At 39.7% G+C, this 144,179-nt stretch overlaps 1 long non-coding RNA gene across 1 annotated transcript; it reads left to right on the top strand.

Annotated features, from left to right (window-relative positions):
• The first annotated feature begins 6,464 nt into the window (after positions 1-6,464).
• On the top strand, positions 6,465-77,143 carry LOC129033735 (uncharacterized). Its single transcript, XR_008501662.1, has 4 exons — positions 6,465-6,898; positions 30,278-30,354; positions 74,480-74,636; positions 75,125-77,143. It is a non-coding gene; the product is annotated as an uncharacterized LOC129033735 (long non-coding RNA).
• The last annotated feature ends 67,036 nt before the right edge of the window (positions 77,144-144,179 follow it).

The raw sequence follows: 144,179 nt of genomic DNA on the forward strand, positions 1-144,179 counted from the left end.
GTTGGATGGCTCACACCTTGCAATTTTAAAACTTACTATAAAATTAAATAACCAAGACTGTGAGGCATTGACATAAGGATAGATATATAGATCAATGGGATAAAATTGAGAGTCCAGAAATCAATTCATAATTTTTTGTTCAATTACTTTTTTTTTTTACAAGAGTAGAAAGATAATTCAATAGAGGAAAGAATAGTCTTTTGAAAAATAGTGCTAAAACAACTGAATATCCACATGAAAAATAATGAAGTTGGACCCTCTGCCTCATACCATTCACATGTGTTAACTGAGAATAAATCAAAGAACTAAATGCAAAAGCTAAAATTATCTTCTATAAGAAAATTATCTTCTATAAGAAAACCTAGATGTGAAACTGTATAAAGCTGTATTAGGGAATGGCTTTATAGATATGAAACCAAAAACATAACCAAAAAAAGAAAAAATGATAAAGTATGCTTTATCCAAATTAAAAACCTTTGTGCTGCAAAGTATGCTATCAAGAGAGTGAAAATACAATCCACAGAATGGGAGGAAATATTTGCAGGGTCATCCATCTGATAAGGGACTAATATCAAGAATACATGAAGTGCTCTTGTAATTCAACAGTTTGGGAAACTTAATAAGCCAATTTAAAAATGAGCAAAGGACTTGAATAAACATTTCTCCAAAGAATATATATATATATATTCTTTATATATATTTATATTCTTTATATATATGTATATATACAAAAATTGCTGATAAGCACATGAAAACATACTCAACATCATTAATTATTTGGTAAATGCAAGTCAAGACCACAATAAAGTATCTCTTCACACCCTTTGAGATGGCTATATTAAAAAACATAGATAAGAGCAAATATTGGTGATGATGTGGAGAAATTGGGGCCCTCACAGATTGCTGGTGGAAATATAAGTGGTACACCCACTTTGAAGACAGTTTGACAGTTCTTCCAAAAGTTAAATATAGAGTTACCAAACAATTCATCAATTCCATTTTTAGGTATGTATCCAAGAGAATTGAAAACATATGCACACACAAAAATGTATACATAAATGTTCACAGCAGCATTATTTATAGTAGTAAAACATGAACATAATCCAAATGTCCGTCAATTGAGGAACTGATTTTTAAAATGTGGTGGTATAGCCATAAAATAAAATGATTCAGTCACAAAATATATTGAGGTACTGACACAGGCTATAACATGGATGGACCGTGAAAAAACTATTTTAAGTAAAATAAGTGAAACACAAGAGGCCACATATTATATAACTCCATTCATATAAAATATACAAAATATGAAATTTCATAGAGACCATAAATAGATTAGTGTTTGCCAAGGTCCGAGAGTGACTGCTATTGGTTATGGAGTGTTTTCTATGGGTGAAGAAAACATTCTGAAATTACAAAGTGGTAATAATTACATAATTGTAAGACAGCAAAGTATAAAGGGGTCACCAGAGAACCTTCGACCAGCCTGCACACTGGGAGGAGTGCACATTGGGGTAGGGCCTCAGGAAGTTCATGTCATTTACAGGGGTGAGGAACCTGGCCCCTCTTCTTCCTGGATGGTACCTGGGATTCAATCTGTAAGGTGGGGGAACCTATAATAGCAGGACTCTCTTTCTCCTGAAAGTCCCTGTTTTGCTTTTTTTTTTTTTTGCCCAATAAATTTAATTTTTCTTACACTTCAAAGTGTCTGCAAGCCTAATATTTCATTGTCATGTGACAAGGACCCTGTTTTTAGCTGAACTAAGGAGAATGTCCAACACAGCTTTGATGCCCAATGTGGGGATTGAGAAGGGGTGAATGAAATGGGGACTCAAAACCTCTCACTGTTGCTTTTGAGCATTTTGGTCTTAAGGCATTCTTCTTTTTTGGGGGAGGACAGTAATGACACTTATTTTTTCTTTTACAATACTGGAGGAGGTTCACACCCACCACAACAGCCACAGGCATGTGCAAGCGATGGTTGGGTGGGGCAGCTCCCTGCTCCCTCCTCCTTCTTGCCTACTGGCTGGGGTGCATGGCCGTGTCTGTTGCATGTGTGCACGGTGTACAATGGCCACACAGGGCAGGAATGAGCCACAGCAGCTGCCTGGCCTCAAGGCACCCCACACAGCTGGCTGGCATTCCCTGACACATACCCGTGGAGTCTCCCCATCCCCCAGGCAGGGAGGCCCGCTCTATCCCACAGCAATTAAGCTTTTCTCTCTGGTGGAGGAACTAGTTGCATAATAAGAGGTTTTTACCCCAGGCATCCTTCTTTCTTCTCCACCCCATCAGCAGTTAACTTTTAAATGTTTTTTTTCCTTTTGGAAGAAGTTATACTAGGCTAGGAATGATAAGGATTACTGTTTATATTCTCTGTAAATTTTTAATTGTGAAAAAGGATTTATGAGGCTGGTCTTATTCTGTAGCCAATCTTATGTGCTTTGCATATCTGTATGGTTTGTAGCAGACTTCATTGCAGGCCTCCATCTTGTTTTACCTCTTGGTGGTGTGGCCTGTGACCCCGTGGCAAGGCTTTGTTTAGCAAATCTACCTTAGGGGATGAGTCCTTTCTCATTTAATATCTGCATGTTGTCCTAGCCCTGTCTCTTAAAGGTCTCCACCTAGGGACTGGGTTTTCCTGTCTGTTTGTGTAGGTATGTATGTGTTACGTGTATCATGTCTGTAAAAAGAGCTCTAATTAATTTGGCCTAATGGAAGGTAAGCACTTGCATCAAATATATTTTAAAAGGAAGATAAAAGTCGTGGTACCTTTCAGTTCACATGACTTTAATCTTTGAGATAAAAAACATCCTTAAAAATTATTGGTAAAATGCAGATACCATCAAAATGTAAATAGGTGGACTAAATTATGCAGTTGCAAGGTTTGGCAAGTGTTTTAAAGTTATGTTCTGCCTTTTAAGTTTTGAGAACTATTTAACTTGCCTGTCCCACAATTGATAAGGCCTGGGGACCATATGGAACTTATTACACCCTTAATTATGCTGGAAGGCATCAAACCTTGCTGCATTTAGTGCTCAATTAAAATAACTTACCAGGTTTTACATTAAAGTTAAAAATTGCTAAAATTTACCATTATAGCATGTAATTGAAACTACTGGAAATAGATTTACATGCGAGGTCTGTGAGAACAGTAAAATGTGTTTTTTAGTAAAAGGTTATAAGAAGACATGGAAATGTAAATATTTGCCTGGGGTTAAATCATTGTTTTAAATTAGATAAGATAAAGCTGAAGGTTCAAACAAACGGTGAAAGGTTTCTCAAAATTAAGCTTGCAAAAGAAATTCTGTGTGTGAACACTGAGTGGAATTCAAAAGGTTATTACATAGTTTTTTTGTAAATTGAGCATTGAAATAAAAACACAACAAGGTTTTCTTAAGGCACTAATCTGCTCTTCAGCAAAATTTGTAAAGGGTTATAAAAGGTTTGTAAGAATCTTACCTCATGGTCAAATTGGTTAAGATTACATAGAATTGTCTATAAGGTTTCATTTAACAATTGGGTTTGATAATAGTAGACTAATGTAAGGGTGAAATTTTGGATTTCTCTCCTTTATACAAGATTTTCATGTAATAGTAAAGGATAGTGAAAGATTTTCATTTGCCTTAAGAATAGACTGCCAAGGCAAAGGAAGAGAAGATAGGAGATGAACTGTTTGGAAAGCTAAGTCTTCTCTCTCAATGAGTAAAGATTTTTGCTTCTTTAAAATTCTGAATCATCATTTGGCAAAATAAATAATTTATGGCACTGTGGAATTCTATTTCATAACATCAAGTGTTTTAATCCTCTAACGTATGTAACAGGCTTCCCCAAATCAAACTTCAGTTTCAAAATTTTCTTTGACACCTGGATTTTCAGAGGCTCCAGAAGAGCCCCTGGATTGTCCAGAAAAGAGAGGTAAACAGGATTAGTTGACATGTTTATGTACATGGGATTGCCAAAATGGTGTTCAATCCTCTTTAGGTTATATTTTGGTGAATAATACTAATATATGTTTCAAAATTGTATAGCATTTAAAAAATTCTAATGTCTAATAATGTGCTATCAATCATAGTTTAGGTTGTTATGTTAAGTTATTGAAAACCACGGAGATAACCAAACTTCTTTGTCAGTTGTGTTTCTAACTGTGACTACCCTGGACATTTTGCTATTCACAGACATTTTATTCCTTGTTTTAATCCTTTTTAAAGGATGGTTTATGATAAGCTACAGAACTTTGACAGGTGTTCTCAAATACAAGTTTCTGATAACTTTGGAGATTGTAACATTAGAATAAAGGAAAAATGTACAGGACTCAAGAAGAGCTGATATGTTCATGAATATCAAGCAAAACAAGAACTAAATGTGTTGAACTCAGAAAACTGAAATAATCTTTTAAACTGTTGCTTGGAATATTGCTGATCCTTGTTTTGTTTTCAGAGTCATGGAAATGTATTTTGAACTATTTACAGCCTTTAATAACTAAGTAAGGTATACTCCTATGAACAAAATTTGGAGCATGTTTATTTCTCTCTGCCTGGCTCCTCTAGAATTTGGAAACTATCTGTGAGTATTCTTAACTTATGGCCATATGGTTCTTTGCATCAGTGCAATAAGAATCCATTTTTGTTTTGCAACAGGACACAATTGGAGAAACTGGTTATTTTACCAAGGCTTTGACTGGAAGGGTATGATTCCCTTTAAGGAGTCAAGCTCAAATTGCAGAGCCAATAAAAGGCCCTTGGGGAAAAACAAATTGGCCTCATACTCTTGCCTATGCAGTCCTTGTACAGGGTTCCTGACCTGTGGTAAATACAGAATGTTACTTTCTAGCAGACCTAGGAGCTCCAAGTTCATCTTGGGATGTTAAGAGGAGAGGCTCACCTAACTTACAGGTATTTGAGGATAAAAACCCATGGGAACTTTAAAAGGTTTTATTGGGCTGGGCGTGGTGGCTCATGCCTGTAATCCCAGCACTTTGGGAGTCCAAGGTGGGTGGATCACGAGGTCAGGAGATCAAGACCATCTTGGCTAACACAGTGAAAACCTGTCTCTACTAAAAAATATAAAAAATTAGCCAGGCATGGTGGTGGGCACCTGTAGTCCCAGCTACTCAGGAGGCTGAGGCAGGAGAATGGCATGAACCCAGGAGGCAGAGCTTGCAGTGAGCCAAGATTGCACCACTGTACTCCAGCCTGGGTGACAGAGTGAGACTCCATCTCAAAAAAAAAAAAAAAAAAAAAAAGAGGTTTTATCTGTGATTCCTTATGGAACAAAGTTCCATCAAAGCCAATCCAGAAGGCTTATGTAGAAATAGTTATTCCGGCTGCATTTTCTGCAAATAATCAGGCCAAGTATAAGAATAAAATCTATTTTGCAAAAAACTCAGTCTTATCATTATTTTTTTTTATAAAAATGAGGACTGGAGAGATTGAAATTATGTTTCAAAACTTACCATAAGTTTGTCATGAAATTCTAAACTCATTACTTGTTTTTATGTTTTTGCCTACATTTTTATACTAATCCTGTTTATTCCTGTGAACCAACCTGCAATCTCACTACAGCTCAGAAAGAAAAAGAAGGATGGGTAATGTGAAAATCTGGATCAATATTCTAGTTCTGAGCAATTATCCTGCAAATCCTGCCAGGCGATGGGAATAAATAGGATGCCCAACACTTGGAGGATTCCTTTTGGAAAAGTAAGACCAAGGGAGCTAACAAAAGCCAAACACAATGCACCTAAATCCTAGCAAGCATAACTATAGCTACCAGCTATCTTTATGTGTCACAAGACATCCTTTTCTCTCCCTTGTTGGAGGAGGACTCAGTTCCACAGTTTCACCTTGGCATTTGGCTATGATAAGGAGTTCATACAACCCCACCCCTTGAGACATGTTTTTGTCCCAAACTCAATTCCAAGTTTCCAGTCAAAGCCCTAGGAAAGAAAACTGGATCTGAAGGATCCAGAGGCAGATGATGATGCACATTAAAAGGCATAGCACAGGTGAGTATGGCTATTCCTGCCAATTAAGCCAAGCTTCCCATTTCATGGATAAAGGCCATGCTAGTATCCATGGGCATAAATGAGGTCTAGGTAATTCAAGGCTACTGACAGCAGAGTAGACAGGGTGTATGTGGGTAAGAGTGAATAATTCCCACCTCCCTACCTGCCCTGTTAACATGGGTGAAAGCCATTTTAACACCCATGGTGGCACTTGCCAAGGTTGCCAGGACTTGGGGATGTAAGGACAGAAGAGGGAAACAGATGCTCTTCCTTCTCTCCCTCAGGTACCCTGGGTATCTGCTAGAAGAAGAAGGGAATCAGAGATGCCTGCTCTCCTCTTTCTAGATGGGTAGCCATTTATCTTCAGTCTGTACCCCTTTCAAATGCATCCTGAAGCCCTGGGACTCCTTTGAAAAAAATGCCTTCTTTTTTCCCTCTCTCCTTCTCTGTCTTCTCTTCATAGATAGGTAATTATGTCTTCATACTATGGGACACTTCCCTCAGATGCATCCTCTAAACTGGAAAGAGTTAATTTCCCAAAGCTTAAACTGGTTGGCTTAGGATTGGGCTCAGGGGAAGAGAACCCAGAAACTCAACATGCTGACAAAAGGGTAAAGTTTTTTTACCAGTCAGATTTTTGGCCTCCCTCTCTCTGTGAAAACCAGTAAAAGGTCTCAGGATTTTTAAATTTTCCTCACTCTTCCCGGTGTTTCATTTTGACACATTTTCTAATAACCCAGTTTGTCTTTTCTTGCCTTCAAGCCATCAAACTCCAAACAGTGATGCAACTGGAGCCTCCGGCGATGGTCCCTTTTGCCAGGGACCCTGAGATAGGCCTCTGAGGGAGCTCTGACTGCCATTTCCCCAGAACAGCACCCCCACCATCAGCAGGAAACAGTTAAGGATCAGTCTTCATCCTTATCCTTATCCTTATTCTAATGGCAGTTAGATGCACTTCTTTACAGGAGGGAATGAGACAGCCAGGTGGATGGGGTCCCCAGAGAAACTTCAACCAACATGCACAGTGGGAGGAATGCACACTGTGGTGGAGCCACAGAAGTCCACACCATTTGCAGAGGGGAGGAGCCTGGCTCCTTCTCTTCCTGGTTGGTACCTGGGATTCAATCTGTGAAGCAGGAAGCCTATACTAGTAAGACTCTTGCTCTGCTGAGAGTCCCTGTTTCCCCTTTTTATTCCTTTTTGCCCAATAAATTCCATTTTTTTCACCCTTCAAAGTATCTGCGAGCCTAATATTTCATGGTTGTGTGACAAGGACCCCATTTTTAGCTGAACTAAGGAGAAAGTCCTACAACAATGGAATGAATATACTAAAAGTCATTGAATTGTACACTTTAGATGCATTTTATATTATGTAAATTATATCTCACTAAATATAGGTACATATTTGATGATATATGTGTGTGTTTTCTCTATATAACTATATATAATATATGATAAATCATATGTATATGTGTATGTGTGTGTACATATATGTGTGTGTGTATATATATATACACACACATGCACACACACACACACATATGTACATCTATATAATAAAGTAAAACAAGTTTGGGATGACCTTAGAGTCCTATTTCATTGGAGACTATAGTGTTAAAATAAATGTGTTATGTTGTGCCTGCCTTGTTTGCTGTGAAATCCTAATCTTTGTGGGCCCAACTGAACCAAGAAAACTGAGAGTTGCCTTGCGTGCCCTGAAACCACAGGGTCAGAAAAATATAAGACTAGTGGGGGCTTCAGTTTCTCTGTGGTAAAATGAAGATTGTTCCATTTGTAACCACTAGGTTGGAATGAAGATCACTGTTACGTTAAATAGTAGTATCAGTAGTATAACAATTATTCATATTCTGTCATAGACCAGGCAATGCCATTTAATCCCTGATTTAGGTCATTTAATTTATATGGTTGTAACCATAATTGTTTAATTGCACAGTGCACACAGCAATTCAATACGCCAAGACACCAGGTTGCAGCAGAGAAAGATTTAATTGTAGGGTCACCTAACAAGGACATGAGAGAAAACTTCAAATCTGTCTCTCTAAGGAATTTGGACTTAGGGTTTTTAAGGTTTAGAATGGGCCAAAACATGGAGATCATTGATTGGTCAAAGAGTACAGGGTCATGGAACCTGGAGATGAAAAAGCCATATTCTCATGCTGATCCTGTTCCTCTATGGAAGGTTTTCAAATTGGTTGCTGGAATAAAAGATCTGCAAAACATCTTAAGGGATCCTTAAGCAAAAGCCTTTCTAGTGTGAGAGATCCTGTGTATAGAAACAATGGGGATGCAAATCAACTCTTAAATTGTTTTTGACCCCAATGTCAAAAATCCTATCTATAGGAACGATGGGTATGCAAATGTTCAGAATCCAGTGCTAAGTGACCTTTAGCAACAAGGGATGAGGCCAAAGTGCAGCCTTATTAATGCTTAATTATAACTATATTTCTGTCCAAAACCTAGTATGCAATTCTTGTCAACCCTCTGGAGGTGGTTTCATGATAATCCTATAAAATATGTATTATCCTTGTTTTAGACATTCAGAAACTCCAGCACAATGAGGTAGAAAGACTTGCCCAAGAGAAGATCATGGGGATGTCTGGGGAGGACAGTCTCTCAGCAAGCCCCATGATACTTACCTCCTGGTATTCACAACCCATGTAATCTCCTCTCCAGAAGTGTGTACAGGCTTGTGACTTGCTTCTAAGCAACAGAATGCTGAGAAGGTGATGAAATGTAAATTCCATGATGATTTTATGTAAGATTATCATGCTTATGACCTGAGAGACCAAAATACACACCCCTTTATCAACTAGGATAGACCCTAAGGTTACAGAATCAAAAATTACCTACAGATAGAGGGTTTAGGGCTTAGTTGGCATGAATGGCAACTTCCTAAATTCCTAGAGCTACAAGAGAATCACACTTGCTAAACTCCCTAACAACGGAGCTATCAGACCCTTCTAACTCTGGTTTACAACCCGGATCACTAAAACTCTGATTAGAAGGAGGACTGGCCTTACAAACACTCTTTCCTGATAAGCAACTGTAGACATCAAGTCAGTTTCAGCAGAGACTGCACAAACTGTCTTTGTATCCTAGACTTTACCTTTTGATGTAAAGAGCCAAATTCTGTCTCATCTTAATGCTAAAACCCTGCCCCAAAGTGAACATGGGAATGTACGTTACATGTATGTTTACCACAGTGCACGTGTTCAATCCCCCTCATAAATACGTATAACTTTTCCTCAAACCTGCTAAATATGTATGACTCTATTATGTAATACAGACTCTGTAAGGCATAATAACGTCAGTCTCTGGTAAACTCCAGAGACTGTCTCTTCCAGGTTTGTAAACTGATATCACAGATGAAGCTCTCCCTTCTGAGAGACAGGATTAGCTGGATTTCCTAGGCCAACTAAGAATCCCTAAGCCTAGCTGAGAAGGTAACCGCATCCACCTTTAAACACGTGGCTTGCAACTTAGCTCACACCCGACCAATCAGGTAGTAAAGAGAGCTCACTGAAATGCTAATTAGGCAAAAACAGGAGGTAAAAAAATAGCCAATCATCTATCCCCTGAGAGCACAGTGGGAGGGACAATGATCAGGATATAAACCTAGGCATTCGAGCTGGCAATGGCTACCCTCTTTGGTCCCCTCCCTTTGTATGGGAGTTCTGTTTTTCACTCTATTTCACTCTATTAAATCTTGCAACTGCACTCTCTTCTGGTCTGTGTTTGTTATAGCTCGAGCTGAGCTTTCACTCGCCGTCCACCACTGCTGTTTGCTGCCGTTGCAGACCCACGGCTGACTTCCATCCCTCTGGATCCGGCAGGGTGTCCGCTGTGCTCCTGATCCAGCAAGGCGCCCATTGCCACTCCCAATCAGGCTAAAGGCTTGCCATTGTTCCTGCACGGCTAAGTGCCCGGGTTCATCCTAATCGAGGTGAATACTAATCACTGGGTTCCACGGTTCTCTTCTGTGACCCACGGCTTCTAATAGAGCTGTAACACTCACTGCATGGCCCAAGATTCCATTCCTTGGAATCCATGAGGCCAAGAACCCCAGGTCAGAGAACAGGAGGCTTGCCACCGTCTTAGAAGTGGCCTGCCACTATCTTGGGAGCTCTGGGAGCAAAGACCCCTGGTAACACTTCTACTATTCAGCTATCCTGGTGATCTTTTGGATAACATACTCTTCTAGGGAGCTGATTCTTTTCCTTGATGGCTATGATGTAGCAAGTGGCAATGTTGGGTAGGTTCACATGGCAAAAAACTTAGGAAAGGAACTTAGGGAGGCAGTCTCCAGCCAACAGTTAGCCAAAAAAAAGAAAAGAAAAAAAGTCCCCTCAGTCCTACTGTAAATACCCAATGGGTTCACCTTGCCCACTGCCTAGACAGAGCTGATTTATCAAGACAGGGAAATTGCAATAGAGAAAGAATAATTTATGAAGAACTGGCTGTGCAGGAGACAGGAGTTTTATTATTACTCAAATCAGTCTCCCTGAAAACTCAGGGATCAGACTTTTCAAGGATAATTTGGTGGGTAGGGAGCCAGTGAATTGGGAGTGCTGATTGTTTGGCTCTGGGGTAAAATCATAGGGAGTTGAAGCTGTTCTTTTATGCTGAGTCAGTTCCTGGGTGGGGGCCACAGAACTGGTTGGCAGGTCCAAGTGAGGCCATCCAGTTGTTAGAAATGCAAAAATTTGAAAAGGCATCTCAAAAGGCCCACTTTAGGTTCACAATAGTGAATTTACCTTTAAGAATAATTGGCAAAGTTGCAAATTTTATGGCCTCCGGAATAACGGCTGGTAATATTTAGAATTCCAGCTCCTCTCATTCTAACTTGGTGGCTGGCGGCCTTTCATTAATTTTACAATTAACAGTTTAGCTTTTGGGAAGGGCTATTATTTAAATTATAAACTAAATTCCTTCCCAAGCCTAGTTTGGCCTACATCCAGGAATGGACAAGGACAGTTTAGAGGTTAGAAGCAAGATGAAGTTGGTTAGGTCTGATATCTTTCACTGTCATAATTTCTTCGTTATCATGTTTGCAAAGGCAGTTTCACTATAACCACAAGGAACTGAATTCAGCAAACCTCCACATGAGGCTGGAAGTGGATCCTTTCCCAGTGGAGTCTTGAGATGAGGCTATAGCCCTGGCTAATACATGGCTTGCAGTCTGAGACCTTAAAGCAGAGGACTCAGCTAATCCATGCCCAGACTCCTGATCCAGAGAGACTGAGAAAATAAATCTGTGTTATTTTAAGCCATTAAGCATATGTAGAAACCAAAAATAAAATTCTAAGGCCCCCCTAGCCATCTGAATGGACTTCCTCCTCAGCCGGGCCTCTTAAAATTTAACCTGAGAGTCTGTTTCAGGCCATGATGGAAAGTGGGGGCTGAACATGCCTCATTATACCTCTTCAGCATTAACATCAACACAGACTTTAAGTCTGATAAGAAACATTTTGCAACCTATTCTCCCTGAAGCCTGCTAGCTAAAAGATTTGTTTGCATGATTAAACTTTGGTCTCCACAGCTTCTTATCTTAACCTAGACATTCCTTTCTGTTTGACACCAGATCTTTAGAGAAATTCAACCAACTGTCAACCAGAAAATGCTTAAATTTACCTTTAGCCTGGAAGCCCCCACCCCGCCCACCACCCCACTTTGAGTTGTCCCGCCTTTCTGGACCAAACCAATGTATTTCTCAAATTGATTGATTTATGTCTCATGTCTCCCTAAGATATGTAAAACCAAGCTGCACACCAACTCCTTGGGCACACGTTCTCCGGACCTCCCAAGGGCTGAGTCATGGACCAGTCATGGTCACTGATATTTGGCTCAGAATAAATCTTTTCAAATATTTTACAGTTTCACTCTTCATTGACACATGGTAGTTAGTTATTCAACAACACTAAACTAATATATGCGCCTCATGAGAACCAGGGCTTCCAGAGTCTATAGCTGCATTGCACATAAAATAACCACTGGCCACATGTGGCTACTGTAATTGCAAAATTGTATTTTATTTCAATTTACTTAAATTTTACTAACATGTAAATAAAAATTAACCTCTTCCTTGTGCTAGCTACATTTTAAGTGCTCAGTAGTCATGAGTGGCTAGCATCCTCAGAATGGAATACAGTCAATTCTCATTTTTCATGATAGTTATATTCTATAAAGTCACCACGAGCACGGCATTAGTGAATACTGAACATTACCTCCTAGCAGAAATACTAAGTTAGGTTCTTGTGAGCCTGTGGTCATAATGTTTTCATCAAGCATTCATTATATAACCTTGTGTTATGTATTTCTGTTTAAAACACCTTATTTTATATATCTATATCTATATCTATATCTATATCTATATATATATTTGATTCATTGACATTGAACTCATGGCCAACAGCCCTATAACTCATGCCTGGATGAATCTGATCTAATCCACTTATTTTCTCCATAAGGCACAACACAGCTTTCTTGTGCTTAGGAACATTAGAAAGCACTTTAGCACTACACTTGGGCACTATTTAAATAGTGAAATCACCAAAAAAGAGTGCAAAAATATGAACAACATGGCACTAAAGAGACCTAAAATCAGATAGAGTATAAGAGCTGAAAACAAGAAGACAGGATGAGGCCTTGTTCAATCTCAGCTTGGAATGTACATATATGGTAACTCACATTTTTCACTCAAATTCATCCATGAATGATCACAAAAGCCCTGTGAGTATTGACTTTGGGAAATAAGTTTGACAAATAAATTTTAGCGATTGGGCAAATTTGCAAATTTGGAATCCATAAATAATGAGGATGGATGGTATTTCCATCTTTCCACAAATTTCTATTGGATATATTGGTCTAGGGAATCCAGTAGATTTTTCTTACTTTTACTATCTAACCTTGTAAAGACAGCCAGCCAACCCAAGGCCTTGGGGAAAAAAATAGAGTAAAAATGACATGCATAGGGAAAGGAGCTGCTCCTCAACCCAAACCTGATCTACTTGCACATCATGATGGAATGACAACATTTCTTATTTCATAAACTCATTTATCTTCAGAAGCCAATATTATTTCTAAGACCTTAGAAAACTGTTGGACTTTGCCAGGAGTTTTGGCAGGATAAGCATTCTTTCTTCCCTGATGTATTTAGCTTCAGCTTTTTACTCACCTTTCATAATTGAATTGTAATTTCCTAAGAAGCTTTGCTTAAAGTCTTTTTTTTAAGTTTTATGAAGATAATAAGCAATATTATTCAAGTTCAGCATTTGCGTAATGTTTTAACTCTAGACAAGTTGTCCTCAAACTTGTAGGCACATCACCATGTTCAGACGAGTAAAATGCAGGTGCCTAGGTCTCTTCCTCAAGTACTATGATTCAGTGGGTTTTGGGAAGTCTTAGAATGTACATTCTAACAAGCTTGCCAAATGGCTGTGATGTAGGAGGTCCTGGTACCAAATTCTGAAAAAACATCACTGCTGACAATGCAGAGGAATCCTCAGAGGCAGGACCCACAAAAATAATGGCTTACAAGTAGCTTAAGAAAATAGTTTGTAAAATATACACAAAATGTAGAAAATAGTTTCAAAACCTAGACACAAAGGACCGTGATTTTACTGAGCTTCCAGATCAATAAGAACCTAGATTGTATTTTCAAGTGTTGAAATTTTGGAATTATGTTAATGGTCCCTAGATGACAGCACAAAATCTTACCAATTGAAACTTCTTTGGGAATCCATCATATATGCTCCCAAGGGATGCCTTGTATGCCTGTGTGAGTCCTTGAGAATGGCATTGAGGGTCTGAGCAAGTTTATAGCTCAACCGTACATTCTGGGCTCTGAGAAAGTGTCTGTTTCTTCCTTACCCTTGCTATAGAATATATCTCCAGTGCTTTGTTCTGTAGTTGGTCTAAATATGCATTCATTAAAAATGTGTTGAACTGGATCAAATCTTCCTTTCCCTGTTCACCTTCCTGTGGTCAGGTCATTAAGCAGTAAATTAATCAGAACAACCCAAATTGGTGAGGAGAAAACATAAATAAATTATCCAGATAACCTGAGAGAAGTGTGTGGGTTGCCTGCATTCTCAAAATTACTTCCCCAATCACCATTTTATTTAGCATGTGTTAGATAAGGTTTAATCTAACAAACTTTCAATAGCATTGTTATAAGAAACAATCCTCTCTTTGATTCTGAGTTCATGGAGACTACACAGTGGTAAGGTCATTCTCTTTGAGAGTTCTAATGCAAGAAAATCTTTTATCGGTGTTAGAAACATGTACTAATTGAACTATTTCTTCTGACCTTGATTACAAACCCCACTATGTCCCGAATAGATTTGCCTTCGAAACTGCCTTGACAAGGTTTACAAATCAGTTTCCCTCACAGAGATTGGTTGGGCTTTTGTTTGGAAAGAGGTTTTCTTTCTTTTCTTTTTTTTTTTTTTTGCTCATTTTGTTCCTTCCTGGCATCAATCTGAACAGCATCCTGAGAACAATGCTGCACCTAATTTGCTTCTGCAAATGAGAGCAATTAAAATAACTCGACAAAAATGATGAAGGCTCTCAGATGATTTAAAGGCCAAGAATGAGGTACAATGACTCTGTTTATTCCTTTATCATCTGGCTTGCCAGCAGCCCAGGAGTTCAGGTGTTAAGTGCTTCCAGCCTAGTTTTGACTTGCATGGTCCAGCTCCTTACTGAGACACAACAGACAGCTGTTGGTCTGAACTTTAGTACTGAAGGAACATGGGCCAGGCACTGCCAGGTCATCTTTATCCAAAAACATATGAAGCCAAACTGCAGGGATCTGCTTCTGAACTGGTATTCCCAGTTTAGGAGTGTGTGTGTGTGTGTGTGTGTGTGTGTGTGTGTGTGTTCTCAACTGCCTCTTGGTACAGAGACAGCATGTGTACTAGAAAGAGCTACTTGAATAGATGGGACACATAGTTTGATATATCTGGATTCTAATCTAATATTGATCACTTATCTTTGAGTTCTTAGGGCTCTATTAACCTGTAACAACCTATTTCCTTAGATATGACACTGACCTTCATGAGCGTTTGACCTGTGCCATTCTCTTCTCTACCTCACCTTGTCCTACTCCGTGAGTTACTCTCCTTGCTGTGGCTTTAGTTTAGCACCTCCAATAATTCAAATTCTTTTCTACATCAAGACATTTGCCCATGCTATTCCTCTTACTTACAACCCACCTCCCACCCCCACCTCACCTAACACCCCACCTGACTAACTCAAGTCTCAGCTTAAATGCCACTTACCTACACAGTCTTTTTTGACACCCCACCCAAGCCAAAATTAAGTTTACTCTCATTGCATATTCATAAATAGATTCCTTTTATTATATGGTGGTGGCATTCATTACAGTTTGTAAACAAATATACATATATAGCAGTCACCCACATTCTTTATCATATTTTCCTATCTCCTTGTCTTCATTTTCTTCATGGTGCTTATTAATTTCTTACATTTTATATTGCAGTTAATTGTAGGTTACTCTTTCCCAGAATATACGTTTTATGAATGTAGGGACTTTGACCGTTTTATTCACAACTGCATTTCCCGTGCTGGGTACAAAGGCCCTGGCATAAAGGCAGAGCTCAAAACACATGTGTAGGTTGGATGGATGATTGGGTTAATCGTGGGTAATTATCCACTTAGCAACGTAGTTCTGAAGATCAGAGATGATGCATAAAAACACCTAATGCAGTGAGATGCACTTGTGGCACTCAAATAAAAGGTGCTTATCATTACTGACATTAATAAAGAGGTATATAACAAAGAAGACAGGAAGCATTTCTTCTAAACAACTGCATATTTCTGGAGTGTGAACACATCTAGTATAATATGCTATACCATCTACATGAATAGTTCAGCAAAATTTATGCCGCAACCCTTCATCTGTGCCACCTCCTTCCTCAAGGTTCATACCTGCTCTAGCACCTTGAACAAAGCAAAGTTCATCGGGCAGCCATACTGTTTCACTCCCCTGTGGCTTTGGATTCCTCTGCCTGAAATAGCCCACATGAGGTAAGCTGAGGCCTTTATTTCACCGCACAATTAAGGACATACCAATTATATTAGGTTGGTGCAAAAGTAATCGCGGTTTTTGCCATTACAATGGCAAAAACCGCGATTACTTTTGCACTAAACTAATAGGAGAGTTTCAGAGCATCTCCACTTTTAGTCAAGGCCAACTGAAACACAGCCACATCAAACTCTTGATAAATTGTTGGCAGCTTTTACTGACAATAACACGTTACTTTTATCTTTTTCTCCTTAATTTTTAGAGCCATCCTCAATTAAGCTTGTGAAAAGTCTCTGTATTAAAGTGTTAGAATTGTCTACGATCTTTAATCTCTCTAAAATGCCGAATCATAACTTATTTTTTCTCTCTTTTTTAATGTTTCTAAATTGACAAGATATAGAAAGGATAAACCAGGGAAATATTGTGAAATACAGTGTTCACAATGGGGGCTTTCATGTTTGAGCTGGGGCAAATAAGAGAAAAGTCATTAAATGGGACTTTAGTTTTGATAATGGAAATATTACTTTCTCCATTGGCCATATTTTTTCTTACTACATTAGCAGCACCTTAGCAACTAAGCATCACAAGATTTAAGATTTCTCTTGCAGAAGGAAACTGAGATCCAGAATAATTAAGTGGTTAGTTATCAAAAGCATTTCCATCCCTGGTTCCTACCAAGGGCTTCTCTTTAAATGAAATTGTTGGCTGGGCATGGTGGCTCACTCCTGTAATCCCAGCACTTTGGGATGCTGAGGCAGGTGGATCACCTGAGGTCAGGAGTTCAAGACCATCCTGGCCAACAGGGTAAAACCCCATCTCTACTAAAATTACAAAAATTAGGTGGACATGGTGGCAGGTGCCTGTAATCCCAGCCACTTGGGAGGCTGAGGCAGGAGAATCACTTGAACCCAGGAGGCAGAGGTTGCAGTGAGCTGAAATCATGCCATTGCACTCCAGCCTGGAGGACAAGAGCAAGACTCCATCTAAAAAAAAGAAAAAAGAAAACAAAATTGTCTTCATGGTGCAGTTTTTAAGTGTAGTTAGACACAGTGTTAGTGGGATGTCATGCTGTGGCTTGCTAAAGCAGGATAGCAATTCAAATGCCCACAAGAATTAGGCTGGTGATGAGTCTGAGTGATGCTGACCATGTTAAGGAAAAAGTTCATTTTCCACTTAACTCTATCACAATAAAAAAAGAGAATGTCCATTCAGTGACAAATAGCAATGGGCAACCGACATCAAGACTCAGGGAAAATAGGGAGTGATAGGGACTCTGGCTAGTTGGAACAGCAAGCCTAATCTGAAGGAGGCAACTATTAAGCTCCAGCCAATTGTCTCAAGAAGATTAGCCTTATGTTTTCAAATCTACATGTGCTTTGAAATCAGCCAGAAATCTAGATTTTTGCATGAGATTTCCCAATTTCAATTATTGCTTTCAATTAATTATGATTAATTACAATGTGCTTATGTGTAAATATCTTGAGTACTTTGAATGCTTCTGAGTCATGAAATCTTGCTCATTTTCTCTGTCATTTAGCATAATCAGATGTTGAGTCCAGAATTTCCAACGTGCATGGTAACAGTGAGTTCTTTTACAAGAGGCTAACTGCACGTCATGAGAGCCAAGTGAAGTGCATTGTTCACTTGAGTGAGGGCTGTGTAGATAGCTGCTCAGAAGTGATTCCAGCCTAACTTATTCCATGCACCCCTCAAAAATCCTTTCCCACCCCCTTGGGATCTTGGACTATCACTGACATTCCCATCTCAGAAGGCAATGTCATTCCTGAAATGTGGTGCTCACCTGTTCCCAAACCATAACTTGGATGTGCATTTAACCTCAACCCCCAATTCTTTAAGAATCTTCATCACTAGGGTTCTGGTGGTTATGCCAATGGGTCTGACTTTGCACGATTTCCATTCTTGGTCTTGTGCATTTTGTGGGCCCTATCAGTCCAGGAACATATATTTATTGGTTCCAGATAATATTCTTACATTCTTTGATAATTTTGTTTCTTCCTGATTTTTCTTCTCTCCTTCTAGGCCTCCTGTTGGTTGAACACTTCTTGGATGGATCCTCTCAATATTATATATTTTTTATTCCAAATTTTCATCTGTATGCCTATTTATTTTATTTTCTGAGAGATTTCACAATCTTTACCTTTACCCTCTTTACCCTTCTATTTTTTTTTTTTTTTTTTTTTTTTTTTTTTGAGACAGAGTCTCACTTTGTTGCCCAGGCTGGAGTACAGTGGCGCAATCTCGGCTCACTACAACCTCTGCCTCCCGGGTTCAAGCAATTCTCCTGTCTCAGCCTCCCAAGCAGCTGGGACTACAGGTGCCGGCCACCATGCCCAGCTAATTTTTGTATTTTTTGTAGAGACGGGGTTTCACCATATTGGTCAGTCTGGTCTCTAACTCCTGACCTCAGGTGATTCACCCGCCTGGGCCTCCCAAAGTGCTGGGATTACAGGCGTGAGCCACCGCGCCGGGCCTAATTGTTTTTTTTTAATTCTGATGATTATATTTTTAAAGAATTTCTTATTTGTTGTTCCCTCTTAAAGACAGGATGATACTCTTTCATAAATCCAATACCATTTCTTCCCTCTAACATGCTAGTTATCGTTTAGGCTTCCCTACCACCCCGTTCTCATATTACCTTTCTGTCTTGAAAGTTCTTTTTTTTTTTTTTTTTTTGAGACGAAGTCTCGCTCTGTCGCCCAGGCTGGAGTGCAGTGGCGCTATCTCAGCTCACTGCAAGCTCTGCCTCCTGGGTTCATGCCTGTCTCCTGCCTCAGCCTCCCGAGTAGCTGGGACTACAGGCGCCTGCCACCAGGCCTGGCTAATTTTTTGTATTTTTTTTAGTAGAAACGGGTTTTCACCGTGTTAGCCAGGATGGTCTTGATCTCCTGCCCTCGTGATCCGCCCACCTTGGCCTCCCAAAGTGCTGGGATTACAGGCTTGAGCCACTGCGCCCGGCCAGTTCTTTTTCTGTTTTATTGTCTGTTACTGTTTCCCAAATTGCAGACTTCCTTTGAATGTCTAGTGGTGTTTTGTTGTCTGTCCATTTTCAGAGTGGGGGCAGAAATCTGCATGAGAGTCCCATATGTTCAGGGGCAGCAGGGAGAGAGAACTTGTTGAATGGTGGGCTTCTCTGTCAGATGATTGGGTAGGCAGGGGACTAGCTGCTTCATTAGGGGATCTTCCAAAGTCAGGGTCCCCACACAAGAGCTCCCAAGCTTCTTGCCTTGGATGGTGGTAATGGGAGTGAGGGAGTGAATCTGACCCTCAGTGCTCTCAAAGCTGAACTACAAAGTGTGGCTGAGTGGTCGGGTGCAGTGGCTCATGCCTGTAATCCCATCACTTTGGGAGGCCAAGGCAGGCGGATCACCTAAAGTCAGGAGTTCAAGACCAGACTGGCCAACATGGCAAAACCCCATCTCTACTAAAAATACAAAAATTAACCATGCGCAGTGGTGGACGCCTGTAATCCTAGCTACTCGGGGGGCTGAGGCAGGAGAATTGCTTGAGCCCTGGAGGCAGAGGTTGCAGTGAGCCGATATCATGCCCCTGCACTCCAGCCTGGGTGACAGAGTGAGACTCTGTCTCAAAAAAACAAACAATAACAAATAAAATGTGGCTGAGTCTGTCATCATTCAATAGGTCTTTACTTAAACTGTTTGTGCTCAGTCCTGTGCCTCTTCCTAGGTTTCCACGGAGCTTGCATCTCACAGTTTAGAACATGTCTGATTCAATTCCTCCACATCCAAACAAAAACAAAATAGAGGCTGCCCATTGAAATCTGAATGTCAGATGGCCAAAGAATATTTTTAGCATAAATATGTCCCATGCAATTATTTATAATATGAAATTCAAATTTAATTGAACCTCTTTTATTTTATCTGGATCCAGGGGATGAGGGGAAGAGAAGGGTAGTTAGCTGGCTGCATCAGTGCGGAAAGTGTCAGGGATCTGGGGGAGTCTGTGGTTCCTTCTACCAACTTTCAACCAATCCCTCGTTGGCCCAACTCTTCACCCCAACCCTCATAGCACATGGTGCAGGCAAATCTTCTGCCCCTTCTGGAATTCTGCAAGGGAGCTTGGCTTCCTCTCATTGGCATGGCCCTCTGTGAACTTTCAGCATTCAGATTTCTCTGTGCTGTTATCATGTTTTATTTCATCTAAGATGCAATCGATTATAGAATACATTATTCATTATCTAATAAATAATTTAGAAGGAAAAATGCTGCCAATTACAACTGTAAGATACCACCAATTGTAAGAGCCGTTCTGATTTCAGAAACATTAAAATGTTAAAAAGATGCATGTTTTAGAACTGATGAAATACGCCAATTCCTCCATTGTCTCCCACTCTTACCAAAATAAATTAACATCTCTTATTTACTAGTATCTCTTATTTCATCTTTGTTGCCCTTTTAGATTCTTCTCTTTTTCAGAAAGTCTGTATTTTTTTCTCATTTTAGAGGAATCTCAGGGGATAGTAGAGTTTTATGCATGTGGTTATTCTTTCTCTACTGTTTAATTGAATGGAAATTTTAGATCAATCTGTGGTTTGGTATAAGGAGGGATGAGCTCTGGTGACATGTTTCCTTCTATTCCTACCAGACGTGTGGCAGCACTGTGGAGAGGACAGCATGCCAAGATGGCCCGCCCGGGCTTGCTCCAGCCTCAGAAAGCCACCAGATAACACAGCTCTGGCCACCGCTGATACAGCTTAGAGAACGATTTACTCCCACCCCTCTGTGCTGAGTCGCTGTAACTATTTCAGGCAGAACAGAACCTATGAGGTGTGAGCAGATCATTTTAAAGGGCAGGACGTCAGGTGATGAGCCCGCATGCCAAGCCACACAGCAGGGATGGCAGGAGAAATTTATCTTGCTCTATTCTTTATGTACGTCTCCCAAAATCTCAGCTTTTGGAGTTCTCTTTTTATCCTTGCAACTCATCTCTTCCATCCTGCTTGGGGTTTCTCTTATTTTCTTTCCCTGAGTTGGACTTTTATTTTCTCTCTTTCATTCATTCAACTATGTACCCTGGGACTGTTCTTGGCACTGGGAACACAGCAGTGACCAAAACAGGCAACAATCACCACTCACAGGGAGCTTGTATTCAGAAATGACAGGGAGACAGAGAATAAAAGGGTAAAGAATATGATATGTTAGAAAATGATCAGTGCTATGGGAAAAAAGAGCCTTCAAGGAGAGTGGGCAGGTCAGGAGGCGGGGATTCCTATTTTAAACAGAGTGGTCTGGGAAATTCTCATCAAGTGGAGACCTTTGAGGAAAGGCCTGAAGGAGTGAGGGAGTGAGCCAGGTGATCGCCTGGGGAGTGAGGGGGCAGCATTCCAGGCAGAAGGAACGGCAAATACAACTGCCCTGGGGCAGGAACATGCAGGGACAGTCAAGGAAGAGCCTGGGCAGCATGGGTGGGTGGGGCAGGCAAAGGGCAGAGCGATAGAGAGGGGGTGAGGGTTGGGTGTCCAGATCAGGTAGGGCTGAGTCATTATTGTAATGTTTGCTAGGGTTTCTCCTTGAAGGGATGTGAGCAGCCCCATGCTTCCACCTCTACAGCTCCCCCTCCTCCCAGATGAATGTGACCTAACCTGTATCTTCTCAGGACCCTATGCAGGCCACGTGCACTTTCTCTCACTTTCTAAAAATCCTCCTCATTTCTAAAGTTTCCTTTGAAAAACTGAGCCTGATGTCATCACTTCCCACGCTTCAAGATCCTCCCTCTCAGGCCAAACCCAGTCCCTTCCTCGGGGAATGACTCCAATTTTGAAACCTAAATTTATGTCTCTGTGATCACCTCAAGGATTGAGAATCATAAAAACCTCATACAGTGTTCTCACTGTTTAATTTTCAGCTCAGGGATTTAATCTGACAAATTACCTTTTATCTCATTTATGGCGACTAAGATTCACCAACTTTCCCTTGAACTAAAGGGTAAGGTAAAATACTACTTTGGGGAGGAATGAGAGGTTAAATTAGTTCCCAGGGTGCAATTATTAACAGCAAATATAATGTAATCATCTAGCAAGTGCCAAGTATAAACCCCAGCACTTGGAGAAGTTGATCAATAAATGTAGCGTATGTTATCTTCCAGCATTGCCTGTGTAATTAAAAAAAAACAATTTAGGGTTCTCTCAAGGTTGAAGGAGAGCTCAGAGAATCTTCTCTTAATCATATTCAACAACTAGAATCATAAAACAAAGCACCCAGCTATCATGCCTTGTTAAGAAGCAGTGTCAAAGGGTCTAATTTAATCATTTAGTGCTACTAAGTAGAAATTAGGTTTCCATGGAGGCACTGGCTTTAGACTTGGCAGGATTCTGATCCTCATTTGCTCATCTTTTTCCTCTATAGAAAACAGAATGATAATCATCATACTCTTTTCTAGTTTCCAAAGCTGCACACCTGGGCGATGGCCTCTCAGGTCCAGGTGCTTCTGAGAGGGAATTTATTTTATCTGGCTGTGGAAACATGAGACAAAATGAAATGAATCTCAGATTTATTACTGGCATGGGTTAGGGGTCTGAAATTAGGAGTCTGAAGCTCCAGGTTATTCTGTTGGTTCACCTTACAGCAGGATCAAATGAATCATGTAGCTGAATGCACTTGGAAGAAGCAGTAGCATCACTGACTGTTTTATATTTTTGACCCCCCGAACACATAGACACATCCCCATTCTATTCTGAGTGGGAAAAGAATGGGTTTCTTTCCCCTTTGGTCGTTCTCTGCTATGGATCTTGTTTCCAAAGCCAGAGTTTATTGAAGCTGGAGGCAGAACAGACTCCCCTAAGCCTCTACCCTGGCATCCCAGATCTGAGACTCAAGCTGCGCTCTCCTCTTAACTGCTATAACTTCCAGAGAATCCTGCTGCTGCTGCCGAGAAGGTGATTGCATTAATTGCCAGTGTTCATCTCATCCTGCAGCACACAGGAATGCTGCCAAGTTAACAATGGACCACATGTGGCTGTGGCCAACCAAACCTTACCAGATGGTCTGCCTTTTCCTACCCCTCCCCATGTCTTGGAATGCAAGCGTTTGCTTTTAGGCTCACATGGCCACTCAATTCAAACACTAACTGGATGACCCTGTGGAGATGTTTAGAAGAGAAAAGCAGGGAAGTTAGTTCAAGTTTGACCAGGAACACGTAAACCATTTAACGCTCCCCTTTGCAGTATTATATAAATTTTCATTTACTTAACAAATATTTAATAAGCACCTATTATGTGCCATTAGTACAATGTGGCATTGTACTAGGTACTGAAGAAAAACATAAATATTTAAAAAATCTTCCTTGTCTGAGATAATTTGTAACAGCTACATATTTCTAAAAATTCAATGGGTATTTTCAGAAGGAAGCTCTAAGTACGTCAAGTCCAGCTTATGTTGATATAGTTATAAGATGTTGGGTCTAGAAGGAGATTCAGTCTCAGGATTCTTGTCCAACTTCTCATTCAACCCTTTTATATTACTTCAAGTGGTCAGTTTTGTTTTTTTTTTTGTGCACACATCTATGAATAAGATGCACCTGTAACAGCTGCTGCATTTTTAGAAATCTAGAATTTCTTGAAAGAATCTCTTTTGCTTGAGCTGAACCTAAGTCCTTCTTACAGCATTCGTTTCTTCTTTCTGGGCCAACATGGAACAATTTTGCTGTAGCTTATAATTTTATATAAGCTGCCTTTATATCTAAAGTCAGACTTTTCATCCATAGTGGTACTCTTAACACTAAGCACCTCTTCTCCCCTTGATTCCTTTAATTCCTGCTCCATCTTTCTAGTCACTTCCTGATGTCTGCTTTTATAGCCATATTCATACTGACTAGTAGGTAGGGAAAGGAAGCTAATGAAATTTAAATAAATCATCTGTCCTTCTTGAGGATTTTCTCTATATTCTATTTATTTATACCATGCCAAATATCATGAGATCTGGACACCGTAAGGAAACTCAGAAATAATGTAGCCCAACACAGTAATTTTTCAGGAGGGAAACTGAGGCCCAGAGAGAAAGTGTCTTGCCTGAGACCAGATAGATGACAAAGATGACAGTGGTAAACTGAGAACCAAACCCAGGTCCCTTGACTGCCAGCTAAGTGTTCTTTCCATGGTAACACGTCATTGCTCCACCTGCCTCTTGGTACTAGGAGCTAGCCACATACAGAGTTTCGGTCAACCTTAAATTTAGAAACTATGATTACGTATTGAGTTTATTTGAGCAAAAAGCTGAGAATAGCCACTCAGGAAACACAGACTCCAAAGAAATAGAGTCAGTGCTCCAAAGCAGATAAGCTAAGGTTTCATTTATATAGGCAGAAGCAGTTTATAAGGGTTAAAACATTCTCCATGCAAGGTCAGTACATATATTACAGTGATTTAATTGGTTACAGCTTGCTGTAGCTCAAGGAAGATTGCTGTGACATTCTATAAGAGGGGGTTCATGATCTCCAGGGGTCTTATCTTTGGCACTATTTGGTCTTTCCTAATTATTCACAAGAAAAAGCAAAAGTTGCAGCTAACTGCTATGTGACTCAAGCCACATAGCCACATTCCTCTCAGGGCTCAAAATAGTTTAAAGTTCCAACACCTTCAGGTTTAAATTATTTAATTTTACATTCCCCTTATAAATTGGACCAAACAGTGTTCCTCACTAATGAGGGTTTATCTTTCTCTGAGAAGCACTTCATAAGGCATGCATTTGGAGCATCAAGAAGGAAGTTGACCCCTTAGATCAGCCCTACCAACCCCAGAGTTCTATAGACAGCAAGATGGCACAGCCGGGTCCCTCCTTCCTCTCTCACTGCCGTGTACCAGAGGTTGGCAAACTTCAAAAACAGTCCATAGCCTGTTCTTATAAATAAAGTTTTATTGGAACACAGCCATGCCCATTCACTTACATATTATCTATGCCTGCTTTTTTTATTTGAAATAGATCAAGTAGTTTCCATGGAAACCATATATCCTTCAGAGCAGAACATTTTTACTATCTGGCTCTTTATAGAAATAGTTTACTGACCACTGCCATACGGAGGTATGAATTCTAAGAGTGATTCTGATAACAATCCTCACATTTTTGTTAATATACCATGAGATCTCTTTACTTGATTCTATCAAGATGTTTCTGGGTAATGTTGATTTAATTGTGCACTTTAAATCAACACATGGTATGAAAAGGCGCCAAAAGTCCAGTTTAGGTACAAAGAATATATATGCTGTGACATCATTTATGTACATTATAGAGAAGCAGTAATCAATACTATATCTTATTTATAGATACATATAAATTTGGTAAAAGTACAAAAATATCCACAATAATGATAATCACCAACTTTAGAGCTCTGGTACCTATACATGGGAGGGGGCAGGGTAAGGAAGAGTGGGAAGAAAGACATAGCTTCAATTTGTAACAAAAAATAAAAAAGAGTTTTGAAGAAAATACAATGGAATGCTAATATCGGCTATATTTGGCCTTTGCATACTTGGGAGTCTTGTGTCATTTTCTATATTTGTTGTATGTTTTTTATATATATATATGTATATTACATATATTGAAACTCAAAGTGAAGACAGGCAGGTTTGAATAAGTCATTTAGAGTCTCTGCATTTTAGAGAAAACCCTTAAGTAGGAGGATTTCCAGTCTTTGGCAAAGTGTTTTGTTCCTCTATGGAACACAGGGTAACAGGGGGCAACAGGCATCACATTAATAGACAGCAAGATTCCATTAAGACATTCTGGCCGGGTGTGGTGGCTCACACCTGTAATCGCAGCACTTTGGGAGGCCGAGGTGGGTGGATCATTTGAGGTCAGGAGGTTGAGACTAGTTTGGACAACATGATGAAACCTTGCCTCTACTAAAAATGCAAAAATTAGCCTGGCATGTTGGTGCATGCCTGTAGTCCCAGCTACTTGGGAGGCTGAGGCAGGAGAATCACTTGAACCTGGGAGGCAGAGGTTGCAGTGAGTCAAGATCGTGTCACTGTACTCCAGCCTGGGTGACAGAGCAAGACTCTGTCTCAAAAAAAAAAAAAAAAAAAAAAAAAAGCATTCTGTTTGTTTTCTATACTTAATGCTCTGTATTCTAAATCCAGGCACACCTTGGAAATACTGCGAGTTTGGTTCCAACCAATGCAGTAAAGCAAATATTCAATACTTGCATGTGACACAATTTTTTTGGCTTCCTAGTAGATACAAAACTTACACTATACTGTAGTCTAATAAGTGTGCAATGGCATTATGTCTAAAATCCTTTAAAAAATACTTTATGGCATAAAATTAAAAAAATACTTTATGGCTAAAAAAATGCTAATGATCACCTGAGTATTCAGTGAGTAATAATGATTTTGCTAGTGGAAGGTCTTGCCTCGACGTTGATGGCTGCTGACTGATCAGGGCAGTGGTTGCTAAAAGGTGGGGTGCCTGTGGCAATTTCTTAAAATAAGACAATGAAGTCTGCCACATTGATTGACTCTTTCTTTCACAAAAGATTTCTCATGCAGTGCTATTTGATAACATTTTACCCACAGTAGAACTACTTTCAAAACTGGAGTCAATGCTCTCAAAACCTGCCACTGCTTTATCAACTAGGTTTATGTACCATTCTAAATCCTTTGTTATCATTTCAACAATGTTCATAGCATCTTCACCAGGAGTAAATTCTATCTCAAGAAACCACTTTCTTCGCTTATCCACAAGAAGCAACTTTTTATTCATTTGAGTTTAATCATGATATTGCAGCAATTCAGTTACATCTTCATGCTCCCTTTCTGATTCTAGTTCTCTCATTATTTGGAACACCTATCCCCTCCACTGAAGTCTTGAACTCCTCAAAGTCACCCATAAAAGTTGGAATCAACATATTTTAAACTCCTGTTTATGTGGATAGTTTGGTCCCCTCCCATGAATCATGAATGTTCTTAATGGCAACTAGAATGTTGAATACATTCCAGGAGGTTTTCAATTTACTTTTTCTGGATTTATCAGAGGAATTACTATCTATGTAGCCTTATGAGCTGTATTTCTTAAATAATAACTTCAGAGTCAAAATTACTCTTTGATCCATGGGCTGCAAAGTGGATCAAAGAGTAATTTTGTATTAGCAGGCATAAAAACATTAATATCCTTGTATATCTCCATCTGAGTTCTTGGGTGACCAGATATATGGTCAATGAGCAGTACTATTTTGCAAGAAATCTCTTTTTCTGAGAAGTAAGTCTCAACAGTGGGTATAGAGTATTTAGCAAGCTATGTTGTAAACAGATGTGCTTTCATCCAGGTTTTGTTGTCCCATTTCTAGAGCACGGGCAGAGTAGATTGTGGATTCTTAGGGTGGTAAATGAATAATGACTTCAACTAAAAATAGGCAGCTGCATTAACCCCTAACACAAGAATCATCAAAGCCAGGCATTGACTTTTCCTCTCTTGCTATGAAAGTCCTAGATGGCATCTTCTAATATAAGGCTATTTTATCTACACTGAAAATCTGTTGTTTCAGGTAGCCACTTTCATCAATTATCTTCACTAGATCTTGTCTGAAAAACTTTCTATGGCTTCCAAGTTAGCACTTGCTGCTTCACCTTGCACTTTTATGTTGTGGAGACAGATTCTTTCCTTAAATCTTGTGAACCAACCTCTGCTAGCTTCCAACTTTTCTTCTGCAGCTTCCTCACCTCTCTCAGCCTTCACAGAATTGAAATTGAAGAGAGTTAGGGCCTTGCTCTGGATTAGATTTTGGCTTAAGGGAATGTTGTGGCTGGTTTGATCTTCTATCCAGACCACTCAAACTTTCTCTGTATCAGCAACATGTGCTTTGCTTTTTTATCATTTGTGTGCTCACTGGAGTAGCAGTTTTAATTTCCTGGAAGAACTTTTCCTTTTATTCACCACTTGGCTGTTCGGTGCAGGAGGTTTAACTTTATGCCTGCCTCAGCTTTTGACATGTCTTCCTTGATAAGTTTAATCATTTCTAGCTTTTGATTTAAAATGAGAGATGTGAGACTCTGTCTTTCACTTGAACACTTAGAAGCCATCATAGGGTTATTAACTGGCTTAATTTCACTATTGTTCATTGTGTCTCAGAGAATAGGGAAACACGAGGAGATGGAGAGAGACAGGAGAATGGGTAGTTGGTGGCAGAGTCAGAACACACATAATATTTATTGATTAAATTTGCCATCTTATATGGACATGGTTCATCGTTTCCAAAAACAATTATAACAGTAACATCAAAGAACACCGATCACAGATAACCATAATAGATATAATAATAAGAAAAAGGTTGAAATAATGTGACAATTACCAAAATGACAATTACACAGAGACATGAAGTAAGCACATGCTGTTTGAAGAATAGTGCCAATAGACTTGCTCAATACAAGGTTACCACAAACCTTACATTTGTAAAAAGTGCCGTATCTGCGAAGATCAGTAAAGTGACATGCAATAAAATGAGGTATGCCTGTACACGCTCAATTACGTACTCCTTTACATGATTCATTCCAGCATTTGAAACTCCACTACTGTTTCTCAACCCAACTACAGGTATTACTGCAAACGGTTTTTGATCGTATCCTTTTGTCTCTTTCTATACACTTATAAAGCAATGAACACATCTCTTCTGCATAGTAAGCTCATATTTTATGAATTATTATAGGGCCTTCATTTTTCTTGGAGATAATACTAATTAAGTCTGCCTCTTTCCATAAAATGATTCAATAGCATTTCATATAATTCAAAAAAGAATATTTCTTCATAGTGCAGCACCGGGACACTTTTCTATCAGCCTTAAAAGTTTTCAGGAATGAAAGCCCTGAAGCACATTGCTTTCCATCACCTAACCCCTGGCATTGCATTGGTTACATAGCTGGAGGCAGTCGAAGTTTAATGTACTTAATTACAATACACCTTTTTCTATATTGCAAGATTTCCTTGTTATAAAAAGATACTCAAAACTCATCTTAATCATTTTTCTATTTCCCAAGAGAGTTCAAAAAGTTTAATAGTTTCTAAGCGAGTGGATCTGAGAAAGGTTGTTTCAAAATGATTATACGAGTTCTTCTTCACTGTGATAGGTGTGACTTTTTTGGATCTAAGTTGAGGTGGAAGTATGATTGAAGAGAAGTTAGAAAATTCACAGTTAAACCAAATAGAAAGGCCCAAAGAATTCCCTGTTCTTTGTAAAATGAAGCTCCAAGGGTATTAATTTAAACAACAAAATATCTCCCCCAAATTAATCGAGAATAGGGCTGGATCTAGCCCAGGGGTGGTTGCCTAGCAACAAAGGTATGTGTTAGGAAAAGGATGGGGGTACTTCAGACATTGGGTATCACTTCAGGCATTGAGTTTCCTTGAAAGATGTGAAGAAAACTTTGTGCTCTTTTGAAATTGTCTATTTAAAGATGCCTATGATCCATACCACATGCTAGGACACTCTTCCTCTTTTTAAGTCAGATTCAACATTAAAATTTAGCTCAGTTGCCACCTCTTCCATGAAGCTTTCCCTGGCTATCCCCAAGGACCCTCAGACTCTGAACCATGTCTGCTTCCTCTGTGCTCCCTCACCCTCTGCATTTCACTACCTTTGCACTTCTTCAAATGTTTGGTAGAATTCAGCAGTGAAGCCATTGGGCCCTGGGCTTTTCTTTACTGAGAGACCTTTTTATTATGGCTTCAATCTCAATACCTGTTATTGGTCTGGTCAGGTTTTGGATTTATTCATAGCTCAACCTTGGTAGGCTGTATGTGTCTAGGAATTTGTCCACTTCTTGTTGGCACTTATCATGGTGTCCATCACTTATCATGAAATCATCAGCTTGTTCATCTCTTTGTTAATGTGCCCAACCAGATTATAGTTAGGGACTGTCCCTTGCTTTTGTTTGTATTTCACACGCATAGTCTCATGCTTTGTACTCTGTAGATGCCCTAACATTGTTTGTTGAGTGGATGGGTGGATGGATGATGAAGAAGTAAATGAACTAATGAATGAATTAGAAAATCAATCAGGCTTCAATAAGAATATGATCTATAATCATGGCTGTATTGAGGACTCTAATATGTGTAAATGTAATGGAATAACTCCAATACGTACCTCTGTGAGGGATTTTGTGATAAGCCTGTCTCAAGTCATGTTCGGAAAAGTTTATTTGAATTAAGTTGCCTTTTCCCTATTTTCTGTTCTCTGCCCTACAGGCTGCCTGAGCAATTGTGTCTGGTTTGTGAAGCGAGTTCCCATTATCATCCGATTGGCCCTGATCTCACATCCCAAGGTAGGGATGCCTGCCTGCTTCTCCCTGCTTATTGGGCTTTGCCTGTGGCTTATTGCTCTGTTTATTATAACTCAACTGCTGCCTCTCCCCTTTCATTTTGATGTGAACTATTCTTCATCTCAGGTTGGCACAAGGAAGTTTTCTTGCTGGTACTCTTGAATCCCTGTAGCTGTTAACATCTTTATTTATGACTGTAATAACCTTAGAACTCCCCTGGATAATCCTCAAAAAGGACATTATACATGGGGCTGTTTTCTAAGGTAGAGAGCTGTAAAGGGAGCTGATTTCTCATATCCAAGTCTTCATATCCAAGATTTTGAAGGCATTTTGCCTTAATAAGGGTTCTGGCAGGAAGCAGATGACACACAAGCTGTGTAGTTTCAAGAGCACTTTAGAAAGAGATCCTTTACCATGTTATGGAACATCAAAAGAGTTTGGGTACTACCTTGGGGCTAGAAATAGGCTGGGTCTGAATGGGGAAGGAAAAGGAATAGTTACTAAAACCTAAAGAAAAATAAATGGAGAGAAAGAATGAAAGCTGTGAGGGGGGATGCCAGGGTGGAAGAAGCATGCACTTTGTTAAAACCTGTGGAGACGCTAGGGAATGCATGGCCTAAACATACTTTCCTCCACCCCTCTGGTCTCCTGCTAATGTGCTCCAATGGCCAACCCCACTGAAGTGGCCCCACTGGCCAGCCTCTTGGGGAACAGAGAAGGGTGAAAAGCAGTGGAAATAGGATCTGGAAGGGAAAGTGGAAGATACACTGTACAGCCCGCAGAATAAATGCAAAGATAATGGTGCCTGTGCATGGGAGGCATGCCTCCAATGACTTCACTCCAAAATAATTTTGGGGAAAGTATGTTGATATTTCCTTATGCATTTTTAATTGCTTCTGAAAATTTTTTGTTATCTTGTTCTTAACTGGCATTTGATCTTTACTAATTTGCCCTCTTAAAGACTATAACCCTCTACAAAAACAAATAAACACAAACGCTCTTTAGCTTCCTGTTACCTCAAGGATAATGTATGACTTGAGTGTGTTGTTGAGCTTTCTGCCTTAGCTAGTTTGCCAACAAATCAAGGTTCTCTATCAGTACAGCTAAGAAATTTAAAACCAGAATAAGCAAAAAACTTTAAGGCTCTAGAGATTTACTTCATAACTTGCTTTAATTAAAGTCAATTCCTATATTAAAAAGAGACGTATTTCTGATTTAATATTTTTCCCTTAAGGAGGGCATCTATTACTTTTTTTTTGTAATTGAAAGTGTTAGATGGGTTTCAAATCGTTTGCTATACCATTATTTCTTTGAAATCATTCTTTCCTGTGCATACCTAGTTTGGAATCTCTCTGTATATGAGCCTGCTGATTTGTAAAAGAAATGAATGATCATGAGATTATTCTGAAATTCAAGGAGTTAAATTGATGTAAAGGAGTTAGAGTGCTGCCTCGGATGGAGGAAGTACTCAATATGTGGTCCCCGTTGTTTGTGGACCTTCTTGTATCATGTTCTTGTAAGAACACGGAGATCAGTAGACTATTCTTATAGCAGTATTCAAAAAGATTAGACCAACTAGTAGGATGATTTCTTAGGGCACAGATATGAGGTTTTACTCCAGAAGCTTCAGTCTTTGGAGTCTTTCCCTTGAGAGCTAAATGATGGATATTTGGAATACTACAAAGCAGAATAACAAATATTTGCTTTTCCTTTCTTTTTTTGTGATTGTCCTGAGCCAGAAGAAGTAACAAATTATATGGTCATTTTGGTATTCTCTGGCTATTATTTTGTGTATCTTGACTAATTCAGTTATGCCTTATAAATTTTAAAATGTGATTGAAGTCTCCATTCTGTTATATTCCTGAGTCCAAGAAACATAAACATGAAAAATCTAGTGGAAACCTATATTAGCTAGGATTCAGTTCAGCCATATATTTTTTTAAAAACATCAAATAGCAATGGGTTAAATAAGACAAAAAATTGTATTTTCTCTCATATACAAGATGTCTAGTTGTGGGCATTCCAGGGATGGTATGGAGCTCCACATTTATCAAGGACCCAGGAGTACTCTCTGTTTCTGCTCCTCTATCCTTAGTATGACCCTCATCCTAGAGGTCACCTTATGGTCATGAGATGCTTATTGTAGCTTCAGCCATCATGTTCAATTGAAAGGAGTAAGGGGCAAACAGTGTGGTTTCACACTGAGTGAGCCCCCTTTAAAGTGCTTTTTAAGAAGCCCCACACTTCTGCAACTTTTGCCTACTATCCCCAGGGAAGACAGGAAATATAGGTTTTATCTAGAGTTTGTCAAAAAGCCATTCACAATGTGGAGGTGTATCCACACCATCTCTGTAAGCTGACCATGTTTGAGCTATAATTGCAGTTATTTTACATAGTTGTGGGCAAACTGCACCACGTGAGCTAAGAAATCAGACCAATCTGTGTTTGAATCCTGGTTCTCTCTGACCTTTACTATCTGGATGTCCTTGAGCAAGTCAGGTTAACTTCTCTGAGGCTTAATTTTATCAGGTCAAATGAAGATAGTAAGACAGCCTACTTAGGGCAGTAGTATCGACTGAAAGAGCATATATATACAAGTTGTAACCTGATTAATAATTTTCACAAGGTGTACTTGTAATTTTATTTCTTTTAATTATGGTCAAACATTGTGCCAGCCTCAACAAATGATATTTGAAAGGTGGCAACACAGCAAGTTTTCAAAGTATCTACAATTAATAAATCAGAAACTCGGAGAGGCTAAGTAACTTGACTAAGCTTATGCAGAACTGAAATACACTCCTCTCCCTCAATAAACAATAAAAATAAAGCTCAGGCCTTTCTGACTTGAACAACTGCCCCTTTTCTTTCCAAAGTACATCGTCTCTTTCAAACTCAGGTTGCAATTGGCTACATAATATATGCAGGTTTATGTAATAACAAACTTGGTTCTAATCGCATTTTACTTCACTGGTTGAATTCACTCAGCAACTATGGAGAACTTCCAGAGATGGGGAATTAGGGCTTCAAGCCAAGACTTTGGGCTGGCTATGTCCTGGAAAAAGAAGCAGACCCTGCTATAGCAAAAAATAAAAAAAAATAAAAAAATAAAAAATAAATAAATAAATAAAAAAAGTTTTTCTGCTCAAGGCACAAAGCCTCCTTGGGTCTTGATAATATACATACCCTTTGACTTAACTAACCTGGTTGGGTGGCCAAATCATATTATTTTCTGTATTCTGATGTCAATTCAATTTGAAAAATGTAAATGAGGCTTGCTCATCAAAACGAGTTTAGGAAAAAAATTGAAAATAAATAAATGGGGAATCTGCTGTGCTAGTCACAAAGAGAGCCAGACTAATATTTTGCATTTTTTAAGGAAATATTCAGTGCCTATAAGAGTTGCATAGATGGTAAAGGGTGCCATGATAGAAAAGTCTGGGATTCTGTTAGTGCAATAAAAGGTATGACAAAATTGACAAGTGGGAGTTGAGCAAGAAAAGCAATTTCTAAGCTGGCACCTGAAGAATAAATATGAATTTATCAAAGCAATAACAGGTGGAAGAATATTCCTAGCGGAAGGCTTAGTGTATGCCTCTGACTCTTGAGTTTTGACTTCTGGACACTTATTCCCCGATTCTTCTTATCCTTACTTCTGATTCTTGCCTTGACTCTGCAAAGGCTGGCTTTTAGCCTTCTGGTAGCCCACCATCAAGCACTGAGGCCACCACCTTAAACGCCTTTCCATTGGAATTATGTCCATTGGAAGCCACTGTTAACAAACCATTCTACAGGACTGTCCTAAAACAGAAATGGCAGCTAGGCTTCATTTCCTGTGCCAGTGTTAATAGCTTCTTTGTGGCAGCCTTGACAAATCAAAAGGATACTGAGGACCAATAGAAACCGCCTCACAATTAATTAGTGAGGTTTCCCTAGTTTAGAAACAGAGAGTTCTGACACACAGGTATTGGCATTCTTGGGTCCAACACTCTCTTCCCCGCTTTCTATTATGCTTGAATGAAATTAGGAAAAATGTCAAAGAAGAGGCAGGGTGCAGGCCAGAAAGCACTGATGCTAATAACACCTGGCATCTCTTGCATGTACATATCCAACTTCCGCATTAAAAATTTGGCTCCTGCTAATAAAAAGTTGTCTGTAAGTTCCCTGGGCCATCTCAATGGTCACTGCATTTACAAGCCCTTTCAGACACCCAGCTGCTGCTCCTAATACACTTTCTGACAATAAAACACCTGCCTCTTATGGGAATGGCTGGCGGAAGTTGAGAATACTGTCAGTAATCACAGACTTGAGGTTGCTATGAGCCTGAATAGACTGGATGCTATGATCCCTTCCCCATAAACACTGCCTGCTAACCCACTGAGTAACAAGCTGAAACCAACCGAATAGTCTCATAGACAGTTGTTTTTGGATAAACATAGAAATTGACCCTTCTATTCTTAAAACTTGAAATTTCATTTGTTTTATTTGAGTTCCTTCCTCAGGAAATGACTTTCAGGCCTCTTAAAAAAGGTATCAAATAACTGAAACTCACCAGATCACCACATCTAGACAATGAGATGTGGGACCACTCATTCATCATGATTGCTTCCCTACCCCATCCCTGGTTCCTGTTTTCTTACACATTGTTACATTTCTTCCCTACTATATAAACCCCTAGTTTTAGTCAATCAGAGAGACAGATTTGAGACTGAGCTCCTATCTACCCAGCTGCAGAGCACTATTAAAGCCTTCTTCCTTGGCAGGACACGTCATCTCAGTCACTGGCTTTCTGTGCAGCAAACAGCAGGACCTAGACTGAACCCCTGGTGTTTTGGTTACAAAGCTACAGACAACAGTCTCCTGTTGTAGAAAAAAATGTGTTCAAAATATTTCTCTGCTTAAAAATTTTTACTGTTGTCTGCTCACTGACCATTCTAGGCCCTCCATCTTGGACTCTCCATTCCAGCACTAAAATCAACTGAGTTTTGCTTTCTCCCTCATTATTTGACTGTCTTTACTTTTCTCCATGCAGTCCTCTTTACCTAGAGCCTTTTAAACTCCCTTTGTCCATTTAGTAATTCCTGTGCAGACTCCAGACCTAGCTTAAGCAATCTCATCTCTGCAACCTTTGTCTGCCCATCCCACTCCGTTCACCTTTCTCTCATCAGTGCCATCTCTATGCTTTTTATAGATTTATAATGTACTTTTATTATTGCACATATTGCTGTATTTGTTGTCAATAAATCATATGCCTTAGAAGGCAGTGAGTTTTTTGAGAGTTTAGAATTTTCTTCTACAGTATATGATTTATTTGACCACCTTCATCTTTTAACAGGCATTTAAGCCAGGTCTTTATCACCTCAGATATTGAATTTAACTGAATAATTGAGAAGAAGAAACACTATATATTCTGTTTTTGTACACTTTTGACTGGGCCCTGTGCATGTCTGTGGGAGTGAGGAGATTTTGGGTTAATCAAAGATAGAGATGCCTATTTCATATGTTTATCATTGAATTTTCTTATTTCATACATTATAGTCAGGTAAAGAAAGGCCAGGATTGAAAAGTAAACTTTTTGAATTACCTCCCTGTGATTTGTAGGAACATGAGGACACTTATTTTTCCTTTGAATTTTTACCAAAGAGTTTTCATTTTTATTTATCACAACAGGGTTCCAGACAACATCATGCATACTCATGTTAATTGAATTATTCTGATTGCTCATGAGTTAATATTGTCTTATTTCATCTTTCCAGCTCATTAACTAATAACCAAAATCTAAGTAATTAAGGTATTTAGAAAATGTTATTAAGTGCCATTGAATTTTCTCATCCCCAAGTTTCTTGAACAGTTGGGAAGAAAACACTTAACCCTGGACTTTTGTTACCTTCCTGTCCCCTAGGACTTTTCCCCAATGCACTGGGCTAGTTTTCTACACTGTGGACTCTTGAGGCTGTTTCTCCTGTTAGCTATTGTGCTGTTTGGAAATGTGTTGTCAGAGTCAAAAGAGAGAAAGTAGGAAGATCATGGGATCTCACTTGTTTAAACATGTGTATTTGTTTGCTTGTCTTATCAACATTTGATAAAGACAAATATAAGTATATCCCAAGTGCCCCAGACCCCATCAGCCTCTGCTGGAGAATAAGGTTAAAATCTATTTTTTAAGTATCAAAATTAAGACATGAGTCCCCAACACATTTGGCTGCAAAAAGCCCTGTCTTGAGATTTCATTCCTTAGGTCTCTCTGGTCATCCTCAGTGAATGCTTACATATCCTACAAATTCATCCCACTGGTTTTCCTGCCCACTCTCAGGCTATGGATCCCTGTCTCTTCTGCTATTGGTTGCATCATACCGTCTCTCTGGCCACTCAGGCTATGGAGGCTCCTTGTGTAACTATACCTGGACTTGGCTCTGGGCACAGCCTCTTTTCTTTAGTTGACTGTACACACAGCTAATAGAGGGCAAAGAAAGCTCTGAAATTTTGAAAGACAACTTCAGCACAGAAACAGGAAAGGGATACCAGATGCAGCAGATCTCAGGGTCCATAGGCTAAACCCTCCAAAGGCAGAGCTGAGTTAGTGCCATAGGGAAGTATGTCCAGCAAAGCCAAAACTATTTACCATCTAGCCCTTTACAGAAAAAGTGTGCATATTATTGCTCTATCTGGTTCCAGGCCTGGGCAAATGTCCTGATTCTTGGATTTGCTAAGTGGACTCACTGCATTCTTCAATATAGAGTATTTTATGTGTATTTGTCCATTTTCACACTCTTACAAAGATACTACCCAAGACTGGGTAATTTATGAAGAAAGAGGTTTAATTAACTCACAGTTCCTCAAGGCTATGGAGGCCTCAGGAAACTTACAATTATGGCAGAAGGCAAAGGAGAAGCAAGCACCTTCTTCACAAGGCAGCAAGGAGAGAGAGAGAGAGTGCAAAGCAGGAAGTGCCACTTTTTTTTTTTTTTTTTTTTTATGGAGGAAGCATTCCAAGAATATTCATATTTAATGGGGACTTTGGTTAAGGAACAGGTAAATCGTAAAATCTGTTTCAGACGTGGTTAGTCACATGCATCTAAAAATAATACAGGTAAATTATAACACATTTCCTTGACACTAGGAAAAAGAAACTATTCTTCAGTCTAATGGTATCCAAACATGAATCTTTTAGGGAAATTTTCTCCAGAAATTTCTGTATGTGAATTATCAATTAACTTAATAAAAGAACAATTTCCTGTAAAACCAAGTTGTATGAGAAGTTATATGACAATGATAAGCATATTACTCATCTCTTTTTGTATTTCTTAATCATTATTTGAAATAACACAACAATGAATATAGTTATATTTTGCAGTAACGTCAGAAACTGGTATGCCGGTGGGATGCGGTGGCTCACGCCTGTAATCCCAGCACTCTGGGAGGCCAAGGCGGGTGAATCATGAGGTCAGGAGTTCAAGAGCAGCCTGGCCAAGATGGTGAAACCACGTCTCTACTAAAAACACAAAAAAATTAGCCAGGTGTTGTGGCGGGCACCTGTAATCCCAGCTACCCGGGAGGCTGAGGCAGAGAATTGCTTGAACCTGGGAGGTGGGGGTTGCAGTGAGCCAGTGAGCCAAGAGAGCGCCACTGCACTCCAGCCTGGGCGACAGAGTGAGACTCTGTTTCAAAAAAAAAAAAAGAAAGAAAGAAACTGGATGCCAACTGATAACTGCAAATGTGACCTCAGATTCACAAATTCCTTCTTTCCTTTATTTATTCATACAAAAAGTGTTTATTAAATTCCTAAGAGGTGCCAGGCCCTTTAGAATTCCTGGGAATTGGCTGGGTGCAGTGGCTGATGCCTGTAATCCCAGCACTTGGGAGGCTGAGGTGGGCAGATCACCTTAAGTCAAGAGTTCGAGACGAGCCTGGCCAAAGTGGTAAAACCACACCTCTACTAAAAATATAAAAATTGTCCAGGCGTGGTGGTTCGTGCCTGTAGTCCCAGCTATTTAGGATGCTGAGGCAGGAGAATCATTTTTTTTTTTTTTTTTTTTTTTTTTTTTTTTTTTTTTTTTTTTAAACTGCTTCAAAAAGCTATTTTATTTCTTAATATATTTTTGATGTAAAAAATACAAATATAACATTCTTTGTCTACATTATAAATATGTCACTTCAAAATGTAGATAATTAATATACTACTTTCTTTTTTTTTTTTTTTCTTTTTTTTTTTTTTTGTACATGTGCCCAATGTGCAGTAAGTTACATATGTATACATGTGCCATGCTGGTGCACTGCACCCACCAACTCGTCATCTAGCATTAGGTATATCTCCCAATGTTATCCCTCCCCCCTCCCCCCAACCCACAACAGTCCCTGAAGTGTGATGTTCCCCTTCCTGTGTCCATGTGTTCTCATTGTTCAATTCCCACCTATGAGTGAGAATATGCGGTGTTTGGTTTTTTGTTCTTGCGATAGTTTACTGAGAATGATGATTTCCAATTTCATCCATGTCCCTACAAAGGACATGAACTCATCATTTCTTATGGCTGCATAGTATTCCATGGTGTAGATGTGCCACATTTTCTTAATCCAGTCTATCATTGTTGGACATTTGGGTTGGTTCCAAGTCTTTGCTATTGTGAATAATGCGGCAATAAACATACGTGTGCATGTGTCTTTATAGCAGCATGATTTATAGTCCTTTGGGTATATACCCAGTAATGGGATGGCTGGGTCAAATGGAATTTCTAGTTCTAGATCCCTGAGGAATCGCCACACTGACTTCCACAAGGGTTGAACTAGTTTACAGTCCCACCAACAGTGTAAAAGTGTTCCTATTTCTCCACATCCTCTCCAGCACCTGTTGTTTCCTGACTTTTTAATGATCGCCATTCTAACTGGTGTGAGATGGTATCTCATTGTGGTTTTGATTTGCATTTCTCTGATGGCCAGTGATGGTGAGCATTTTTTCATGTGTCTTTTGGCTGCATAAATGTCTTCTTTTGAGAAGTGTCTGTTCATGTCCTTCGCCCACTTTTTGATGGGGTTGTTTGTTTTTTTCTTGTAAATTTGTTGGAGTTCATTGTAGATTCTGGATATTAGCCCTTTGTCAGATGAGTAGGTTGCGAAAATTTTCTCCCATTTTGTAGGTTGCCTGTTCACTCTGATGGTAGTTTCCTTTGCTGTGCAGAAGCTCTTTAGTTTAATTAGATCCCATTTGTCAATTTTGGCTTTTGTTGCCATTGCTTTTGGTGTTTTAGACATGAAGTCCTTGCCCATGCCTATGTCCTGAATGGTATTGCCTAGGTTTTCCTCTAGGGTTTTTATGGTTTTAGGTCTAACATTTAAGTCTTTAATCCATCTTGAATTGATTTTTGTATAAGGTGTAAGGAAGGGATCCAGTTTCAGCTTTCTACATATGGCTAGCCAGTTTTCCCAGCACCATTTATTAAATAGGGAATCCTTTCCCCATTTCTTGTTTTTCTCAGGTTTGTCAAAGATCAGATGGTTGTAGATATGTGGCATTATTTCTGACGGCTCTGTTCTGTTCCATTGATCTATATCTCTGTTTTGGTACCAGTACCATGCTGTTTTGGTTACTGTAGCCTTGTAGTATAGTTTGAAGTCAGGTAGTGTGATGCCTCCAGCTTTGTTCTTTTGGCTTAGGATTGACTTGGCGATGCGGGCTCTTTTTTGGTTCCATATGAACTTTAAAGTAGTTTTTTCCAATTCTGTGAAGAAAGTCATTGGTAGCTTGATGGGGATGGCATTGAATCTGTAAATTAGCTTGGGAAGGATGGCCATTTTCATGATATTGATTCTTCCTACCCATGAGCATGGAATGTTCTTCCATTTGTTTGTATCCTCTTTTATTTCCTTGAGCAGTGGTTTGTAGTTCTCCTTGAAGAGGTCTTTCACATCCCTTGTAAGTTGGATTCCTAGGTATTTTATTCTCTTTGAAGCAATTGTGAATGGGAGTTCACTCATGATTTGGCTCTCTGTTTGTCTGTTATTGATGTATAAGAATGCTTGTGATTTTTGCACATTGATTTTGTATCCTGAGACTTTGCTGAAGTTGCTTATCAGCTTAAGGAGATTTTGGGCTGAGACAATGGGGTTTTCTAGATATACTATCATGTCATCTGCAAACAGGGACAATTTGACTTCCTCTTTTCCTAATTGAATACCCTTGATTTCCTTCTCCTGCCTAATTGCCCTGGCCAGAACTTCCAATACTATGTTGAATAGAAGTGGCGAGAGAGGGCATCCCTGTCTTGTGCCAGTTTTCAAAGGGAATGCTTTCAGTTTTTGCCCATTCAGTATGATATTGGCTGTGGGTTTGTCATAAATAGCTCTTATTATTTTGAGATACGTCCCATCAATTCCTAATTTATTGAGAGTTTTTAGCATGAAGGGTTGTTGAATTTTGTCAAAGGCCTTTTCTGCATCTATTGAGATAATCATGTGGTTTTTGTCTTTGGTTCTGTTTATATGCTGGATTACATTTATTGATTTGCGTATATTGAACCAGCCTTGCATCCCAGGGATGAAGCCCACTTGATCATGGTGGATAAGCTTTTTGATGTGCTGCTGGATTCTGTTTGCCAGTATTTTATTGAGGATTTTTGCATCAATGTTCATCAAGGATATTGGTCTAAAATTCTCTTTTTTTGTTGTGTCTCTGCCAGGCTTTGGTATCAGGATGATGCTGGCCTCATAAAATGACTTAGGGAGGATTCCCTCTTTTTCTATTGATTGGAATAATTTCAGAAGGAATGGTACCAGCTCCTCCTTGTACCTCTGGTAGAATTCGGCTGTGAACCCATCTGGTCCTGGACTTTTTTTGGTTGGTAAGCTATTGATTATTGCCATAATTTCAGCTCCTGTTATTGGTCTATTCAGAGATTCAACTTCTTCTTGGTTTAGTCTTGGGAGGGTGTATGTGTTGAGGAATTTATCCATTTCTTCTAGATTTTCTAGTTTATTTGCATAGAGGTGTTTGTAATATTCTCTGATGGTAGTTTGTATTTCTGTGGGATCAGTGGTGATATCCCCTTTATCATTTTTTATTGCATCTATTTGATTCTTCTCTCTTTTTTTCTTTATTAATCTTGCTAGCGGTCTATCAATTTTGTTGATCTTCTCAAAAAAACCAGCTCCTGGATTCATTTATTTTTTGAAGGGTTTTTTGTGTCTCTATTTCCTTCAGTTCTGCTCTGATTTTAGTTATTTCTTGCCTTCTGCTAGCTTTTGAATGTGTTTGCTCTTGCTTTTCTAGTTCTTTTAATTGTGATGTTAGGGTGTCAATTTTGGATCTTTCCTGCTTTCTCTTGTGGGCATTTAGTGCTATAAATTTCCCTCTACACACTGCTTTGAATGCATCCCAGAGATTCTGGTATGTTGTGTCTTGGTTCTCGTTGGTTTCAAAGAACATCTTTATTTCTGCCTTCATTTCGTTATGTACCCAGTAGTCATTCAGGAGCAGGTTGTTCAGTTTCCACGTAGTTGAGCGGTTTTGAGTGAGATTCTTAATCCTGAGTTCTAGCTTGATTGCACTGTGATCTGAGAGACAGTTTGTTACAATTTCTGTTCTTTTACATTTATTGAGGAGAGCTTTACTTCCAAGGATATGGTCAATTTTGGAATAGGTGTGGTGTGGTGCTGAAAAAAATGTATATTCTGTTGATTTGGGGTGGAGAGTTCTGTAGATGTCTATTAGGTCTGCTTGGTGCAGAGCTGAGTTCAATTCCTGGGTATCCTTGTTGACTTTCTGTCTCGTTGATCTGTCTAATGTTGACAGTGGGGTGTTAAAATCTCCCATTATTAATGTGTGGGAGTCTAAGTCTCTTTGTAGGTCACTCAGGACTTGCTTTATGAATCTGGGTGCTCCTGTATTGGGTGCATATATATTTAGGATAGTTAGCTCTTCTTGTTGAATTAATCCCTTTACCATTATGTAATGGCCTTCTTTGTCTCTTTTGATCTTTGTTGGTTTAAAGTCTGTTTTATCAGAGACTAGGATTGCAACCCCTGCCTTTTTTTGTTTTCCATTTGCTTGGTAGATCTTCCTCCATCCTTTTATTTTGAGCCTATGTGTGTCTCTGCACGTGAGATGGGTTTCCTGAATACAGCACACTGATGGGTCTTGAGTCTTTATCCAATTTGCCAGTCTGTGTCTTTTAATTGGACCATTTAGTCCATTTACATTTAAAGTTAATATTGTTATGTGTGAATTTGATCCTGTCATTATGATGTTAGCTCGATGTTTTGCTCGTTAGTTGATGCAGTCTCTTCCTAGTCTCAATGGTCTTTACATTTCGGCATGATTTTGCAGTGGCTGGTACCGGTTGTGCCTTTCCATGTTTAGCGCTTCTTTCAAGAGCTCTTTTAGGGCAGGCCTGGTGGTGACAAAATCTCTCAGCATTTGCTTGTCTGTAAAGTATTTTATTTCTCCTTCACTTATGAAGCTTAGTTTGGCAGGATATGAAATTCTGGGTTGAAAATTCTTTTCTTTAAGAATGTTGAATATTGGCCCCCACTCTCTTCTGGCTTGTAGGGTTTCTGCCGAGAGATCCGCTGTTAGTCTGATGGGCTTCCCTTTGATGGTAACCCGTCCTTTCTCTCTGGCTGCCCTTAACATTTTTTCCTTCATTTCAACTTTGGTGAATCTGACAATTATGTGTCTTGGAGTTGCTCTTCTCGAAGAGTATCTTTGTGGCGTTCTCTGTATTTCCTGAATCTGAATGTTGGCCTGCCTTGCTAGATTGGGGAAGTTCTCCTGGATAATATCCTGCAGAGTGTTTTCCAACTTGTTTCCATTCTCCCCATCACTTTCAGGTACACCAATCAGACGTAGATTTGGTCTTTTCACATAGTCCCACATTTCTTGGAGGCTTTGCTCGTTTCTTTTTATTCTTTTTTCTCTAAACTTCCCTTCTCGCTTCATTTCATTCATTTCATCTTCCAGGGCTGATACCCTTTCTTCCATTTGATCGCATCGGCTCCTGAGGCTTCTGCATTCTTCACGTAGTTCTCGAGCCTTGGTTTTCAGCTCCATCAACTCCTTTAAGCACTTCTCTGTATTGGTTATTCTAGTTATACATTCTTCTAAATTTTTTTCAAAGTTTTCAACTTCTTTGCCTTTGGATTGAATATCCTCCCGTAGCTCGGAGTAATTTGATCGTCTGAAGCCTTCTTCTCTCAGCTCGTCAAAGTCATTCTCCATCCAGCTTTGTTCCGTTGCTGGTGAGGAACTGCGTTCCTTTGGAGGAGGAGAGGTACTCTGGTTTTTAGAGTTTCCAGTTTTTCTGCTCTGTTTTTTCCCCATCTTTGTGGTTTTATCTACTTTTGGTCTTTGATGATGGTGATGTACAGATGGGTTTTTGGTGTGGATGTCCTTTCTGTTAGTTTTCCTTCTAACAGACAGAACCCTCAGCTGCAGGTCTGTTGGAGTACCTGGCCGGCCATGTGAGGTGTCAGTCTGCCCCTGCTGGGGGGTGCCTCCCAGTTAGGCTGCTCGGGGGTCAGGGGTCAGGGACCCACTTGAGGAGGCAGTCAGCCCGTTCTCAGATCTCCAGCTGCGTGCTGGGAGAACCACTGCTCTCCTCACAGCTGTCAGACAGGGACATTTAAGTCTGCAGAGGTTACTGCTGTCTTTTTGTTTGTCTGTGCCCTGCCCCCAGAGGTGGAGCCTACAGAGGCAGGCAGGCCTCCTTGAGCTGTGGTGGGCTCCACCCAGTTCAAGCTTCCAGGCTGCTTTGTTTACCTAAGCGAGCCTGGGCAATGGCGGGCGCCCCTCCCCCAGCCTCGCTGCCGACTTGCTGCTTGATCTCAGACTGTTGTGCTAGCAATCAGCGAGACTCCGTGGGCGTAGGACCCTCTGAGCCAGGTGCGGGCTATACTCTCCTGGGGCACCGTTTCCTAAGCCCGTCGGAAAAGCACAGTATTCGGGTGGGAGTGGCCCGATTTTCCAGGTGCCGTCTGTCACCTCTGGAAGGGGAACTCCCTGACCCCTTGCGCTTCCCGAGTGAGGCAATGCCTCGCCCCTGCTTCGGCTGGCGCACGGTGCGCTCACCCACTGACCTGCGCCCACTGTCTGGCACTCCCTAGTGAGATGAACACGGTACCTCAGATGGAAATGCAGAAATCACCCGTCTTCTGCGTCGCTCGCGCTGGGAGCTGTAGACCGGAGCTGTTCCTATTCGGCCATCTTGGCTCCTCCCCCCCGGAAGTGCCACTTTTAAACCATCAGATTTCATGAGAACACACTCATTATCATGAGAACAGCATGGGGGAAACTGCCCCCATGATCCAATCACCTCCCACCAAGTCCCTTCATCAACACGTGCAGATTACAGTTGGAGATGAGATTTGGGTAGGGATACAGAGCCAAACCACATCATCATGTTCTAGTCAGAACTCTCTCGGTAACATAATTGAAATCCAAATCAAACAATCTAGAGTGAAATAGTAGAATTTCGGCTAGTAATTGGAAGGTTAAAGGCTAACTAGCATTATGCACAGATGGATCCCAGGAGGCAAGTTATGTCATCAAAACTAATTTTTCTACCTTAATCTCTCAACCTTGCCTTTGTCTCAGGCACTCAGGAGTCTCAAGCTTAGTAGGTACCCAGCTATCCCAACTGAGTGGAATAAGTCCTGCCAAAGTCCCAGCATTGAGTGTAAAGGGACCATTATGTATTGCTTCACATTCTCGAATATTCTGGCCAGGAGGTGAAATTTGATAACTGGCTTGACCCAGATAAGGAGTGCTTCCCTGTGGCTGGAACTGAAGTGAGCCCAACCAAAATTATATGAGATGATTATGAGGGATAGAGCTAGTTTCCCAGGATTAATTTGTTTTCCTCCAGATTAAGGGTGAATAAATGTTAGTTGGTAGTTAAGATGTATCCACTACCCCGGCCAGTGGGTGTTCTATAGGATGGCAGAGAATTAAGAGAGGCAGATAATCCATTGGCCTGGTCCTTCCAGATTTCTGCCTGGTAGTTTCTGTTCTGATCCAATGACTGGCCCAGTGAGGAAGGAACATTTGGTGGCTTCTGGGTGCCTACAGTCTCTCAATTCTGAATCCTTGTACAGACATTTCAAGCTCAGAGCACTGTGCAACGCGACCTCACCCCAAGAGTTTCTCCAATAGAACTGTACCAATATCTATGCTATAATTTTTAATTTTCTAATAATAATGCCTCATAGCAATAGATCATGCCATGACAAATACCTAGCAAGGAGATATGGTTGGCACTATCCACTCTCTCTCTTCTGCCAAACAAACCAACCCCAGGTTATTAACGTAATAGCTTTGGTTGAGAAAATGTAATTATTTATCATGGATAGAGAAATATGCTCATTTTAAAAGTTTATCTTCTTTGTCATCATTAAGTCATTCAGTTAATGCTTTCATTCATAAATACTTTCAGTGGAAACAAAGCCACAATTTCCTGTCCCCTTGCTCTTTATTCACTTGAAATGATGATGTCCCAGGATACTGCAGCCCTTCCAGTTCACAAATTGATCTACTCAGAAGTAAACCTGAGCTACCTCATCTCTCTCCACCTACTGCAGCACCTTTTTCACGGGACAGCCAGGGTGTAGGGATTTTCCAGAGCTCTTCATGAGTCTGGAAACCACTGATTCAGACAGTTTTCCTGCTTGACACTTCTGAATCCTTCTCAGCCCCACCACAATCACAGAGGTAGCTGCCACCTTCGTGTTTTTTTTTTTTTTTTTTTTTTTTTTGGAGACGGAGTCTCGCTCTGTCGCCCAGGCTGGAGTACAGTAGCATGATCTCGACTCACTGCAACCTCCACCTCCTGGGTTCAAGCAATTCTCCTACCTCAGCCTCCCGAGTAGCTAGGACTACAGGCGCACACCACCATGCCCGGCTAATTTTTTGTGTTTTAGTAGAGATGAGGTTTCACCCTCTTGTCCAGGCTGGTCTCGAACTCCTGAGCTCAGGCAATCCACCTGCCTCAGCCTCCCAAAGTGCTAGGATTACAGGAGTGAGCCACCGCACCCAGCCTCTCTCTGTTTTCATTGTACTGTTGGTATGACTTTCCAGGCTGTTTGGCAATAGCTGATTTATTCCTCTGCCTCTTTTGCTGAATCCTGTTCCCTGGAGGCAAGGACTCTGTCTATTCCTCATTGTCTCTTCAGCACTTTGTAGAGTGCCTGGAATAAGATAGATATTTTATAAATCTTAGCTAAATGAGATGCTCTCAAACCATCCTCTCAAATATTCTATTATCCAGGCATTATTATAATCATTTCCCTCTTACCAATGTGGAAATTAAGGCTCACAGATATTAAGTGCTACATTCAGAGTCTGACTTGAACCCAGAACTTCTGAACTCAAGGCCATTTTTCTTTTCAGAACGTCTGGCTGTCTCCTTCATGGAAAAGACTGATAAAATTTATAAAATTTTGCTAGGCTGAATTATATGAAATTGGAGGTTAAAAATGTTCAAACATGAGTAAGTGCATATGCTTCATTGTGGCCTTTATACAGGATGCAACTTTTTATTAAAAAAGACTTACACCCCATACTTAAAAAAATGGACTGAAAGTCTCAATGGACTTAGTTGGTCAGAACAAATGTACCTGGAAGTCTGGTGAGCAGAAACTCAGACCCATGAACCCTTACAGTACAGCACAGACTTTAATGAAGTGCTTCATAGGATGAGTTTAGTTTAATGGTTGTGTATGGACATTAACACTCTGGATTGAGGCTTCTTTTCTATCAACTCATGGAATCATGAGTTGGAAGTCAACTCCGTCAACCCATGGAGTCATGGAAGCCTGAAGTCTCCAACTTCTCGTGGAGTCAGGTCATGGAATGAATAGTTGAAAGTCCTGAATTTAGGTTTCAGGTAAGTCACCACCTTACTGTGTGAACTCATGAAAGTCTGTCATCTCTGTGAGCTTCACTTTCTTTATCTGCAAAATGGGAGAACAATTCCTGTTTAACCAGGTTACTCTGAGGTTTAAGAAAAGACATTATCCATTAAAGGCCTCACAAAATAAAAAGTAGTATACAGTCATATGATTATTTTGTTGTGGCTTTGCCCTACCTAGAAGAAAAAGAGCCAGCAGGCTCAATAAACACAGTATTAAAATATAAATCCTTGAGTGAACAACCTAGATGTCCTTAATGATAATACATGAGCATCCTCTTTTTAATATAAGGCCCCCTCTGGCATGAATAGATTGCTACAGCCACTTCATTTTCCATCTTTCCAGCAGATTAACTGCTTGTCTGAACTCCTGAAATAGGAATGATGAGCCTCTGAGATGAAGGGACTTCCTGATTAACTCATCTGTTTCACCTCTCATAATGAGAAGTTACCACTGTGCCCAGAGAGCTGTGCTTCTCTGAAGGGCTGCATTTTATACACAGTGGCAGGCAGGCAATCAGGTTTACAATTGAGGAATTTATTACCTAAGGGCTGGGGGAAGAAATGACAGTGGGAGTTAAAATATTTTATTTAAAAAAAATGCACACATTCATGGGGCCATCTCCATTCTTGTATATTTTGGGCACTCCTCAAGATACTTGAGAGTATGTCTCAGAATCTACAAGGAATTTAATTTAAATAAATTTTACAAGATAGAAAACAAGCAACCCCATTAAAAAGTGGGCAAAGATATGAACAGGCACTTCTCAAAAGAAGACATTTATGTGGCCCACAAGTATATGAAAAAAGTTCAACATCACTGATCATTAGAGAAATGCAAATCAAAACCACAACGAGATACCATCTCATGCCAGTCAAGATGGCAATTATTAAAAAGTCAAGAAACAACAGGTACTGTTGAGGCTGTGGAGAAATAGGAACACTTTTACACTGTTGTTGGGAATGTAAATTAGTTCAACCATTGTGGATGACAGAGTGGCGATTCCTCAAAGATGTAGAACCAGAAATACCATTCGACCCAGCAATCCCATTACTGGGTATATACCCAGAGGAATATAAATAATTCTATTATAAAGATACATACATGCATATGTTCACTGCAGCACTATTCACAATAGCAAAGACATAGAATCAACCCAAATGCCCATCAACGATAGACTGGATAAAGAAAATGTGGTGCATATATGCCATGGAATACTACCCAGCCATAAAAAGAAATGAGATCATGTCCTTTGCAGAGACATAGATAGAGCTGGAAGCCATTATCCTCAGCAAACTAACACAGGAAAAGAAAACCAAACAACACATGTTGTCTCTTATATGTGGCAGCTGAACAATGAGAATACATGGACACAGAGGGAGAAACAACACACACCAGCATCTGTCAGGGGGTGGGAGAGGGAGAGCATCAGGATAAATAGCTAATGCATGTGAGGCTTAATACCTAGGTTATGGGTTGATAGGTGCAGCAAACCATCCTGGCACATAACTACCTACTTAAGAAACCTGCACGTCTTGCACAAGTATCTCAGAACTTAAAATAAATAAAATAATAAAATAAAATAAAATAACTTCCAAGTTAGGAACAGTAAGAGATTAACAACAATAACTAATAATAAAATACAGCAATTATAACAACATATTGTAATAAAAGATATGTAAATGTGGTATTCCCCTTCCCTTTCTCTCTCAAAGTATCTTATTGTAGAGTAATCATCTCGTTTCCAACCATGGCTGACTGTGGGTTACTTACACTGTAGAAAGCCCAACTCTCAGGAAGATAAGCTTTGATTAAGAGTAGACTGCTGTAGTTGTTCCCTTCCCCAGGTATTGACTGAGGGTTCTTTGTTGAAAATGCTCAACTTCATTTGTTGTACTTTGTTGAGTTAGTAAGTGTTATGAGTGGAGAAAATTAAGTGAAACTATGAAAATCTAAAGTAATATAACATTTTAAAAGGGCATGCTGTCACCTTTGATTTAAAAGAAAAATTCTGGAAGATATAAGTGGGGGCAAGAAGAGGAGGTATGACCAAGACAGTGAAATGAACCCGTTCTTTTAGGAAAAGACCAAAACAACAACAACAACAACAACGACAAACAAAAAAAAGAGAGAGAGAGACAAAATAAGATGCAGCAAGTTGTTTAAGCCATAAACCCAGAGTCACTTTTGACTCATTTTTCTTTTTTCCCAGGGTCACATTCAATTTATTAGCAAATTCTCTTAATTCCACCTCCAAAATATATGCTCAACTACTTCACTTCTCCAAGTATCTAATGCCACTGCTATCAAAGGCAGTATCATCTCTCTCCTGGGCCACATCTTGCCTCCTAACAGATCCTTCACCTTCTGCTCTTGCCAATCTACTTTCCACAGATTCTGAATCATCTTAAAGCATAATTAAAATCAGTCACTCCCTTACTCACAACTCTCCAATGTTGTGCTTTGCATTTAGAATAAAATCCATACTTCCTAACGATGCTCTGTGAGGCATGGCCTATAATGGACATTAGTCTCTCAATCTCATCTTTCACTGTCTCACCTCTTCCCTTGCACAATCTGCTCCAACACTTTCTTTAACTGTTTTTTTTTTTTGTTGTCATTGTTTGTTTGTTTTGAGACAGAGTTTCACTCTCATTGCCCAGGCTGGAGTGCAATGGCGTGATTCTAGCTCACTGCAACCTCTGCTTCCCAGGTTGAAGCTATTCTCCAGACTCAGCCTCCCAAGTAGCTGGGATTACAGGTGTGTGCCACCATGCCCGGCTAATTTTTGTATTTTTGGTAGAAACGAGGTTTCACCATGTTGGCCAGGCTGGTCTAGAAATCCTGACCTCAGGTGATCTGCCCACCTTGGCCTCCCAAAGTGCTGGGATTACAGGCCTGAGCCACCGCACCCGGCCTTCTTCAACTTTTAAAAAATTTCCTCAAGCATCTCAGCCTCTTTCTTGTCTCCAGACATTTGCCCATGCTATTAACTCTGCCTGGGATGTTTTTGTTACGACTTTTACATGGTGAGCAACTCCTTTTGCTCTTATAGGCAATTCTATCAAAAGTAGGTTCCCCAAATGCATCCAGTACTCCATCTTGACTCCTTGCTTTATGCACAGTATTTATCAAAATTTGAAATTATCGATTTTTTGTTTCCTTCACTACATTGTAAACTCCTCATAGACTGGGATCTCATATGCGTTATTCACTATTTTTTTTGTTCCCCTGCCTCTGCAACAGTAATGAGCACATAGAAATGGCACAATAAATGTTCATTTAATTAATGAATTGAAACATCTTTTCTGCCACATGATTCTTTAGACAGATAGATTGATTTTTAGAAACTTTCACTTTGTGCTGTGCAATATAATTATGCCATAATTAATCTTCAAGAAACTTTTGTAAAAACTTATTGGTTTTAAATGAGATGGGATATAAATGTAGGCAGTGGTATGATAGAACCATCTCATAGTCACTTGCAAAAGCAGATTATAAGTATCTTGTTCTAATTCTGAAACTGCATATTTATACTTCGAGATCTATAATGGTGGGAATATTTACACCATGGAATTGTCAAAGGTAAAAAACAGACATTCCACACCCGACCTCCCCTGGCCACTGTCTGCCAACCCCCTAGTCCAGACAGCGAGTTGTTAAACATTTCCCAACATGTCATTGACAAATAAGTTTCTTAGTTTGTGATTTTCAGAAAGAGTCCCTTAAATGAGATTTCGTGAGAAAGTTATTTACTAGAAAGTAATCTAGGGGTGAGGGGCCAATAGAGAAAGTGAGGAAGTGGGACCAGTAAGGAAAGATCAAGCAAGAGTGTGGTATTGATATGGGAGTGGGGCAGGGAAGCGATGGGTAGAGAAGGGTGAGGTCCTTGGCAAGGGCTCCACCCTCAAGCCTGAAGACCTGCAGCCTTAAGTGAGGACAGGCATATCTGTTTAGGCGCCCAAAAAGTTGCTTTTGGCCTGCCACAACCCTCATCCTGTGCCCATAAAAACCTGAGAGCTTAGCGGGCACAGACACAAGCAGCTGGACATAGAGAGGAGCAGAGGAACAGAGTGACAGACAGCGTTGGGGCGGCACCACAGAGAAGGAGGGAAGAAAAAGGACACCTGGGCACCAGGGGGAATTCAGCCAGGTCGGAGAAGAGTCTGGCTACTGGGCGGCCCAACTCCAAGGGAAGACCACCTTCCCACTCCGTCCCCCGCTTCTGGCTCCCTGTCCATCTTGCTGAGAGCCATCTTCACCACTCAATAAAACCTTGTATTCATCCTTCCAGCCCACGTGTAATTTGATTCTTCCAGTACACTGGGCAAGAACTGAGGCTGTCACAATGGCTCCCTGTCCTTGTGATAAAACAGAGGGTCTATTGAGCTGATTAACACAAGCCATCTGCAGACAGCTTAGCTGAAAGAGCGCACTGTGACACACACCCACTTGGGCTTCCGGAGTCCTAGACACTGCCCTGGGGCTGGAGCACAAAAGCACTCCCCTTGGCCTCTGCACCCGCTCCCCCTAGGGGTTTGAGCAGTGGGGCAAGGAAGGAGGGAGCCATACCCTTGTCACACACACTGCAAGGGAAATAAGGGAACTCTCCATTTCAGTATCAAGCAAAGTTCCACGGAGTTTTACTTTGGCTCAATGCCACGGAGAAACTCTGAAAACCCAGTTGTCCAATCAGGGACTAGGGATCTGGTGTGTTTGTACTCTCACCTGTCAGTCATAGGACTGTCCCATGGGAACACATATTCTCAAGCACTTCCTGTTTCTGTGTGCAATGATAAAGCAAGTTCCAGCAGTGGGAGGGAAGGCCTATGACAAAGAGACAGATGCTAGCTGTTGAAGGTGAGAGCACACAAATATGGAAAAAGAATCCTGGACCTATAAGCCCCTCACCGACAGCCCTGCTGCTACAGTGCCTCCAAACCTTTAACAAGCATGCACTCACCTGGGAATACATATGTCAGCAGGTCTGGAGCGGTGCCTAAGATTCTGCATGTCTAACAAGCTCCCAGGTGATGCCTTTGTGCTGCCAGTGAATCACACTTTGAGGAGCAAAGTACAGCAACATGCCTTCAATTATTTTGTACAGGAAGACCCAGCTTTATTTGGCTTGTTCAAGTTAGTTTTCAGGCAAACATGGTTTACTGAAAAGTTTGAATTAGAACCACTTTCTTTGAGGGACACTCTGTTTCACCACAGGTTTTCCCCAAATATTTTATCAGTGAGGTCAGATATTTAGTCAGAGCACTTTACATTTACAAGCGAGGTTTTAGAGCCTTCAGTTCTTCCCAGAAGGTAAACTAAGATCAGAAAAATTCTTAACATTATTTAAGCATGCATAGTGCCAAATAAGTCTGTAGTCTAGATACTCAGTGATTAATTTTCTCTATCATGCTTTGAATTCAAGTTCATTTGTCACTTCAACAACCATTTAGTGATACTTTGTTCATTGCAAGCCACTATAGACGGTTTCGTTGGGGATACGAAAGTGAATTATATTAAAAAAATAGACAAGGCTTTTGCCCTCCATGATATTACAACTGAAACAGGAGAGGTTCCCTTATCCCCCTCACAGGGCATGTGACAGGGGTGTGGCTCCCTTCTTCAGTGCCCCACTGCTCAAATCCCTATGGGGAGCAGGCAGATGGGCAGGTCATGGAGAGCCTTTCTGGGCTCCAACCCCACGGCGGCATCTAGGGCTGAGTGTTTACAGCTCCCGAAGCCCCAATGGATATGTGTTATAGTGTGCTCTTTCAGCTTTGCTGTCTGCAGGCAGCTCGTGTTCATCAGCTCATTTAGACCTTCTGCCTTATTGCAAGGACAGAGGGCTTTCTGTATCCTAGGGTTCTTGCCTTAGTGTTTCAGAAAAATCAGATCACACGTGGGCTTGGAGACTGAGTGCAAGGTTTTATTGAGTGGTGGAAGTAGCTTTCAGTGAGATGGATGTGGAGCCAGAAGGGGGATGGAGTGGGATGGTGGTCTTTCCCTGGTGTCAGGCTGCCTAGTGGCCAGACACTCCTCCAACTGCCTCTGGTCAAATTCCCTCAGGCACCGGTGTCATTCCACCATCAATGGCCTGCCAGTGTCTGCTCGTGTCTGCCAGTGCGATCTTCTGCTCCTCTTAACATCCAGCTGCTTGCGTCTGTGCCCATTATGGTCCTAGGTTATTATGGGTGCAGGATGGGGGGACTTGGTGGGCCAAAAGGCAACATTTTGGGCACAATAAAAGAAATGCCTGTCCTCATTTAGGTCCATGGGCACAGACCCGAGGGTGGAGCCCTTGCCAGGGAGCCTGCCCTTCTCTACCCAGCACTTCCCTGTCCCCCTCTTGTATCACAACCTAGAGTGTTTGCTTATAGAAATGGCTGGAGAACTGGTTTCAAATTTATCAAACATCTGTGGTGTTTCACTTTGTATGTGGTTGATAGGCGACGTAGCTTGAATTACCTACAAGTTGCATTTGTCTTGTACAACCAACTTAAAAATGTGAAGAGGCTGTGTATGACACAAACTCAACAACAAAAAATAAGGTAGAAAATTATTTTTAAGCTTAGTCATTGGAGATGTGAAGGCATAAATGGTTTTTTCATGTTAACTATACTCTTTATTTTTATATTCTTCAATGAATGCTAATAAGGCCTACCAGTACAGACTGCTTTGGGCAGAAATAAATATTATGCACTTGCAGTAATTAATTTATGGCACACTATAGTCAGTAGGGTAAAGTGAATTTGTGAAATTCTCAGAGTACTTGACAGTTTTTTATTGAAGCAGGAATAAAATGCAGTCAGTAAATAGTACAATGCTGAAGAAAGTGTTTAGTTATCACCACAAGAGTTATATGAAGTAATTTAGGGTACTTTGCTTTCCTGCTCAACCCAGAGGTTATGCATTCATATTATTACAATATGAGTGCAGTATTTCCAACCTGAGCAAATAAGGAATTAAGTAAAAGAAGCCTTCATGAAAGTATTATTTGAGAATGCCTTTTCTCTAACAGTATGCAAATGCACTTTTAAATATGTGAAGTCTTGCCTGGGTCTGTATGGTGCCCCCAGTTCAAATATTTTTGTTCAAATAATATTGAGGCAGCAACAATTCCTAAAACATCATTTTATAGGCATGAGAATGTTTTGGCAGGTAGATATTGTTAGCATGGCGATGTTGGGTATTTCTGCAATCTCTTGCCTCTGTGTGGAATTTGATTGGATGGGGTTGGGGGGGGTGATCTTGCTGTCTTAGTTCAGATTCCCAGAGGCAGAGCCTGAAATAGAGAATTTTGTGCAAGTGGATTTTTGATGATGTATTTAAGAGAAAGGGAATGCATGAAAAAATTAGGCAAAAATATGACTTCAAAATAAGTCTAGTCTTAGCTGAGTCCCCCAGGAAGCTGTGAATGTGAATTATCCTACAGAGCTGGCCCATCTTGAATCCAGGGATTTAGCCTTTGTATCCTCAAACTAGCGGAATTCATGAGTGGCTGCAGGCTGTGGAGAGAGGTGGACAATCTCCAAGATGAGATGGCCCTACTTTTTTTTTTTTTTTTTTCGAGATGAAGTCTTGCTCTGTCTCCCAGGCTGGAGTGCGATGGTGCAATCTCGGCTCACTACAACCTCCGCTTCCAGAGTTCAAGCTATTCTCCTGCCTCAGACTCCTGAGTAGCTGGGATTACAGGCACCCACCACCATGCCCAGCTAATGTTGGTATTTTTTTTTTTAACAGAGACAGGGTTTTGCCATGTTGCCAGGCTGGTCTCAAACTCCTGACATCAAGTGATCTGCCTGCCTTGGCCTCCAAAAGTGCTGAGATTACAGGCATGAGCCACTGCACCCGGGAGATGGCCCCACTTTGACCCAGGACAATTCTCAGAAGAAGGGGACAGCTAAAGTCCAATAGAAACAGAAGCTGGGGGATGAGTGCAATAGCCCAGTAAAAAAAACTCTGAGTGCAACACCAATATCATCTGCTATTCTCACCTAGGAAGGAAGAACAAATGACAGGCTGGTTTATGAACCAAGTGCTATAATAAAATAGCACAAATAATGACATGGCACTGACAAACAAGTCTCAGTTACAAGAGCATTTTGATTCCTATTTATTACTAACCTTTTCCTTTATAAGTAAGTTAAAAATTAATCCAATGTTGAGCCTATACTTGCTGATGCTGGTCTCAGCTTAAAATATGTTAATGGCTGTTACACCTTTGGGGGAAGTTGACTAGGGAGAAACAGGCTCACACATCAGATGACAGAACTGAGGGGAGACATTTGTAGTAAGTAGATGAATCCTGGGTCATTGTGGTGAGCCCACCTCTTCCTTGCTGGACGGAAGTCTTCCATAACGGGGGAAATCCTCCTACGTTTCTCAGACATTACCTAGGTAGGTGCCAGAGCCTTTAAAGCTCTGGTCCTAGGGGAGTAACTAACACTGGCATCTGCCATCAGCCACAGCCACCTGAAGGAGAACCTAGATGGTGGAAATATCCTGCCTGGGAACATGGGTGCAAGGATTGGGTGACATTTTTTTTTTTCTTTGTCCATTATCCTATCACTAAGTAGTCCTTTATTTTTCTTTTTTAAAGTCACCTAGGATTCACAGGTATCTCTCTTTGATCAGTCTGCAGCTGGAGGTCAAAGAGACTTGGGGTAAGTCCCCTGTCTTCTATTCCTCTAGTTAGTATTGAGGGCATCTAGAACAGTAGATGTGGTGCTTTTAATAGGCTGATGATTTTCCTTTTTCCCTCTCTTCCTTCTTTTAGTCTTTCCTTTTCTTCTTCTCCCTTCTCTTTGCTTGTTTCCTTCCTCCTCCCTTAAATAAATTAATTTATTTTGTAAATTACCTCTCTCTTTTATTCTTGCCATCTCTTTCTTTTTTCTCCTCTCTTCTTTCTTCCTTATTTTCCACCTCTACCTCTTTCCCTTTTCTCCGCCCATTTTGTATGTTAAGTTCCCCCTTCCGCTCCCTCCCTCTTCACTCCCCTTTCTTCTGCTCATCCTTTCTCTTCCTTGCTTCACATCCTCCTCTCTCCTCCCCTCTCCCCTGCTTTGGTTTTCCCAGCATGTCTATTTCCAGGTAGCCAGGATACCTTCTATATTCAGAGCATCTCCTCAGGCTCCAGTTTGACCCAGAGGTTCAACAAAAGGGACAGAATTTTTTATATTTAATTTGGTAAATAAGATGCAACCAGATGATCTAAATGCTTATGTTTGATAATTCAGGCGAAGACATGGAGAATGTGAGGGGAGCGGAGGTAACTCAGCAGGGCTCTGGCCTTCCTCTCATAGAGCTCTGGCCAGCCTCCTTTAGCGTAGGCTCAGTTCTGTTGGCCCCTGACCCTCCAAGGCTCCAGCGTTTCAGATGAGCAGTTCTTCTAGGCTTAAGGATTGTTTGTCAGATTCCCCAATTCTCAATGCCTGGTGTTCTTTGCAGAGCTCAGATCATGCTGATGTAAGTTCACCATCCCCACCAGCCAGCATTGAGCAGGATCTGCTACCATTGCCTGATGCTCATTACACATCCCATCTGTCTGTGATGCCTCTTTGGCAGTCAAAGAGCTTAATGCATTATGCATTTCAGAATATTAGAGAGATTATTTAACCACCAGGCTATCAAAACCAGGAGACCAGAAATAATGGCAGAGTCTCTTTCAAGGACTTTCCCTCAGTTTTAATGTCAAGGATGATAAGAGTATTGTTTGGAGAATTTTAAATTGTGGAGAATAAAAACACACAATGATGGACACACAACATACACTTATAACCTCCTACTGTTCTAAGGATTGACTTTGTCAGTTTGGTTTAAGAAAGTGGAAGTATTACGTGTCTTTTGGCAAGAGCCTCCCAGAATCATTAACCAATTCCGTGATTCAACAAAGGCCCATAAATTGCTAAGGGTATTGCCAGAAGGAGGTAGTTTATGTATAAATAGATGAAAATAGAGGATACTATCTCTTTAATGGGTGATTTAATCATACTGTTAGGGTGATATGTTAGCAATTAATGTGAATATATAGAAGGAATAAACATAAGTAGCATTGTCAACTTGCTACTTTGACTAGGTTTGTAGTGATCTTATACCAGAACGTTTGTTGCCTGCCCTGGGAAAGCATCACTTCAGGCTGTACTTTGCTCATTAGATTACTCTAATTATTAGGAAGAACCAAGCAAATTAATGCATAGCAGGGTCTTATCAACAGTAAGTAGACACAAATTCTATAGAATACATGTCAAATGTTGTAGTGCAGAATATGAATACTAGGTGTTCAGAGGAGCAGAGCAACAGAAAATCTGATGGGGAGGGTCGCTAAAGTGAGAAAGGTTGCTTATCAAGACTTGAACAGCCCCAAACACAACCCTAAAAATCCAGCATAATTACCTTATATGATTGCAAAAACTTTATTTGCTAAGTTCCATCTCCTAGGTCTAACATTCAGGTGTTGGTTATGGTTTAGAAATTTCTCACAGAATTCAGCGGTATGCACCTTGGTCTCCTGCAGTACAGGAGTGTTACCAGGAGCCAAAGCATTTTTACTTTCCACCTTGCTCTAGAGCTACAAGTTATCTGTCTCTTTCTACTTTCCACATTTACTTTCAGAAGAGGAAAGCCTTCCTCTTCAGGTGGATATGAACTGCTACAACTCCCCTCAAAATGGCATTTTTGGCCAACAAATTCACGTCTTATTAGAAGTCTCTTTCCACAGGCAAATATCTCCATCTTTCCTGATACAGGTGCTCAAATAGCAGGATAAAACATCTGATTGGCTCAACATGGGTCATCTGACTACTTCCGATCCAATCAGCTATGGCCAAGAGGCAGTGCCAGATGGTATACCTATGGCTGTGCTTACTTATTTAGTGGAGGAGAGAGTAGTTCTCAGGAAACATAGTTGTGGCTGGGAAGATACCTCAAAAGATGTCTACCAAATTATTGTGATATTCCAAAAGTTGAAATAAGAAGCAACATTCCAAAAGTTGAGATAAGAAACAACATCAATGATAATGAAATAGAATTGTAAAAGATGAATGGACCTTTAATCTTCTCCTAATTTAAAAGTAATGTTCTAAGGGCCTTAAGCTGTCTATGAATACGTGAGTTACACACAAATTTTAATTTATAGGAATTTAACACAGTCCTCAAGGCAATATTCACAGAGGCAAAAACTTTTCTCTCTGACACTAAAACAGTTCCTTCAAAGTAAACAAAACTATTTGATAGTGTCGAGTGGTTTTTGCTTCACTGAATTAAATGTTTTTAAAATCATATTGAAAAATGCAAAATATTTCTAATTCTTTGGTTATTTTAATTAAAAAATGTTCTTCTCTCAATATCTAAGTTAAATTACCATCTCATTTTCTAGCCCTCTACTTTCCCCTTGAAGAAAGTGTGTTTAATTCTTTACCTTTCAGGTTGACTTCATACTGAGCCAATAACTTCTTAAATAACAAAAGTGACCTGCAATAAGCCCTGAGATATGATTTTTGTAAATAACGTCTATACCTCTGTCATTGCTGTCATTCATTCAAGTGCACAAACCCATTAACTCTTCCTTCTCCAACCAAAATCAGTCACCAAGTCTTGCCAGTTTTTCTTTCTTGATGTCTATCAAATCCATCTCTTAAAATGTCTTTTTCTTTTGATCTTTTGTGCACACTGCTGCTCCATGAATATTCCTAAAGCACAGCTTTGTCTTTGTTTATACTTTCTGCTAATAGATTTGCAGAGGTTCACCATTATTTTCAGAATCAAGTCCACTTCGACAACCTGAGTGTGCCAGAATCTTCCTGCCTCTCAAACCTTACTCCCTTCTGTCCCCCACTCCTTGCCCCCTTGCTGAATAACTCAGGAAAATGTGCAGGAAATCAAGGATGCCAAACAGTATGAGTAAAATCATTTTTGAAATAGTTTTATGCCTGCTATATTTTTAAAAGCATCAAAGTCACTATGGAAAAAATTAAGACTTTGTTAGATTTCTTTATACTTCTCACATAGTTCAGTATTTGGAGTATGTATGAATTACTTATATTCAAAAACCATATTACCTTCTAAGAGTTTCTGAAGTTTTTAAATGGAACTATTTCCCATGATCCTTCTTTAATAGTAGGGTCTTTGACTAAGCGAGGTCTTTAACTCACTGTTCCCTGATCATCCTACAGGTAGCCTCATCATGGAAACTTTCTGCAATGCATCCTCCCAACTCTGACCTAGAATTTCTCTCATCCTCTGGCTCTCTGAGTCCTTCAATTCCAGAGCTTAGGACTGTGGAATTACTTAGCAGACTCCCACTCCCACCCTTTCCTATAGTCACTGTAGATGATCTACGGTTCTTAATACGTGAACCATTCATTTGGCCTAGAAAATCACTTTATGTTGCTACTTAATTGTTTTTATAAAGCAATCATTGTGAAATGGAAAGAAAATTCCACTGGTAATCAGACAGCATTGATTATCAAGGTTGTTTAATACATTCAACCTCCCCAGAATCCATTGCATCTTCTGGGTGACAGAGCCCTGATCTCCCTCCAGCTTCTTCTCCACTACATTTTGTCTTTATGCCTCTGGGTAGAAAGGATGTCTGTTCATTCATCCTCAGCCTCCAGGGATACTTCCCATTTGGCATGAGCCAATTATCATATCCCACCCCTCTGCCTGGCCATATGGATCAGTCAGGGATGTGTTCTGGAAGCAATCAGAGCCAAATAAATGCACAGAGGCACTGCTGGGGCTTCTGGGAAAGGGAAGTTGGCTTCACCCTCAAGCTTCATAGAGAGTCTCCCATGCTTCAGCCATCAGGGGAAGGACTGGAGCAGCATAGGAGACTGTGGAGCCTGAGGATGAGGTCAACACTGCGAAAGGCAGAAAGAGAGAGAGAGAAACAGTGTTGGTGTCATGGGTTGGCCTGCTGGATCATACACCCTGCCTAAAGCAGGTAGCTCTGACATTTTTACTTCTATGAACCAACTAATGGTCTAGGTTAGGATGCTTGTCTTTTACAAAACAGAGATTCCCGTTGGACATAATGGTCTCGGGCAAACTATCACATTCCTCCTCTGTAAAATGAAGGTGGAGATAAGAATTCTTTCCTCAAAAGACTACTGTGAAGATTAAATAAGGCAATACATTTGCAAGTATCTAATAAACTGGGTTCTTAAAAATTTGTTGTATTTGTATATTTTCCTTTTTAAGCAATAGAAAGGCCATGGAATTTGAAGTCGCATAGAACAGACTGGAGTTTAAAGCTAGTTCTGCCTTTATTTTCTAGTTAAGTAAATGACTTCCTATCTCTGAGCCTTGATGTCTGCTTTTGAAAAAAAAATGGGCATACTAATGATATTTATCCTGAAATGTTGTCATTTCTAGAAACATAATACAGCATTTGCCATAAGGTATATATGCAACAGGTACTATTTCTCTTCTCTTCCCACTTCTGTAATTCCCCCTACCCATGTATATAACCGTTTCCCTAGATGCACAAACCTCTTTGAAGGAGTCGTGCTAGGATCTTAGATGTTTGTTCACAGTATAGCCTAGCAACGTGAACACTGGGACAATGTATTACTAATAAGAATTCTGCAAGAACTATATTCTATACATATACGTTATATTATTTTATCTTTATATCAACTATTATCTGCTAAGAAATATCCACAGTTTATAGATGAGGAGGAACTTGCCCACAAACACATAAATATCACACTGCAGAGCTAGAGTATGAATACAAATCATCTGTTTGATTGAGAAGCTCTTATTACCTTGCCAAAGAGAACAGAAAGTTGAAAAAGGAGAATGGAATAAAGAGGCAAAGTTTGGTATGGAAGCATGTGGCTGGCTCAGGTCATGAAGCTAAATTCCTGCAGCCAAATGAGAAGAAATCCACCTATCTTTACCTGGTTCCTGTTGTTTCTAGTGTCTTTCTTTCTTAACATACTACTGCCTAAAATAATTTCAGAGCTTCTCAGTAGCTTCTGAATGAGCATCCTCACTGCTTTGTCTCCTTATCTGTAATATATTATGTTGCTCTGTTATGGGATGAATCAGGCAAGAGTGCCAGATTTGATTTAAAAGCTTTTCCGCTTCCCCTCTTAAAATCCCTGGTTCTATAATAAATGTTAGTTTACATTTGCTCATAAAGGTATTTTATAGAGGGGGTGCTTTGCCGTTATTTCATTATTCTTCCAACTGTAGAGAAGATAAACTTTGATGTCTTTGTTTGTTCTCACATAGTCCTATGTGTACATTTAAAGTTTTTTTTTTAAAACAAGGTAAATATACAGAGATACATTAATATATTGTAAAAAAGAATTAGGATCAGAGATTGCCCTAGCATCTAGCTTGTGGTGGGGAATACAAAATCTGTTTGCTTTGGAATTAGGAAGACCAGGTATAGTGGCTCATGCCTGTGATCCTAGCACTTTGGAAGGCCGAGGTGGGAGGACTGCTTGAGTCCAGGAGTTTGAGACCAGCCTGGGCAACATAGCAAGACCCTGTCTCTAAAAAAATTAAAGAAAAAAAATTAGGCAGGCATGGTGGTTTTTACCTGTAATGTCAGCTACTCTGGAGCCTGAAAAGGGAGGATCACTTGACCAGCCAGGAGGTAAAGGCTGCAGTTAGCTATGATTGTGCTACTGCACTCCAGCCTGGGTGACAGAGTAAGACCCTGTCTCCAAAAAAAAGAAAGACAAGAACAAAAGAAAGAAGGAGAGAAAGAAAGAAAGAAAAAAGAATTAGGGCCCCCAGCTTGTTCCCACTCCTTTGCGCTCAGTTGGAAGTGTGCATAACCATCTTGAAAGCAATGTATTCCTTGAATGTACCAGCTCTCCTGCTTTCTTGATTCCCTAATTTGCAACTCTTGCAGAATTGACTGTATCTGCCATGGATTCATTCAGCAAATATCTATTTTGAGCACCTACTATGTGCCAGCTAGTCTTCTATAGGTACCAAAATCAAAAGTAAAAAATGGTCATGGAGGAGTTGAGGTGAAGTTTTATACACACATAATTAAATCCCAAATCTGTTTTCTATCAATTAACCAAGTTCTTAACACATTGTTTACATACTCTCAGTGCTTCTCTGAAAATGGGGAGTAGAAATAAAAGATTAGCCAGACATGAATGAGCCTCCCACATACAGATAAGCAATACATGGCCAGGGTCTTCGCCTTTATTTATTCTGGAATTTGTCTACAAGTACCAATGCTAGGTAGAAACAGGCTATCGTCCAAGTGTCCCTCTAATACAGAACAAACATTCATTGAGTCCTTACTGGGGACCTAATATCATGCCAAATGCTGGAGATACAACTAGGATCAAGACATAGGTTCTTTCTTTAAAGTACTCACAGTCCATTAGCTTAGCTGCATGGGGGAAGGAGGAACAGGACACATACATGAACAAATACATGTGTGGTCAATAAGCGTCTTATCCCCTTCCTGCCCCTTCCATTTCTCTCTATCCTTACTCTTGGTGGAGGTGGAGTGTCTTTGGCATAATCATCCTTAAAAGTTATAATGTGAGAGGTGATCATTATTTCTACTACTTCTGATATAATTAACAATGTAACAAATAATAACTCTCATTTTTGAACATGTATATGCCAGGCATTGTTCTAAATGTTTTTTGTGCATTACCTCATTTATACTTTTAACAATTCTATGAAACAGGTACTTTTATTTTTATTTTTTTACAGTTAAGGAACTTATGGCACAGAAATATTAAGTTAGTTGCTCCATAATGCAAGAGAGTTTGTCTTATAAAATGTGAGGTTTTACCATTGCCAGCCTTGGTCACCTGAGGTCAGAGGTCTTGCTGCCCTTAACCACAGAGAATGAGGGGTTGGTTTGATGGAGCCAGGTTCTGGGAGGTGGCAGAGGGGGTAGATTCAAGAAGGCAAATCAAGGGAGAGGGGACTTAGGGTGCTCATCTAAAGTAGGCACTCTGTGGCCTAAAAAAGAACCCTGCGAGAAGAGTGGAGAAATGTTTTGGCTTGGATGTCAAATATGTTTGAGCTTGGCTGGAACAAATAATTATTTCTTTCTGGTATGAACAAACTGGATATTGTGGTACATGAATTCCATGTATTATTTAGCATCATAGGTTCAAAGCTAGAGCTTTTGGAAGAGAGACATAAGAGGAAGTGGTCAGTTTTACTTGATACGGGGTTAGGATATAGAAAAGGCTTCTTGGTGGAGGATAAGCTGAATCTTGGAAGGTGAGGAGATACTACACACAAAAGAGGGATGGAGAAGGGCATTTCTGTCAGAGCAGTCAGCATGCGCAATGGCATGTAAGTGGTAAGCCGTCTTCAGATGGATCACAAGAAGTTTGGCTTGGGTTGAGTTTACCCTGCTGGGATGACATGGCTGGAGGGGTTGGCATGAACTGTAAGTGACCTTATAAACCATATTTTACAGCAGGATATGGGAAGCTTTCAAGGACATTTTAGCAGAGGGGTAATCTGGTCAGTTTTGTTTTATCAAGCTCACTCTGGTATGATAGAGAAGATGGCTGGGAGAAAGATACATCATGCTTCTGCTTTGCTCCCATATCCACTCTCCATATGGAACTGCTAAGTGCAGCTTAAAGTATTATCTATTTATACTTTAATGTATAAAGTTAGAGTACATCTCTTTAAGCATGTCTTGAGTAGATCAAAGGAGAAGATATCTAACCCACGTTTTTGTGCCTTTGAACTTCTCAGAAAATGGCCAAGTGTGTATTGCTCCCAGAGCAGATGGAAGAGCACTTGCAGTTTATATTCACATCTCTGAGAAATCCTAAAGATTGACTAGTTTACCAGTACTTCTCTTTTGTGTGCTGTAAAAGTCCACTGGTTAAATCAAGTCTCAATGCTGAGTATGAAGACAAAATGTGCTGATCTATCTCATCACTTTATTATTAATAAATATCAATTTCATGTCTAATTATACACTGAATGGATATTGTACTCTACACTGTGGAAGTTGTAAAAATTACTACTACTACTATTAATAATAATAATATGGTAGGAAACAAAATGTATTAAGCAATAACTTGGGTCAGGCATTTTTCTAAATGCTTTACATGGATTGCCTAATTTAATTCTCACGAAAAAGCTAAAAGGTAGATGCTGTTATTATTTTTATTATATTGATGAGAAAACATCCCTGAAGGGCTACAGTTTGAAATTACACAGCTAGTCACATACAGGTGTAGCTGGGATTTTACATTTGTCTGACACCAGAACCTGAGCTTTCAACTTGACACACAAAGAATTAGGATTCTAATTGAGGATATAAGCCAAGAAGATAGGGAAACGATAAAAATACCACAAGAAAGATGCAAAATAAGTATAAATGGCTTCAGAAAAGAAAGATGATCGTGTTTAATTTGGGAAGATTAGGGAAACCTTTGCATAGGAAAGAGTACTATGTCTCAGGTTGAGTTTTGTTACAAGCAAAACCTGAGATGAAGGGTAAAGTATGTGTAGTTTATTTGGTAGATGATCCTAGAATATTACAGCAGAAATGGAGAAGTGAGAAGGGAAGGCAGGCAATCATGAACATTTCTAGAACAACTTACTGCAGGGACACCTGAGGTTCAATCCCACTGGGGACTTTAGGAGGCAGTGTAGAACATATGCTTCAGAGTAATTCCACCCTAAAGGTAAGAAAGCTGTGCTATTTATTTTCCTGCACCAAATCTATAATTGAGTGAAGGCTTCCCTAACTTTCCAGCATTTCCAGCCAGTCCCAGCCCAGAGAACAGCCTCGATTCAGGGAGTATCCAGTGCTTGCAGTAGGATGGGATTGGAATTTCTTGGAATGGTGATGGCTGAGGGGAAACGAACCAGGCACCAATAGCATGAGTTATTATATTTGAAATGTGGACACTCCTAGCTGAAAAGGAGGTGAGAGATGTAATCTTTCCTTATTCTGGCCCAATTTTGTGCCCGGCTAAAAATCTAGGGTTCTGCTTCTAAAGAATAAAGAAAGAATAGATATAGAGGGACATCTCTCAGTCTCTGCCATGATGGTGTCCATGAAATGGTTCATGGGGGATGTGATTTGCTTAGAAAGACTAGAGATGGTTTCCCTGAAGAAATGTTAACTGAGCTGAGCTCAGAAAGCTGAGACCAGCCAAAGCTCTCTCTCTCTCTCTTTCTCTCTCTCTCTCTCTCTCTGTGTGTGTGTGTGTGTGTGTGTGTGTGTGTGTGTGTGTGTAGCAGGGAGGGATGATAGCAGCTAAGAGCTTGAGGCAGAGGAGAACATGGTAAATTAGAAGACCTGAAGGAAAAACAGGGTGGCAGTAGTTAGGGGAAGAACAGGTACAATGGAGACTTCAGAAGGTGGGACACCAAACAGGGCCAGGTTAATATGAACTAACCTGTGAACCTGATGTTCTTAAATATTCCCCTCAAATAAGGTATTATGTTGGCCTAGTTAACAGTCTGTGCATCAGAAGATCCTTAAGGAATGACTGTAGTTATAGGGAATGTGAGGTTCTGTAGCCAGGTGAGATACCCAGGTGCAGTCTCCCACTCAGTGCCCCTGAACTCATACCAAGTGAGTGGATGCCTACATTTGTTAAGGATGCATTTGGCTATAAATAAACTGTGGCTTAACTTAACTCAAATACAAAGAAAATGTATTTCCCATAAAGAGGTATGCAATCAAGCTCTGGTGATCAGGGATTTGGAGGTGTCTCTCCTGTCCACTTAACTGTTTCCTCTATCAACTTTGTATCTGCTTGGCTCTCCTCCTAGTCGCACGATGGCTACCAGCAGCACGTGGGGCAAGTGACTGCGTGGTTATAGTGGGAGGGACATAATCCATTTCCCTCACTCTAGGATAAATATTCTTCCCTTCAGTCTTACTGAACTGACTCATATTGAGTTTATCCTGGAACCAATGATAATGACCAGGAGAATTTCTAGAGTAGATCGGCTCAAGCTTGATATCCAATCACCATCAAGAAAGATCGGGGTACCACATCTGGCTTAGACTAATGAAGGACCACTTTTGGAGGTGAAGATGGAGTTAATTATGAGAACAGAATGAATACTTGAACAAAAATAATTGTTTTGGAAGGAAGGAGGGAAGAAAATATGATGCTGGGTTGACCACCAAAAATATTCACAACACTATGAAATTCATCTGTTCTTCAAAATAGCCATAGAAAATATAGGACTGATAATTGATAAATTTCAATGCATAGCTTTCCTTGAAGATATTCATTTGTAGCAGCTAAGTAGTGCAGTTAAAAGTCTGGACTCTGGATCTGAACGCTTGGGTGCAAATCCAGGCACTACCAAGTACCTGATGTATGATTTTAGACAATTAAATTCTTAGTTACTAATTACTTATATACTCTACCACAGTGGGTTGTGCAGATGCTGAAGTGAGATGATATTTCAGCTGGAACTGTCCTGGGCTAATAATAAGAACTCAATACATTTAAGCAAATATCATCACCTGCTTGCTTAGTACAAAATGCTTTTCTGCCAGTTAAGCTAAAATGAAGCTAGAACTTGTGATAAGAAATTTCCAGCTTAAAGATATCTTTGGGAATTGGCAGAATCGATATGAATTTAAAATGATTCCTTTTAAATACCCACTTTAGAAGTCTAGGTTTTGAAAATGCAATGAAGGCAGTAAAAAGAACATTCTTGATATGAAAGCATAACCAGAATATTAGAGTTTCCAAGGATAGACATTACTGAGCCCTTTCAAGGAACAGATGGACTTACATATGAATGAATGAAGTGATAGCCTAGGTATAATTAGTGGGAAGGCACAATGACACTGTTATTAGACTGGGGATATGTAGAATTAGAGAAGGCTCCAGACAACTTTCTTTCATTGCCCAAAAATCATTAAAGGAGGTTAGGGCTGGGAGAGCCAGGAGAACTAGCTTCCTAAGATGAGTCCATTGCTTATGCCAAATCACAGCCAGCCATTCTGTAGTTTTGCAAATCTCCCTCCAGAGAGAAGAAGAAGATAATTTTCAAAGCAGCTAAGCCCACATAACCACTAAAATGGAAATGAAATTAATGGAATAGTTTTTATATTCCCTCTCACACTCATCTACAATAAATCATGCAAAGCCACAGCATTTCTGCATTTATCACACAAATAGTCCCTTTCCTCCTGATGGCCATGCTTCTGTCTTTAAATACAGAGAAATAGATTCACTGCCTAGAGTCTGGGGAATGCCTGCATTTGCTCATAAACAGCTATGAAAGAATAATGCTTGTGCAGTCCAACTGGCACTTGCCTATGGGACTGTTAGACTGTGGGAGGATGTTCAAACGAGAGAAGTGCAGAAAAAGACTCAGCCTTCCTTATAGCTTGGGGCCCATCCAGCAACTGAAAGTGTACTGTTCCACTGTCAACTTTTTGAGAGAAGCCACATCGCAAAGCCATCCCTCTTTTCATCTTTCCCTGCCTAACTTATATTGAAAACTGAAAGGATCAGACCACTCAGGGGCTCTTGAAAAAAAGTACATTCGTCTGGAAGGAAACAAATGGAAAAGCTCTCCAAGAACAGTAAATATTCTTTGTACTGATGTACTACTTTCATCTGCAATTTAAAAGGGCTTTGTGTTTAAGAAAATGTCACTGTCATTCCCTACCAGAGGGCCAAGGTAAACCCACACACACAGGATGAAAGGACTCTCACTTGTCCTTCTTGGTCTTTAGAGTTTAAACTGCTCCTAGGTTGAAACTAAGCAAAGAAAAGGAATCTTGGATTGTAAATCAGAATGAAATTATTTGAAAACGGTGGATATTTCTCCAACTCAGGTGCATATGCTTCCTGGGGGGTCTGGCCTGATGTGCCTGGTGATATGTGAAATCTCAGGATAAATAAAATCTGTTTCAGGGGAATATCTGTTCCACCTGAAGGTTAGCATGTCAAGTAGAAATGCATTTGGCTGCAAGTAACAAAAACAATGGTTTAAATAAATAGGGGCTTAATTTGACCACATGATATCCCCAGAATTAGGTAATTGGTGCTTTTAGGGACTTAGATTCCATCTTTTCGTTCTCAGCAGCCAACCTTTAACCATCCTTAGCATATCAGCTTTTCCCCTATTTTTTGTCCTTTCATTCTATGACTTTTATACTTTCAGGGCCCAAGTCTGTGTACAAAGTGGAAAGAAGAGAACGGGTTGTTGAATAGTGCTTGCTGTCTCCATCCCCTTTTTAAGGAAAGCAAAACTTTCCAGAATACTCTCCATAAAAATTCCATTTCACTTTCAGTTTCCAGAATTAGATCATATTTCATTCTTAGTTGTAGGGACCATTACACATCAGAAGTCAGAATTTTCAAAAAAAAAAAAAAAGAAAGAAAGAAATCAAAATTGCCTCAATGGGCTTAGGACACTGATGACCCTGTATTTGGGGCTCATTTCACATTGCCATCTTTAACAAAATTAGGGTTCTTTCAACAGGAATAAAATGTCTATTTGCTACTCAATTAATGGGGTTAGCACCAGTGAATAATTGGGAATATTTTTAAAGCACTACAACACGGTAGTATACATAGTATGTCAAAATGTAAAATTTGCATTACATTTTACAATATTTGAAACAGCTGCATGATTTCAACATGCCACTGCAAACCCATGTTTGTGATAACTGGATCTCCCTCAGCCCTTGCCCTTGTCTGACCCACTTCCCGCCCAGTAACATGGTAATCTTTGAAAGGCACCCTCTGAATATGTTGCTCCCTTGCTTAAAATCCTTCAATACCATTCCAGCAGGGCAGGAATAAAGTCTAAAGTTTTCTTGTTACTTTCAAAATCCCTTAGAGTTTAGCATCAGACTTCTCTCCAGCTACATTTCTTACCATTCCTCCTCCTCACTTTTGAAGCTCCGATTGCTCAATTTTTCAACAGCACCAAGCTCTCTTGCCATTGAATCTGGTGCATGCTGCACCCTCTGTCTGCATCACTCTGCTCCAACTTCCTGAAATTCGTTTCCCCTGGCTAACTCCCTGCCATCTTTCCATCTGTTACTTCCTCTGGGAAGCCTTCTCTGATTCCCCCCAACAACATTTGATGCTCCTACTTTATGTTCTTCAACACACACTCATTGCATTTAGAGTTCTTTCTGAATATTGCTGTGCATTCCTCAGAATATGGAACTTTTCCATCTTCTCCATCTTGTTCACTATTTTTTCCTCCACACCTAGCATATTGCCTGGTACTCACTAGGTGTTCCATAAATATCTTGATTTTTAGTTTATTTCTAGTTGCTTGAAGTGTGTTGAAATAATCCCAACTTACTTATTTACTGCACACCAATTATACAGCGGAAGCTCTATTGTTTCTTGAAGAGTTTGAATAAACAGATAAACTAGAAATGAAGAAAGGAACATAGGGTATCAGAAGTGGAGAGAAATCCGACCAGTGGTCAAATGAGGCAGAGATGTCCCCATCATTAGAAGATTTAGTGGAGGATAAGCATTTTATCCCAGTCACGCCTATAAAAACTGCCTTTCTTTTTTATAAGCAAGGCTTTTATTTTGCTTGTGACTTGTTTTGCAAAGAGCTCTGTCCTCTCATATTTAAGGATTTGTTGTTGTTTTGTTGTGTTATCCTCCAGGTTTACAAGTGAGGGTGTGAGGCTTAGAATACTCATTTTTGTGGTGTTTCTTCTCTAAATTCTCTGATCTTTTTTTTTTTTTTTTTTTTTTGTGAGCCTTGTTAACATCTCTCTCAGGCAGGCTGGAACCATGTAGAAGGAATGGTGGCACCTGAGAGTTCCCAGGTACCATGCTTGTTATTGATACTTCCAGATTCATGGTTCATGTTTCAGAAGGAGGACAGGCAGAGAAAGGATCATCTGAGCTCTCTGATCCAGCCATATCTAAACCCAGAAGCTCCTCTGGACTTCCCAGGTTTATGAGTCAGCAAATGTCCTTTTTGCTATAGCTCTTTTAAATTGAGATTTTGTCATTTACAAATAAATAGTGAATACAGGATTTGAAATGAGAAATGCAATAGTTGATTGACTTGATGTCTCATGTCAACCCCTGTGGTTCACGGTGGGAAAAGTTATTCCTACCCAAACCACTGAAGACTCCATTATCAGAAAATGGAGAATTTCAGGAGACAAAAGCAAATAAAACAAAGGTGTCTATTTTGTCCATGTGACATTGATACCAAAGCAGGGAAGGGAAGTGCTGGGAAGGGAAGGGCGTGATCCCTGGAGAGGGCTCCACACCCTGCCTGTGCCCACAGACCCAGGTGAGGATGGGCACTCCTGCCTTCATGCCCAAGTGTTGCATTTCCCAAGACTACCCTGGCCTGCCACGCCCCCATCCTGCGCCTATTGTGCCTATAAAAACTCCCAGTCCCTAGCAGGCAGACCCACAAGTCGATGGACGTCGAGAGGAACACATGGGTGGAAGAAGACACAAGTGGCTGAATATTGAGAGAACGTCAAGGGGAACATGCTGGCAGAAGAGCACAGGACAGAAGACGGCATGCCAGCAGGCCATTGACTGGCGGAACAATGTGGACTTTGGCCAGGGCAGTCAGAGGAGAGCCCGGGCCACTGAGTGGTCTGACTCCAGGGGAAAACCACCTTCCCACTCCATTACCCTTCTGGCTCCCACATCTGTTGAGAGCTACTTACACTCAATAAAACCTTGCACTCATTCTCCAAGCCCACGTGTGATCTGATTCCTCTGGTACACCAAGGCAAGAAACCCCGGGATACAGACAGCCCTCTGTCCTTGCGATAAGGCAGAAGGTCTAATTGAGCTGACTAATGCAATCTGCCTACGGAAGGGTAAACTAAAAGAGTACCCTGTAACACAGCCCACTGGGGTTTCAGCTGTAAACATTCATCCCTAGTCATTGCCGTGGGGTTGGAGCCCCACAACCTTCCTGTCTGCATGCTCCCTTAGAGGTTTTTGCAGTGGGGCATGTAAGAAGCGAGTCACTTCCCGTCGCGTTGCCCTGAGAGGGGGACAAGGGAACCTTTCCCATTTCAACACGTCTCTTTGTCACTGCAGCTTTAGCTAAATTCATAAAATTGCCTTTATTTCTGGGACCTGGAACTTTCTTTGGGACAGTGGAAGTGGACAACTTTCTGAAAATTAATTTTCCAAATGTTCGTTTCCTAAGGCTAGTTCACTGATAACCAATTTGTCAAAAGCCAATTGTAAGCTTTAATTTAAACTCAAAAGTAAATAAAATAAATCACAATTACCCAAAATATAACATATAATAAATCAAGACTAAAGAAAAATGTCCATATTAATACTGAGAATTTAGTGCCAAGCAATAAAATGTATATTTTTCTGAATATTTTATTTGATACCCAAAGATGAACATTTCTGTTAAGAGGGTTAAGTCTTTTAAAATTTTTACAAAATTACAATGAGCAAATTTGGTATATTTGGCCAATTGATCATTCAATGACTAAGCTTCTTCCCTTGGGCAAGACCTAGAATAGGTGTCTGGAACCACTGATGTTCTTCACAGGCTTATTTGAAACACTTGAATTTATACCAATAAGCAGGTTTGTTTTGTCGATACGGCAAGAGGTCCAATGCAAGTGGAAAAAAAAAGTGCAAAAGAGGACCCCTCCCATAGGGAAAGGTCTGTACAGGCCACAGACATTCAACACTGCCTTCCCTTCACTCCACTTGCCAAGTCTCTGATCTGATATTAAGCTGCCACATTTTTGAGATAATTTCCGTCTTTTATAAACACTGTGTTGTGGTTAAAGGGTCTGTTTTCCAAGACTGACTCAGTCTTTTACTGACAGTGAATTCGTGTAAGTCAGAAGAAGCTGTTATGCTGTAGTAGGGAATCCCTCCCAAGTCCTAGCATCTTAATGCAACCATGTTTTGTTCCTTGCTCATGTTCCATGCCCGATGTAATTGTCATCACTGACAGATCCTATAGGAGCTATATTAACATACAGCTATACTACCTGAACTCCTGGCTTCTTTGGACAGCTCAGCAGAGGATGAGGGGGCACAGAAAATCAAACAAAGGCTCTTAAATACTTCCATTTGAAAGTAATAGTTCTCGTCCACTCACATTCCACTGGCCGAAGCACATCATGAAGCTACACTGCACTTCAAGTGGGCAGGGGATTGTAGTCCTCTTTGTCCCTGATTAGAAGAGAAATGAATGTTGGCAAACATTAGTATTAACAAACACAGAAAATTAATTGTTCTGTGTCTCTGTTAACTCATCTGTAAAATGAGGATGATAATATCCATGTCATAGAGCTATTTATGAAATGGAAAATGAACAAATAAATATACAAAGCCTAGCATTATACTTGGTAGACACAAAACAATAAAATTAAGTATGATTATTATTATTAGCATTAATATTTATCTTCAGGATAGACTATTACATTGAGTAGCATCACTCCAGGTCTTTTAAAAAAGTATTTCCTACATAAGATCAGATTAATTTTCTTTGGAATAAGTTGCATAATCACTAAATTTGTTTCTTCTTTTCTGTAAATGACATCATCACCTACCCATTTACTCAAGCTAGAAATTTTGGCATTATCCTTGATGCCCCTCTTTCCTTACCTCCCTAATTCAATCAATTCACCAGGTCCTGTGAATTCTGCTTTATGAATAATTTTCCACCCCACTGTTCTCACCTATTCCACACTACCATCATTGTTATGTACTGAATTTTTGTATCCCTTCTTCCCAGTCCAAATTTCTATGTTGAAGCCCTAACTTCCAATCTGACAGGGAGAGATGAGGTTTTTTCAGGGGGAAATGGGACCTTTGGGAGATAATTAGATTTATATGAGGTCACAAGGGTGGAGTCACCATGATTGGATTAATGTCCTAATAAAAAGAAAAAGATATACCGAGCTCTCCATCCTCTATGTGAGGACATAGCAAGAAGGCGGCCAAATGCAAGTCAGGAAGGGAACCCTCACCAGAACCTGACCAGCCTGGCACCCTTGGGCTTCCAGCCTCCAGAACTCTGAGAAATAAATGTCTGCTTTTAAAGACACCCATTCTATAGTGTTTTGTTATGGCAGGCCAACCTGATTAAGGACAATCGTCTTTTCCATAGACTACAGCAACTCCCAACTGGTTACCCCAGTATTCATTCTGCTCTTCTCCAACTTGTATTCACATAGGAGCCACAGTGATTTTTTTTTTTTAGCTTAGAGATGATTAAGCTTCTCTCTGGATGATATCCTTTAATGGTTTCTCATTTTATTTTTTACCAAGGCCTGCAAAGTTCTCTATGGGTATGAGCAACCATTCTGCGTAAAATGACATTCTAGTTCCCCAGGGATGAGGGAGTCATCCATATGAGACTCCCTACCTTGAATTTCTACAACTACTTTTACTATTTCTTAAAGAGAAGATGGGTTGGTGGACAGGTAGAAGAGGAAAGAGAAAGTTTGGGGAATCCCATCAAATATTTCCTGCTCCTTTTTGTCTCCTGAGTACCTTCCTGATGAAGAAGTGGTTCAAACAGTCTCTAGTTAGGTGTTTGAATCTGAAAGAAGAAATGACAACGTCTTTCATTTTGTGCTTCAATTTCAATTCGTTGTTAGTGGCTTCTCAAAGGATTAAGGTGAGAAGGTTAAATGGGGCTCAGTGTGAAAAAGCATTGAAATTATTTAGTAATGTCTGCCACTGGTGAGAAAGTAGTGAAGAGTGACTGGTTTTGTCACCATCATCTCAGCCCTCCAACCTGGATGATAGCCTTTCTCTGACATCTGAGGAATCATCTTCCTTTGAAGAGCTTTGTCTCAAAAACCATTAGAAATACTAGTGATCACTTATTTTCTGAGAGTGTCAGAAGATTTAAATGCTGATAAAGCTTAAAGAAAGTGCATCATAATGCTAGACAGGTGTGACATTCATTCCTTGTCTTGTAATTTGCTTTCACTGCTGGAAATTTTTATTTCTCTCTTATGTGGAACAAGAGTAACAACAATATTCTGGTTCAAACAGAACCTTTTTATTCAAAGGTCTTATGGTGTGATGGGTAAAAACTTGGGAAATGCCTGTGGGAAATTAGCAGCACAACTTGCTTACTCGTTTTCAGCCTATTAAAATTTTCCTGAAACTTATAAACGGAAAGATGTTTTGTTCCCAAGCGTCTGCTTGTATGTTGCTTCAGTTTTTAGAAATAATTCAAGAAAGTAAGCACAGGACCTGGGAAGTCTGCAGAAAAGTTTCAACTAAGATGAAAAACTCAGTTAACTTTATTATTTTGTTTCCTTACAAAGCCCATGGATCATACCACACTGTTCTTTCTGCAAAACAATTGAGAATTACCAATAATTGGGACTGTTTACATTCAATGACATCATGACAGAAGCAGCTTTATTATATTGCAGAGGGATGATTAATACATGATGGGGATTGAAGATTGCATCGCAGCAGGTAAGCCTCTTGTCTGATATGTCATTTCACTGATTACAAAGGAATGCAAATTATATAAACAGAAATAATGTTTTTCTCTTATGCTAATTTTAGCCTAGCCCACCTGTGCATTTTCAATTAACTGGAGAAAAGTGAATAATATTAGGTTTGCTAAGGTAGATTTCTGCCTTGTCAGCCCACCATATCTGATATTAAATGCAGTTATATCTTATTTAAACTCCATTTTTAACCTTTTTTTAATTCCTGAAAAGATAAAGTTCAAGCAAATTACTTATATGAGCTATGAGATTTAGGAGACGTGGCATGATTTGGGTAAGGTAAAAGGCTTATCTTTCTTGACAAATTGTACAAATTAGAGCAATATTCTTGGCTATTTGACTATTGTGATATTGTCATTTCCTAGGCTTGTGCTTGTTTGCAACAGATCTTTAATACCTAATATTGCTAGTTGCACAACATATCAATACTCTCCTTTGCCTCTATCACAGGCCAAAGCAAGAGGCAATAAAGATTAATAATTTTAGATTTCCACAGTAGCAAGAACGGGAAAAAGGTGTCATCTGAAATGCCAACTTCAAGCATTTGCAGTGATTTCCTGGAACCCTACGTGACAAGTCCAGATTCAGTGGGAAAGACTGTGAGGATCCATTAGCAATGTTTACGATGGGCAAGTCTTGTGGTGGGGTTACCCTCCTTGCGTTAGAATTTGCAGTCTTCTATTAGGCCATTAGTCTTTGAGAGCAAAAACTGTATGTATCTCATTTTTGTAGCCCCAGTGCCAGGCACACAATAGCTGCTCCAAAAGCAAAGGACATGGAATCTGAATCAGGCTGCTTGGGTTTAATGGCTGTCTTTGTCGCTTACTAGCTGAGTGAATTTGTCATGTTTATAACTTAATTGTGGTTCAGTTTCCTTCTCTACAGAAAAGGCATGAGTTCCTCATTCATAGAGTTATTATAAGGGTTAAATAAAGTCATGTATATCCAAAGCTTAGCATAGTGCCTGGGACATAGTAAATACTTGAGGAATGCAGGTATAAATTAACATAGGAATGAATAACATTGCAAGGAAACAGAGAGAAGGATCCTAAACAGTCCTGCTGGTATATTCATTTATGATTCAAAAATCCTCAATTGTTAAAATCTGTGTCAGAACCTTATTATTCCCGGTTGTTGGTAAATGTGAGGACACTTCTCGGTTTGGAAGTAGAACAATAAATTGAGAGGCCAAAGAAGCTGCAAATAAAAATTGGCTTCTCTGGGAAAATGATTTTCACATTTATACCTACCTGCCTTTTGTCCTCCCATGCGTTTCTCCAGATGTGATACCAATGTGATACAATTGTTGTTTATTCCTTCTTTGACAATAGCAAGATAGAGTGCGCCTGCCAGTGAGGGCTTAAAATATAGCTCCAGAGACATTCACCACTACTTCCTGCCTCCATGGTTACACATTCCCTTTCACGAATAAAACATGGCCTCATGCTTCATGCTGAGCTTGCATTTTACACACATCATTTGGATCTTCTCTGCAAACCTATGAAGTGGGCATGGTAATCTTCCTTTACAAATAGAGAAACTGAGGCCTCAGATGGGGAGCAATTTCCCTTTAAAAAACTTTTATTGTCAAGGTCCAAATGGCTGATGATTCATGCCATAGACATCCCAAACCAGCTGGTAGGCAGAGCTCTTGGCATTCCAAATGGAAACATGGAACAGACACAGATCACCTGGCCACACAGACCTCAGCTCTAAAGACAGATGACTACTTACCTGTTAAAGTTTCCTGTGCACTATTTTTTAAAATCTAGAGATAGATAATAAGTAGGTTAAGTTACATTTTAAATTAGCCCATGAACATTTGAGAACAGAATCATTTTTAGAATCTTGATTCTGAGATTCACTGTTGGGCTTAAGTCACTGCTTCTGTGATGGTTGGTTTTGGGTGTGAACTTGACTGTATTAAGGGATACTTATCTGGGAAAGCATTATTTACTCTCCATGCTTCAGTAGATACTGAGCCCTTCCCTCTTCTGCTGAAAGGGAAACCCAGGTGGTTTCGCGTTTGATTAGAATAATTGGGCTGCCCCAGGTGTATCCGTGAGGGTGCTTCTGAGGGAAACTGGGACTAAATGAAGAAGATCCGCCCTCCATATGGGCAGGCACGATCCAATCAGCTGGGGGCCCCAAACAGAACAAAAAGGCAGATAAAGGGCAAAGTCTCCCTGGAGAAGAGACCTGCCTGTAGACAGACATCAGAACTCCAGTTTCTCCAGCCTTTGGGCTCCAGGACTCACAACAAGGCGCCACCGGGCTCTCTGAACTTTAGCTTTGGACTGAGAATTACACCATAGAATGCCCTGGTTCTGAGGCCTTCAAACTCAGACTGAGCCACGCTACAGGCTTTCCAGATTGTCCAGCATGCAGAAGGTCTGTTGTGGGACTTCTCAGCCTCCATAAGCAAGTAAGACAATTGCCTCTAATAAATCCTTTTTCATATATCTCTCTATACATCTGTAGTTTCCGTCTCTGGAGAGAACCCTAACTAAAACCCATTCTCGAAGGTAACATGCATAAGAATTGCCTGGGGCAGGGGGATGGAGTCTTGCTAACATGCACATTGATTCAGAAGAGGTAGGGCCTAGGATTTTCTGTAGTTCTGAAACACTTCCAGGTGATATTGATGCTGATGGACAAGGCGCACACTATCAGTTTTCAGTCAGGCTTCCACAAGTGCTTTCTACAGGTGTCTTGCATCAGAATACGCATACATGAAGAGAGTCTGCTTTAATTGGTTGGTGGGTCTCAGGTGGGTCTGGAGAGATCAGGGGAAGCTGCCTGTTTAAAATGCATTCAGGTGATTCAGCTACATATTAACAAAGCATTGTGACATTAATGAAAGTGTTTTCCAAACTTGCTCCATCATTAGAACCACCTGCTAGTTAAAAGGCACTGATTTCCCAGGCTTTCCCCCTTACAGACTCAGTTTTAAAGATCTGGCTTATCTCATTTTGATCTATGCAATTCCTGATAATTCCTGAGGTTATGGAACTTGTCCAAAATCAAAAGTAGTAAATAGTAGTCTCAGGTATATGTGTAGACTAATGGAGAAGTGTCAGAGGAGAAGAAATAGTAAATGAGAGACAAATAGGGAATTAGAGACTTCATCAAGAGACATTTGCATGAGTGGACCTAGAGTACTCAGTGCCACTGGGCTAGCTTTGGAAGGCTTGCTCACCCAACAGAGTTGTGCAGTGGCTCCTCCACAGTGTGCCTGGGCTTCAGGAAGGCAAGAAGCAGGACTTGCGTTCAGACTGGTGCAGGCTAAGCTTGAGACAAGACAGCCACATGGACTCATAACTGCATGGAGAACTTCAGTGAAGGAACTTCTAGTCTCTACCATACTGGTAACACCTGCCTTGTTGTTGTTGTTGTTGTTGTTGTTTTTGTTTTTGTTTTTGTTTTTTTTGGTAAAAATAACCTGCACAAACATAATGGGAAATCATGTTCTAAAAATATAACTTTCCTAGTAATCCTCTACCCTTCTGTATCAATTTAAGTCAATTATAATCCTTTTTGTCCCCCAGTTTTTACACGCACAAATTTTCTAATGTTGGCAAGACTGTTATTTCAGAGAGAGGTGAGACTTATTAAAGGTATCTTAAGGGTCTAAACTAGTAGCGATATATAGAAGTTAGTGGAGGACAGATTTCTGTGGACAGAGTAAGGGAGAATGGTATAAAATACTCACATAATAATTAGATCAGAGAGAGCAAAAGTATTTTATCTTTTATTGCTAGCCCCAATCTATTATTGATCATCTAGGAAACTGTGTAGGGAAGTATTCTAAGCTGATATCTAATCAGTGTTTTTAAAAGATCTTGGTAGCCAAGTCTTTTGTGTATTATATCTAGTAAGAATTGTTTCACAGTTGTTTTCTAATTGTACTCTGGGTGAATATGCGCTAGAGTCTGGGTGAATGTGCATCACTATGCCTGGGGACTTGGTGAGGAGGATGATGCCTGGGGACTTGGTGAGGAGGAACCAGAAATTCCTCCTTTGTTATTAATATTCTTAATAAAACTTGATTTTCATGGTTTGGGCCTGGCTCTGTTGAAATGATGTTTATGGAGTTTAAGAACTAGAGCAGAACAAACAATCCTACCATAGACGCCCTTCCAGAGGGAAAAGGGATGAATGAGGTCATGCTTCTTGGTTAGTATTAGTCACCCATTCTCTGTAGAACTCAAGGTGTTGCTCCTCCAAAACCAAATAACGTTAGAGTCTCCACCTGTCATCTGAAACCACAGCACTCAGCAGAAGGCCCAGCCTGTCAGCTAATATCCATGACCCTCATTCAGTGCCTGCTGACTCTTCCAGTTCATTCTGCCCGCTCACCCCTAACCTCCACAGACCCATCTGGTTATGGTCATCCTGCTTCAGTTGTCTAGTTAACTCCCCCCCAAAAATGATTTGAATCTTCATACCAATCAAATCTTCTAATTCCTCTGTCCCTTCCTTCTCTCCTGCCTTCGACCCCATCTGTCAGATCCTGGGACTCAATTATCTTTCCATAGTTTCGGTCTCCTTTCTTACCCCTGCAAAATTTAGATTTTACATCAATTTTAAAATGGGAGAGAAAATAATTTTTAAAATGAAGTAAATGGCCACTACTCATTACCTACTTGTTCTAGACTTTCCCATATAAGGATAGTTCTAGATGCTTTCTTACAGATTTTGAATTTAATTATACTGAGATTCAAGAATACAATTAATATTTTGATTATTTGTTAAAACTTGTTATAGTAGTTAATCTTAGCAAATGTTTTATTGGTGGGCTTCAGATTAGTATGAATTCATTAATAGTTACACAAAATTTGCATAATGCAAATAAGTTGTTTATCTTTAATTCTTTTTGTCAGCTTTATCTCTCAATTACTGAGAGCTATGTGAAAGCCTAAGGGTATGTTGGTAAATTGTCGATTTCTTCTTAATTATAATCAGGTTTAGAATCAATGTATCATCTTGCTAACTGAAACTCTGTGATTATGTGATCTTCCTTGTCCCTAATATTTTTTACCTAAATGCTATTTTGACTGATATAAATACAAACTCCCCAATTGTTTTTTCAGCTAGTTTTTAGTATATGCTTTCCATCCATTTTCCTATCAACCTTTTGATTTTCCTAAGTTTTAGCATGTTCCTTCGTGGCATAAAGTAGAATTTAAATCTATCTGCCTTTCAAATGACAATATAGTTGATCAATCTTAGATGTGATTACTGTTGTTTTAAACTTTATTTCTATTGTCTCATTTAATGTTTCTGCTTTTTGTATTAGTTTTTAGAAGCTTTTCTGACTCCTTCCTTGCTTCATCTTTTATTTTTGAAAATTCCATTTCTTTCTCTATTTTGAAAATTACATAATCCATCTTTAGTCTCAAACTTGACATTTCCCTATGTATTCTTAATTTTTTTGAAGCCTGAAGTCAATCAAAACTTGACTCTCCTCCTGAGCAATATTGAAACCTTAGAATGTTTGAATTCTAAATGTCTAAATTCCTTCAAGTACATATTTTAGAAGATTGTTTAAAGAAGATTTGTTGTGCTGAACTCTATTTTTGTTTATCTGGAAATATCACTTGGCCTTAAGAGATTTTTGCCAGAGACATTTCTGTTCTAATTGACAGCTATTTTCACCTTGGGGCATATTATTTGAACATTTTATTTGTTATTGTTGTGGGCCTTTTTCCTTACTTCAGCTAGAGATGAGGGTCCTTATCACACAGCCATGAAAAATTAGGCTTGCAGACAACTTGAAGGGTAAGGCAGGCTTTTATTGGGTTGAAAAGGAAGAAAAGGGGAAACGGACTCTCAGCAGAGTGAAAGCCCTGCTAGTACTAGTACATGCTTCACTCCTTGAAGATGGAGTCCCGAGTTCCACCCAGGAAGAGGAGGGTCAGGCTCCTTCCCGTTACAAAGGGCCGGAATTTCCGTGGCTCAGTGCATATTCCTCCAAGTGTGCAGGCCAGCTGGAGTTTCCCTGGGGACCCCCTTCCCACCTGGCTGTCTCATTATTATGAACGTTTTCTGATTTCCATTGTTACTTTAAAGAAATCTTCTAATTATTACTCCTTTGATAAATGAATATTTTTTAGCTGCTTTTAAGATCATTTTCTTCAGTGTTCTATAGTTTCACTACACATTTCTAGCTATTTATTTGTGATTTACTTTCTCAGAACTCCTTGTGCTTCCAGGATTGGAAATTTCATGTTTCTTTTTTTTTTCTTAGCCATTATTTTGGTGAATGATCCATGTGCAGTTGAAATATGCAGTCTGACATGTGTTGTAATGTTCTATACATGTCAGCTAGATCAAGTTGTTTGATACTGTTGTCCAAATACTTAATGATTACTAATGTTTCTATTTTTTCTCTCAATTTTTGAGAGGAGTATTAATCTCCAACTATAATTGTAGATAGATCTATTTTTCCTCTTAGTTTTGTCAGTGTTTTGAAATTGTTAGGTGCATATACACTGAAGACTTTTATGTCCTTTTTATAAACTGACCCTTTATATCATAATTAAATACTTTTTATCTGCAAATTATTGTAACCCAAAGTCTAATAGGTCTATGTCTTATATAAATCAATGTTCTCATTATTAGTGTTTACATGCTATTTTTTTTATCCATTTACTTTTAACCTAATTGTGTTATATTTAAAGTACATTTCTTTCCTACAGGATGTAGTTGAGAGTTGATCTTGCTTGGGACAACTTGTCGTTTGAAATTGATCCAAAAGGTGTAACCAGTTTACCAGCCAGATTATAATCTTTTTATTTGGTGATTAGGAATTTGAGACTAGGAGAGAGAACGTGACTTGGTCAAGATCACACAGCTAGTAATTGCAGGTAAGAGAATAGATTTAGGTACATGATGCTCAACTCTGTGGTAATCTTGTTGCTACACAGACCTTGTCTCATTGTCTTCATTGATGTTGGAGGGTTTCCTAGTTTCTCCACTTCTGATTTTCAAAGTTGTGTTTCAACATCATGGTCAGTAGGATGAAAGCCATTGTTCTGGATTCATGGAAAGCCTTTGGTTTTGCCTGCTTTAGTGACTTGTTCAGGATATTCAGTCCTTAGCATTAAGCAACTCCTCTTTCAGCTTCAAAGATTTTGGATAACTTCAAAACCTTTGTAGTATAAAACCATGCAGTTCAAAGGCCAAGTGTTCCTTTAAAGCAAGGAGAAAAGTCTACCCAGATGCACACTTGGCCCTTGACCTCTTTTGATGTTTCTCCTTTGAGAATGCAGATCCTATTGATTTTTCAGCCCTTCCATACTGAAAGGGCTGCAGAAATTTCTCTCAAATCCTCCATTTCTTTCTGCATCTATTTAAAATGAAAAAAAAAACCACTTTAAAAATCTTTCCTGAATGAGGTGTTTGCTATTTTTTTGTTAAAGGTTGTCGTCATGGATAGAAAAACTGTTGCCTGTCTTTTTGAAGTTGAAATTACGAATTGTTCAGAAATTAAGAAAGTTCACTTTCTAATTTACTTAAATTTGCACTTACTGTATCTGAGCTACAGTATTCACCTACAGGTGACTATCAGCTATACATACACATGGGATTCAACTGATACACCATATGGTCTTAGAGCTGAATCTTAGTGGAGAGACATCTGCTTTCTACTTTTGTCTTTGACTATTCAGTAGCCATTTGATCTTGTGCAAGTAACTTCACTTGAGTTAGTAACTTAATCCTTTGTCTCAGTAGCCACACATGTTAAATAAAATGTTTGACATTTCCTGTCTCTGAGATTTCATTCTTCAGCTGTATTTTATTGCTAAATGTTTAAAAAGCAGCACTTTTTTTGTGTAACTATTTTTGTGCAACATATAAAACTGTAAATTTTGCCCCAAGCTGAAATTATAAACATCCCAGAATCTCTTCTATAATTTAGCATGTAGTCTCTCCTAAACTCAACACATTGTTTTCATTATTTTTATACCATTGCTCAACTAACTTTGGGAATTTGGGGAGGGATACCTCATACAGATCAATGTGCATGCTTTTCAGAAAACACACTTCATTTTCTTTGTCATTGGCCTTTCCTAATCATGTCAGCAATGTACATGTAGACTATGCTACTGCAGTGGTGGGGGCGGGAGTCAGTGCCAAAGATAGTTTACTGATGGCAACATTGTCTGCATGAAATGGAATCTGCTAAGAGTGGGGAAAAAAATCATGTCCTTCAAAATAATGCCTTATTTGGGAGAGTGTTCATGGTGAGCTCTGAAGTAAACTTTGATTTGAAACTTGGCTGCCATGAATTAGCTTTACATCCAAGGAATAGAGACTTGGCTAACTTGACTAAGCTTTCATTTCTTTATATCCAAATAGGAATAACAGAATCTAATTCTGCATGTTTGCTATATGGTTAAATGACTTAATGTATGGTGAAGCACATCTTATGTCTGGTATATAGGTCACGTTCAAATGTTCATTCCTTTTTTTGTTGTTACCCCTTTAAAAAGTCACACATGGCTGTAGTCATCAATTATGATTCTCAAAAAGTTTTTTTTTTTTAACATATGAATTACTGCTTCAGGCTATCTAGTTCCTTCTCTTGAAGCAGAGTCATAGGATTCATAACTATGAAAGAGAAATCTGCCCGGAATATGTGAAGGGAATTTGGAGGACACATTGGGAACTGCATGGATCTCAGTTATAGGAAATATTACCCAACATGACAGGGACTGAAAAGAAGCAGGTAGCCCCCGCCTTTTTTTTTCCCTGTCTTTTTCTGGACTATCTATGCTTTCATCTCTATTTGTCTTTGAGATTGCTCTATTCTTTTATTTACAGATCTGAGTTGGACACAACTTTATTTCCTTCTTGAGTTGCATGTTTCTTTTCTATGACATAGCACTTTTCTATTTTTTTTTCCTATCTGACTTCATTTTCTCAGTATTGCCTTGCTGCTTTCTTTTCCTCTGTCAGACCTGCATGTTTATATGTACTAAGGGCTTGGGTCTCACCCCTGTTATTCTCCAAACACATGTTTTCCCAGGATGGTTTGATCTACTGCATTGTTCATTACCTCTCAGATTGTTTTCTGCCCTCCCTAGTCTCTGAGCTCTAAGCCAACATATCCAACCTCATACTTGATATATGCAGATGAATGTCTAATAGGTCCCTCAACTTGAACAGGCCAAAACAGAATTATTGGTCCCCCAATCTCCTCCCATCAACTCTGTTTCTTGCTTGTAATTCAGAGAACCCAGTTTCTCAAAAGCCAGAGAATCATTCTTATTTATTTCTTCCCTTTACCATCACATGAAACTCACCAGCAATTTCTAATGAAAACAAATGTAATCTGAAGCCATTTTTACCTTTCTGTTTCTACTCTGGTCACCTATATGGGCAAAATCATCATCTGTCCCCTAAACTTTTACCATGCCTCTTAATTTGTCTTCATATAGCTATTGTTGTCCCCTTAACAAAATTCACCCTCCATATCTCTTACTAGAGGGATAGTTTTAAGATTGAAAACCTTCTCCGATCATTCCCCTGCTTAAAACTCTTCAATTGCCTCTTATTACATTGAGAATAATGGCTAAGTTTTTTTTATTCTAGCACATCAGGCCCTACCTGATAAGATTTCTGTGACTTCTATAACCTAAAATGAATGGTGTCTTTCCTTTCTTCACTATAATACTCTGGATACTTTCCGGGCTTTCATTTTATTCCTTTATTTCTCTTTTATTATTTTTAAAATAGGCAACACTCTTGAAAGCATCAAGGAATTTGTATTTTGTCTCTGGCTCAAGTCCCCACCCCATGGATCTTTGCAGAGCTATCTTTTCATATTATGAGACCATTACCAGAAAACTCAGAAGAATAAACTAAAATGATAAAGGTTAGCCAAAGGAGTGGTGTAAGGGTATGAGAGCATGAATGCAATTACTGAGTTTATTTTTAATAATCTTATTTTGAAAATATAAATTTAAAAATACAATTATGTCAATGATAAATGTAATCCAAAATTAAAAACAAGCAGAAGTCACTAGCAATACACAATGGGAAATGGAAATTAAAAAGCAATTTCAGGGACTTCTACTTATAGACATGATGGAGTAAGAAAGACCAGATTCCTTCTTGCTTTAAATAATAAGAAAATAGATAAAACATATAAAACAATGGTTTGCATACAATCATCAGAAAACATAGTACAGGAATGTGATCCCAGAGCAAAGAGAAGAAGCCGAAGAGAGTCTGTCAGCCTGCAGAGAGTTTCCAAGTAATAACACAGGAGACAGAATTCAAGAGGCCAATAAGGCAGATATTTGTTGAGGCAGAACACCAGAGAAGATGGAATTCATAGAGGGCATTCTGGTAATTTGCAGAAGCATCCCCTCTTGTTTTTGGCTGAGTACTGGTTTTAGAGTGTATGAAAGGGAACTCGGTAAGGGCAGTGATATAATTTTTGGGAAGCAGTTTAATAATGCTAGGAGCTCCTTGCAAGCTGGGAATATTTTCTGTTCTAATGAGTTTGGAAAGGCCTCCTTATACATGGGCATTGGTTCAAGTCCTTGCATAGTTACAACTTCAGTATTTGGGATAAGTTAGCCATAGACCAAAGGCTGCCTTAGGATCTGTCCCAACAAAGCTTAAAGGCAAGCCTTAATAGATTAAACTGTTTCAGAGTAACTTTACTAGAAAAATTCCCATAATGTTTAAAGGAATAATAAAAAATTACCAGGTCAGGTGCAGTGGCATACACTTGTAGTCTTGGGAACTTGGGAGGCTGAAGCTGGGGGTCTTTTTGTTGTTATTTTTTAAGGTAGGGTCTCATGCTGTTGCCCAGGCTTGAGTGCAGTGGTGCAATCATGGCTCACTGCAGACTCAACCTCCCAGGCTCAGGTGATCCTTCCACCTTCATCTCACAAGTGGCCAGGACAATAGGCACATTGCTATCATGCCTAATTTTTAAAATTTATTGTGAAGACAAGCATTGCTTTGTTGCCCATGCTGGTCTTAAATTCCTGGCCTCAAGTGATCCTCCCACCTCAGTCTCCCAAAGTGTTGCAATTACAGGCATGAGCCACCCCTCCTGGTCACTGGGGGATCTTTTGAACCCAGAAATTTGAAACCAGCCTGGGAAACATAGTAAGACCCTATCTCAATTTTAAAGAAATATCAGACATCCAAAGTAACAGGAAAAGATAACTCCTAGCCATAAGAAACACTCAGCAGAAACAGACCCAGGTATAACAGATAACAAAATTAGCAGGCAAGAGTGTGAAAATACCTATTAGAAAGTATGATTCATATATTTAAAAAAAACAGAAAAAAGATGCAAATAAGTTAAATATATACTTATCACATGACATCAATCCTACTCATCTACAAGATAAATGAAAATTTATGTTGACATGAAAATCTGTACTCAAATGTTCAGTGACTCCATTGTAATAGCCAAAAAACCTGGTAACAATGCAAATATACATCAACTTGTAAAGGAATAAGTAAACTCTGGCATACCTATACAATGGCATAGTACTCAGCAATTATAAGGAACATAATATGATACATGCAACAGCATGGATGAATCTCAAACTGATCATCTCAATGAAATAAGCCATTTCAAAAGGCTACCTATTGTACAATTTTGTCTATGACATTCAGAAAAAGAAAAAACGAAACAAAAAATACCTTATGGGAACACAAGTAGGATCAGTGGTTACCAGGAGCTGGGGGCAGGGGAGGGCTTGACCATAACGGAGCCAAGAGGGGTTTATTGTGATGGAACTAGTCTATGGATTTTGATAATCCCATGATTATACCTTTGCCAAATGTAAATGGAATCCAAAAAAAGGTAAACTTTATGTAAATTGTATATCATTAAATTTGATTTTGAAAAATACTGAAAATATCAAGTATTGATAAAAATATGGAGCAACTGGAGCTCTTACTTCTGCAGGGAGTGCATTAATAGCTACTTTGTATAGCTACTTTGGGGAAAAAGGGAACATTTCTTTTTTTTTTTTTTTTTTTTAAGTTCCAGGAAAAATATGCAGATTTGTTACACAGGTAAATGTGTGCCATGGTGGTTTGCTGTACATCAACTTATCACCCAGGTATGAAGCCCAGCATGCATTAGCTACTTATCCTGATGTTCTCCTTCCTCCAACCTCACAGCCCCCAGTGTGTGTTGATCCCAACCTTGTGTCCACATGTTCTCATTGTTCAACTCCCACTTATAAGTGAGAATATGTGGTGTTTGGTTTTCTGTTCCTGCGTTAGTTTGCTGAGGATAATGGCTTCTAGCTCCATCCATGCCCCTGCAAAAGAGATGATCTCATTCCTTTTTATGGCTGCATAGAATTCCGTGGTATATATGTACCATATTTTCTGTATCCAGTCTATCATTGATGGGCATTTGGGTTGATTCCTTGTCTTTGCTATTGTCAGTAGTGCTGCAATGAACAGACACATGCATGTATCTTTATAATAGAATGATTTCTATTTCTTGGGGTATATACCCAGTAATGGGATTGTTGGGTCAAATCGTATTTCTGGTTCTAGATCTTTGAGGAATTACCACATTGTCTTCCACAATGGTTGATGAAGGGGTGACCTGCCCCTCCACATCTGTGGGTATTTCTAGTCCGGTGGGACGAGAGACTGAGAAAAGAAATAAGACACAGAGACAAAGTATAGAGAAACAGCAGTGGGCCCAGGGGACCGACACTCAGCACACCAAGGACCTGCACAGGCACTGGCCTCTGAGTTCCCTCAGTTTTTATTGATTATTATTTTCATTATATCAGCAAAAAGGAATGTAGTAGGAGAGCAGGGTGATAATAAGGAAAAGGTCAGCAAAAAACATGTGAGCAAAGGAATCTATGTCATAATTAAGTTCAAGGGAAGGTACTATGCCTGGATGTGCACGTAGGCCAGATTTATGTTTCTCTCTACCCAAACATCTCAGTGGAGTAAAGAATAACAAGGCAGCATTACTGCAAACATGTCTCACCTCCCACCATAGGGCGGTTTTTCTCCTATCTCAGAATTGAACAAACGTACAATCGGGTTTTATACTGAGACATTCAGTTCCCAGGGGCAGGCAGGAGACAGTGGCCTTCCTCTATCTCAACTGCAAGAGGCTTTCCTCTTTTACTAATCCACCTCCGCGCAGACCCTTTATGGGTGTCAGGTTGGGGGATGGTCAGATCTTTCTCATCCCACGAGGCTATATTTCAGACTATCACATGGGGAGAAACCTTGGACAATACCCCGCTTTCAAGGGCAGAGGTCCCTGTGGCTTTCTGCAGTGCATTGTGCCCCTGGTTTATTCAGACTAGAGAATGGCGATGAATTTTTCCAAGCATACTGCTTGTAAACATTTTGTTAGCAAGGCACGTCCTGCATAGCCCTAGATCCCTTAAACCTTGATTTCATACAACTCGTGTTTTTGTGAGCTCCGGATTGGATTAAAGTGGTTGGGTCAAAGTGGCTGGGGCAAAGCTACAAATTAACATCTCAGCAAAGCAATTGTTTAAAGTACAAGTCTTTTTCAAAATGGAGTCTCTTATGTCTTCCCTTTCGACATAGAAACCGTAACAGTCTGATCTCTCTTTCTTTTCCCTACAGGTTGAACTATTTCACATCCCCACCAAAAGTGTAAAAGTGTTCCTATTTCCCCATAGCCTCACCAACATCATTGTTTCTTCACTTTTTAATAATCATTCTGACTGGCATGAGATGATATCTCATTGTGGTTTGATTTGCATTTCTCTAATGATCAGTGACATTGAACTTTTTTTCATGTTTTTTTGACCACATATATGTCTTTTGAGAAGTGTCTGTTCATGTCTGAAAAAGGGAACACTTCTTATGAAGCTGCACATAAGCCTACCATACAACCCCATACTCCCACATATAGGTATTAGTCCAACTGAATAAAAACATATATTCAAACAAAAACACTTATATGTAAACATTTATAAACTTATCCATAAAACAAAGTACACACACACACATACACACAAACACACACAAACATGCACCAAAATCAACCCAAAACTAAGAAATCTCAGATGTTCACCAGCTGGTAAATAAACTGTCAAATAGCTATACAATAAAATACTACTAGTTAAGATACATTAACTGCTAATATAGGAACAATATGGATGATACTGAAGGGTGCCTGCCGTAAGTTATATATGGTCATACATATTGTACAACTTTCTTTATAAAAATATCTAGAAACTATAGAGCCTAACAAAAGATCAAAGTGGGGAAGGATGAAGTGTCTCTGCAAAGGAGCATGGGTGACCTTGGGTAATGAAATTAGTCTGTGTTTTGATTATAGTAATGGTTTCAGGAGTGTTTTTATTTATTTGTTAAAACATGTCAAATGAGTGAATTTCAATGGGTTTTATTTTCAAATTATATCCAATGTTGATTTAGAAAATATAAGCAATTAGAGCTAATTGTATAATAAACAGAAAAAACTTATATTGGATAACTTTAAATCAACTAGATCACAAATTAATAGTATATTTTTAATGTCTCTAAACTTAAACTAGAATATATGAGCAAATGAATCTAAGTATATACAATATATCCATAAAGAGCTAGTTCAAATGATTTTGATGCATTACTGATTGCATCCTTAGAAATATTCTAAAGAGAAAAATAACTGCACAATTATTTACACAACACGAGGTAAATTTAATTTTAGGAATAATGTTGGTTTTGCTATCTAGAAGCTGCTATATTTAAGCTACAAAGTAAATAAACAATTATGTTATTGTAATTAAAAACCATGATTTCCAATGAAAGAGAAACACAAGTATAAAATGTTAAGTCAAATTGTGTACTAAAAATTTAATTGTCTCAGTATAAACTTTATAATTTTTATTTTTTTCTTTAATTTTTTATTATACTTTAAGTTATAGGGTACATGTGCATAACGTGCTATCTTGTCACATAGGTATACATGCGCCATGCTGGTTCGCTGCACCCATCAACTCGTCATTTACATTAGGCGTTTCTCCCAGTGCTATCCCTCCCCCAGCCCTCCAGCCCCTGACAGGCACTGGTGTGTGATATTGCCCGCCCCATGTCCAAGTGTTCCCGTTGTTCAACTCCTACCTATGAGTGAGAACGTGCGGTGTCTGGTTTGCTCAAAATGATGGTTTCCAGCTTCATCCATGTCCCTACAAAGGACATGAACTCATCCTTTTTTATGGCTGGATGGTATTCCATGGTGTATATGTGCCACATTTTCTTAATCCAGTCTATCATTGATGGACATTTGGGTTGGTTCCAAGTCTTTGCTATTGTGAATAGTGCCACAATAAACATACATGTGCATGTGTCTTTATAGTAGCATGATTTATAATCCTTTGGGTATATATCCAGTAATGGGATCACGGTATCAAATGGTATTTCTAGTTCTACATCCTTGAGGAATCGCCACACTGTCTTCCACAATGGTGGAACTAATTTACACTCACACCAACAGTGTAAAAGTATTCCTATTTCTCCATATCCTCTCCAGCACCTGTTGTTTCCTGACTTTTTAATGATCACCATTCTAAGTGGCATGAGATGGTATCTCATTGTGGTTTTGATTTGCATTTCTCTGATGACCAGTGATGATGAGCATTCTTTCATGTGTCTGTTGGCTGCATAAATGTCTTCTTTTGAGAAGGGTCTGTTCATATCTTTTGCCCACTTTTTGATGGCGTTGTTTGTTTTATTTTTCTTGTAAAGTTGTTTTTCTTTGTAGATTCTAGATATTAGCCCTTTGTCAGATGGGTAGGTTGAAAAAATTTTCTCTCATTCTGTAGGTTGCCTGTTCACTCTGATGGTAATTTCTTTTGCTGTGCAGAAGCTCTTTAGTTTAGTTAGATCCCATTTGTCCATTCTGGCTTTTGTTGCCCTTGCTTTTGGTGTTTTAGTCATGAAGTCCTTGCCCATACCTATGGCCTGAATGGTATTGCCTTGGTTTTCTTCTAGGTTTTTATGGTTTCAAGTCTTCCATTTAGGTCTTTAATCCATCTTGAATTAATTTTTGTGTAAGGAAGGGATACAGTTTCAGCTTTCTACACATGGCTAGCCAGTTTTCCCAGCACCATTTATTAAATAGGGAATCCTTTCCCCATTTCTTGTTTTTGTCAGGTTTGTCAAAGATCAGATGGTTGTAAATGTGTGGTGTTATTTCTGAGGACTCTGTTCTGTTCCATTGGTCTATATCTCTGTTTTGGTACCAGTACCATGCTGTTTTGGTTACTGTAGCCTTGTAGTATAGTTTGAAGTCAGGTAGCATGATGCCTCTAGCTTTGTTCTTTTGGCTTAGGATTGTCTTGGCAATGTGGGCTCTTTTTTGGTTCCATATGAACTCTAAAGTAGTTTTTTCCAATTTTGTGAATAAAGTCATTGGTAGCTTGATGGGGATGGTATTGAATCTGTAAATTAACTTGGGCAGTATGGCCATTTTCATGATATTGATTCTTCCTATCCATGAGCATAGAATGTTCTTCCATTTGTTTTTTGTCCTTTCTTATTTCATTAAGCAGTGGTTTGTAGTTCTCCTTGAAGAGGTCCTTCACATCCCTTGTAAGTTGTATTCCTAGGTATTTTATTCTCTTTGAAGCAATTGTGAATGGGTGTTCACTCATGATTTGGGTCTCTGTCTATTATTGGTCTATAGGAATGCTTATGATTTTTGCACATTGATTTTGTATCCTGAGACTTCGCTGAAGTTGCTTATCAGCTTAAAGAGATCTTGGGCTGAGCTGATGGAGTTTTCTAAATATATAATCATGCCATCTGCAAACAGGGACAATTTGACTTCTTCTTTTCCTAATTGAATACCCTTTATTTCTTTCTCTTGCCTGATTGCCCTGTCGAGAACTTCCAACAGTATGTTGAATACGAGTGGTGAGAGAGGGCATCCCTGTCTTGTGCCAGTTTTCAAAGGGAATAGTTCCAGTTTTTGCCCATTCAGTGTGTTATTGGCTGTGGGTTTGTCATAAATAGCTCTTATAATTTTGAGATACATTCCATCAATACCTACTTTATTGAGAGTTTTTAGCATGAAGGGCTGTTGAATTTTGTCAAAGGCCTTTTCTGCATCTATTGAGATAATCATGTGGTTTTTGTCATTGGTTCTGTTTATGTGATGGATTATATTTATTGATTTGCATATGTTGAACCAGTCTTGCATTCCAGGGATGAAGCTGACTTGATCGTGGTGGATAAGCTTTTTGATGTGCTGCTGCATTTAGTTTGCCAGTATTTTATTGAGGATTTTTGCATCAATGTTCATCAGGGATATTGGTCTGAAATTCTCTCTTTTTTTGGGTGTGTGTGTGTGTGTGTGTGTGTGTGTGTGTGTGTGTGTCTGCCAGGCTTTGGTATCAGGATGATGCTGGCCTCATAAAATGAGTTAGGGAGGATTCCCTCTTTTTCTATTGATTGGAATAGTTTTAGAAGGAATGGTACCAACTCCTCTTTTTACCTCTGGTAGAATTCAGCTGTGAATCCCTCTGGTTCTGGACTTTTTTTGGTTGGTAGGATATTAATGATTGCCTCAATTTCAGAGCCTGTTATTGGTCTATTCAGAGATTTCACTTCTTCCTGGTTTAGTCTTGTGAGGGTGAGTATGTCCAGGAATTTATCCATTTCTTCTAGATTTTCTAGTTTATTTGTGTAGAGGTGTTTATAGTATTCTCTGATGGTAGTTTGTATTTCTGTGGGATTGGTGGTGATATCCCCTTTATCATTTTTTATTGCATCTATTTGACTTTTCTCTCTTCTTAGTAGTCTTGCTAGCAATCTATCAATTTTGTTGATCTTTTCAAAAAATGAGCTTCTGGATTCATCAATTTTTTGAAGGGTTTATGTCACTATCTCCTTAGTTCTGCTCTGATCTTAGTTATTTCTTCTCTTCTGCACTAGTTTTTGAATTTGTTTGCTCTTGCTTCTCTACTTCTTTTAATTGTGATGTTAGGGTGTCAATTTTAGATCTTTCCTGCTTTCTCTTGTGGGCATTTAGTGCTATAAATTTCCCTCTACACATTTCTTTAAATGTGTCCCAGAGATTCTGGTACGTTGTGTCTTTTTTCTCATTGGTTTCAAAGAACATCTTTATGTCTGCCTTCATTTCATTATGTACCCAGTAGTCATTCAGGAGCAGGTTGTTCAGTTTCCATTTAGTTTTGTGGTTTTGAGTGAGTTTCTTAATCCTGAGTTCTAATTTGATTGCACTGTGGTCTGAGAGACAGTTTGTTGTGATTTCTGTTATTTTACATTTGCTAAGGAGTGCTTTACTTCCAATTATGTGGTCAATTTTAGAATAAGTGTGATGCGGTATTGAGAAGAATGTATATTCTGTTGATTTGGTGTGGAGAGTTCTATAGAACTCTCTTAGGTCCACTTGGTGCAGAGCTGAGTTCAAATCCTGGATATCCTTGTTAACCTTCTGCCTCGTTGTTCTGTCTAATATTGACAGCTGGTATTAAAGTCTCCCATTATTATTGTGTGGGAGTCTAAGTCTCTTTGTAGGTCTCTGAGGACTTGCTTTATGAATCTGGGTGCCCCTGTGTTGGGTGCACATATATTTAGGATACTTAGCTCTTCTTGTTGAATTGATCCCTTTACCATTATATAATGGCCTTCTTTGTCTCTTTTGATCTTTGTTGGTTTAAAGTCTGTTTTATCAGAGACTAGGATTACAACCCCTGCTTTTTTTGCTTTCCATTTACTTGCTGGATCTTTCTCCATCCCTTTATTTTGAGCCTATGTGTGTCTTTGCACATGAGATAGGTCTCCTGAATACAGCACACAGATGGGTCTTGACTCTTTATCAAGACCCATCTTTGCCAGTCTGTGTCTTTTAATTGGGCATTTAGACCATTTACATTTAAGGTTAATATTGTTATGTGTGTATTTGATCCTGTCATTGTGATGTTAGCCGGTTATTTTGCCTGTTAATTGATGCAGTTTCTTCATAGCATCAATGATCTTTACAATTTGGCATATTTTTGCAGTGGCTGGTATTGGTTGTTCCTTTCCATGTTTAATGCTTCCTTTAGGAGCTCTTGTAAGGTGGGCCTGCTGGTGACAAAAATCTCTCAGCATTTGTTTGTAAAGGATTTTATTTCTCCTTCACTTATGAAGCTTATTTTGGCTGGATATGAAATTCTGGGTTGAAAATTATTTACTTTAAGGATGTTGAATATTGGCCCCCACTCTCTTCTGGCTTGTAGGCTGTCTGCAGAGAGATCCGCTGTTAGTCTGATGGGCTTCCCTTTGTGGGTAACCCAAGCTTTCTCTCTGGCTGCCCCTAACAGTTTTTCCTTCATTTCAACTTTGGTGAATCTGACAATTATGTGTCTTGGGGTTGCTCTTCTCGAGGAGTATCTTGGTAGTGTTCTCTGTATTTCCTGAATTTGAATGTTGTCCTGCCTTCCTAGGTTGGGGAAGTTCTCCTGGATAATACCCTCAAGAGTGTTTTCCAACTTGGCTCCATTCTCCCCATCACTTTCAGGTACACCCATCGAACATAGATTTGGTTTTTTCACATAGTCCCATATTTCTTGGTGGCTTTGTTCATTTCTTTTTACTCTTTTTTTCTCTAAACTTGTCTTCTCACTTTATTTCATTCATTTGATCTTCAATCACTGATACCCTTTCTTCCACTTGATTGAATCAGCTATTGAAGCTTGTGCATGTGTCATGAAGTTCTTGTGCCATGGTTTTCAGCTCCATCAGGTAATTTAAGGTCTTCTCTACACTGTTTATTCTAGTTAGCCATTCATCTAACCTTTTTTCAAGGTTTTTAGCTTCCTTGTGATGGGTTAGAACACGCTTCTTTAGCTCGGAGAAGTTTGTTATTACTGGCCTTCTGAACTCTGCTTCTGTCAACTCATCAGTCATTCTCCATCCAGCTTTGTTCCATTGCTGGTGAGGAACTGCAATCCTTTGGAGGAGAAGAGGCACTCTGGTTTTTAGAATTTTCAGCTTTTCTGCTCTGGTTTCTCTCCATCTTTGTGGTTTTATCTACCTTTGGTCTTTGATGTTGGTGACCTACAGATGGTTTTGGTGTGGGTGTCCTTTTAGTTGATGTTGATGCCATTCCTTTCTGTTGTTAGTTTTCCTTCTAACAGTCAGGTCCCTCAGCTCTGGTCTGTTGGAGTTTGCTGGAGGTCCACTCCAGACCCTGTTTGCCTGTATATCACCAGCAGAGGCTGCAGAACAGCAAATATTGCAGAACAGCAAATATAGCTGCCTGATCCCTCCTCTGGAAGCTTTGTCCCAGAGGGACACCTGCCTGTATGACTTGTCTGTTGGGCCCTACTGGGAGGTGTCTCCCAGTTAGGCTACATGGGGGTCAGGGACCCACTTGTGGAGGCAGCCTGTTTGTTCTCAGAATTCATTTGCTGTGCTGAGAGAACCACTGCTCTCTTCAGAGCTGTCAGACAGGGATGTTTAAGTCTGCAGAAGTTTCTGCTGCCTTTTGTTCAGCTATGCTCCGCCCACAGAGATGGAGTCTATAGAGGCAGTAGGCCTTGCTGAACTGCGGTGGGCTCTGCCCAGTTCGAGCTTCCCTGCAGTTTGTTTACCTACTCAAGCCTCAGGAATGGCAGATGCCCCTCCCCCAGCCAGACTGCATCCTCACAGGTTGATCTCAGACTGCTGTGCTAGCAGTGAGCAAGGTTCCATGGGTGTGGCATCCACTGAGCCAGGCACAGGAGAGAATTTCCTGGTCTGCCGGTTGCTAAGACCTTGGGAAAAGTGCAGTATTTGGGTAAGAGTGTCCTGTTTTTCCAGGTACAGTCTGTCATGGCTTTCCTTGGCCAGGAAAGGGAAATCCCCTGACCCCTGTGCTTCCCGGGTGAGGCAATGCCCTGCCCTGCTTCAGCTTGCCCTCCATGGGCTGCACCTACTGTCCAACCAGTCCTGATAAGAGGAACCAGTTACTTCAGTTGGAAATGCAGAAATCACCCGTCTTCTGCGTCGATCATCCTGGGAGCTGCAGTCCAGAGCTGTTCCTATTCAGCCATCTTGGAATGGAAAAAAAACTTTATAATTTTTAAAAGATAAATATCTTAGATTCACATTGAGAAAACCAAGAAATAGCTTCCCAGGACCAGTGATCACTCCCGACATTTAGATTTTGTTCTCTACATATCATTTATCATGAAGAGAATTTGGATTCAAAGATATGACTGATTTCATGTGTGATGAAGAAAATGCCCTGAGTGTTGGAATATTCTGTTGTTCTAGAGAGCAAAGAGTACTTAAAGACTAATATGGTCACTTAAAAAGGCACAGTCAGTTTGAAGGTGCTCATAATATCCACAGTTGTTATAATCCAAATAACAGTAAGAATGACTATAATTGATTAAAGCATAATTACTGTCAGGACTCTGAACCCAAGCTAAGCCATCATATCCCCTGTGACCAGCACATATACATCCAGATGGCCTGAAGCAACTGAAGGTCCACAAAAGAAGTGAAAATAGCCTTAACTGATGCCATTCCACCATTGCAATTTGTTTCTGCCCCACCCTAACTGATCAGTGTTCTTCCTAATCTCCCCCACCCTTAAGAAGGTTCTTTGTAATTCTCCCCACCCTTGAGAATGTACTTTGTGAGATCCACCCCCTGCCTGCAAAACATTGCTCCTAACTCCACCACCTATCCCAAAACCTCTAAGAACTAATGATAATCCCACCACCCTTTGCTGACTCCTTTTTTGGACTCAGCCTGCCTGCACCCAGGTGAAATAAACAGCCTTGTTGCTCACACAAAGCCTGCTTGTGGACTCTCTTCACAGGGACATGCGTGACAATTACTATATAAAATTCCATGAGTTCATAGTTATTCTCATAAAAGCAATCCACATCAAAAGCAAATAATGACAATTTCAGGAGATCAAGACCATCCTGGCTAACACAGTGAAACCTCATCTCTAATACAAATACAAAAAATTAGCTGGGCATGATGGCGGGCACCTGTAGTCCCAGCTACTTGGGAGGCTGAGGCAGGAGAATGGCATGAACCCAAAAGGTGCAGCTTGCAGTGAGCTGAGATTGTGCCACTGCATTCCAGCCTGGGCAACAGAGCAAGCCTCCATTAAAAAAAAACAACAAAAAAAAAACCCAAGCAAATAATGAGTTTAAAAATCCATCAGGGATTTAAAGGCAGAGGTAAGTATCTGACTTTTCTCTGCAAACTGCATGACAGGGTGATCAAATAACCCCATCTGATGAGAGAAGGCTCTTTTTTGATTTTTGTTTTTAACAGCAGACTGTTGGCTAATAAACATAGAAGAAATAAAGGCATTAGAAAAATTGCCCCTTTGAATTATCTAATGGAATAACTGAGTCAGTCAAAGATCATCAACTGGCCAGGTACGGTGGCTCACGTCTGTAATCCCGGCACTTTGGGGAACTGAGGCGGGTGAATTATGAGGTCAAAAGATTGAGACCATCCTGACCAATGTGGTGAAACCCCGTCTCTACTAAAATACAAAAAATTAGCTGGATGTAGTGATGGGCGCCTATAGCCCCAGTTGCTTGGGAGGCTGAGGCAGGGGAATCCCTTGAATCCAGGAGGCGGAGGTTGCAGTGAACCGAGATCATGCCCCTGCACTCCAGCCTGGCGAGAGAGCAGGACTCTATCTCCAAAAACAAAAACAAACAAAACCAAAAACAAACAAAAAATTAAACCATTTCAATGAAAGACTGATAAAGAATTGGATAGTTGTGTGGTGTCATACTATCTCTCCATATGTAATACTTTCTGCTTTCAAGTCAGGAAATGTTACCTGCTAAAGGTAGGATCAGTCTGTGACACCTTAACCTGGAAGGTTTAAGGTTGATGGAGGAGCATTTGAATGTGATATGCTTTATAAGGTGATATAACATGAAGTACACAGAATTGCCTATCAAGTAGTCTTTCCAAAAATTTTTAATTTGAGTCAAATCAAGCTGCTATACCTAACTTCCAGTGTATATAAAATACAGAAGAAAGAACAGGTTAAATGGTACCATGGGAAACCATTGGGCAAATTCAAAGCTAGCCCAGTATTTTAACTAGTCAGTATGGGGAGAAAAGAGAGTAGCAGTATTCTTGAAGAACAAAAGACATAACCTGTTGTAAAGATTGGATCTTATTTGGATCCTTGAACAGAGTGGTTATAAAATATTTGGGGGGAACTACTAGATTGAATATGGTGTGAGAATTTGACACTGAGAAATTATCAATTGTGTTCCATGTGTTAATAGAACTGTAATTATGTGGGGAAATGCCCTTGTCTAAGATTACAGAATTTAAGGAGTAAAATATCTGTAAATTGCTTTAAAACTCATCACTAGACATTGTACTACATGATACATACTACGTTGTAGCCCACTTTCATTACGTCCTGTCAACCTCAGAACTTTTCTGATTACCCTATCCATTACCCTGTCACATCACCTTATTTTCTTTATGGCACTAATCAAGATTATAAAATATTTTATTTACTGAAGATTCTGACACCCCCCACTAAGAATGTTAGCTTGATCAGGGAAGGGATCTACTGTCACTAGTCACCAATGTTGTCCTAATAATGGTATCTGACACATAGTCATTTTTAAAATATTAAATAGAACAAATAACTATGACTAAGTAAGTTAGGAGAAGATGATAAAATGCCAAGAACAGTAAGACACAAGAATTAAACTGTAGTAATTAGGCATTGAGAGGTCTCTGAAGATTTTCAGCAGGGCAGTGACATAATCCAAATTAGAACATGATTTTTTCACCTCTCCAGAGATTTTCCAATCACTGATCCAGGTGCTTTGCATAGGAAACATGGCAGGTAAGCAGCAAGTCTTCATGAATTTCCATCATGGCTTTGTAACAGACAAGTAATATTTTATGGGGCCATTTAACATTGTGTAGCAATTCATGTACTCATAACCTAAGCAAATACCAAACTGAAAGGGACTTTTGCATTGCTGATTGAAAAGTTGATGTAAGAAACAAGTTTCAGTTCAAAATAAAAAACCCAGGTAGACTTTTTGAAGTTGTTTGTGAGTAGTTCTAGTCCTTTGAGATAGCTTCTCGATTTTGTACATTTTGTACAATTTTGTTCTCAATTGTGAAATGCCATGTACTGTTACCTCCAGTCCCACCACAAGGTACTTTTAGCTCTTTCAATGATTCTTCTGAATACCCACAACTAATTCTGTTTTGGAGTGAGTGCAAACTATCTTCCTGCTCCCTTTAATCTCTCTTCTGAGCCTCCACCCTGTATATTCCTCACCTGAGATGGTCGACATGAGCAGCAGACCACCAGGGAAGGGAAGGATACTATAGACTAGAGTTGGAAAAAACAATCTCCTTAATTTGCACTTTTAAATTGAGATGGGATAAATATTCCAATTTATTTCTGTAAAGCAAATCACTCTAATAGTTAGTGGTATAAAACAACTACTTAATTATGCTCAAAGTGTGTGCAGGTCAAGAATTTGAACAGAGTACAATAGGGAAGGCTAGTCCATGTTCTACACACATCATCTGGAGCCTCAACTGAGGAGGCTTAATGGCTTGATTATGGAATCATCTGGAAGTTTTCTCATTTACATATGAAATCTGGGATGACTCAACAGCTCATCTCAGCTGGAACACTATTAACACAGTGCCCACATGTGACCTCCTCAATTTTTTGGGCTTTCCCACAGCATGATAGTATATGTGTGGTTAGACTTCTGACACAGTAGCTCAGGACTCCGAGTGTTCCAGTGACCAGGGTAAAAGCCGCATGACTTGGCACACGGCATCACTTCCACTGTGCTATATAGTTGAGGCAATTTGAGTCTGCCCAGATTCAAGGGGAAGAGAGTTGAACTCTTAGTGGGAGGAGTCAAATTTGCAATCATGTTTTGCAACTGCTGTGACTGGAGAAATGGTGTACAACCAGAAATACTACCCTGAATGACTACTTAAAATGAGTACAGTTGTTCTATTTCATGCAGATTTGCTGTGAGGCAAAGCAAACTTGAAACGGAGCTGTCTTCAGAATGTTTTAGTCCTTCTAGCCCTAGTTCCTGTTCTGTTGATTCCTTATCATACAGTGAAGAATAGTATATAAATTGTATCATTTTAACAGCATAACTAGGAAAATTTTCTAATTACAAATGAGGATGCAACAAATTCTGTATTGACAAAGGTTGTTAATGGATCATTTGATCCAAAGACTAATGGATAATGGTTCTTCTCAGCTCTAGTCTCATTTTTCAGCTCTTTCTTCAAGACATTTAGAATTAATTGTAACAGCTCACACAACCTGGTATTTTGCTATACGTGGTTCAATCATGGTGCCTCTACTCTTGGCCGTTGGCCTCAAGAAGCATGGACAGTAAACAGGAACTTTTCAAACGGGACCAACAGTCCAGCCTAGTAAATTAATTATTGAACAGTCACTACCTAATGCTATAGATGTGTGCAGTTTGACAAGGCTACTATGACATCCAATCCTTTCAGGAAAGTAATTCTGTAAGGAAATTGCCTGCAATAGAAGTTATGGGACTCAGCTGGATGACAGTCATGTCATGGCAATCAATACAAGAACAAAAAAAATCAAATATTAATGAAAGATGGATTTGTTCAGGCACAGGATTGGTATTTTTTGTAAATGACATTTTACTTCCACTGTCTGTTTCCAGTGAAGGCTGAGTATAATCTCACTGACACTAAACTCAAGGTGACATTTCTCATTTCAATTATTTCCTAGTGTCTTCCTCCTTTTTCTCCCGTCTTGTCAAGAACTGCAGGCAACATAATGAAATACTCCATCAACTATGGAGTCTAGGGTCTGAAGAAGCAGGAGAGAGTTTTGTTGTGCTTTCTGGATGTAGAATACATCCTAATTTGAAAGCCAGTGTGAGGCTTGCTGGAGGATTTTGGCTTCAGAAAAAAATTATCAGGATAATTTGAAAGAAGTCTGAATATTTAACAAATTCACTGTTAATTACATATAAGTTGGCAGATTTCAAGTTAAGAATCATAGGGATGGGTATAATAATAATAGCTAACACTTATTGAGCAATTATGCTAGATAGATAAAATCTCTTATTTTCTGAATAAACAGTGGCCGTTTTTAATCATGTTTATGGGATCTGCCAAAATTTTGCTTTTGATTCCTTGTTCTACGTAATGTAGAAACCACCAGAAAAAAGTATGAAGGGGGAAAAGGCAATAAGAGTAATTATTTGATGTTTCTTAGGCAACATCTTGTTAAATAATTTCTGAATTGACTGTTTTGACTCAGCTGAACAATTATTAAGTAACTGTGTTGAAGGACTGTCTAAAGGAATTGAGGTGGTTGATTCCATTAAAACAAGTAGATGCCACCAACCTTTAGAAACATAGAATACTTGCCAGTTATTGCTATTTTGGTCAATTTCCTAAAGACTCCTAAAATAATGACCTTTCACTTGATTTGGAATGGATGATAATTACTCATTTCGCCTGGAATGTACAAAAGGAAATAGTTGTTTAGATCCTTAGCAATTAAAGATGATCTATTTAATTAACAGATGAAGAAGGAAAATTCAGACTGACCATAGTGTTTTGTTAACTTTAATTTGAATTTTAAAACAAATTAGTTGAAGACAAAAGTGTTGCAATGTAAAAATATTTTTCAGGCTTTTACTAGTAGCCTAGTATAGAAAAAGAGAAATCAGGAGAAAAGATTCCTTCCTTCCTTCCTTCCTTCCTTTCTCCCTCCCTTCCTTCCTTCCTTTCTCCCTTGCTTTCTTTCTTTCTCCCTTGCTTTCTTTCTCTCTCCCTTGCTTTCTTTCTTTCTCCCTTGCTTTCTTTCTTTCTCCTTTGCTTTCTTTCTTTCTCCCTTGCTTTCTTTCTTTCTCCCTTCCTTTCTTTCTTTCTTTCTCTTTCTCTCTTTCTCTCTTTCTTTCTTTCTCTTTCTCTCTTTCTCTCTTTCTTTCTTTCTTTCTTTCTTTTCTTTCTTTTTCTTTCTTTCTTTCTTTCCTTCTTTCCTTTTCTTTCTTTCTTTCCTTCTTTCCTTCTTTCCTTCTTTCCTTCTTTCTTTCTTTCTTTCTCTCTTTCTCTCTTTCTCTCTTTCTCCCTTTCTCCCTTTCTTTCTTTCTCCCTTTCTCCCTTTCTTTCTTTCTCCCTTCCTTTCTCTTTCTCTTCCTGACAGTGGTAGAGAATGAATAATGGCTCATCGAAGATATATTCTAATCTCTGGACCTGTGAATATGTTACCTTTCCTGGCAAATGGGACTTTGCAGATGTGATTTAATTAAGAATCTTGACATGTAGAGATTATCCTGAATTATTGAGGCAGGCCCATTGTAGTCACAATGTAACCAAAATGCAGGTTCACTGGCTCACAGCTTGCAGAATCCAATTGACAAGAATGAGGTCTGGTATAAAGAAGTAGCACAGGCTTCCTGCCTTAAGGGTGCCACCTTCTTTTTGGAGCAAAAAGCAGGTGCTTTTAAAAAGGGAGGTGGTTTCCTTTGCTGTGCAGAAGCTCTTTAGTTTAATTAGATCCCATTTGTCAATTTTGGCTTTTGTTGCCATTGTTTTTGGTGTTTTAGACATGAAGTCCTTGCCCATGCCTATGTCCTGAATGGTATTGCCTAGGTTTTCTTCTAGGGTTTTTATGGTTTTAGGTCTAACATTTAAGTCTTTAATCCATCTTGAATTGATTTTTGTATAAGGTGTAAGGAAGGGATCCAGTTTCAGCTTTCTACATATGGCTAGCCAGTTTTCCCAGCACCATTTATTAAATAGGGAATCCTTTCCCCATTTCTTGTTTTTCTCAGGTTTGTCAAAGATCAGATGGTTGTAGATATGTGGCATTATTTCTGATGGCTCTGTTCTGTTCCATTGATCTATATCTCTGTTTTGGTACCAGTACCATGCTGTTTTGGTTACTGTAGCCTTGTAGTATAGTTTGAAGTCAGGTAGCGTGATGCCTCCAGCTTTGTTCTTTTGGCTTAGGATTGACTTGGTGATGCGGGCTCTTTTTTGGTTCCATATGAAATTTAAAGTAGTTTTTTCCAATTCTGTGAAGAAAGTCATTGGTAGCTTGATGGGGATGGCATTGAATCTGTAAATTACCTTGGGAAGGATGGCCATTTTCATGATATTGATTCTTCCTACCCATGAGCATGAAATGTTCTTCCATTTGTTTGTATCCTCTTTTATTTCCTTGAGCAGTGGTTTGTAGTTCTCCTTGAAGAGGTCTTTAAACTAAAGAGCTTCTGCACAGCAAAGGAAACTACCATCAGAGTGAACAGGCAACCTACAAAATGAGAGAAAATTTTCGCAACCTACTCATCTGACAAAGGGCTAATATCCAGAATCTACAATGAACTCCAACAAATTTACAAGAAAAAAACAAACAACCCCATCAAAAAGTGGGCGAAGGACATGAACAGACACTTCTCAAAAGAAGACATTTATGCAGCCAAAAAACACATGAAAAAATGCTCACCATCACTGGCCATCAGAGAAATGCAAATCAAAACCACAATGAGATACCATCTCACACCAGTTAGAATGGCAATCATTAAAAAGTCAGGAAACAACAGGTGCTGGAGAGGATGTGGAGAAATAGGAACACTTTTACACTGTTGGTGGGACTGTAAACTAGTTCAACCCTTGTGGAAGTCAGTGTGGCGATTCCTCAGGGGTCTAGAACTAGAAATGCCATTTGACCCAGCCATCCCATTACTGGGTATATACCCAAAGGACTATAAATCATGCTGCTATAAAGACACATGAACACGTATGTTTATTGCCGCATTATTCACAATAGCAAAGACTTGGAACCAACCCAAATGTCCAACAATGATAGACTGGATTAAGAAAATGTCGCACATATACACCATGGAATACTATGCAGCCATAAAAAATGATGAGTTCATGTCCTTTGTAGGGACATGGATGAAATTGGAAATCATCATTCTCAGTAAACTATCGCAAGAACAAAAAACCAAACACCGCATATTCTCACTCGTAGGTGGGAATTGAACAATGAGAACACATGGACACAGGAAGGGGAACATCACACTTCGGGGACTGTTGTGGGTTGGGGGGAGGGGGGAGGGATAGCATTGGGAGATATACCTAATGCTAGATGACGAGTTGGTGGGTGCAGCACACCAGCATGGCACATGTATACATATGTAACTTACCTGCACATTGGGCACATGTACCATAAAACCTAAAGTATAATAATAAGAATAATAATAATAATAAAAAAAAGGGAGATGGCATGAATGACACATAGGAGAGGGAATGAACAGGTGAGGATCCCTGTGGCTTGCTTTGGTACCTTATCTCCTGGGTGGTCAAGCTGGCACCATCCAGGCAAAACTAAGTTGTACTTTTGGTTGTAAATTGACTATTGTCTTTTCAAGGCAATCTCCTGGTGGGAGAGAGTTCTGCTGTGGAGATTTTAAGTAAGCACAGTTAGATAAGCTTGTCCTGTAGGGAGTGTCTGGTGAGATGAAGGTAAAAGGTTATAATTGCATTTCTAAAGAGCTAAGTAGGAAGTCAGGAAGAAGAGAAAAAGGAAAGAGAAAAGAGAACAAAAAATAAAACTAGCTCTTAGAAAAACTGGAGTTACTTGATTACAACAAGTGTTCTTGTAAAAGGGAGGCAGGAGAGTCAGAGTTCAAGAAAGGGGAGAGTAGAAGAGGAATGGGTGGAGTGGGCTATTGCAAGAAGCCCAGGGATGTGGGTGGCTTCTAGAAGCTGAACAAGGCAAGGAGCAGAGTCTCCCATACAGCTCCAGAAGGAATGCAGCCATGCCAACAGCTTGGTTTTAGCTATGACAGCCACTTTCAGACTTCTGACCTATAGAATTGCAAGATAAATCTAGTCTCTCATAAGCCCCCAAGTTTGTAGCCATTAGAGAATTATTGATACAATTTCAGTACCGTCCCTTCTCTTTCCTAGCCTATGCCCTCTGCTCTCCTTCCTCTTCCTTCCCACTTACTCTTGCTCTCTTTCTTCTACCAAAATTTCTTAAAATGTATACTAGTGGAAAAAAACAGCTAAGACCCAAACCTTTGTATGTAAATGAAGTAGAGTATTTAGACAATAAAAAGGCAGGAAGTATTACATTCTGCAGATGCTTTGAAGGGAATGAACAGTGGGGAGAGAAAATAGGGACTGTGCTTGCTTTATTTACATGGTAGTTTGTGAAGATCTTGTTAAGGAGGTGACATTTATGTGACAGTGTCAACAGTGAGAAGGAGCTACATACGAAGGAGCTATGAGTGGTGGAATGGGCTGAGTAGAGGGTGTTGATCATCTGTCTTGAGAATCAAGGCCAATATGAATCAGGAAAGAGTAGGCAATGGGGTTCAGGTTGCTTTCTAGGAGTGAGACTCAGTCTTGTTAATCTCTCTTTTAACCTTAGGGAGTGTAAAAGTCTCTCTCTCTCTCCTACACAGGATTTCAACATTAAGCTCAAGCTACCAAAATTCTTTTTCCTCAAGAAATGGAGGAGGTTTGATTAGACTGGCCCCATGTTCCATTCTACATTGGATAATAATGTCTAGTAACATAAAGGTCTAAGAGCAGCAGTGGAAAGCTGACTTGGTTGGCTTGGCTTTGAACTTCACTGTTAAGAAGGCTTTGGCTGCTAAGCATGGCCTCTTATCTCTCATACACTGTATGATTAGGGGCTCAATGGATGGTGCAGATTATCTTTCTATTCTCTTTCTGTGTTTGAATTTTTTTGTTTTCAATTGTGTTTGAACTTCTTAATAGAACAATCTGCAGAGGGTTCACTTTCTCTTGATGAGAGTTTTTATTCCAATATTGTACCCGGTAAGGATTCTGATGCCATTTCTTATTCTCTTCTCCACCTCAGGTCTTTTTTTATTTTTAAGACAGTGTCTTACTCTGTCACCTAGGCTGGAGTGTAGTGGCACCATCTCAGCTCACTGCACATTCTGCCTCCTGGGTTCAAGTGATTCTCGTGCCTCAGCCTCCAGAGTATCTGGGATTATAGGCACACACCACCACACCTGGCTAATTTTTATATTTTTAGTAGAGATGGGGTTTTACTATGTTGGCCAGGCTGGTTTTGAACTCTTGACCTCAAGTGATCCACCTGCCTTTAAGTGCTGGGATTACAGGAGCCACAGTGCCTGGACTTCACCTTGGCTCTTAATTTTACACCATAAAGGGGGATTTGAGGGGATCATGGATAATTTAGGTCACCGAATGTTTTCCTTTGTATTATTCAAGTAATTGTAACCAACAGGCACTTTGAGTTGAGTTACATGGATAACAATTGCCTTCTTACTGTTGTTGTTTAATCCTATATTCCAGATTTTGACTTGTTGTTACAACAGATAGCAAGGTATTACATATAAATCATAAAAGAACTAGAATAACCATTGAAACTAAATCAGGTCATTTACAATGTAACTTTGCATTAATGCATAATTGCTTCATTTCTCTTATTAGTTTTGAAATTGTCCTGTCTCATAGTTGAATTGTCAGCCTCACCACCCACTTACTCCTTGACTTTTCCTGTTCACTCCAACTTCTTTCTCAAAGGTCTAGGATGCCCTCCTAGTAATAAAATTCAGTAATGTTCCATCCCTTAATTCTCATCATTTGTCTTACATGTGACATTACAGACATCCTTTTCTTCTTAAAATATTTTCTGCCAATAGCTTCTCTAATGCTTTGCTATTGTTTTGTGTTTACTTTTCTGGATTTTCTTCTTCATCTTTGTATGTTCCTTGTCTGGCTCTTCTTTCATCTTTAAATATAAGGATTCTTCTAGGATCTATCTTTGATTGTATTATTATACCTTTGACCTACCAATTTCATAATATGGCATTTCTTTGTATATACCACATTGACACTTCTTATCTCCAATCTTAAGTCTCAACAGGGCTGCATTTCTAGCTGCCTGTAATACATTTCTACATTCAAAAGTCCTTCCGGTGCCTGTTAGGGGCTTGCAAAACCTCTCTCCATTTAGCCTTAAAGTGGATCTAGCCCTCTAAGCACGCTATTCCATGTCGCAGGTTTGTGACTCTTTATGTGTACCTTAGGAGAGCCATGTGGCTTAAATTTTAGGGCTCCAAGCACCATGGCCTGGAAGCTTCATCTCTGGAAGCTTCTATAGTTTTCTCTATACTAAATTCTGCAAAATCACGGAAAATGATTGCAGGAGTTGTCCAATGAGAGTCAGACAGAAGCATATATGTATTATGACATTCTGGGCACACACAAGGAATATATCATTGTACTCCCAAGGCGGGGAGCAATTTTATCTGGGCCCACCCTTGATAGGGTGCGTTCTTTCTGTCCCTGCTTCATCTTCCCAAGCCACTTCCAGTGAGAGGCAGACTGTATAGACATAAGAGAAGTCACACAATGCTCCTTTATCTCCTCTTTTCCTGTATCTTCCATTATGAATGAAGGAAATTGGAGTTTGCTGGAATGCGGTACATGATAACTTGGCCTTTATAGACATTATCCCATGGAATAAAAATGGTCAGTCATACTATGGGTCTCTAACCATACACTGCTTTAACTCAGTGTTCCTCTAAATAAATTAATGCTTTTTTTCCCAATAGACTCCCCAAGTGCGTTTTATATTGTCAGTGGAATCACTGACCATCCAACCAATTTCTCAAGCTGTGAATAATAAAGCTGTCTATGTTCTCATTAGCATGTGATTGAAATACCATCATTGTGCGATAAGATTCTGTCTAAACTGAAGTCATGACTGTGGGAATGGAGAGGGAGGGACAAGTGCAGAAAATAAATGATAAACTTAACGAGACTTGAGAGTTCATTATGAAGAAAGGGTGAAGGAGAGGGTGGAGTTGGATAGCAATAATATTTAACAGTCATTGAACTGTTACGTATGTGCTGGGCATTATTCCAACTTCTACCCATATTATCTTCATTAAGGAGTTGTAGATAGGTTAATGTTGAAGTTTTAACCTGAACCAGCTAGTGGTAAAAGTCAGTGCCACTCAAAAGAAGGTCCATAAATCAATGTAGGTCCATAAACTGTTTGCATTGATTCATGACATAATGAGCACAGAAACTGAAAGTAAGCATTAGAAATGTTTATGGCAAGTTGATGGAGTGACTTTATGTCTGTTGAATGTAATAGTAAAAATGTTTTATATTTTATGCTTTTGCTTTTGTATTTTAAGTTTCATGTCATTCATTTTTATGGCATTTCACACATGTATCTGTTACGTTTATATGCATATGATATTCTGACAGGAAACATGACACCTCTGGATCAGAGAACAGATTATTTATTACTCAGAGTATCTTGGCACAGTTCTCTCAGCCTCAGTCCTTTTTGGATGATACAATGAGAACAGGGGAAGAACCCTGAAATTAAGAGACTTAGAGCTTACATAGAGTGACTGGAATATTGGCCTATCCTCTCCCTCTAGAGAGAGAGAAACCTTTACTCTGGAATATAAACATGCTCCAGGGAGGCAAGAGGAATGTGGTCCATAGCTTTCCTAGCCTGGAATATAAGTCAGTGGTTCTAGGAGAGGTAAATTTCTATCTCTCCAGAGAAATATACTATCTTTAGCTTCCAATGTATACATTCCACTAAATCATCTTTTATTTAAGCTCACCAGTTTGCAGAAAGTTCAGACAAAATATAAATGTGAAAATATTCACGGAGAAGAAGTTCCTAAGAGTATATAAAAAAAATCCTGCTCCAAAGTAGTTTGAGGAGCACTAGAGTAAGTGGCAGAAGAAAATCAAGATGTGAAGCTCAGTTTGCTGAGGGGCAGGGTGAAGAGTTTGATTTAGATGACATTTCCTAGAAAGGTAGCCCTAGTGCTAGAAGAGAGGAAAGACAGACTTTTACAAGTCATCCTTAGAATGACATTTAAGACCAGAATGAGTAGAAAATACCTCTAATGTACAGAGAAGAAGAAAGAGAAGAATGTTAAAGAAACAAAACTTGGATAAGCATTGGGGTTAATGGCAAATGGGGGGATTTTAAAAGGAGTGCCCAGAAGAGGTTAGGGTGGGCATCTAGATAAAGCCAAGGATGGTTCAAAGAAAAACTGTGGTGTAGCGATTGTCAGGGGCCTGGGAGCAGTCCGTTGCCTTTAGCCGGAAGACTCCTCACCAGATACTTTAAGATACCGGCCAGGGACGGTGGCTCACGCCTGTAATCCCAGCACTTTGGGAGGCCGAGTCAGGTGGATCACAAGGTCAGGAGTTTGAGGCCAGCCTGGCCAAGATGGTGAAACCCCATCTCTACTAAAAATACAAAAATTAGCCAGGCGTGGTGGTAGGTGCCTGTAATTCCAGGTACTTGGGAGGCTGAGGCAAGAGAATAGTTTGAACCCAGGAGGTGGAGGTTCCAGTGAGTCATGATCACACCACTGCACTCTAGCTTGGGCGACAGAGCTAGACTCCGTCTAAAAGAAAAACAGGTACCAATTGCAATTCCTTCAGCCCATTTCATGAAGTCCTCTCGTTTTTGAATGCTATTAATAATCCTTCTGAAAACCAAATGCCTGCCAGAACTAGCTCTCAAATTAGTTTCCTTTGGTTAACATTTGAAAACCTGGAGCTTTCTCATAAAATTTTACATTTTTGGTTTCTCTCTCTGAGAAAAGAAAGATCCATCACACTGAATCTGGATTTCTCATTAGATAAGATTTCTGTTATCCACAGTTTCATTACCTCCAAAATACTCACTCTCTCTGGCCTTGAACCTGAGTGACTGTTGCCATAGGATAAGCATCATGTTTTCTTTCATGCTGACTTTGCTTATATACGTGATTTACCTGGCCACTTAATTCATACAGTATTTTTTCTTAGAAATTTTCCTTTTAGGCCCAGTGTGGTGGCTTACGCCTGTAATCCTAGCACTTTGGGAGGCTAAGGTGGGCAGATCACAAAGTCAAGAGATTGAGACCATCCTGGCCAATGTGGTGAAACTGCATCTCTACTAAAAATACAAAAATTAGCTGGGCATGGTGGTGTATACCTGTAGTCACAGCTACTTAGGAGGCTGAGGCAGGAGAATCACTTGAACCCAGGAGGCAGAGGTTGCAGTGAGCCGAGATCGCACCATTGCATTCCAGCCTGGGCAACAGAGTAAGACTCCATCTCAAAAAAAAAAAAAAAAAAAAGAGTTTTTTCTTTTAACATATACATTACTATCTTTGAAAGTATCCAAAACAGTTTGGTGCCAGAAACTGATCTAGCGGTGACTTGAAAGGGCTAAGGTTTAAATCTCAGCAATAACATACCCCAGTTCTGGCAGACAGGGTGATATGTCACTAGAACTGTTAGCTTCTGCTCGGAGTGGTGAGTTATTGCTGGAAAGTGGTTGCCTAGCCAGATGTCTTTGTTTTTTTCTTTTGCTCTTTTGCATCTAGGGGAAACCATGTAATTTGTGCTGGGCAATAAAATGTGTAAGGCAGTCATGTGTGTCACATCATAACCTAGGAAGTCTAAAAATTAGGTTTGTTTTCTCCACACTCAATGCTTAGCTGTAGTGGTCTCATAGGTAATATTTGACATATGACCTTTAGCTTCACAAAGTGCACCAAACATGCATCCCTGAGTCATTGCTTGCAAAAGAGCTACCCAACAGGGATGGAGTTTGCGTGACCTGGAATATTTGAAATGGACCTCATTGGAGACAGAAATACATGTTTAGTATGTTAAGTCACAGATTTTAGGATTGTCTCATACTGCAGTGAGCCTCTTGACTAAAATGCCAGTTATGACCTTGGATGAGTTAATTTACCTCGGTGCCTCTGTTTCCTCATCTGTAAAATTGAGAGGAAAAGGCAGGATACCTCATAGAGCTATGAAGATTAAATGGGGTGATTTGTATGAAACATTTAGAAGAGTGCTTGCCAGAGTGTAGGCATTCAAAAAGTCTTGGCTGTTGCCATTCATATCTGTTATTTCTGCTTCATTACTGTAGCCAAAGATGGTCTTTATAGAAATGGGGCTCATTCTATTTCTTCCCCAAATGTGGTCGGACCATACAGCCAAATTAGGCAAAGCCTAACATTTCCCTTTAGAAATCTAAGTAGATATTTCCCCCAAGGAAGTAGAAAACTTGTATTTTTAACTTGCCGCAAGAATCTAGGTAATTGGATAGGATTTGAGATGGCCATCCTCTTTACATTCCTTACTTTCTGTTGGATTGAATCTATCTAACCACCAAACTGATAATGGCCAATGGGGAAAAATATGGCAGAGTCCGATGAAAATAGATGAATCCGATTGTTATTTTCACTGTTTGGCAGGGACAACGCCATGGTGAGAAATGGCCATTGTGTTGCCTAACTCAAATCTGATCCTCCTGTGCCAGGCACCTGAGTTTATGGGATAGGGAAACTCAGTGCAGAGAACTCTTCTCACTGGGATGACTGACTGAGGGTTTGGGCATCCTTGACTCTGGGGCTTGTAAAGTGTCATCTTGTCTCACACATTCTATCCTGCTGCCATCCTGGACAGTTCCCATGGTCCCCACAGGTATTGGCAGAGATGGAGCCAGGGGACAGCCCTTCATGAAGTTTTGTGCAGCTGGAATGCCCTCCTGTGATATGAGAAGACATGGGGAAAGAAGAGCACGGGGACATTTAGAGCCACTTCTAGAAACTCCAACAGCTTGTAGGAATCTATCTCATAGGATAAAACCTGCCCATTTTTCCCTAGTTAGGCTGAGTCAGGACTGTGATTATTCGAGTGCTGATACCCCTTAACTGACTCAACCCTTCTCTCTCCTTCAGGTTGATTTGAATCTATGTTTCTTCTTAAGTGAATGTGCTTTTCCTTGCCTTAATTTAATTAAAAATCAACCCTGGCTTTCCATAAGCTCATATGGAACTCAGAACTGGTCAACATATCCATCACTCCATTTATGATTTGCTTATTTATTAAAGGACCATGAGGAGTGCTCCTGGGCTGGTCAGGCAGCCTCAGAGCCCTGGCCCCAGCAAGCCCCCTGTGTCCTCTACCAACCCTCACACTAGTTTCCCTGCACATGGCAGCTCTGGAAGAAGCCTGTCAGCACTGGGAAGGAAACCAAGTAGATAATCAGGAAACCATACGTTCACCAGGAATGGGTATTTGGAGTGTAGCAAGTTCAATTTGCCAGATAATTTGCTTCCCACACTCAGGCTTACCTACAGCACAATGAAAGACATTTCAATTTAAATTTCTTCCCAGCTCCAATCGGCATTAATTTAATAATACATATTCAACAGATATAAACACTTCAAATGGCTAGAACATGTGAACAGATTCACGTGTTTATGCTGATATTGATGCCTAAATATATTTATTGGTGATGGCAATGGAAATGTTTTTCCTTTTAATTCCCGCCTCCCAAATAAGAATATGAAATCATCTGCAATCTGCTAAGGGATTTACATACTGACTGGGTTGGGAGAGTTTTCAGCTACTTTGCTTTGCATTTCTGTGTGTTCACTAAGGTTTTTTCTGTTGGCCTTCACTCTGATGAATTTCTTCTCTGGTCAGGACACAGACTTTCCTCTTCTAGTTGGTCTAAAGTAACTCAGCTCAACCCACAAGGGTGCTTTTTCTTCCTTCTTTGTGGAATAAGGGAAGCTGTGGAGCTTTAGAACATTTTTACCACCTAGACAAGAGGGCCACACAATAGCCCTTAAGACAAAGAGAACATCCTGGAATAGACTGCAGGATTGTCAGAACTGGGGAAGATATCCTGGAGGCTGCACCTCTCATGTTGCAAATGAAGAAACTGAGGAAAGGAGCCTGGCTTAGAATGTTAGGTGAAGCGAGGACTAGAATTCAGCCTTTCTGACTCTAAGACAGCAGACATCCCCAAATACAGCTGTCATTCAGGTAAAAAAACAAAAAACGAACAAACAACAAAAAAACAAAAGAATGCATGCGCAACTAGGGTGGCCTTTTTTTTTTTTTAAGCCAGGCTCAGAACAGTTTAGTTCAAAGAAAATAGTATAGCAGCTGAAAAAATAACTAAATTTGAGGATTTAATACAAAAGCTAATGGTAGTAATAATGGTGGCGGGAACTATACATTCATTGTCAAAGTATAATTTTCAAAAAGTTAAAAACATGACCCTGATACAAATATATAAACGTGTCAGTTTCAGTTCATTGATAAGGGAACAAATGAGATGATAAAGCTGGTTGCAAAAGTATTTGAAGAATCAGGAATTTATAGAAATTTTTAAAATGTGAGCATACATTTGCTTGGTTACATACAAAACTGGTTAATATTTCACAGAGCAATAAAACTTAAAACCCTGATGTTTGGGGACATCTCTTTTACTAGACATAAATCAACAAATTAACATGCAAGTTCACACTGTCTGGGCTCCTGTCAAATACTAAATAGCTGTGTCAAACATGGGTACAGGCTTCTACAGAATTAAATAATCCTTGAGTAAACCTTTTAGGCGAGACCTCAGTATGTTATTGATTAAAGATGCCCCCCTTCTTCATCCCACACCTACTTCCTCGGCACTTTATTTCCAGGTGTTGGGTGATTATCAAAGCAGATTTCAAAGTTTTGGATCATAATTGCAATAGGACTGCATAATTACAGTACATTTTTCTATCTCTCATACCAAAAACTGCCTCCCCAGTCCCATGTATGCCATTCGTCTTTCTCTACTTCTCTGGACTTAAATCTTTAGGCTGCTTGGGCTCCTACCTTTCCTGCTTTATCTCACTGGGTCCTGTCTCTGCCTCCTTCCAACTCAGTAGCTCTTTCTCTTTCCAATGTTACTCTTACAGGATGCTTAAACTTTTAAAATCCCTCCTGTTCTGGATCTTTCTAGTGATCATAAGGTCAAAAACTGTCATGCTAAAAACAATTTTGTGGTAAAGGTGAACAGCAGGGTCAGATCTAAAAAGCAAACACAAATTTTGGGAGCTGGGGGAAGAAGGAAACAGTGGGGAAGAAGTTAAGGATATGCAAGCATTAGATACCTTATTGCATTAACTATATTATACCAACACAATTCCCACCCAGCAATGAGCCTCTCAGAAATGCAAGATTCTGGGAAGGATGAAAGATTTGGCTTTCCTGGGCCAATGTACTGATTCAAGATAGTATCAATCCTTCCCTATCAGTGGTATACCTTCTTGAATTATCCCTGTACTTAAAGCCACTTTGAAAATTCTTGGCTTTCCAGAGTAGTTTTTTGAGCGGATTTTCTTTTACCACTCAGTTTTCATGGATTTATAGTTATTATTAACCATTTGGCCCACTTATACAGGCACACAAATGTCAATGGCAAAAGCAAGTCCTAATATTTTTTAAGAATGGGTTTTGAAGATGACATTTGTTTGGATTTCTTTCAGGATTGAAGACATGGAATGCATTTGCTGGATGTAAATAATTAAAGACATCTCTGCTTTCAATTGGAGTCAGTAAGTGCAGAATTTGCTTATTTTTAAAATAGATAAAAGAAGTGGAAGGGGGTGTGAGGCTTCAGGTTGGAAAACCTGGGTTGTCATCTGGAGAGACTCATAGGTAGCTGTGTGGACTTTGCAGGCCCAAGAAAGGAAGTGATCGTTTCCTTGAGTCACGCAGGGAATAAGTGATTGAAATTCTGTGTGTGTGAAGTAGATGGAAAGATGGGGGCATTATGGAAACCCACTCTCCTGTTTCTCAGTGCATCGTTTCTTTGAGTATTGCACATTATCTCTGGAGAAGGAATATCAAGGATTCTCCTTAACTTTATATTTTTAATAAACTTAAAAGATATGGTAGTCCCCCATCATTTAGAGAGCTTTGTTTTGACTGATTTGCAAAAGCTGTAGGAGTAGGCAATGGCTATGACCTCTAAGCATTCAAATACACAATCTGCTGGAGGCCACTACCCAATCCCTCTCCTTGTTAATTCTGATAGCTGCCCCCTATGCCAAAAAAATGATGGTTTTGAGCAAGGGTACTAGAAAGAAGCTCATGGGCTCATTTCAGTCCATGAGTTTCCTAGACTTGATACCGTATTCTGGGTGTATTATCAGGAGTCTCCCCACCCTTGGGATGTCCAGCCCCCCAGCAGGTTAATTCATTTAGAGAAGTTGCAGGGAGGGAATGTTGAAGTGCTCACTGATGCACCCACAGTCTCTGCAGCCTACATTCCTCATCCCCCCATAGCAGTCAACACTGATAAGTGTGTTTTGTATTTCCTAAAAGGACCCTGCATATCCCCCAGAGGTACAAGTTATTGGGATTGTGATTCTGGGGATTTGCTGAGCTCAAAGAACTGAGGCTCATATCTGAGCTCCATAATGGTGAAACCCACCTCTGTTCTGTGTTTTCTGCTATCTGATAACTTCTTTCATACTGGAGATTCTGCTGGCTCTTGACCAAATTTTGGCACAAATGGCATGAAGTAACCTCCCATCTCTGTGTTGCAACTATTAAAGCATATAAGATGCATAGGCTACTAGAATTTGTACAGATCAGCACATCATGGCTTGGGGGAGCATGTCTGTGGTCTTTGAGATTTCTCTTGAAAGTTGAGTGGAAGCTGTCACATAGAGTAACATTTTTCAAACTGTGATAAATGGTCTTTCTGTTTTAAAAATTTCTAGTCCACTATAGGCTAACACTCTTATAAGACAAAAACACAAAAATCTATACAAAATACAAGTTCCTTATTTTTAGCAGGCATAAAATTGTTCTTTCAATCTCTATAAATTCTGATTTTTTTCCCTCAATGTCAGTACTTGCTGCAGACCAGTAATAAACAACTCATAGGCCAGCACAATGGCCCACACTTGGAGAAGCTCTTGTTGAGAGAGTATGTAGGAAAGTTCCATCTTTTTTACAGTGTAGGGGAAAGGTTGCCTAAAATTTGTAAAGCCCTCTACCCTTCCCATTCCCTCCAAGGGTTAGGACCCATATACATAGAGTCTATCCTATGCAACTAGTGTGTAGAAAGATATTGTTTATAAACATGAAATCGAGCTTGAAGTTTCTTGGATTCTCTTGGAATCTTTCATAAGAACAAAAAGTGGTTTCACCATCCAGACAACCTTTATTTTAAGTTACCCATTACAATCCTTCTGGAGAACCTGATTCTTTTTTTTTCATAGCCAAATTTCCATTACCTTAAATTACCTTACCCAGGACAAATGGCTTAGGTCTGAGCATTGAAGCATCAATTTAGTGGCCACTTAAATGAAGGAAGTGGGAATGATTTAAGCCAGCATGTGTTTTCCAAACATGCAATGTTTGAAGGTTGCAAACATGTAAGTGTTATTTAAAATGTAAAGAGATCTGTGTAGAAGCCAGGCACTTTGAAATGGAAATAAAAAAGCCAAAGACCTCAGCTGGGTGCTTCAGATAACAACTCAAATATTACATGAAAGAGGGAAGAAAGAAGACAAAAAGGGAGAAGCAGGATTCTGAAACTTTGCAATAGCTGATGTCCTTTGAAGGAGATGGATTTGAGGGGTCAGTACTAATCTTTAGAATCAGGAGCATTTGCACTGTTAATGGTATCAGAATCACTTAAATTCTTTTGTTACTCTAATGAGCACTTCCTTGATGGTTAAAATATTGTATCATAGCATTAACTAAGTGCATTTGCCCTTAACCTGAAATTAGTGAATAGTCAAGAAGCTTGTAACTGGCTTGGTATAGAGTTGGGGGAGATTTACTTCTGAGGCCTGCTGGAACTATGTAGACCAATTAAATGGAAAGATAATGCCATTGTGTGAAAAACTCACACAAAAGAAACTATCACAAAGATGAAGTTGTACAAGGAGGTTTTGGGGATTATCAGAGAATTATTTAGATTCACAAATTGCAAAAGTGTTGATTTTTATCTAACTAGCTATACTGAAATGGGAGAGTTCCCTGACCCCCCTCACAGGACATGTGACAGGGATGTGGCTTGTTGCTCAAACCCCTTACAGGAGGGGGATCATGCAGACAGACAGGTGAAGGAGCCTAAGTGGATGTGTGTTACACTGTGCTATTTTAGCCTTACTGTCTGTGAATGGCTTAAATGTTACCCAGCTCAGTGGACCCTCTGCCTTTTTGCAAGGGCAGGGGGCCAGTGTGACAGCTTTCTGTATCCTGAGTTCTTGTCCAGTATACCAGAAGAATCAGGTCACACACAGACTTGAATGATGGTGAATGCTGGGTTTTATTGGGTGGTGGAGGTGGCTCTCAGTGGGAGGGATGGGGAGCTGGACAGGGGATGGATTGGGAAGATTATCTTCCCTTGGAATTTGGCCATCCAGCAACTGATTCTCTGACCATCCCCAGCTGAACTCCTCCTGACGTTCAGACACTCCTTCTCTGCCATGCCGTTCTTCTGTTCATCTGCTCGTCTGCTCATCTTCTCCTTCTGAAGTCTAGAGTTTGGGGTTTATATGGGTACAGAATATGGGGCATGGCAGGCCAAAAGGTAACTTTTTGGGCATGTAAACAGGAATGCCTGATCTAATTTAGGGCTGCAGGTTTCCAGGCTTGAGGGTGGGGCCTTTGCCAGGGAACCCACCCTTTTCTACCCAGTATTTCCCTGTCTCCTGTCCATATCGATACTTAGCAAGACTTATTAATACTGAAATACATGATGCCTGCCTTTTTGATGCCCTGACCAAACATAACTTATTCTGTACTTAGACAAATGATGTGATAGAAATAATGCTATAAAATACTTTATTAGAATGAAAAGAAGTCGCAGTTGTTACTTTTACTGGGCATCAGAATCGCCCAAAACGCTTATCAGTAATGTAGATTCCATGGTGCACAACCCCAGATATTTCGTGTCATCAGATGTGGGGCAACATAGACTGCCTTTCTAAGCATACCAGGTGGGTTTGACACAAGTGGCTCTTGGAACACACTTTCAAAATTCATGCAACTTCCTCACTGTATGAATGAAGAAATAGAAACTCCTTGGCTGTATGACCTTGGTGAGGCCACTTAAACTCTGAGGCAGAACCAAGACTGGAACTCAAGGATTCTGTCCCACCCCCATGCTGCCTTATAATTACCTGGATCTGCAGCTAACCTGTATTTCTGTGCAATGCCTTTGAAGAAAACACATCTTTCTCAATTTACAATTGGAAGGGTTTGTCCTAACCAAGGGTGACAAAAACGAGTCAAATGTTTAGTAGGTCATTGAGGTTGCTTTTAGAATTCAGCTTTAGATTTTTATCATGGTGACTTCCTTGTATCTCCATAACCTCAGACACAGCCTGAGGATAGAGGGTGCAGACAACCTTTCTTTTCTTGCTCCACAGGGGGGAATCTATTAATCACAAGGGGAAGTAGAGCTAGAGAGCTCTTACCAGCTCAGTTACCAACACATAAATGAAGGCTCAAAATCAAAGCAACTGTCTTCTGTGTCATCCCAACAGCAGCTTTCTGACACCAGCTGGAGTCTTACAGTTCAATTCCATTCAGACAGTAACTACCCAGAGCTAGCACAGACCCCACAGGTTGAAGGGCTGAGTCCCACAAGACCACCCCTACTTCACATGCCAGCTCTCAATCCCAAATGCCCCCAAGCCCTCTGCACTTCTGCCCAGCTGGTGACAAATTTGGAAGTTTTCATGAAGTTATCCCGTCAGGTTTGATAATTTGCTACAACAACTCACAGAACTCAAGAAACAGCTGTAGTTATGATAACAGTTTTATTATAAAGGGTACAACTCAGGGAAAGCCAAGTGGAAGAGATGCAAAGGGTAAGATATGAGGCTGAGGGAGAGGCTCAGCACTTCCATGCCCTCTCCAGGTGTGCCAGCCTTGCAAACACATGTGGTCGCCAAGAGAGGGACATTCTACAAGCCTTAGTTTTCTGAATTTTTATTGAGGTTTCATAATGTAAATGTGAGTTTTGAAGTCACTGGCCATATGATGGAACTCAATTTCCAGTTTGTCTTTCATCCCCATCGACTGGAGGATAGGGTTGATAGTTCCCACTCTCTAAACATGTTTGGACTTTCTGGGACTAGCACTCATCCTGAAGCTATTGAGGGAGCCTTGTCATGAGTCACCTCATTAGCATAAATGCAGGTATGGTCTAAGTGTCTCATTGTAAATCACAAAAGATATTCCTACTGCCCAGGAAATTCCAGAGGATTTAGGAGCTCTGTGCCAGGAACTCTGGGACAAAGACCAAATATATATGTTTATTACACTACATCTTTCAATTGTATTTTGAATATATACTGTTGTCAGAGAGGGCTATTTGTCTTATTGGCTAATCTGTAGCTTTGTGCAAAGACATATTTACTATCTGGGTCTGGATTGTGATATGTAAGAATATTAGAAAGGATTATGTATGTAGTTTGCATTTCTTGTATTAAAAATGATGAGAAACAAGATGGTTTTATAGATTTTGTAACTGCCTAATGCTATTATGATATGTAAGGAAGAATAGATTTATATAGTATAGGATCTTGTTAGGAATATTAGGCTGTAGTAATAAATAACATCCAAATGGCACTTCAGTTTATAATGTACTTTCATGAGCATCATAATCAACTGCTAACATTTATTGAACACATCCTTGGGTCAGATTCTGTACGAAGTGTTTATATGCATAATAACTCTAGTTTCTATGCTTCATAACTCTATTAGGTAGGCACCATTACTATCCCCATTTTGCTAATGAGGAAACCAATGTGCATACCAGGTTAAAAAACTTGTTCAAGGTCACAAATTAGCATCACAACTTGAACCCTCGTTCATTTGACCCAGAGCTGTAAACCATAGTTGCAATGCCTATACTATAACCAGAAAGTAGAAAGCAGAGGAGTGAATCCCAAACTAATGGCAAGAGTAGTTGCTAGTCTTTGTTACAAAGACTTTCTATTTGACCTTGAGCTTCTGAACCTCTGATTTCTCTTTTCACTTTGTTAGGCAGGGCACAGGTTGAGGTAGATGCTCTCTGGCACTTTGAGCTTTGTCATTGGTGATCTGATGCCTGAGTTTGGCTTCTGCTCTGGTTTTGGGGGTGATAGGGTAGCAGCATTGTTGTCTGAGTTAAATACTCGGGATTCATTGTCTCACGACCACGGAAAACTAGAATGCAGATACACAAGAGTAAGGTTCAGAGCAGAAATGTAATAGGCAAAAGAAAGAGAAAAGCCCTCTTGCTACAGAAAGGGGTCTCAGAGAAAATGGGTTGCCACTTCTGCAGTGAAGTGCAGAAGGTTTTATAGGTGAGCTTGAGGAGGTGGTGTCTGATTTATATAGAGCATGAAAGATTGGTCGGACCAAGTGTGTCATTTGTGTAGTGTGTGAAAATCTGGCCATCCCCACTCTAATCTTTGGTCATGCAGATGGGTTCTCTACCTAGCCAGCTCCACGTTGCCTGTTTCTTACTGTACATGTAGTGACAAAGAAAAGAGAAGATGAAGCCTCCATGTTGAACATGCCTGTCTTCCAGGTAGCCCTTTTCTTTTGGTACAGCTGACGGCATTCCCCCATGCAAGCTTTCAGCTTGCTTATCTATGTCTGTAGCTCAATTTTTCAGGCTGCTCTTCATTAGAAAAGAAATGATTTTGGGGCTGCCTTTTGTTAAAAGGGAAATTCCACTGAGGAATCTGTTGTCCTCACTATCTGACTCAATAATTTCTTTTTAGCTCCTATATCAGTAACAGTTTATAAATCTGAGAACTTGGAGGGTGACGGGCAGGTTCCCTGAGAAACTCTAGAAGCAGTACCCTATCTCCCTTAATGCCATAATTTCTAGTCCCAAAATACTCTGTGCCAACATTTTTATTTTCTCTGCTTCTCTCTGAATACCGATGAAGACCATTTCATAGAGCCATATAGACAATGTAAATGCATATTTCAAAATAAACAGAGTCCTGGGACAAGACCTTCTAAACCCATAGACTCAATATCAGTTTTGATTTTTCACTGATGGTTGACATGTAGGGCATTTGGGCTTCTGTTTTTCCCTCCTGCTCATACAGAGCACTGGACTAGTTCACATAGATCTTAGGTTTTTGCTTTCTTGCTCTCTTTTACCAAGAGGCTTGATCTTGGGCAAGTAGCTTAGCTACTTTTAACCTCAATTTCTTCATGTGTCAGATGATAATAACATCCATCTCAAGGGATTACCAGGAGGATAAAATGAAAGAGCCTGCTAAAATAAATGTTGATGACAAATCTGGCTTGACCCTTTTCAGAATGACGCTTTACCACCTCCTTCCCCCATTCTCCTAAGCCCATAAGCGGGAATATGCAGGGGGTCATGGGCAGCCTGCTGGACTGAGGCGGCCCTGCACTTGCTCCTGGCTGTTTTATTTCCAAACCTTTCCACACACATCTCTGCAGGATCCTATTTATAGATGGAAAGGAATATTCTTCAGAGTAGGTAGATAATTCCTCCTCTTCAGTTCAGAAGCAGACTTATTTCCGTTGTGGAAAGCTTTCCCCAGTGACTTAAATGGCCTTGGGATTAAGAAGAATCTCTCAGGGGCCCTGATGAAAGATGACCCTGAATCGCCCATCCTTATGGTGGATGTGACCTCTGAGGAGAGCCTCAGGGACAGTACTTGAACCTATGTGGACTTCTAGGACTTCAACACCCTCACAGGGTAACTTTTTACCACAGCAGATAAGAGAAAGCCCAGATCCCCTTGCTGAAGGACCGATGCCTCTCCATAAGGCAGTGTGGTCTATCAAGTATTTGAACTCTGACAGACTCCCTGGATTCAAGTCCTGGCACTGCACTTGGGCCACTTACTTCACTTCCCTGTGTCTCAGTTTCTCATCTGTATGATGCTGATAATGGTAGCTCCCTCATAGAGTGACAATGAGAATGTCTGACATGTATTAAACAACGTGTGTTTTTGCTATTAAATATTTACACTAACATAAAGAAGGTAACCTATTTCCCTATTACTCTTGATACTTCAATAATAGTAACATTATCAAGAATCAGGAAATTACAGCAAAGTGGAGTTTGTACAAGCTTTATTTGAGTTTCTCAAAGATGTTATAAAAGATGATTCTGGATGATATGAGCATAGACTTTGTTTTTCTTAATTTTGAATTTATTGTACATGGAAAAATAATATATCTAGTCCATGAGTTCATGGGTTTGCTCTGGATGAGGCCAAAGTCTGGTGATGGGAATATAAGGCCCAATTTGAGTGAGGAACCAGATGAGTTTCCTTTGGAAAATTTCAGGTTGTGAGATGTTCTTGATGGGAATTTATGGCTCTGTAAGTGCTTAGAAATCCTGTCATGCAAGATGCATCAGAGCCATGAATTTTCATTGACTTGTAATGAGATTACAGAGTTTGAAAAGTACTTTGAGAAGAAAAATGCCATCTTTATAGCTTAATATTAATCTTAGTTTTTGTTTGTTTGTTTTTTTTCCTTTGGGCAGTGTTTCAATGACACTTAACAGATTCTTTTCCCGAGACTAGTTCTCAATTTGCTTAATGGTGAAAACACCTAAGTAGAATTCCCTTCATTGTTGATAAAATCCTATTTCTGAGGATAAACTGTCATTTCAAAGGGAAAAATAATGCAGGCATGATTGACTGAAGGACACAGAACAGCTTAGTGCAGTGTCATCCACATTCACTACTTGCTTTCTACCCATTTCCCAGAGGATGGCCCACCGGTGGGCTTGCTGTGATGTGCTGCTGTGATGTGCTGGAGGAACAGCTGCCAAGAAAATTCATCAGTTGTCTCTTCTGGGGGCTGTGATATAAATATGGAGAGCATGAGGTTGACAGGAGACCTAAGTTCTCTTTCCAGTTCTGTCCCTTTCTAACTGTCTGACCTTGGGAGAGTCACTCAAATCTCCTAGGTGTCCATGCATAGGTAGGAGGTAGAGCTAGCACAGAGTTCAGAGGCATCCAGGTGTTGGGTCTTGGATGGTAGAGTTTTTTTTTTTTTTTTTTCCCCCCCCGTGTGGTGCTTCATATAGGACGAAATGTCACATGAAACACCTGGAAGGTTTGCCTCTGTTTGAAACTTGGAAGATCCTATGACCTTGGTCCTACTCAGCAAAACACCACTAGTGCTGAGTAGCTGTTGCTCGCTTTAGATACTGTATCCTTGGTCACCACCATTCCCGTTGACTCACATAATTCAGGTGCCACATCAACTTGACCTCCTTGGTCGTGTGTATTTGTGACTTCCAGAACTCTTTTTTGATTGATCAAATGTCTTTGTTTCTACCTTCCTGGTTGCTTCAAGAATAGACTGAGTTTGCCAGATAAGAAGTTTCTGGATAAATAAAACACTTGTATTAACTTTTCATGATTTTTCCATATACATAATATTGGTCTTCATAACTATGCCTATTTGAGATAAATTCAATTAGGTTTAGTATACTTTAAAAAATCTGTAATTTTTATGATGTTGGAGTTTCCTCTTTAAAATGATTGTTTTGATATAACTTTGAAATAAAATCCAAGTTTCTTTTATTCTCTTAAATTATCAAAGCAATCAGAAATAACTTACAGAAAATGGTGGGGCAGGGGTGGGGGGAAGTGCTGGAGCTCACTGTTATTTGCTAATGTATTGCATTCCTGCTCTCTGTCTTCAGGGAGCCTAGGAAAATATAATTGTTGGGAAAAAAGAGCATCAGGTAGGAGAAAAACCTAACAGATTAAGAAAAATAAAATGAGAAGCACTGATTTAGTAATAGGATATTATAACAATATTACTATATAACATCTATGCTTCTCATTTTATATAATGATATACTGTATATTTTATATAGTTATAGATAATAGAGATTTATTTTTAATCTTAATTGTAACAGGAAGCAAATATGGCATCTACCATGATTTTAACTCATTTCAAGGTTCTGAAATTTGAGCAATATGCTATGTTATATAATTTTCTTTCAGAAATATCTTTAACTGTTTTAGAATTTAGAAGAAGAGAGTTTAATGTTTGCCAAACTCCATATGTGGTACAAATTTGTCTCAACTTCGTATATGACTTTAGTAACCCAATACAACGCTCTTGGAGTCTGTACTGCTGGGTGGAGAAAATCATTGGATTGGGTGTCAGATTAGACCTATCAAAACCCTAGCTGTGATACATGCTGGGGTCACGGAGACAGTAAGTTCTTAAGGCGCATTGAGCCTCAGTCTCCTCCTTTGTAAAAAGGGATAATATTGTACTTACAAAGAAAGTTATGAAAACCAAATAAAACAATTCCCCTAAATCACTTAGCATAGTGTCTAGCATTAAAAAAAAATCACCATAGATGTTTTTAATTTAGGACCAGAGAATAATTATTAGGACTTGTATACTACTTCAATTCTCACAAGTTTTAAGAAATCATCTTGTTTTATTTAAATATATACTTTGACTATTTTTAAGCAACAAATGATATCTGTTCATGATTAGTGCTTTTTCCCACCAGCAGTGCATCATGAAAATTTGTGAGCAGACGTAGGGTACATTTATCCTCACACCTGAACTAGGTTTTATTTAATACCCCCCACCTACTGTAGAAGTGAAATATTTTGCAGACACCCACTGCCAAATAAGAGGTGCTGAGCTGCGTGATCCCACACAGCTGTTATAATATCCAAGTGGCAAGGTCAGGAACGAGAGGCAGGCAGGATGCTTCTTCTGTTGAGGTTGTTGGTGAGATTGTCTCTTATACTGGGGAGCCCTTAAGCAGTGGTGTGATATTGTGTAGGCAAAAGACCTGCTGGGCTGCGTCTTCCACCTGCCATCTGGTTGTTATGGTGTCTTATTATCTGGCATAATCCCAGTCTTCTGGATTGTTGGGAAGACTTAAGCAGTAGGAAGATCAGTATGCTGTAGGTATGTAAATTGCTAACATCCTAAATCCAAAAATGAGATGTCCTTTAAGAAATGAAAATTTAGCATGTTGTTGCTCTTCAGGCTTACAAAGAGCACTTAGGAGTAAAGCTTGCAGAAAAAACTCAGAAAACAACAAAGCCCATAAAATTCACTCAAGTGCAAATCAATGCTTTTAACTTCAGCCTTTTAAGTTACTCCTTGGTTTCTCATACAATTGGATCCCTAACTTACTTAAAGAAGAAGAAAAAAGCGACAGTGAAACATCTATAGAGGCAAAAGGGAACCATTCCCTCTTGGTTTTCATTCAAAGGAAGGCCACATATTTAAATATTTCCTGTTTTGGTAGAATTATTGAAGGTATTTCTTTATATTTTCTTTGTTTCTTCTCTTGTTTTAACCTTTCTTTATGCTTTGTTTTAATTGTACTTATTATAGGTATCCTATAGCTAGCTATTATTCCATCCTTAACAAAAGGATGCAATAAAATGGCTAGTCAACATTACAGTGATTTTTTGTTCATATATTTATTTTTGCATTTCTCAAACTTTGCATTCATAAGATTGATTAGTACTTTTTATTATCTACTAATATGGAATTTTAACTAGTGTATATTTTGCTAATGCTTTTATATTTTAAGTCATATTTAACCTGCTTAAAAACCTTTTACAATATTTTATTTTGAAAATTTGTTAGACATATAGTATAGTTGAAAGAATTTATAATGCACATCTGTATATTCTCTACCTAGATTCTACAATTAACTTTTTATTGTACTTGCTCTATCAATGAATATATTCTCTTATGAAAGCTTATTTGCTACTGTTTGCAATGGTGCTTAAACATTTTTCCAACTAAAAGAAAAGGTGCATTCAGGCTTTTATAATTTCTACCCAAAAAGAGGTGGTTGGGTCGCTGGCAAGATGGCTGAATAGGAACAGCTCTGGTCTGCAGCTCCCAGAAAGATCAACGCAGAAGGCGGGTGATTTCTGCATTTCCAACTGAGGTACCTGGCTCATCTCACTGGGACTAGTTAGACAGTGGGGGCTGCCCATGGAGGGTGAGCTGAAGCAGGGTGGGGTGTCACCTCACCTGGGAAGTGCAAGTGGTCAGGGAACTCCCTCTCCTAGCCAAGGGAAGTCATGAGGGACTGTGCCATGAGGAATGGTGCATTCCGGCCCAGATACTATGCTTTTCCCACAGTCTTCACAACCTGCAGACCAGGAGATTCCCGCAGATGCCTATGCCACCAGGGCCCTGGGTTTCAAGTGCAAAACTGGGCAGCTGTTTGGACGAACACAGAGCTAGCTGCAGGAGTTTTTATTCATACCCCAGTGGTGCCTGGGATGCCAGCTAGACACAACCGTTCACTCCCCTGGGACGGGGGCTGAAGCCAGGGAGCCAAGTGGTCTAGCTCAGTGGATCCCACCCCCAAGAAGCCCAACAAGCTAAGATCCACTGGCTTGAAATTCTCACTGCCAGCACAGCAGTCTGAAGTTGACCTGGGATGCTGGAGCTTGGTGGGGGGAAGGGGCATCTGCCATTACTGAGGCTTGAGTAGGCAGTTTTCCCCTCACAGTGTAAACAAAGCCCCCAGGGAAGTTCAAACTGGATGGAGCCCACAACAGCTTGGCAAAGCCACTGTAGCCAGACTGCCTCTCTAGATTCCTTCTCTCTAAAACAAAGGCAGTAGCCGCAGTCAGGGGCTTATAGATAAAACTCCCATCTCCCTGGGACAGAGCACCTGGGGGAAGGGGTAGCTGTGGGCACAGCTTCAGCAGACTGAAACTTTCCTGCCAGCTGGCTCTGAAGAGAGCAGCAGATCTTCCAGCACAGCATTTGAGCTCTACTAAGGGACAGACTGCCTCCTCAAGTTGGTCACTGACCCCTGTGCCTCCTGACTGGGAGACATCTCCCAGCAGGGGTCAACAGATACTTCACACAGGAGAGTTTCAGCTGGCATCTGGTGAGTGCCCCTCTGGGATGAAGCTTCCAGAGGAAGGAACAGGCAGCAATCTTTGCTGTTCTGCAGCCTCCATTGGTGATACCCAGGTAAACAGTGTCTGGAGTGGACCTCCAGCAGTCTCCAGCAGACCTGAGGCAGAGGGAGCCTGACTGTTAGAAGAAAAAATAACAAACAGAAAGGAATAGCATCAGCGTGAACAAAAAGGACATCCACACAAAAACTCCATCCCAAGGTCACCAACATCAAAGACCAAAGGTAAATAAACCACAAAGTTTGAGGAAAAACCAGCACAAAAAGGCTGAAAATTCTAAAAACACAGAATGTCTCTTTTACATCAAAGGATCACAACTCCTTGCCAGCAAGGGAACAAAACTGGATGGAGAATAAGTTTGATGAATTGACAGAATTAGGCTTCAGAGTGGGTAATGACAAATTCCTCTGAGCTAAAGGAACATGTTCTAACCTAATGCAAGGAAGGTAAGTTCATTGAAAAAAGGTTAGACAAATTGCTAAGTAGAATAACCAGTTTAGAGAAGAAAACAAATGACCTGACAGAGCTGAAAAAGACAGCACAAGAACTTTGTGAAGCATACACAAGTATCAATAGCTGAATCAATTATGTGGAAGAAAGGATATCAGAGATTGAAGATCAACTTAATGAAATAAAGCAAGATGACAAGATTAAAGAAAAAAAGAATGAAAAGGAATGGACAAAGCCTCTAAGAAACATGGGACTATGTGAAAAGACCAAATCTATGTCTGATTGGTGTACCTGAAAGTGACGGGGAGAATGGAACAAAGTTGGAAAACACTCTTCAGGATATTATCCAGGAGAACTTCCCCAACCTAGCAAGACAGGCCAAAATTCAAATTCAGGAAATACACAGAACACCACAAAGAGATATCCTCAAGAAGAACAACCCCAAGACGCATAATTGTCAGACTCACCAAAGTTGAGATGAAGAAAAAAATGTTAAGAGTAGCCAGAGAGAAAGGTCAGGTTAACAAAGGGAAGCCCATCAGACTAACAGTGGATCTCTCTGCAGAAACCCTACAAGCCAGAAGAGAGTGGGGGACAATATTCAACATTCTTAAAAGAATTTTCTACCCAGAATTTCATATTTAGCCAAACTAAGCTTCTTAAGCGAAGGAGAAATGAAATCCTTTACAGACAAGCAAATGCTGAGAGATTTTGTCACCACCAGGCCTGCCTTAGAAGAGCTCCTGAAGGAAGCACTAAATATGGAAAGGAACAACCAGTACCAGCCACTGCAAAAACATATTAGATTGTAAAGACCATCGACACTACAAAGAAACTGCATCAACTAGCAGGCAAAATAACCAGCTAGCCTCATAATGATAGGACCGAATTCACACGTAACAATACTTACCTTAAATGTAAATGGGCTAAATGCCCCAATTAAAAGACACAGACTGGCAAAGATGGGTCTTGATAAAGAGTCAAGACCCATCAGTGTGCTGTCTTCAGGAAACCTATCTCATGCAAAGACACACATAGGCTCAAACTAAAGGGATAGAGGAATACTTACAAAGCAAATACAAAGCAAAAAAAAAAAAAAAAAAAAAAAAGCAGGGGTTGCAATCCTAGTCTTTGATAAAACAGACTTTAAACCAACAAAGATCAAAAAAGACAAAGAAGAGCGTTACGTAATGGTAAAGGGATCAATTCAAGAAGAGCTAATTATCCTAAATGTATACGTACCCAATACAGGAGCACCCAGATTCATAAAGCAGGTTCTTAGAGACCTACAAAAAAACTTAGACTCCCATACAATACTAGTGGGAGATTTAACACCCCACTGTTAATATTAGATCAACAAGACAGAAAATTAATAAGGATATTCAGGACTTGAATTCAGCTCTGGACCAAGCAGACCTAATAGACATCTACAGAACTCTCCACCCCAAATCAACAGAATATACATTCTTCTCGGCACCACATCACACTTATTCTAAAATTGACCACATAATTGGAAGTAAAACACTCCTCAGAAAATGCAGAAGAATGGGAATTGTAACAGTTTCTCGGACCACAGTGCAATCAAATTAGAACTCAGGATAAAGAAACTCACTCAAAACTGCACAACTACATGGAAACTGAACAACCTGCTCCTCAATGACTACTGGGTAAATAACAAAATTAAGGCAGGAATAAATAAGTCCTTTGAAACAATGAGAATGAAGACACAATGTAGCAGAATCTCTGAGACACAGCTACAGTAGTGTTCAGGGGAATTTTTTTTTTTTTTTTTTTTTTTTTTTTTGAGACAGAGCCTCACTCTGTCATCCAGACTGGAGTGCAGTGGTGCAATCTCAGCTCACTGCAACCTCTGCCTCCCAGGTTCAAGTGATTCTCCTGCCTCAGCCTCCCGAGTAGCTGGAACTAATAGGCACCCACCAACACACCCGGCTAATGTTTTGTATTTTTAGTAGAGATGGGGTTTCACAGTGTTAGCCAGAATGGTCTTGATCTCCTGACCTCATGATCCGCCTGCTTAGGCCTCCCAAAGTGCTGGGATTACAGGCGTGAGCCACCATGCCCCTTGTAGAGGAAAATTTACAGCACTAAATGCCCACAGGAGAAAGTGGGAAAGATCTAAAATCGACACCCTAACATCAAAATTAAAAGAACTAGAGAAGTAAGAGCAAACAAATTCAGAAGCTAGCAGAAGACAAGAAATAACTAAGAGCAGAACTGAAGGAGATAGAGACATGAAAAACCCTTAAAAAAAAAAAGATCAATGAATCCAGGAGCTGGTTTTTTTTTAAAAGATCAACAAAATAGATAGACTGCCAGCCAGACAAACAAAGAAGAAAAGAGAATCAAATAGACACAATAAAAAATGATAAAGGGGATATCGCCACTTATCCCACAGAAATACAAACTACCATCAGAGAATACTATAAACATCTCTACACAAATAAGCTAGAAAATCTAGAAGAAATGGATAAATTCCTGGACACATACACCCTCCCAAGACTAAACCAGGAAGAAGTTGAATACCTGAATAGACCAATAATAAGTTCTGAAATTGAGGCAGTAATTTTTTGGTTGGCCTACCAGCCAAAAAAAGCCCAGGACCGAACGGATTCACAGCTGAATTGTATGGGAGGTAGAAAGAGGAGCTTGTAACATTCCTTCTGAAACTGTTCCAAACAATAGAAAAAGAGGTATTCCTCCTTAACTCATTTTATGAGGCCAGCATCATCCTGATACCAAAACCTGGCAGAGATACAACCAAAACAGAAAATTTCAGGCCAATATCCCTGAGGAATATCAATGCGAAAATCCTCAATAAAATACTGGCAAACCAAATGCAGCAGCACATCAAAAAGCTTATTCACCATGATCAAGTCAGCTTCATCCCTGGGATGCAAGGCTGGTTTAACATATGCAAATCAATAAATGTAATCCATCACATAAATAGGACCAACAACAAACCACGTGATTATCTCAATAGCTGCAGAATAGGCCTTTGATAAAATTCACCCCTTCATGCTAAAAACTCTAAATAAACTAGGTATTGATGGAATTTATCTCAAAATAATTGCTATTTATGACAGACCCACAGCCAATATACTGAATGGACAAAAGCTGGAAGCATTCCCTTTGAAAACCGGCACAAGACAAGGATGCCCTCTCTCCCCACTCCTACTCAACATAGTGTTGGAAGTTCCGGCCGGGGCAATCAGGCAAGAGAAAGAAATACAGGGTATTCAAATGGAAGAGAGGGAGTCAAATTGTCTCTGTTTGCAGATGACATGATTGTATATTTAGAAAACTCCATCATCTCCGCCCAATATATCCTTAAGCTGATAAGCAACTTCAGCAGAGTCTCAGGATGCAAAATCAATGTACAAAAATCACAAGCATTCCTATACACCAATAGTAGACAAATGGAGAGCGAAATCATGAGTGGACTCCCATTCACAATTGCTACAAAGAGAATAAAATACCTAGGAATCCAACTTACAAGGGATGTGAAGGACCTCTTCAAGGAGAACTACAAGCCACTTCTCAAGGAAAGAAGAGAGGACACAAACAAATGGAAAAACATTCCATACTCATGGATAGGAAGAATCAATATCATGAAAATGGCCATATTGCCCAAAGTAATTGATAGATTCAATGCTATCCCCATCAAGCTACCATTGACTTCCTTCAGAGAATTGGAAAAAACTGCTTTAAATTTCATCTGGAACCAAAAAAGAGCCCGTATAGCCATGACAATCCTAAGCAAAAAGAACAAAGCTTGAGGCATCACGCTACCTGTCTTCAAACTATACTACAAGGCTACAGTAACCAAAACAGCATGATACTGGTATCAAAACAGAGATATAGACCAATGGAACAGAACAGAGGCCTCAGAAATAACACTACACATCTACAACTGTCTGATCTTTGACAAACCTGACAAAAGCAAATGGAGAAAGGATACCCTATTTAATAAATGGTGTTGGTAAAACTGGCTAACCATAGACAGAAAACTGAAACTGGATCCCTTCCTTTACCTTATACAAAATTTCACTCAAGATGGATTTAAGACTTAAACATAAGACCTAAAACCATAAAAACCCTAGAAGAAAACCTAGGCAATACCATTCAGGATATAGGCATGGGCAAAGACTTCATGTCCAAAACACCAAAAGCAATGGTAACAAAAGCCAAATTGACAAATTAGTTCAACCATTGTGGAAGACAGTGTGGTGGTTCCTCAAGGATCTAGAGCCGGAAATACCATTTGACCCAGCAATCCCATTACTGGGTATAACCAAAGGATTATAAATCATTCTACTGTAAACACACATGCACACTTATGTTTATTGTGGCACTATACTTAGTGAAAATGTATTGTACTCGGGTGGATATTTAGCTTGATTCTATATCTTTGCTATTGTGAATAGTGCTGTAATAAACATGCAAGTACAGGTATTCCTTTGATACATTGATTATTTGATTCCCTTTGGGTATATTCCCAGTAGTGAGATTGCTGAATCAAATGCTAATTCTGTTTTTAGGATTTTTGAGAAATCTTCATACTGTTTTCCATAGTGGCTGTATGAGTTTACATTCCCACCAAGAGTTCCCTTTTCTCCACATTCTTGCCAACATCTGTTATTTTGTCTTTTTAATAATAGTCATTCTGAATAGTGTTCAGTGGTTTTGATTTGCATTTCTCTGATTAATGATGTGTTGCACATTTTTTTATGTACCTGTTGACCATTTGTATGTTGTCTTGTGAAAAATTTGTATGTTATTTGACCACTTTTAAATTTTTTTTTTTTTTCTTGGTGAGTTGACTTCCTTGTATATTCTGAATATTAGTCCCTGTCTAATAAATAGTTTGCAAACGTTTTCTCTCATTCAACAGGTTGTTACTTTACTCTGTTGATTATTTCTTTAGCTGTGCAGAAGCTTTTTAGTTTTTTTTTTTTTTTGAGTTGAAATACATTTTATTTTTACATATATTATAAGCACCACAATACAATCCTATTGGTTTGTTTTAAATAGTCAACTACTTAATAAAGATGTTTTAAAATAATTTTTTCAATTTTATATTTCCTCTCATATTTAGCATTTCTAAAATATATTAAAAAAAAAAAAAAGAAGCTTTTTAGTTTTATTCCAATTTGCCTATTTTGGTTTTAGTTGTCTGTGCTTTTGAGGTCTTAGTCATAAATTATTTGTCTAGCGTAATGTCCAGGAGAGTTTTTTCCTTAAGTTTTCTTCTAGTATTTTTATAGTTTCAGGTCTTACATTTAACTGGTCAATCCATTTTGAGGTGATCTTTGTATACGGTAAGAAATAGTAGTTCAGTTTCATTCTTCTGTATGTGGCTGTCCAACTGTCACAGCATCATTTATTGAATAGTTTCCTTTCCCCAATTGCCAAAGTGTAAATTCTTGTCGGCTTTGTCAAATACCAGTTGACTGTAGATATATGGCTTTATTTCTGGCTTCTCTATTCAGTTCCATTGGTCTATGCATCTATTTTTATACCAATACCATGCATTTTGGTTACTCCAGCCTTATAAAATATTTTGAAGTCAGATAGTGTGATGTCTCTAGCTTGGTTCATTTTCTTCAGGCTTGCTTTGGCAATTTAGGCTCTTCTTAGTGCCATATGAATTTTAGGATTGATTTTTTTAATTCTGTAAAGAATGAGATTGGCATTTTCATAGGGATTGCATTTAATCTGTAGATCGATTTGGGCAATATGGTGGTTTTAACAATATTAAATTCTTCTGATCCATGAGTGTAAGATATTTTTCCATTTGTTTACTTTATCTTCCATTTCTTTCATCAGTGCTTTATACTGTTCCTTGTAGGGATCTCTCACCTCCTTTGTTGAATTCATTTAGAGGTATTTTATTTTTTGTCACTATTGTAAATGAAATGGCCTTCTTAGCTCCTTTCTTGGCTAGGTTACTATTGTATAGAAGCACTACTGACTTTTGTGCATTGATTTTTGTATACTGCAACATTACCAAATATATCAAATCTAAGAGGTTTTTGGGGGAGTTGTTAGGTTTTTCAAGATGTAAGATTATATCATCAGAAAAGAGATAATTTTACTTCATGTTTGCCAATGTGGATGCCTTTTCTTTCTCTTGTCTGATTGCTCTGTCTAGGACTTTCAGTAATATGTTAGATAGGAGGAGAGAAAGTGGACATCCTTGCCTTGTTCCAGTTCTTAGAGAAAAGGCTTTCAACTTTTTCAACATTTTTCAAATGTATTTTGTATTCTATGAATTCTTCAGTTCCAGAATTTCTGTTTGGTTCTTACAAAAAATCTATCTCTTTGATGAGTTTTTTTTGGATTTTTCAGAATTATCTTGTAGCTCACTGAGCTTCTTAAAATCAATATTTTGAATTATTTGGGATTTTGAAGACTTCTTTTGATTAAGATCTATTGCTGGAGAATAATTGCATTTTTCTGGAGATGTCATATTTCTTTGCTTTTTCATGTTTCCTGTGTCCTTATGTGGATATCAGTGCAACTGGCCTAATGGTTACTTCTTCCTTGTTTTGAATTTACTTTTGTAGTAGAGGAATTTCCTGAAGATGTATCTTTGGTGTTGGTTGGGTAGGGAACTTTTTGACTCTGTGTGTGTGCAGTAGTGTAGCCTCTGTATGATTTATTTGGCTGTAAACAGTGTTCATGCTTTCTGTGACTTTTTCTCACAAGGTTAGGGTGCAGTAATTGCTAGAGGCTATGGTGAAGTTACACTGGAGACTAGAGAGAAAAGTGGGCCAGTTATCAGCCCTCAGTAGCAGCAGCAGTCAGCTGAGTATGACTATCTTTGTTCCCTACATTGGTGAACACTGGCACTTGGATTGGCAGTTACTGGCAGGTGAATTATTGGGCCTCCAGGTGGTTTGCTCATATGTGAGTGGTGGCAACAGTGGGCCAGGCAATTGAGCAGGTTCTTGGGTCTCTGAGCAGCCAGTGTGATATAAGCAAGATCAGTGGCAGTGGTGGGAGGACCCTTTGAGTGATGTGGGTTGGTATTGGCAGTGGCTGTGGTGTGGGGTTGCAGTCACCACTCATAGCCCCAGACAGCCCACTGGCTCACCCATCCCAGCCTCTAACAGCTGCAGGAGCTGGTGTGCACAGAGAGAAGAGGGGGTTCCATTCTCTACTTGAGACCAAGCACAGAGGCTGCTCCACTCATGGGAGGGGATTTCACTCTTTACATGCAAAGCCTAGAACAGAGCTTCTGCTGCTGGTGGTGGCAGGGTCACTTCTCATAGCTCCAGTCAGGGAGGTCTTTAACTCTACAAACTACATGTCTTGGTTTCCTTTGTCCCCGAAGCTCACCTTGTTGGTGCACTGGACTATCCTTTACTCAAGTATTATTACTCCCTGTGGGTTAGAGCAGCAGCCCCCAATCTTTTTGGAACCAAGGACTGGACTGGTTTTAATGGAACACAGTTTTTTCACAGACTAGGGGGTGGAGTGGTTTGGGGATGAAACTATTCTCCCTCAGATCATCAGGCATTTGCTGGATTCTCATAAGGAACATGCAACCTAGATGCCTTGCGTGCACAGTTCACAATAGGGTTTGTGCTCCTATGAGAATCTAATCTGACAGAAGGTGGAGCTCAAGCAGCAATGTGAGTGATGGGGAGTGGCTATAAATACAGATGACACTTTGTTCCCTTGCCTGTTATTCATCTCCTGCTGTGCAGTCCAGTTCCTAACAGGCCATGATCTGGGCTATGCGGCCCAGTTCCTAACAGGCCAGTACCAGTCCACAGCCAGGAGTTTGGGGACAACTGTGCTAGAGCACTGGGGACTCTGTAGCAACTTTGGGGATGGCCAGCACTATGCTGCTAAAGCCATCCCAGTGGATGTTGGGGAATGTCAGTGGGATCTCCCAGGGTGTGGAGATACAGAGGCTGTGTTTCCCAGAACAAGATGTAGTCCAGTGACAGCAGTGCTCCTAAAATAGTGTCCTGCCACAGTTGCTCAGGTCTCAGGGTAGGGGTGAGTGGCTCAGGATAAGTTCCCTCTCTGATACAGTGCTCTCATGGGGTCTCCAAATCACCACCCAAACTAGTGTCAGGGTTCATGTGGGTAGAGGAACTCTCCTGTGGTACAGTGCATAGCAGCATACGGCAGAGATGTGGACCACCAAAGCATTCTCGCTTACCCTCTCCTTGGAATACTTTAGTCTCTCTGGACTCCCAGGCTGAGCTGAATGCTCACTTTCTTTTTCTCTGCCTCAGGTATTTCCTGTAAGTTCTCTGTTATACTTTATTGTGCACTCCTAAATGTTCTATTTGAGGTATGACTGTCTATTTATAATTTTGGTTCCTCTTTCTGGAGAAGGTATCTCATGTTTCTAGTCAGCCATCTTGGACCAGAATCCTCATGGTGCATTTCTTCAGTGTTTTCCTGCATATCCTTGCTTACAACACATCAAATTGTTTGATGTTTCCCGTTGCCTTGTCTGTGTGTAACATTCAGTCAAACATTCTACTGATAATAAATTTAAAGACAGCAACTGCTACTAATGCTTACCGAATGCTTCCTTCAAACTAGCCTCTGTTCTCAGTGCTTTATGTGTAAGGATTAAATGAATTAATATAACAACTGTATATGGCAAGTGTGAATAATATTGTGGTACAGATGAAACAAGCACAGAGTGATTAAGTCAATTCCCTAGGGTCTTATAGCTAGAAGTGGTAACACCAGTATTCACATCCAGACAGCTGGACTGGGCCTCCATCTCACATGCAGAGACACACATAGGCTCAAAATAAAGGGATGGAGAAAGATCTACCAAGCGGAAAGCAAAAAACAAAGAAACAAACAAACAAAAAACAGGGGTTGCAATCCTAGTCTTTGATAAAACAGACTTTAAACCAACAAAGATCAAAAGAGATAAAGAAAGCCATTACATAATGGTAAAGGGATCAATTCAACAAGAAGAGCTAACTATCCTAAATATATATGTACCCAATACAGGACCACTCAGATTCATAAAGCAAGTCCTTAGAGACCTACAAAGAGACTTAGACTCCCACATAATAATAGGAGATTTTTAACACCCCACTGTCAATATTAGACGGATCAATGAGACAGAAGGTTAACAAGGATATCCAGGACTGGAACTCAGCTCTGCACCAAGCAGACCTAGTAGATATCTACAGAACTCTCCACCCCGAATCAGCAGAATATACATTCTTCTCAGCACCACATTGCTCTTATTCCAAAATTGACCACATAGTTGGAAGTAAAGCACTCCTCAACAAATGTAAAAGAACAGAAATCATAACAAACTGTCTCTCAGATGACAGTGCAATCAAATTAGAACTTAGGATTAAGAAACTCAATGAAAACAGCACAACTACATGGAAACTGAACAGCCTGCTCCAGAATGGCTACTGGGTTAATAACAAAATGAAGGCAGAAATAAAGATGTTCTTTGAAACCAATGAGAACAAAGACACAATTTACCAGAATCTCTGGGACACATTTAAAGCAGTGTGTAGAGGGAAATTTATAGCACTAAATGCCCACAAGAGAAAGCAGGAAAGATCTAAAATCGATACCCTAACATCACAATTAAAATAATTAGAGAAGCAAGAGCAAACACGTTCAAAAGCTAGCAGAAGGCAAGAAATAACTAAGATCAGGGCAGAACTGAAGGAGATAGAGACACAAAAAACCCTTTAAAAAATCAATGAATCCAGGAGCTGGTTTTTTGAAAAGATCAACAAAATTGATAGACCGCTAGCAAGACTAATAAAGAAGAAAAGAGAGAAGAATCAAATAGATGCAATAAAAAATGATAAAGGGGATATCACCACTGATCCCATAGAAATACAAACTACCGTCAGAGAATACTATAAACACCTCTACGTAAATTAACTAGAAAATCTAGAAGAAATAGATAAATTCCTGGACACATACACCCACCCAAGACTAAACCAGGAAGAAGTTGAATCGCTAAATAGACCAATAACAGGCTCTGAAATTGAAGCAATAATTAATATCCTACCAACCAAAAAAAGTCCAGGACCAGATGGATTCACAGCCAAATTCTACCAGAGGTACAAAGAGGAGCTGGTACCATTCCTTCTGAAACTATTCCAATCAGTAGAAAAAGAGGGAATCCTTCCTAACTCATTTTATGAGGCCAGCATCTTCCTGATACCAAAGCCTGGCAGAGACACAACAACAAAAAAGAGAATTTCAGACCAATATCCCTGATGAACATCGATGCAAAAATTCTCAATAAAATACTGGCAAACCAAATGCAGCAGCACATCAAAAAGCTTATCCACCACAATCAAGTCAGCTTCATCCCTGGAATACAAGGCTACTTCAACATGCACAAATCAATAAATGTAATCCATCACATAAACAGACCCAATGACAAAAATCACATGATTATTTCAATAGATGCAGAAAAGGCCTTTGACAAAATTCAACAACCTTCATGCTAAAAACTCTCAATAAACTAGGTATTGATGGAATGTATCTCAAAATAATAAGAGCTATTTATGACAAACCCACAGCTAATATCATACTTAATGGGCAAAAACTGGAAGCATTCCCTTTGAAAACTGGCACAAGACAGGGATGCCCTCTCTCACCACTCCTATTCAACATAGCGTTAGAAGTTCTGGCAAGTGCAATCAGGCAAGAGAAAGAAATAAAGGGTATTCAATTAGGAAAAGAGGAAATCAAATTGTCCTTGTTTACAGATGGCATGATTGTATATTTAGAAAACTCCATCAACTCAGCCCAAGATCTCCTTAAGCTGAAAGCAACTTCAGCAAAGTCTCAGGACACAAAAATCAATGTGGAAAAATTACAAGCATTCCTATACACCAATAATAGACAGAGACCAAAATCATGAGTGAAACCCCATTCACAATTGCTTCAAAAAGAATGAAATACATAGGAATACAACTTACAGGGGATGTGAAGGACCTCTTCAAGGAGAACTACAAACCACTGCTCAACAAAATAAGAGAGGACAGAAACAAATGAAAGAACATTCCATGCTCATGGATAGGAAGAATCAGTATCATGAAAATGGCCATACTGCCCAAAGTAATTGATAGATTCAATGCCATCCCCATCAAGCTACCAGTGACTTTCTTGGGAAAAACTACTTTAAAGTTCATATGGAACCTAAAAAGAGCCCGCATTGCCAAGACAATCCTAAGCAAAAAGAACAAAGCTGGAGGCATCATGCTACCTGACTTCAAACTGTACTACAAGGTTACAGTAGCCAAAACAGCATGGTCCTAGTACCAAAACAGAGATATAGACCAATGGAACAGAACAGAGGCCTCAGAAATAACACCACACATCTACAACCATTTGATGTTTGACAAACCTGATAAAAACAAGCAATGGGGAAAGGATTCCCTATTTAATAAATGGTGCTTGGAAAACTGGCTAGCCATAGGTAGAAAGCTGAAACTGGATCCCTTCCTTATACCTTATATAAAATTAATTCTATATGGATTAAAGACTTAAATTTTAGACCTAAAACCGTAAAAACCCTAGAAGAAACCGTGGGCAATACCAGGATATAGCATGGGCAAGGCCTTCACGACTAAAACACCAAAAGCAATGGCAATAAAAGCCAAAATAGACAAATGGGATCTAATTAAACTAAAGAGCTTCTGCACAGCAAAAGAAACTACCATCAGAGTGAAGAGGCAACCTACAGCATGGGAGAAAATTTTTGCAATCTACCCATCTGACAAAGGGCTAATATCTGGAATCTACAAAGAACTTAAATTTACAAGAAAAAACCCCATGAAAAAGTGGGCAAAAGATATGAACAGACACTTTTCAAAAAGGACATTTATGCAGCCGACAGGCACATGAAAAAATGCTCATCATCACTGGTCATCAGAGAAATGCAAATCAAAACCACAATGAGATACCATCTCACACCAGTTACAATGGCAATCATTAAAAAGTCAGGAAACAACAGGTGTTGGAGAGGATGTGGAGAAATAGGAAAGCTTTTACACTGTTGATGGGAGTGTAAACTAGTTCAACCATTGTGGAAGACAGTGTGGTGATTCCTCAAGGATCTAGAACTAGGAATACCATTTGACCCAGCCATCCCATTACTAGGTATATACCCAAAGGATTATAAATCATGTTACTATAAAGACACATGCACACATATGTTTATTGTGGCACTATTCACAATAGCAAAGACTTGCAACCAACCCAAATGTCCAACAATGATAGACTGGATTAAGAAAATGTGGCACATGTACACCATGGAATATTTTGCAGCAATAAAAAGATGAGTTCATGTCCTTTGTAGGGACATGGATGAAGCTGGAAACCATCATTCTGAGCAAACTATCGCAAGGACAAAAAACCAAACACCGCATGTTCTCACTCATAGGTGGGAATTGAAGAGTGAGAACACTTGGACACAGGGCAGGGAACATCACACACTGGGGCCAGTCGTGGGGTGGGGAAATGGGGGACGGATAGCATTAGGAGAAATACCTAATGTAAATGACGAGTTAATGGGTGCAGCAAACCAACACGGCACATGTATACATATGTAACAAGCCTGCACGTTGTGCACATGTACCCTAGAACGTAAAGTATAATTTAAAAAAAAAATAGGGCCTCAGCTACCTTATTGCCACTTCCTCAGTATCTAGCATGGCTCCAAGCACATAGTAGGAATTTGATTAATAGTTAAAGAATAAGTTAGTGATGGTTTGGGGCAGAGTGTCCAAGTCATCAGAATTTACATACAAAAAATTACTGCACACTATGCCTGATACCTTCTTGTGTTACCAGGCTGCTAGGTAAAACATTCTTAAACACCAGATACTACGGTTTCCTCTTGCTTCCTCCCAAAGCACATATTGTTCCATAGGAAACTGGGCAACTCTAATGGTGTGCTGGCATTCTTTTCCCTACCAAAATAATGCTCTTATTGGAAAATCAGTGAATCCAACTTTGATTTAATGAATCCTAAAAGGGATCCCCTTAGAAGGCTTTTGGATAGTACATAGAGTCAATGGGGAGGTTTGCAAAACAGGCCAGAACCAAGACGTACTGGGAAAATAGGTATGCATACGATTCCTCTAACTGACCAGTGTGTTCATTCGCTTAAAACTGCTGTTGCTGGCATCTTCTCCATTGACCTTTGTCCACCATAGGATACTCATGTGACTGAGTCATCAAAAGATTTTGTAACCTCCTGTTGCCATTACCCTGAAAAATCTTTATCGGAGATAGATATTTATGTCTATATGGATATTTATATCTATCTCTATGATTCTTTAACATTCATTGTCTTGTTCAAGCACATATGATTGGCTACTGTATTTCTCATGACTACCCTGCCCTAGTCCAACTCTCCCACATCCCACCTGCCACTGTTTTAAGATTCTCCAAACAAAGAAAAATAATCTGGATGCCTGATCATCCCACTCTATCCCCACTGAAATATGTAGGTGGAGAACATGCATTCTCTAACTTTGCAAAGAGAAAATGGTGAATTGAAAGAAATTTTACACTGCTACCAATTCTTAATTCTCCAGGTATTTAGTCTGGAACAGTCCATTCTGAGTGACATGGTCTTGTACTGTAATAAGTGCTCCTGTCATTATTACTTGTATATTAAATAGCTCTTATGTGTTAGACATGACTCTAGATGCTTGGTGGAAAGGAAAGATGGTGTCCCTGTTTCCACGGAGCTTATATGGACCAATGAACAATGAAGTTCACTGTTAACTTCGTTAGCCATCAGAAATCAAATAGGCTTATTAGAGAGCAGTTAAACCTCTCTCAGTGGAATGCAGAAGGTTCTGAAATTCAGATGACTGGTTTAACAAAATACAATTCATTACTTTTTGTTTAAAAAGATCAAGAGACAAAGTTATTAGATTTAGTCAAAGACTCTAGAAGCTCATTTTTGGCTCCTTTGCTGTGAAGGAAGTAGCTCACTATCTTCTTAGCAGGCTAAAAGCCATCATGGCAGATGGTCCTGAGCTGCATGTGCCAGCCACAGAACATGTGCCTGGTGTATTTGAACATGGTGTTGCTCTGGTCTAAGCAGCAGTATATCCAGGTAGAGTATTTTCTGGTGCTCTCCAACAGAGGATGGGGATAAGGAAGAGTCCATGGGAGTAGGTCCAAAAGTAGTTTTCTCTCATTTCTGGTCCTCTGCAAGTAGGCTTATGACTTGGCAAGCTCGAGGCAGAATGAAGGGATAAACAGAATCCGAGAAGCCCATGGCAATTGCAGAGCCCAGGACACAGCAACTGCTAGGCATATTTATTGGCAACGAATCTTCTGACTGTCCCTGCATCTCTGATATCTGTCTCACCTGAAGTCCAGCTAAGCATTTAAATCTCAAACCACTGGACAATCATTGTTCATGCCTGACAACTCAGCATTACCACGCAGCTACTGTTTTAAACCTGGCCTCTTGCCTATTCCACTGGACCTGTACTACAAGACTTAATTTAATAATAAATTAAACTATTATTTTTCTCTATAACATTATTGACTGCTTCTGGTTCTGATTTCAGTCTCAATTGTTCTTGTTTGATTTAAGCTCTTCACTTAAGTACACTGAACTTCAGTGTCCACATCTATAAAATTGGAAGAAAAACCTTTCTCATTGGCCATTGAGAAGATGGAAAATATGCATAAAAGCATTTGTAAATGATAAACTGCTTTCCAAATATTCATGTTGCAACTATTATTATTATTTATTAATTTTTTTTGAGACGGAGTCTCGCTCTGTTGCCCAGGCTGGAGTGCAGTTGCGGATTTCGCTCACTGCAAGCTCCGCCCCCCAGGTTCATGCCATTCTCCTGCCTCAGCCTCCCAAGTAGCTGGGACTACAGGTGCCCGCTACCATGCCTGGCTAAATTTTTGTATTTTTAGTAGAGACAGGGTTTCACAGTGTTCACCAGGATGGGCTCGATCTCCTGACCTCGTGATCTGCCCGCCTCGGCCTCCCAAAGTGCTGGGATTACATGCGTGATACACTGTGCCCAGCCTATTATTAATTATATGATGAAGGTGATGTTTAGAAATGACATGACTAAAGGAGACTGTTTAGATGAAAAAAACAAACAAACCCCACAGGCCTCTAAGGTATGCATGCATCTGAGCTAGTTTTCTTTTCTGTAATATGGGGATGTTGATATCTAGGCCGTTCTGAGTGACATGATTACTCGGAGGTCGCAGGGTTTATATGTGAGTATTAGATGAGATTATGGTTAAAACTAACCATACCTGTCTACTCCCATTTCAACTCTGTCTCTGGACAAGAGTCACTTAACTTCTCAGACTTCTTTTTCTCATTTATTTATTTTTATTTCAATAGATTTTTGGGGGAACAGATGGTGTTTGGTTACATGAATAAGTGGTGATTTCTGAAATTTTGGTGCACACATCACCTGAGCAGTATACATTGTACCCAGGGTGTGGTCCTTTATCCCTAACCCCCCTCCCACCTTCCCCCCGAGTCCCCAAAGTCCATTGTATCATTCTTATGCCTTTGCATCCTCATAGCTTAGCTTCCACTTGTGAGAACATACGATGTTTGGTTTTCCATTCCTGAGTTACTACACTTAAAATAATGGTCTCCAATTATTTCATTCCTTTATATTGCTGAGTAGTATTCCATGGTATGCATATACCACATTTTCTTTATCCACATGTTGATTGATGGACATTTGGGATGGTTTCATATTTTTGCAATTGCAAATTGCACTGCTATAAATATGCATGTGCAAGTTGTTCTTCGTACAATGACTTCTTTTCTTCTGGGTAGATACCCAAGATTTGGATTACTGGATCAAATGGTATATCTACTTTTAGCTCTTTAAGGAATCTCCATGCTGTTTTCCATAGTGGTTGTACCAGTTTATGTTCTCACCAACCATGTAAAAATGTTCCCTTTTCATCATATACCTGCCAACATCTATTATTTTTTCATTTTTTGACTCTGGCCATTCTTTCAGGAGTGCAGTGGTATTGCAATAGGGTTTTGATTTGCATTTCCCTGATAATTAGTGATGTTAAGCATTTTTCATATGTTTCTTGGCCATTTGTTTATCTTCTTTTGAGAATTGTCTATTCATGTCCTTAGCTCACTTTTTGATGGATTTGTTTGTTTTTTCTTGCTGATATGAGTTACTGTAGATTCTGGATATTAGTCCTTTGTTGGATGTGAAGATTTTCTTCCACTCTGTGGGTTGTCTGTTTACTTTGCTGATTATTAATTTTTCTGTGTAGAAGCTTTTTATCAACTCCCATCTGTTTATCTTTGTTTTTGTTGCATTTACTTTTGGGTTGTTGGTCATGAAGTCTTTGCCTAAGCCAATGTCTAGAAGGGATTTTTCTGATGTTGTCTTCTAGACTTGTTATGGTTTCAAGTCTTAGATTTAAGTCTTTGATTCATCTTGAGTTGACCTTTGTAAAGGGTGAGAGATGAGGATCCAGTTTCATTCTTCTACATGTGGCTTGACAATTATCCCAACACCATTTGTTGAATAGGGTGTCCTTTCCCCACTTTGTTTTTGTTTGCTTTGTGGAAGAACAGTTGACTGTAAGTATTTGGCATTAATTTCTGGGTTCTGTATTCTGTTCCATTGTTCAATATGCCTATTTTCATACCAGTACCAAGCTGGCTTGGTGACTATGTCCTTATAGTTTGAAGTTGGATAATGTAATGCCTCCAAATGTGTTCTTTTTACTTAGTCTTGCTTTGGCTATGTGGGCTTATTCTTGGTTCCATATGAATTTTAGGATTTTTTTTTCTAGTTCTATGAAGAATGATGGTAGCGTTTTGATGGGAATTGTATTGAATTTGTAGATTGCTTGTGGCAGTATGGTCATTTTCACTATATTGATGCTACCCATTCATGAGCAGGAGATGTGTTTCCATTTGTTTGTGTCATCTATGTTTTCTTTTGTTTTTTTTTTTGAGATGGAGTCTCACTCTGTCACCCAGGCTGGAGTGCAGTGGCATGATCTCATCTCACTGCAACCTCCACCTCCAGGGTTCAAGCAATTCTCCTGTCTCAGCCTCCTCAGTAGCTGGGATTACAGGTGTGTGCCACCACACCCAGCTAATTTTTGTATATTTATTACAGACAGGATTTCACCATGTAGGCCAGGCTGATCTTGAATTCCTGACCTCAGGCGACCCACCTGCCTCAGCCTCCCAA

The sequence above is a fragment of the Pongo pygmaeus genome, chromosome 2 (genome assembly GCF_028885625.2).
Source record: "Pongo pygmaeus isolate AG05252 chromosome 2, NHGRI_mPonPyg2-v2.0_pri, whole genome shotgun sequence".
NCBI lineage: Eukaryota > Metazoa > Chordata > Mammalia > Primates > Hominidae > Pongo > Pongo pygmaeus.